General features: G+C 47.4%; 1 protein-coding gene across 1 annotated transcript; it reads left to right on the forward strand.

Moving 5' to 3' along the window:
- Positions 1–17,138: 17,138 nt before the first annotated feature.
- Erg (ETS transcription factor ERG) lies at positions 17,139–118,357 on the forward strand. The gene is given in 12 exon segments (XM_032899365.1): positions 17,139–17,238; positions 69,099–69,316; positions 88,272–88,423; positions 98,478–98,681; positions 99,402–99,482; positions 101,196–101,267; positions 108,677–108,745; positions 109,348–109,404; positions 109,995–110,042; positions 117,369–117,692; positions 117,695–117,718; positions 117,721–118,357. Coding segments are annotated over 12 exon segments (1,434 nt in total). The 5' UTR covers positions 17,139–17,220; the 3' UTR covers positions 117,888–118,357.
- Positions 118,358–144,179: the final 25,822 nt, after the last annotated feature.

The following is a 144,179-nucleotide window of genomic DNA, read 5'->3' on the forward strand; positions in this document are numbered from 1 at the left end:
TGGTAATCCTCTTAACTGAGCTGTCCCTAAGCCCCTAGGCTGCCTTTCATAAACATGATCTTTTTCAGAGCCACATGAAAAATGGCCGTCCTGGTCTATGAGGAATGGTGATTTCACGGCCCACAGAAATTGGCTACAAGAACTTGGGCCTTCTTGTTGTGTTTCTGTCCTTTGGTGACAGAGAAGGATCGCTCAGGTTTCAAGTCACAGAAACTTAACAGCCAGTCATCGAGACCGGAGTGAAGAATAAGGAAGGAAACAAGAATGCACTTTTGTCTTTGTCTGGCCTGAAGTTGATTTATTAGACAGGACCTGCCTCAATCTTTGATAAATAACCAGGAGTTATTTGGCGTCCAACCTTCACATAGTATCATGTGTAGATAATGGCTTGCCCAGAAGGAGGTGTTTCCACATACCGGTCATGCTGTGAACTGTTAATTAAAAGTAGAGTGTTTCGAACCTGGCCAGCAGAGCAATTATGGCAGAACTGGTCTGTAACTTAAGCCCATTAACTGCTTGTGACTTTGCACAGCCATTTGTCATATTGTAGATAGGAGAATAGGGTGGTGCATAGGTTTGAATTTATGACGTGTCTTCCTGTGGAACTGATATATTCTATCTTTTCCAATGTTGGTAAATCAAGACAAAACCCTTTTATTAGCAAATTTATAGATATGATAGGAAAAGGGGAAATGGATATTTTGTAAAAAAAAATCATTGCTTCAGACTTAAATCTCTCCTGGCATTTGAATAAATGTACAAATCTTTATTTTATACCTTTTGATTTTATTAGATACTTTTTGCTAAAATTTATATTAGAAACAGCTCATAATTTCATTGTGTGTTGAATGTAATTTTTTTTCCTAGCAGTACAATCATTTGCTGGGAACATACAGAGAAAAATTACTGATGCTATGCTAGGTTAAAATTCAGATAATTTTCCTGTAATAGAAAATTCTATTTTTATATGTAGATGTTGCCAATAAGACCAATTATGAACCTCTGCCCCCGCACAAGGGGAATTTCAGCTGATATAAAGGATATTTGTAAAAAGCATAGATACCTGAATTTTTAAAAGGCATCTTTCATCTCATTTATTGTTGTTATTTATTATTTTGTTATTGTGTGTGTATGTGTATGTATGTGTGTGTGTATATGTTTGTGTGAGTGTGTGTGTATGTGTGTGAATGTGTGTGTATATGTTTGTGTGAGTGTGTGTAGGTGTGTGTGTGTGTGAGTGTGTATGGTGTTTGTGTGTGTATGTTTATGTGTGTGTTTGTGTATGAGTGTGTGTGTATAAATGCAGGTACATACACATTACCACATGCGTGTGGAGCTCAGAGGAAAAGTTGTAGGGGGTCTGTCTTCTCTTCCTATCAGATGAGTCCCAGGTATTGAACTCAGGTTGTCAAGTTTGCACAACAAGAACCTCTTCTCACTGAGCCAGCTACCTTTGCAGCCTGAGGTGTCTGACTTTGATGGGTACCATTATTTAGTGCTCCAAACAGGTAGCATGCATTAGTGGCATCAGCCTGATGACCCTATTTAATTCCGCAGGAGCCCATGTAAAGATTTAAAAAGCCAGACAGAAGGGTGCACATCCGTAATAACAGACCCTTCCTGCAGTGAGGTGAGAGACAAGAGAACCATCTAGAAACATCCAGGTCAGCTAGCCTGCAATAGGAACTCTAAGAAAAACCTTTCCTCCAGAAGATGGAAGAGAGTTAACTTCAGAGAGCCACCTTCTGACCTCCATGTGTGGGCCAGTGTGCACGCATACATACACACACATACATGCTCATACCCTTACACAATACACACTTGCATATACACACTCATATACAATCACATTCACACACTAACATATATATATATATATGACACAGTCACATACATATACACACTCACACACTCGTATACACTCGCACACGTACATACACATATATATGCTCACATCACAATCTCATACACAGTCACGCACATATACATACTTACACCCTTATATACAGACACACATACATATACTCACTCTTAGACATGTATACATGCACTCACACACATATATACACTCATACCCTTACATACATACACATGCATATATACTCACATACATACAGTCACACACTCACAATGCTCACACCCTTACACACATACATATACATAAACACTCATATACATTCACACAGTTACACGCTCACATACATACACACACAAAACCTTTTTTATTCAAAAAATTTTTAAAGATTTATGTTTAGTTTTAATTTTTTGTGAATGTATGTATTTAAGTGGTGGTATGTGTACATGAACGCAGTTGCTCTCAGAGGCCGGACAGGCCATTAGATATCCTGGAACTAGAGTTAGCGGATGGTTGTGAGCTGCCCACCTTGGTGCTGGGAACTGAACCTGGTCCTTTTGTGAGAACAGTACATGGTCTTGACTTCTAAGCCATTGCTCTAGCCCCATCAAGTTTTATTTGATCATGAACAGATGACTGAATTTTATTACTTCTATATCTTTTGTTTTAAAGTATGTGAATTTTTCTTTTCAATGTCTTTTTGCCAATTTGTTATGCATTGATTCATAAAACTTTCATTCTTTGATGAACCCAGCTTGGTCACAGAACAGAGTTCTCTGCTTTACATAGCGTAGGGATTAATTTTCTACGGCTGGAGATTCGTGCTGCCGCATCCACCTGTGAGAAAAGCCTGTAATTTCTTTCTAAAAAATAGTAACCATATCATGGCTTCATCTCTATATCAAACTTGCTCCATTTTCAGTTGTCGGGGAAGTTGGATAAGTCTGGTATCAGTTATTCTTCAGTTGGATTTTAGGACTTGCTGATAAATAAATGAAGTCTTGTCTGTCTGTCCTTCCTTCCTTCCTTCCTTCCTTCCTTCCTTCCTTCCTTTCTTCCTTCCTTTTCCTTTTATTGGCATAGTCCTTTAAGAGAGCTTAAAATCATTTAGTGTAAATAGTTACAAGACCTCAGATTTCACAGACCGTTTACTCACTGCAAAAAGGAAGAATGATAATTGAATTGCATTTAAAATATACTTTAAAAAGTGTGCGTGTGTGTGTGTGTGTGTGTGTGACTATGAGTGCGTGTGAGAGTGTTTGCGTATATGAGCGTTTTGTTGAGTGTGTGTGAGTATGTGAGTGAGTATGAGTGTGTGAGTGTGTTTATGTGTGTTTGTGAATGTGTGCATGTGTGTGAGTATGTGAGTATGAGTGTGTATGTGAGTGTGTTTATTTGTGTGAGTGTGAGTATGTGTGTATGTGTGTGAGTGTTTGCAAGTGTGTATGCAGTGTATGTGTGTATGTGTATGACACTCTGTGTATGGGCCAGGATCATTAGTAGTTACAGGAGGTCAGTCTTACTTTCCAAGAAATACTGGCCCAGAGTGATGGTGAACACCTGTAATTCTACCTCTTGGGAGGCTAAAGCAGGATTGTGAGTTCCAGGCCAGGCTGAGCTAATAAGAGAGAAAATGAAAATGTGTCGTGATGTAGACCTTTAGCGTTTGAGGATCCAGCTTGATACCCAGCCCAAGTTTCACTGCTATTTTATAATTGTCTGTTTAATAAGGTGGGGCTCAGTAAACACCAGCCTCCAGCTCTACTCGTGTATAGAAGTCTAAATGTTAGCTGATTGTGTTGTAATGAATATGTTAATAGTCAGAATACAGCAAAGAAGGTACATTTTTACACTGATTGGTAATAATTTGTATGTCTCATCCAGTTTCCTTAGTATTTTAATGTATTCTCTTAAAATATGAGTTATAACAATTTCCCCAATTATATTTACAAATACTTGTCAGCTACTTCTATAGAACTTTCCCCAGACTTGACTTAAAAGACAACACGCATCTTATGAGCCCAACCTTCAAATTGCAGTGGGGATTTCCAGATATTTCTTACATATGCTAATGTACGCATGATAAACTTTAAACCTTAGCATAGCTTGTAATGTTTTCTATGAAGCTCTGCCTCAGCCCTCCCCCCACCCCTAACTCATTTCACACACTGTGGACTGAGCGCACAGCATAAGCAACACTCCCGACTTTGCTTTTGCTTTTAACTTCCAGACAGGATCTCACTGCACTGCCCTGGCTGGCCTAGAACTTGCAGGTCTCCTGCTGGGAGAGCTAATGTCGGATAGTTGCTGCACTTTCTGTTCTTGTGACATTGCAACATTGTGACAAAAGCAATTTTAGGGGTGGCAGGTTTCTTCTGGCTTTAGTTCAAGGTCCTGGTAGGTGAATTAGCTGCTTTCCTACTGTGATAAAATCATAGCCAAGGCAATTAGGGTATGTTTAGTTGGGATTATGGTTCAGAGAGAGAAAAGTCCATCACTATCATGGCAGGTAAAAGTGGTAGCAGGCAGGGTGCCTGTGCGTCTGTGTGTGCCTGTCTCTGTGTGTGTCTGTGTGTCTGTGTGTGCCTGTCTCTGTGTGTGTCTGTGTGTCTGTGTGTGCCTGTCTCTCTGTGTGTCTGTATGTATGTGTGTCTGTGTTTGTGTGTGTCTGTGCATGTGTAGAGTATTCACACACTTCGTACTTCCTCACACATACATACCCACACCCATCCATATCTACACCCACAACCCCTCCCACACCCCTCCTCCCACCCACACATCTTACACTCACGTCCCCCACTTCACACCTCTTTCTTTATACACGTGTGACAACATCCATAAATCCACATCCTCATGTCCTCCCATCCCCCAAGCCTCCACTCCCTCATCCCCTTGCATCAATCCTCAACATCCCCACACCTGTTCCCTTTGCAGCCTCACCAACTTTTCACCTCCAACATACATTATAATCCTATTATGAAACTAAATCCAGATCACTCTGTGCTTGTGGATATCACCGGAACAATCTCACCTTCACCTGCAGAGACACTCCGAAGTGTCTAAAGACAGTTTTGGTTGTAACCAAATACGGTAGGCATGGCTGCTGTCCTGTAAGTAGAAGCCAAGCAGCAGCAGCATCGGCACTGCAGAGCCCCCACAACATGATCCCGGGGTAAATGCTGAGTGCGGGAGGCTGAGATCCTGTGGTGGTTCTGAAGGGCAGACATGGCGCTTATTCTTTCCCGATTTTATAACCCTGTGTCAACTTGAGACTGTGGAACCTCTCACAACAGACTGGAAAGAATCATACCCAGTCCTGAGAATTAGTTGTTCTGAGAGACCTAGGGAACCATGGTAGGCTTTTACCTCACCACACATGCTTAATTTGATGAACCAGGAAAACACACATGCATACACACACACGCACACACACACACATCTACATAGGATAACATGGCTATGTCTTACCCATCATACACATGTATACACATGCACATGCACACACACACAAACATAGGCACACACACATGCACAGGAACGTGCGTACATTGGATAACATAGTTTTCTCTTTAATATCACACACACATACCACACACACACACACACATGCCACACACACACCCACACACACACATCTACATAGGATAACATGGCTGTGTCTTACCTATCACAAACTTACACACACACACATACACACATGCACACATCTATGTAGGATAACATGGCTGTGTTTTACCTACCTATCACACACACACACACACACACACACACACATCTACATAGGATAACATGGCTGTGTCTTACCTATCACACACACACACACACAAACACACACACACACATCTACATAAGATAGCATGGCTGTGTCTTACTTTCTCTCTCTCTCTCTCTCTCACACACACACACACACACACACACACACACACACACACACACACACACACTGAGTTTCCATGTAGGAATAGGGAGCCCCACATGCAGGCTGTCTGTGTAATTGCTATATTTTAGGGCATTAAACCCAATCAGGGTCTTACAAGATGGATCATCTTAAGGGTTCTTGCTGTGCAACCTGGTGACCCAGGTTGACCCTCAGGACTCGTGTAAAGCTAAAAGGAGACAACCGAGGCCACAGAGCTGCCTTCCGGCCTCCGTACACATGTGTGCACTAACAATAAATTTTTAAAAGTAAAAAAGCAAGAGTTTATCTGTGAACTTATCTGAAAAGGTAAAGTATTATATCCGGTATGTAAAGTAGTTTTCTACTTGTTTTTGTTTATAGATGTGGTATTGATTAAATGTTAAAAATTGATCCCAATTGATTTCATCATGTGGGAAGTCTCAAGCCATTTCCAAATGACTTGGCTCTTCTCTTTAGCTTGTGTTTAGTCCACTGAAATTAAGGGAAATGATTGTAAATCAAGCAGTTCATTGCCAGAGACACGTCCCTACACTCATTAGGGACATCGGGGAGACCTCCAGTGTTTTCTCACATCACACACATCCAGGGAACACTGTCTGGGAGGAGGTCAGGAGAAGGGCGTCTGATTTTCAGTATAACTTCTTCCAAATCTTGGTTCATTGAAGGTGATAATTACCGGTACCCCCTCATAATCCGATGGTGGTGGCACAGCTTCCTGGAAAGGGCTTTTATTCTGCTCTTATCAAACAGGATCTATCTGTATGTGGTCAGAGAGAAACAGATTCCAACGTGGGCTGTCAATTCTTGTTTGCATTTGTAAGCGCGAGAAAAAAAATTAGATGGTTTAAGGGCGGCAGTCTCGAGTTATTAAGGATGGCTGGATTAGCCTGAGCCTCCCTGGGTCACTCCAAGGTAGCGGCTGGTGCTCCACATCTGGTTTTGGTTTGCACTCCCCGACAAAGGAGTGTTGTGCATGCATGGCCTCATTGTTAACAGTCTCTCCGTTCTTTTAAGGACAAAAGGGCTCCCTACTCCAAAGGTATAGAAATACTTTTAACTCCAATTTACAGATTAGGCAAAAAAAATCTCCTAGGTTAAGGGTCACTTAAAGAAAGGCAGTTGAAGATTTTCCTTGTGAAAGTCCCCCGTTTTCTGGCTGTTAAAGAAAAAAAAAATACAACAAGAGTTCCTTGTGCGAGCATTCCATACTCCATGGCATGTGGGGTGCTGTAGTGCTTTCCAGTTCTCATGAAAGCAGCTTTGAGTCCCAAGCCTCTCACACCCTGGCTCAGCCTGGGAGCAGAGACTCAGGTATCCTACCTCGCTGTCTGGAACCAGAGCCCTACTGCTTCACAAACTTGCTGATGTAGCATGGAGTGATCGCTTGAGTTCAAGAGTTCTAGGCCAGCCGGACAAACTTGCTCAAGAAAAACAAAAGACAGTTCACCTTTCAAGAAACCTCCAGTTCGGTTAGAATCTTTTTTTTTGCAATTGCTAGGTTTCGTGAAATGGGGACCTGCTGTGTGTAGCTCTACACACAGCCTTTGCCCACAGTGAAGCCAGACCGGTCATTAGATCCCTCCAGATGCCTCTAAGTGTAGTCCAGTTGTTTGGCGAAGCCCCCACAACACCATGGAAACCTTAGAGGCCGTGAGGAAAAGAGTTCCTGGTGTTTCAGAGAGTAAAATGACAGCCCTTCCGCCACATCGAAGTTATTCCGTATGCTAACACAGGGGAGCGGATCATCAGGCCTTCTCAGGATCCCCGCCTCTGTGGATGCCAAGGGAAGGGGTGTGAGAGTTACCCACCTCTCTTTGGGGAGGAAACATGATGTCAATAGGAAGTGTTTCTAGAGGATGAGCAACCAGTACTCCCCAGGCCCTGGAGAGCTGCTGGCACAGGGTGAAGAAGGAGAGCATGAGGGTGTAACCCTGGGGTGCCTGCCTCATTGAGGGATTGCTGTGGAATGAGAAGAATGAATGGCTGTCACTTCGATCTCCTTCCCCTCGCTGGTAGGTAAGTTTGCACCGTTTTTGTACAAGAACATTTCGTTGCTTTTCTGCAGCCCCACAACCTTCAGAACAGCCTGGCCCGAGGTTTAAGATGTAGCTAATGCCAATGAAGACTTGATTGTCTGATGAATAATCTCAGAGGGAGGCTCCTTCTGCTGTAGCAATCTGCAGAACGTCTCGTTGGAGCCAGACATTGTGTCTTGTGTGTTCTAGGCGCTTCTGGCTTCAATAGATCAATCAAGACCCACGTCAATCACGCCATGGTTTATCTTCTGCAAGGGCTGATGGGGGAGAGGAAGTCTTCACCCATTGTCTTGCAGAGGATTGCAGTCAAGTGGCATTTGGGGCTGGAGTCCCCCGGAAGCCTTCTTCACTTACCCTCTGGGGTCTGGTATCACTCAGGGATAAGAATAAGAACACCCACCCCTATTTCTCCATAGTAGGCCCTTTTCCTACTGTGGAGGCTGAAGTTTATGAATGGTTGTTGCCAAGGAAACAGGCAGAGGTAGCTTTGGAAGTCTGATAACTGAACCTCTGTCAGAGACCTGAGGGGATGGCGGGGTTGGGGAGGGGTTGGGGTGGAGGTGGGGGTGGGTACCACCGTTTAATGGAGCAAACCTGATGCCAGCTTTCAGAAGGGTTTGAGATGGCCTATCTTAGGAAATGCCGTTGCCATGACGATATGGTTGGTGCCTAGCAATGCAATGAATGCTGTGTTCCTGGTCTCCAAGGACATGTGAAACTGTCCCTGATAACAAATAGTGTAGCTGAGCATGCCCTTAGAAGAAGGGGACTGTGCACATATGTGTGCCATGCGTGTTACATGTCCACTTGCAGCTGGGCATGGTTTGGACACTGAGGAGGGGACATCATGTCATAGAGAGTTGGAAGTCCTCAAGAGTGTGTCAAAAATTCTCACTTCCAAATGCTTTGGTTAGTGGAGTTGCTCAAAAAGCCCCTTCCAGAGTGATCAACATCTGGAGGCCTGCAATTGAACACTCCAGTTGGGGGATGATGGGACAGGGGTCCTTTCTCTGTTCCATGTGTGTGTGTGAGTGTGTGTGTGTGTCTATCTTTGTTGTGTCTGTGTGTGTGTCTGTGTATGTGTCTGTGTCAGTGTCTGTGTATGTGTCTGTGTGTATATGACTGTGTGTGTGTGTCTGTGTTCGTGTGTGTATGTCTGTGTTTATGTCTATGTGTGTGTATGTGTGCCTATATTCCTGTGTCGTGTTGTCTGTCTCTGTGTGTCTGTGTATGTGTCTGTCTGTGTCTGTCTGTGTATGACTGGGTGACTTTGTAGCTATACGTCTTCAGGCTGCTATAACACTCAGCTGTAGTGTCCAGGCCTTACCCACCATGTGGTGCCATTCACACTCACTCATGAGCCATGTGTGTTTCCCTGTCACAGTAACAGCAGGAGAGCTGCCCCGCTCTACACAAAGACAGCACCCCTGGGCTCTGCTGGCAGCTGGGGTCGGAAATATGTGGTAAGGACTGCACCTGGGCCTCTTAGCAGCTAGTCAGAGCCTGTCCACACTCACTCCACCCACAGCCTAGACCCAGGCAAACAACCCTCACCCACTGACCTCACCAGCCCTGTATGAGCTCAAGTAGAAGCAGAAACGAAAATAACTCTGCTTATTTAGGTACAAATGAAGACAGGGCGGGATGGACGCAGAGATCACCGCACATTCGGAGGACACGTCTGAAAACCTCACGTGTGGGTTCCGTGTTCTGCTGACCTCAGAGTCAGTGAGATAGTACATTAAAATTACTTTCAGGAAGACGAACACGCTTAGTTGCTTCTAAAGTTTTGTTTTGCTTTATGATTTGAAACAGGGTCTCGCGGAGCCTAGGCTGACCTCGGACTTAACTGTATAGGCAAGGCTGACTTTAAATCTTTGCTTTTCTTGCCTCTGTCTCCTGATATCTGGGAATATAGCTGTGACCCACAGTGTCTGGATTCATTTATTCACTCTCTCTATATGTGTATGAGTATAATAGCATTTTATAGAGGGAGAGCTGCAAGCATAACCCAGGATATCAGAATGCTGTTTATGTAAATATATACTATGTAGCAACCCTACGTCTTTCAGCCGTGTGAGGAGCTGCCTGAGGTCCGGGATTAAGTGAGCGTCTCTTGTAGAGGAGAAAGACGCTGTAAAGTGGTCCACCTCTGGGTAATCACGGTCACATCTGAATTACTGTGAGGTACACTCATTTAGGGCTCACGCTTCCCATAGTGCTGTAGAACAGATAGATATGTAGTGCCCTGGGGCCAGTCTGTCACAGGCAGATGTATACGTGCACCTGCTGGTCAAGCCTTATGTTTTGTAAATAATGCTGGTTCAAAGTTTTCCTTTCTTATACTTCATGAATGTTGGGGGTGTTTTTTTGTTGGTGAATAAAACCAAGGCAGCTTTGCAGGATAATAACAGTTATTCCAGGAATTTCAAGGCAAGCCCTAGGCAGACATGTTGTTTGCTCTTTTCTGGCCTTTTAGAGGGGCATGCAGTGCCCTCTAGTGTCCAGGATCCCGGCAGTTTAAAGAGAAGCCCTTTTGCGAGGTTCCAGCTTCTAAGGAGCTGATAGGAGAGCCTGTCCAGAGGCCATAGTTGCTTCCTGCAACTCTCCACAGAAGGCTGTTCTTATAACTATAAGTGAAGGCTGGAGTATTATCTACCAGGGACACGCAACGTGGGAAAAGTGTGGCTTTTTTTTCTCTTGGAATTTAATTTCCAGTTTATCAGAAAGGGACTGGGACGATGGCTCAGTTGGTAAAGTAGATCAAAACGGCCCATAGACTCATGATTCCTAGTCATTCCCCAGCATTTACATTAAAAGCCACCCATGGTAGTGTCCACAGTGATGGGTGGTGGGCTGGGAGGAGACTGGAGGACCCCTGGGGCTCAGCCCAAAAATCCAGGCTAAGCTCTGGGGCCCAGGTTCACTGTGAGACCCTGTCACAGAGGCAGATCTTTACCTGGGTCACCTGGAAGAGAAACAGCCTGTGTGGATTTCGGCTTCACCTTGGGGCCTTGCCTCTGTGCAATCGGGAGCAACAGGGCACGTTCAGAGAGGTAGTGTGCAGCCTGGGGGTGACAGGGCAGCTGCTACGGGGACCCCGAAGCTGGCCTCTGGTTCCCTTAAGTTTGCAGGTTGCTCGGTGAGATGTGAGACAATGGAAATGAACTCATGGGAGATGTTGGCTTTATTTCTGATTCCATTTGTGATAGAAATGTATTAGCAAGCGATGAACCAGGTTAATGGAGCTCAAGACAAAGCAAGGCCACCTCGGTCGTTTAACGAAGCAAAGAGGAGGGGGGCTGCTCTTGCACATGGATGTCTCCAAATCTCCGTGGAGTGAGTGACATCGTCGCGTCATTACCCGTCACTGAGATATTACCTCTGTTTCTTATTATAAAAATAATTTAGGTCTAAAGTTTTTATTTGTGTGTGGGGGGTGGCGTTACGGGAGCGTTTGGAGGCATGAGCGTATACTCAAAGTCAGAGGACAGCTTTGTGCACTGGATTCTCTCTTCCCACCTTTGCTTGGGTTCCTGAGGTGGGAACTTAGGGTTCCAGAGCCACTTAGCAGGTACTGTTACTATCAGAGCCATTTCCCTGGCCCTAAAAGAAACAGTTTCCAGCTCAGTTTATTACAGATCAATAAATGATATCTAGTAAGGGAGACAAATACACTTTTAAAAACCATTTAAGATTCTGAATAGTGATAAAACCCGGAGTTAATCTCTTTAGCCTGAGATGACGTCGTGGCGTCGTGAAGGTGCTGACAAGCGCAGTGCTGTGATGGGAAACTGAGGTGGAGGGGGGCGAAGCTGCGTCGCAGTCCCCACAGATGTGGCCAGGTTCTCTGCACACCCTCGATGGTGTGATGGTTCGTCCTTTGTAGAACAAGCCCCAAGTGTTTCTAAATAACACTTGTGCTCACATGCACCTAGTTGTGTCCAAGATCCTTTGCATATAGAGGCGGAGTCACGCCATCAGGAAGTTTAAAAGTTGCTTCTAGCTAAACTATTGTGTGAGAGAGTAAGTGCATCTCTCAATCTTCCTTTAAAAAACAGGAGTGATTCATTAACAGATCTAGGGGCCCTGGTAGTGGTGCTAATACCCCAGACTCTCAGGGGTGAGAGTGAGCTGGGTTAGCATGACCTGAGAACGTTCTGGATGCTGAGGAAGTCATGTGTATTGGAATTGTTGCTTCACTGGAACCCACAGAGCTGAGCCGATACCTGCCCCACAGTGAAGGAAATTGCAGCACGGGTGTTGAAAGTTGAGGATTTAGTGTGTGATAACAATTTCCTTGCTTTAAATTAGTTCAGATCCACCGAGAGGCTGAAGACTGCATTAACCACTCCAAGATGTTAAGCAATAGGTACTTACATGGTAATTTGGTTGTTTCTTAATGACCTGCTGAGGATATGGCAAGTACAAACACAAGACACATTTGTAGACAAACACACATGCACATGCTCATACACACACACACACACACATATACAGACATACATAATATATATACATACATAGAATAGACACATTCATAGACACACACATATATACATACACAGATAGATGGACATTCATACACATACACATACTCATGCATACACACAGATATATACATACATATGTAACAGACAGACATACACACACAAAGACATACACATACACAAAAATATGTATATACATACACTCTTGCACACACAGAGACATATACATACACAATTTGCTCTTGCACACACAGAGACATATACATACACAATTACTCAAGGCAGACACACAGAGAGACATATATATATATATATATATATATATACACACACACACACACACACACAGGCAAATACACACATACCTATATACACATAATGTATATTCACATATAAACAGACACACACGCATACACACACACACACACAGTTTTGCCCAGCAGGGTAAACCTAAGTGTGGTGCACACTATAAATAGAGTCTTTAGCCAGTGATGAATGGAGAGCTGGAAGCTGACAGCATCTTAACACCCTGCCCCGTTCTCAAGTGAATCCTCTCTGTGATGTAGATGGGAAAGTTCCACAGCGTGGTGGAGTTTTCCGTTGTGGGGACGGTTCCAGATGACTGATTCTTATCTGTAACCTCAGGCACGTCCCTGGCAAACATCCTTGGGACATCCTTCTTACAGGGCTCTTGTGGATCAACCAAACAGCATGCACTTAAGATTCACGTGTCATCCAATGAACAATACACAGCCTTTCTTTTGTATTTCTTCCATGGGTGAGTTCCAGGCCTTGCAGAGGTGTGTGTGTGTGTGTGTGTGTGTGTGTGTGTGTGTGTGTGTGTGATTTGACTAACTTGGCGTGGGCTTCCCGAATGCTAAGATGAGTGGTGGGGCAGAGACCAGTCATCCTAACTGGAATTTCTGGTGTGAGAAATATGTGTTATTAATACCAGCAGGGTGAACCATTTGGACCCAAGGATACCACAACACTAAGATTGTCTTCTGCACTTTAATTCTTCTTCTTTTTTTTTTTTTTACTAAAATTAGACTTCTAAAAAGAATAATTTTTGTGTTTGTGTAGACATTTAAAAATACATATGTGTGTGTGTGTGTGTGTGAGAGAGAGAGAGAGAGAGAGAGAGAGAGAGAGAGAGAGAGAGAGAGAGAGAGGGCATAAGGTGTGCAGGTGCCCCAGGAGACCAGAAGAGGATGTCCAATCCCTTGAATTGGAGTTAGATGTAGTTGCAAGCCACCTGATGTGGGTGATTGGAACCAAATTCAGTTTTCCTACCACAGCAGCAAGTGTGCGTGTGTGCATACCTACACGTGTGTGGTGGTCTCCTCTGTTGTGCATGGCCACCCCTGGTTCCTTATGTGGGTGCCATGGATCATAGCTCAGGTCCTCATTCTTGAGCAGAGGGTGCTGTACCAAGCCATCTCCCCTATCCCATTTCTACCGTGTTTTTGATGGTGATGGATATTCCATTTTATAGATGCCTGATCCAGGGATAATTAAAATGGGAGCCATGACTGTGCTGTTACAGGGTGCTCCGTTACTCTTTCTGCTATGGTCCTGTTTCATTTGCAGAGCTCTGCTCCCCTTGGCCAAGGTTCTCTGTGATGCACTGGCCCACATACTGTACACAGTTAATGAGGAAACAAGGGTGCTACCGTCAGGGAATCAGACACGACATGGGGACAAGTGAATGATAGCCCGCATCTGTTATTACGGTACATCTGTGAGGTTTTGTATTTTACATGGTTTCCTATTTGCTTTGGAGCGAGCTGTGAGCAGGCTCCTCAAAGGGGCTTCATCAACTCAGGGTGGGGAACTAAACAATGGACTATGTGTTTGTCCAGCATCAGTGTTCTACGTGGCCATAGTGGGACCTGCTACCCCAGTGGGGGTGACCCTGTATTTTAAGCAGGATGAGAAAGACATAGTCCTGTCACACGTATTGGATGACCCCCAGTAGCTACCAGATTGTTCCCTAACTAGATCTGTCCAGTGAGAGCCTCTCTTAAAGTAACATTTGTGGGGGGCTAGTTCTTCGGGCACTGGGTGAAAGATGAAGTGAGCTCCCCCACCTCCACTCACCAGCGTAAGATTTGGGAAGTGACATGGGGTGTTGTAATTCATAGGAGAGCTTTATGCTATCAATAGTCAGTTGGTGTTTATGGGAAGAGCTTCTTGCATTCGATCATCCGGGGCAGCCCAACTTGAGTGCTGTTCTGATGGCATCAGAAATTACTCTGTTTAAAGGTAAAAGTCTGCTAAGCGTTTTGTCACCAGAAACTAGGGATTTTTAAACAGGGGAGTTGCCATTTTAGAGTTCCGTGGCAAGTTTCATAACTCTGATCCCCAAATTATTTACGCTATCTTATCATATTTCAGACTTTTGTTCAAGATCAAAATTAGGCACGATGAGAGGTAGGGATAGAAATTTAGAAATTAGATCAAATAATTATAGTGTCTTGTTTCTTTTTATAATTATCTCAAGCGAAGAATCTAGTCTCTAATAAAATAGTATTTTATCCAATCATAAAGGATCTTGTGTAAATATTGGAGGGCTGGGCACATGGTGGAGAAAGTTGAAGTGTGTAAGTGGTCTCTGTCTTGTAACTGTCCTGACAATTTGATTTGGACTAGACAGGCACTATGGTGTCCTAGGCAGACCATGGGGGTATTTAGACCTCCGTAAGGAGGGTGCTTGCCGGGCCACAGGACACAGTCAGAGTTCAGATGGGTCCATGGTTATTTGATTGCAAAGAAGTTATCCTTTTCAAAGTCCACACCGGGTAAATCCACACAGTGGATCCTGCTTCTGAAGGGCAATGGTGAACATTTTAGACCGACCAACTCTTAGGAGAGAAGAAAACAAAACCAAGTACACAGTGTGGTGCTTGGGACTTTTGTTACTTTGTTTTTTCTGGGCGCTTGAAGGAAGCTGCGGGGATAAACAACTCAGAACTTTGAAAAATTTAGGGGAAACATAGTTTTAATCAGCCTGACATCTCGTTCATTGTTCAGAGATAAAAGGAGTCTGAAATCAACATTGTCTCAAAGCATAGGCCTGAGAACCCATCAGCCTTTAAAGCGCTTACTGGGAATTAGCATTCTTACACATGTTTCCTTCTTGCCTTTTAACTTCCCTCTCCTGGTCCCCAACTCCTCTTCCTTCTCTCCCAGCTCTTTTTATCCTCCTCCCCTTCTTCCCTCCCTTTCTTTGTGAACTGCTGGGGTTTGAACCCACAGCCTTGACCATACTAGGCAGGGATGGGGGTGGGGGCGCCAGGATCCACCCCAGCTCTTCTACCTGCCTTTCCTCTCTTTCTCCTCTCGTGTATTGTCACAAAAGAGGTGGAGGAAGACCAGGGGCAAATGAGAGAAAGGGGCTGGTACGCAGACTCTCAGCAGAGCAGGCTCAAAGTCTGAATGAGTTAGTTCACTGCCTATGTATCCAGTAACCAAGAATTGTCCATGACTCAGGCTCTGGTCCATTGTGCTCCTTGGGTCCCCATGAGACCAAGTTTCATGTCCAAGTTTCACGTGGTTCAATTCAAAGTAAACTGTTATTTCTTCCACAGAACAAGTAATTTCCTGAAAATGAGTAATTAAAGGCCTGAAGTCCTGTGAGGAATGTTCAGGCCTGTGTCAATTCAGCTTCTTTCAGAAGGAAAGCAGAGCTATGGCCCCGAACCTGCAGCTTGGCTTTTATGCACTTAGGGCAACTTCTCCTGGCCTCAGCTCAGAGTTCTGTTGGAACCCACAGTCCACAGCATGGGTGTCTGTCAGAGGGATATATGTTCTAGAATGTTAGAAACTAATTACTGGGTGGGTGGGTGTGTCCCCGCACACACGTGCGCATATGTGTGACCACACTCGTGAACATGTATGAGCACATGTAGTGTGTATATGTATGCCAGTATATAGGCACATATGCTTGCTCAGGCGAGCTTGCCTGTGAAGGCCACCGTCACTACTGGATGTTCTTCCTCAGATGCTGATCTGGAACTGGCTGATTGGCATATGCTGACCAGCTAATGAGGTCCAGGGACCTGCTTGTCTCTGACTCCCCAGGGTTACAATTGAAGGTATGTTCATGGCACCCAGCTTTTTGTCTGCACTTAGGGAGTCCTGCTCGCATAGTAAACACTTTACGGACTGAGCCATCTCTCCCCAGCCCCTTGGATAAGTGTTTGAAAACAAGATCTTGATCGGATTTTTTCCTTTTCTTTACCTTGGTTCCAGCATCTGTGTTTTCAACCAATTTCCTGGGGAGCGAATAATGATTTCATGTGTTTTGAAAGAGAATTCCTGAAGTAGTTCTTGAACATTCCGTGGGGGCTTTGAGTAAATGGAGGATTATTGGTAGCTGGCCAGTAAATTGGCCTTCTTAGACATGACCACGCAGCCATATGAACTAGATCCTAGTTAGTCGTCTGTCCCAGCTGGGTGCCATTCCTGGGGATGGGGTGCCGTAATGGACGGGCCCTCAGGCACCTCCCATGTGCAGCCATGCACAGCCTCATCACATCTGTATCCTGCTTTGGTCTGGTGCAGCCTGTCACCCAGAGTCACGCAGGTCACACCTGCTGTGACAGCCCGGGCCTCAGCCAATTGATGCCCTTTTTTTTTTTTTTTTTTTTTAAATTAAAAACTTCTCCTGGCTGCATATCATCAAGAAAAACAACATTGTTTTCAGGGTCTCTTATCTCTCCACTCCCAAATATCCTGTTTCTTTGGGCTGGGCAGGCAGGACCAATAGAAACCTCTTCCTGCCATTGGCTGACTTCATTTCCCAGACTTAGCACAATCTCATCCGCTCTAAACAACCTCATCAAAACTACTTTCTGGTCAGAGAGAAGCAATAATTATTATTAACATTTATTAACGATCAATAAACTTGATTGCATTATGGCCAGCACTATTAAGGTAAGGAGAGGGTTCCTCTATGTTTGACAAAATCTTGTTCTTCTTGCTCTGGGCTTCCTTTATCAAGGCAGATAAGTTAGGGTTGGGCAACACCCCCCCCTACCACAATAGAGGACAACAAGATTTCCTTTGCGCTGCCTAGTAAATTTCCTTTTTCCTACTCCGACCATCCGCAAGGCTTAAAAACTTCAAACTCAGAAAAAAATTGGGGTTTCTAAATTCACTGTTGAGCGCCATGGATTACTTTTGCGAAGGCTTTTTGGAGCACTTCTGAAGTTTCAGCTTCTTTACCTGTTCCTAGCGGTGTCTGGATGTGGGTTTGATACAAGGCAATAATCACAGAGGTTGGAGGGCAGGGTCAAAGAGATGGTCTTGTCAATGGTGAACTTTGGATGTGCTTCGGGGACTCCTCACCACCAGGCGTGCCAGAACGTCCCCATGGAAGTGAGGAGATACTCGGGTAACAGGACGGACAAATGTTGACCTGAATTGTGGGGGCCTCCATGCAGAGAGGACTCAGGCGTCTCAAAACTGAATGGTGGTAATTGGGTGTGTTGGTTTATGTGTCTATCACAAATAAAACACCTGTCTTTCTGCGCACTGTAAGCTCTCTTTCCAGTGTTGTGTGGCTCTCGGGGGCTGTACGGTGGTCTGTTTGTCTCTTCTCTGCTGTGTGTAGCTCCATGGGTTTTTCTCGTAAATGTTTCTAGAAGAAAGCTTACTGTTAAAGTTTAGTGAGGAGACAGAGCCGCGCAGGTCACGGGTCGAAAACTAAATGCAGCCAATTGATGCCCCTTTTGGCTGTCTGTTTATAGCAAACAGCCGATGCTGATACAGAAACCTGTGGAAATACTTGTCCTAGGAGGTGGTGGGTCTCTTAAACTACATTCCAGCCTACTGGGCTTTGGTGACATTTGTTGGAATGAGGAAAACCAGCAGCCTACATAGACAAAGGAAGCCAAAGAGAGTGTTTATTCGTTGTGTCTTTAGTTTTGTGGCACGGAGATGGCAAGTGACCTATCTGTCCAGTAAGGGTTCTGCTGTGCTTGAAAACTCATGAGAATTGGGGTTTGCCCATAAGGGAGACGAGGTGTCAGAAAACCTTCACAAGCTGATTATATGTATCATGTAAACTGTGTTTCAGAGTTCCATCCAACTTTCAGTTCTCAGGCTGTATCCTGTAATCCTGTAAGGCTCGCACCAAAGGCTGCCGTCCGAGAGTTTACTTTCTCTGGCTCCAAGGATTAACTGCAATATGGTGACCTAGAGGGGAATTTTAACACTGGGTTTGATAGACTCTACTTTAGGATAAATGAGTAGAAACAACTTATTTTTATAATTTCAAATGCTGCTTTTTGTGTTACGCTCTAGACTCTTAATTCTATCCGAATTTTAAAGCAATTAGATAAAATATTCTGTGTAAATCTTAGGTACTTGAGTAGAAGCTTATGTGGGTTCACTCCACTCCCAAAATCAATGCTTTAAAGGGCATGGAAAGAAGAGAGCGCCCTGCAGACTGTGGAATGCGTTTGGACAAACTCACCAGTGCGTTACACTGTTTCGTTTAAGACCCACTTGTGTGAAGAAGTCACCTTTGAAGTCAGCATGCATTTTTATCTTTGAATACATTTGGGGACAATTACTTGCTCTTTTCGGGACTCTGTTATGGGTGAATTCGGTGTAACATGTGTGTCGTGTGTCTCTCCCTGCAATCGAAATGACTTCCAGTGAATTCTTCAATGTCCCTTGTTAAAGCAGTTTCTCTTGAGAGGTGACTTACTTGAAGATCAGCTCTCTGTGAGCTTTCCTGGATAAAGTAGTAAGATGATTTTATGGGTTTGTTTGTGAAATGGGAAAAGAGGCCTTGAGTCTGTTGGCTGCAATTTTAATTATTCTGGGACAAGCCTCAAATTAGCACAGGGCAGTGTCCTCTGAAATTATGAGGCAGTCCCCACAGGGGGATTTTTGGATTGCAAATACGGTTGGAGTTTTGGGTGTTTCAGTAAATAAATCAATGAGTCCTTTGATTTGCAGGCACTCTGAGCTGGTGAAGCTGGCACACCACCTCGGTGTGGGATTCTTTTCCTTTAGCCACTCTGCCTAAAACCGTGTGAGGCACTTTTGCCGGTATTCTTGCCTGGCTTTTGCAATTTGAGGTAGGGTGTTTCATTCAGGAGAGGTAAGGGTAATTTAGGAAATAGTATTACTGCGCATTCATGGACTTCAGGATGAGACTGAGGGTTCTAATAAAACCAGGATAGCAGCCGAGCCAATGTCTGTCCGAGGGCCGTTAGAAGAAGACCGTAAGGGCTTCCTAGTGCAGTGCTGAGAGATGCTTAACCCTGGAGCCTGTTGCTCTCCATAGAACCCTGTGTACTTGACTTAGGTGTTTGATTCAGCCCTCCAAGATTTTCCTGACCTTGTTTGTCATGCTGATTGCCTTTTGGGCAAGCTAAGCTCAAGGAATCTTAGCATCCTGCTTCTAAAATCATTGGGAGGAAAATTGAATAGGGTTACGACAGAAGCAGTCTTATCCTGAACAGTTTAAGGAGGCTGTGAAGCCTAGGTTGGAAGCCTTAATTCTAAAGTTGAATCTTGTGTGCGTGCATGTGGATGCAAGTGCGTGTGTGCGTATGTATGTGTGTATTTGTAGGTTTATGTGTTTGCACATGTGTGTATAAATTGGTGTGCATATGTGTCTGTAGGTTTGTGGTGTGTGTGTGTACATGGAAGTACATGGAGGGAGTGTGTTTAAACAGCAGCTTGGGGTGGAAGCAATTTAGGAATCAGACAGGATGTGGAAATTTCCTAAGGAGGCTCTAGGCGAGTAGGCTCTGGACAGTTGGAAAGTTCCTGAGGAGGCCCACAGTCCTCTGAGCTGAGGATGATGAGGGAAGGTAATCTCTGCATGGGTTTTAATGGACGTGGTTACAGAGCTTAACCATGGCTGTGTTTGCTGTAGCTGTTTTCCTCATCTTTCTACTGGCATCAGGAGAATAAGCATGGCCTCCTTGCTGCTTTGGGGGGATTCTGTGACCCTGGAAGAAACTCCAGGTGCCGAAGTTGTTGTGCTTGGTAACTGCTGCGTCCCAGAGCAGCAGCCCCACCCACACTCCTTCTGCTCTAGCCTAGCCCAAGTACATTGAAAAGACAGCTTCTCACAGCTCTCTCTCTCTCTCTCTCTCTCTCTCTCTCTCTCTCTCTCTCTCTCTCTCTCTCTCACACACACACACACACGTGCATCTGCGTGTGTGCAAGCACCTATGTCCACCAGGCACCTTGACTCGTGGCCCCTGCAAGCAGAATTGAAAATGGATGAATCTCTGGGTGTTGTTTAATGCACAGCAGAACTCCCACACGCTGAAAATGTTCTAGAACAAAATGATGTTTTCTTTATCTGTATCTCCTTTAAATTCATTATTTTCTTCCTTCTGAAAAACAAACCTTGATCTTTAAAAACATATTCCCAAGCACATTCAGACTCACCAGTGTTTCTTAGAAAAGGATACATAGAAAATAAAAAATTTGACAAACAACTGTCTTGAGGACGATGTTACTTATGTGACTTTCCTGATGTATCTACTTGTGTCCATGAGACTCTCTGGAGACCCACAGGGGTCTCTGAAATGTGTAGTCTTAGCAACAGAAATCCACAAAGATGGTCTCGACAGTGTGCGGTATAATACTGTGCTGGCCAGTCTGGTCTAGTTGCTACAGGGACATCAGCTATGGTAGGATGAAACGGCACTGCTTCCTGCTCTGCGGGGAACACCATCAGATCACCCCAGAGGCCATCTCTTATGCCATGTGGCTACACATACCTTGCATTTAAGTGCTCAGCTGTTTGGTGGCTCTGTGTGACTCCGTATTTCTCACCATTCAGGTGGTGACCCTGCCTCATGCTGGCATAAGCCATCTGCGGAGCCTGTAGCGGGCACACAGTAAGTGGCAGATGCCAGGCTTGGGACTCAGGTCTTTGTCTCCCCCCATGATGAACTGCCATGCTTCCTGGTGGCACTCTTTGTCCTCTACGTAATTCTCACAACCTAGCTTCAGGAGGAAAGCTCGCAGCCACAGACTGCCTGGATGTTTTCACAGACAGAGTGAACAGCAGGGTCACTTCCAGAAGTGACAGCTTAGCCAAGTCTGTGGCAGAATGTACTGGGCTGGGGGAGGTGGGAGCTGGTGGTTAGTGTCCAGTTGCAGCAGGTAGGGTAGAGTGCTATGCTTGCTCGGGTGACATAGTCAGGGTGCGGCTTCCTCTGTTCAGAGACCAGGACTCCAATTAGTGATACCAAGAGGCGTGAATGATGTGTCACTCCTTGGTAGCTTAAGAAGGGTCCTGGGATCCTTCGCTGTCTAGTTTTCTCCATGACCTTCAAAGGGAAAAACATAATTTTGCTTTGTACAATTTACAGACATAGAATGGAAGACATTTTCACTATAAGGAAAACACAGACATGTTAGAAAATCAATTGAGATTCTCCACATCCCAGCAGACCACAGAGGCTGCTGACCCGTGGTGTGGTCTTTCTGGTTGTATGTGCTTCTTAGTTCTTCTTCACAGCTAACTGTTCTGCTTTCTGTTGTCGATACTGATTTATACACACGTCACCACATGTCATTCTACATTTTTAATAAGCACAATTTTGTGCCTTCTGTGTTCCATATAAAATAGATGTCACCATTTACAGTCAATGTTGTGCCATGGGAAATTCCCTTCTGTAGTTTCGTAGAGACACAGCTATACATCCTCTCCCTGGTTTTTTTTTAAAAGAGTATTGTTGCTTACAAAAGAAATTTTGGGACTGCCAGGAATGCATATTTTTAATATCTTTGTCAAATTTAAGTATTTGGTCCATTTCACAGACTTTTGCTAGCGGCCTTGATTCACACACAGCTTCTTGGATATTTGATCTCAAGTTTGTCACAGTCAGGGAAGAATAGAAGCTCGTTCTCCTCATTTTGATCTGGTTTCGTTTTGACATCTTCTTCCCTTTCATAGGAACCTGTCTCTGTCGTCCAGGGCAACCTGGACTTTCCTCTTTTATATTTACACCGATTGTCCCAGCATGTTTCCCCGTGTGTCTCCCATGGACCTTGACTGGGGCTGGACATGAGCCGTGTCTTCTTCACCCCCTCACACTTCCTTCTGTTCCGTTCCGCTCTCCCTATTGCTTGCCCTGGTTTGTTTGAGTCTGTATGCTTAGGAAGCCAAAAGGCTTTGTTCTTAGGACTAACATGCACACTTTAGCATTGCCAGTAGGCGCTGGCAAACTACAGGGACTGACAAGTACCAAAACAATGCTTATGAATTAAAATTCCTTACAATGCTAGAAAGAAGGTAAGGGGTCAAAATAATGTAGCCATCTTAAAGTCCTATTTCCTTCACGGTCTCTCTCCTACTGAAATAAGATGAATTAAATAGACCTTGTGTTTAAAGACACACAAATAGTTTAAAACATGTAACTATAAGGATGTTGAGTTTGGGATCCATTTTGACACCATAACACCTTGAGCTGCTTGGCCCGCCTTGTGCTAAATAAACAGGTACAAGGTCACAGGTCCTCAGAGCGATGTGGCTCTGGAAACATCGAGAAGAAGCAGGTTGATCCATCTCCTTTCTCACTGTCCTTGGGGTGGGTGGGTGTCTCCTTTCTCACTGTCCTTGGGGGTCTCCTTATGCGGGTTGTTTCCTGTTTCCCCGCTGTTGTTGTTTAAATGTCAGCCTGCGCCCAGATAAAGCACACCAAGCCAACATGGTTCTGTGTGGAAAGGTTTAATGAGAGAAGAAGAGTGGAAGAGGGAAGGAACAAAGGAGGCCAGCCATGGGGGCACGTGGAGATAGACGGGGACACAGAGGGCACTAAAGCAGAGAAGAAGAACAGAGAGCAAGAGAGGGAGAAGGGGGCAAGCAGCCTCTTATATAGAGTCAGGCACAGCTGGCTATTGCCAGGCAACTGTAGGGCGGAGCATACCTGGCTGTTGCCAGGTAGCTGTGGGGGTGGAGCTTAGACTGAATAGCAATACCCACTGCTAAGTTTCTCTACAGAGGAGAATGGTATATCGGATGATCCACATACAATACATTAAGACTCTGGGCAGCGAGAGTTCTTGTAATCATCTACTCTGTCATCTGTTCTTACGTGAAAAAAAAAATCTCTCCAGCAACCATCCTGTCACACGAAGTAGACAACAAACTGCTGGAAAACTTGGCGGTGACATCTCGCTTCCTCCACATTTGCTAGGTGACAGGGACCGTTTTTTGGTTGTTTTAACTTTTTGAGTTTTGGAGATGTCTAGCACTCAAGGCAATCCTCCCGCCTCAGCCTCTCCATTGTCACGATTGCAGGTGTGAAGCATCACGCCTGGCTTAAAGGAATAACTATATAATGTGATTATTTGCTGAGGTACTGGGCATGGAACCCAGGGTGTCATGTATACTAAGCAAGGGCTCCACTCTGTCCTAAGAATTCTTTCCTTATTTGGCAATATCCAGGGGGTAGAGGTTCCTGACTCCAGGTCTGTTGGTGACTGGCTTACGTGTCAAGTATGAACTTCCTTGATCTGCCTCAGGCGTCAGTAATGCAAACTCAGGTCAGGGGTTTCCGCTGGGCCCCGTGTCGTCTTTCGGCAGGGTGTTGTGGAACTCAGCCCCAGGAGGAACAGGTGCCATGCTGTTGTGTGCAGATAAGTGCTGAGAGTTTCAGAAAAGAAATGGCCAAAGCCAAGTAAAATTATTTATGTTTTAAAGTGCCACATCAGAATCCAACTATAATATCAACACCAGCACTATTACTTCAAACACTTGGTAGAAACAATGCGTGCTTAGTTCTGGAAAACATGATAGGGGACATCAAGCAGAGACGCTACAAGCTTGGCTGGCCCACACTCAAATGTGCATGTGCGTGTGTGTGTGTGTGTGTGTGTGTGTGTGTTCTTGCATGTGTATTGTGTATTTACATGTATGTGTACACATGTGTGCCTGTGTCCATGTGTATACATGTGTGTATATGTGAATGTGTGAGTGTGTGTGGATGTGTGTATGTGCAGGTGTATGCCTGTGTGCATGCGCGTGTGCCTATGTCTGTGTGTGCATGTGTGTGGGGGTGTAAGCATGTGTGCATGCATATGTATGTGTGAATGTGTGTGTGTGTGCCAGTGTCTGAGTGTGTGTGTATGTGTGTGTGTGTGTGTATGTGTGTGTGTGTGTGTGTGTGTGTGTGTGTGTGCAGGTGCGTGCCTATGTGCATGTGCCTATGTCTGTGTGTGTGCATGAATGTGTGCCTATGTATGTGTCTGTGTGTGTGCATGTGTGTGTGGGTGTAAACATGTGTGCATGTGTGTGTATGTATGAGTGTATCTGTGTGTGCCTGTGTGAGTGTGTGTGTGTGTATGTGTGTGCAGGTGTGTGCCTATGTGCATGTATGTGTGCCTATGTCTGTGTGTATACATGTGTGGGAGTGTGTAAACCTGAGTGCATATGTGTGTATTGTGAGTGTGTATGTGTACATGCCTGTGTATGTGTGAGTGTGTACCTGTGTGCACGTACGTGTGCTGACCAGAGGTTCAATGTTAGCTATTTCCTCATTTATGCTGATTCAGCTAAACTGACTGGCCAGTGAGCCCCCAAATCCTTCTGTCTTCTGTGCTCCACTGCTGGGCTCATAGAAGTACCTCAGACTGGATTCTATCTCTTCACGAGTGCTGGGGATCTAATCTCAGGTCCTCACGCTGGAATAGCAGGAACTTGATGCACTGAACCATCTGTCACCTCAGCCCTCAACAATCTTACTTTTAAAGCACCCATTTGTGATTTACCATTTCTTTTCTTTTTTTTTTTTTTTGTCTTTAAATGGCAATGTTACAACTAGCACATGGAGCCCTATTCATTTTCCTCTCACCGTTTAATAAGTACCATCATGGATTAAACTCTGAAGAGGGTGCCTCACACCTCCTCACACCTCCACATGGGTGTCCAAGTCAGTCAACTCAAATCATCTCTGTCCATTTCGTATCCCACTGGGCTTTATTCTTTGAATGATATATTTAGTTTTAGACAGTTTTGCATATTTATACAATGCATATTAAGCATAGTCATATACCACTTCCTCCCTATACCTGACCCCTGCAGTTCCCTCACCCCATCTCCCTCCCAACTTTATGCCCCTTTGTTGTTGTAAATAACCACAAGCACACTTAATACAGTTCATGAGGGCACAGGAGTGTAGCCATGCTTGATAGTCTGTACATGTGAGCTTCCCTTAGAAGAAGAAGAAGAAGAAGAAGAAGAAGAAGAAGAAGAAGAAGAAGAAGAAGAAGAAGAAGAAGAAGAAGAAGAAGAAGAAGAAGAAGAAGAAGAAGAGACTATTGAAACAATATTTCAGAATTTGTCAACATGGTGAGTTCATGTCTCAATTTGAGGTGTGTTTCTTAAGACATTGCTTTAAGGACATGTGGTTTCACGTTGCGTGGCTCTCCTCGGAGGTCCTGTGTATTCAGCTGCCATCCATAACACAGAGGCTGCACAGGACACCACAGCCCACAATTATCTGTAGCAGGGAGGCACTTGATACTTTCTTTCTTTCTTTTTGCTATCATTGTGATAGACTCTGTGGGAAAGGATTGTTTTTATCATTCCTACAGGGATGGCAGGAACAGATGCAGTCATAGAAGGGCCATGGGAGAGGGGACCCCTAGGAGGGGGTGGACAGATCCTCAGCTTGGCACAGTGGGACCTCAGTAGGAAGTTGGCCTTCCCTGGACTTAGTTCTTTAGGAGTGAGAGGAGTGGAGGTGGGCTGCACAGCTCTGGTCCTCTTTGGGTTTTGGTGGTTTGTTGATCGTGAGACTCTCATGAAAGGGATCATGGAAGAGCTTCAAACAGTGGGGATTGTCTGTGTGCCTAGCCAGTGGGCTCTCAGAGGGATCCCAGCTTTCTGACCTGGGAAAACCCTCACTCCCACTGTGTTACTGTAGAGTGGATGTGGGTGGGGCCAGGAGCTCAGAACTCCCGGAGACACATGAGCGCTCAGCCAGTGGAAGCCATTTGCACCCATGTTCAGGTCAGCTTCCCACCTCATCATATTTTTCAGTGTCAACGCCAATTTGTGAGTTCAGCTTTTCAATATTCAAGGAACTCCTTTGACCCTTTTCTCTGAGGCACTCTCCTCTCTGTATTATGAGATAAATGCTCTGACAGAAACAGTTGTTCCCAGCACTGGATGCTGGAGGTGACCTGCCCCAGTGCTGGGGAAATGCCTGATGCTACCCTTGCCTGACCTGACCCTTCTCAGAGCAGGTCTGCCTTCCTCTCTCCCCTCCCCTCCTCTTTTCTATCCTCTCTTCTCCTCTCCTCATCCCCTGACTCCCCCTCCCTATCTTCCCTTCTCCTCCCCGTCCCTATTCCAGGGTCCTCTCCCTCTCCCTCTCTCTTCCTCTCCCTTCCCCCTCCACCTCTCCTTCCCTCTCCCTCTCCTCCTCCCCCTCCTTCTCCCTCTCTCTCATTGCCATCACTGCGAACCCTATGGGGGCTTTTATGAAAAACATAAAAATGAACAAGAGAGCAGAAGAGGACCCCTGGGTGTTCAAGTAGCGGAAGGTCCCTGCTGGTACTGGTTCTCCACATCACCCTCATTCAGGGAACTGGGATAGAACAGTTTTTCAAATTCTCAGTGTTAAAACACGGAGAAGATATCCCAGGAGAGTTGGCCTGGGCCTCATGCAGAAGTCATCCACACGCCTGGCTTTGACTGGCACAGTCTCTCTTCATCATATGTGGATGCTTAGAGCTAAACACATATTTACAGCCACCAAAAATTAAAAACATTGCCTAATACAAGTGACTCTCAGAGTCCTGTGGATCTCAGCGTTACTCTTTCCGCTAGCTTGAGTTAACACAGACAGTTGTATAGCCTTGGCTCTTTTTAGGGCAAAGAGGATGAACTGTGAAGGCCCCAAGAGAGAAGTAAAATCCGCATTCCTAGTGCCACCTTCTAGCTATAAAAGCCCTGTCGTTGCGTCTTCAGATCCCCGAAAGGAGTTGCCTGCCCAACACCAACCCTGTGTCTGCCCCTTGGACTGGCTTGCTTTTGAAAGCAGAAACTCATGGCGACCAGTTTTTAAAGTCAATGGTTATGAGAAAAAACACACATAGATTTTTTTAAGCCCTGTTCTCTAGTGAGGGAAAACATCTTTTTTTAGACCCAGTGTTTACTGCTTTGGTAAACAGCAGAATGCTGCTCCAGCAGTTACCTTGAGGATAAACGGTTTGTAGACAGACACTTCCTACACTTGCTTCCTGTCCTGATAGCCAGGCCAACCAGAGGCACGGGTGGCAGGAAGCACTCCTTGTGGAAGCTTCCTGCCGGAGCGAGCTCTTCTTTAGTCCTTAAGTCTTTTCCAGTGGGATCAAGATCTGCTCGGAACTTTCAAGGGAGGATTCTGTCTATTGTAACAGGTGAAGAGATAAAGCTTTAAAGTGATGACCTTACTGTCTGTTTCTCAATCTTGGAATTATCTCATACAGAGACAGGACTGGCCCTGCGTCCTTGGGGGAGGGTGGTAGGTCTCTCCAGCTTTTTTGAGTCACAGAAAGAGATTTGTGGCTCTAAGTTCTCCCTAAGGTTGGATGAGTACAGCCTCTGGGGTTGTTCCTTTAAAGCAACTGTAGAACTAGCTCTCTTTAGTGTGTGTGTGGGGGTGCTAAATCACCAGATCTGGATCCAAAACCTTGTCAGCTCCTCTCGGTTTGTTCTCTGAGCTGAGTTTACACCACTTGTTCCAGGGAGTGAATTGTTTAGGTCCTTTGAAGCAAAACAAATAAGACCACGAAGCACAAACACTGAACAATAGGGAGTCATCCATTACCCATCTACAGGATATGTCCTCGGCAGCTGGCCCTTTGTAGGGGGGAAAATGTATCAAGTCAACAAACAGTAACACTGGACAATACACTAAACACAATAAATAGCGCCCAGGCTCTAGCCTGGCAAAGCCCCAGAGAATGGTGTTCACAGGTTCAAAACAGGGAGCCTGCTGGTCCTTACTGCTGCTCCCCCTCCCTGCTGCCCCCCTCACGCAAAGCAAGTGTCTCCTGTGAGGTTTGTAACACAGTGGCAAAGACACCAGTGGATAGGCGAGTCCTGTAGACACAGGGTCCATAAGAGATGGTGCCTGCCGATGGGAGCAGAGACTAGCATTCACTCGGGAAAGGTTAGATGAGGGTAGATGAGTGATCCAATGTTGCATGTGGGTGCTTATTGACGTGTTTGTACCCCGCAATGATCTACATACCCCCCCTCTTTCTATATATATATATATATATATATATACACACACACACACGTGTGTGTGTGTGTGTGTGTGTGTGTGTGTGTGTGCGTGTGTGTATTGTGTTCAAAGTAAAAGAGAGTTGAAATGGCCCCAAGAGAGAGTTCCTCCAAGTCCCTCTCCCTGCCCCCTCTTTAAACCTGTTTGCTAATCTTGTTTGGGGCCTTGCTGTGTAGAATCTCAGCATCCTGAGTGGAGACAGAGTCTCTTCCTTGCCGTGTGCCAGGAGGCGTCCGCTACACAGCTTTGTTACCTGATAGTGAAACTCCACCAGTCTCCCAGAATCATTTCCTACAGATGTCACCCTCAGGTTCACAAGGTGGCCTTTCTGACCCTCAGTGTCTGGGTGGTTCGCAGAGCAGCATGAATTGTGGCTTACGTGATTTTTGGGTGGGGCCAAAGAGCAGACATGTGTGGATCTTACCTATTGGGTTGTCTCAGAAGTCCACTCGGGCTATCTGAGGATCATTTTGGTCTTGGTTTATTTTCCTTGTTTGGATTGATGCAGGCTCAAGAGGACTGTTCAATAAATATAGATAAAACAACAACAATGAAAATTTCTCCTTTTGCTACATTTCAAAACAATTATTATACAGGTCTAGAAAATTAAAATTCAGAAACAGAAATCAAGCAACCTTATATCACACCAGCGAGGCCTCTGGGTGCTTGATTCTTTCCTGATGTTGTGTGGTTCTTTTGTTTTCCATATTTGCAGGTATAACATTTGAGAAAGGAATCTCATTTTTAAAATCGTGATTTACTGCCCACTCCCCGCTACATAGGCTCCTTTAGGAATACAAGACCCGGGTTCTCTTTCTTTCTTCTTTTCTGTTTGTCTTTTCAGGACTGGGAATTGAACCCAGGACATAGTGCATGGGAGACAGGCTCTCTGTCTAATCACATATATCCACTCTCTGAAGCTTGTTTCCCTTATGCGATTCAACAGGGCAGTGGTACCAGTGGTACCAGTCTTCCTGTCCTGTGACTGTTTGTAAAGCAGGGTACAAGCCTGAGCTCTGAGCAACAGGGAGCGTAGGTGGGCAAGGGTGAGCTCTCTGGGTGCTCACTCCAGTCTCTGTGTTTTGAAACTTTAAAAATTATTTTTAAATTAAAATAAATTTTTTTATTTACTTTTATCATTTTTTAAAAAGTATGTGTGTGTTTGTATATGTATGTGTGTGTGTTTGTGTGTGTGCAGGTGTGTGTGTTTGTGTGTGCAGGTGTGTGTGTTTGTGTGTGCAGGTGTGTGTGTTTGTGTGTGCAGGTGTGTGTGTGTGTGTATGTGTGTGTGTGTGTGTGTGTGTGTACACGCACGTGCACATGAATACGGGTGCCTGCAGAGGCCAGAGGTATCAGATCCCCTAGAGCTGGAGTTACAGGCCATTGTAAACCATCAGAGTTAGGATTGACGTGGATCTGCTGCAGAAGCAGGGTCCGCCACGAGCCATCTTTTCAACCCCGTCTTTTCCACTTTTTGAGGCAGGGTCTCGATGTATCGCTCAGGTTAGCCTGGAATTAGTGACCCCTCTAATGTTTGGATCATGTCCCGTCATACTCAGTTTTATTCTTATTTTTAAAAATTACATGCTACATGCTTTTCTGAGGTAAATCAATCTTCTTTCCCAGTTTCTAGTTGATTCTTCTGTTTGTCTTTGAACCCACTGCACATTGGCCATGTAGAGTTTTGTGTAAAACAGGCATGTCAGACATGAGAGACACAGCCATGTGACCATCTGGTGGCTCAAGGAAAGACCCAGCCTTGAGTAGTTGAACTCAGATCCCTTTTTACAATCCCAGGAAAACAAGAAGGAAAATCAAGATGGACACATAAAAGGCATTGACTCTTTGGTAGCCTTTAAATTTTGGTAGCCTTAGACTCTGGGTATGCTCTGGGCAGGGGAGGTAGTGCGGTTCACCAAAGAGGAGAGGCAGCCAGTGTCTGGAGTGGCCCTAGAGGTGAAGGAAACATGAAGTGTTTACCAGTTCTCAACCTTAGGACCTTACTTGAAAGGAAGTGGCAGCTTTTCAGGAGGCTAAGGCAAGAGGTTAGAATGCTCAAAGACCTGCCTGGGTTCCAGGACAGCCTGGGCAACTTTGACCCTGGGTCAAAATAATTAAAAGTAGAAAGAGGGACTAGGGTAGAACACTTGCCTCACAAGTACCCTGGGTTCAAGCTTTCAGTGAGCACTCTGTCCATCTGTCTCTGTCTCTCTCTGTCTCTCTCTCTCTGTCTCTTTCTTCTCTCTCTCTCTCTCTCTCTCTCTCTCTCTCACACACACACACACACACACACACACACACACTACTCATGATCATCAGGAAACTTCAAATCAGGGCTGTGAAGGCTCAGCTCTTTGAGCCCCAGTATTACCTTACTCCCTTGTGCTGATTCCTGGTAAGACGCGCATCCCAGGTAAACATTGGTTCAAAGAATGAGTAAGTGCTCCTGTGGTGAGGGTCTGAGTAATCATGTAGATGAGAGCGAGGTGGCACCAGTGGATGACAGAATAATCTTGAAGGGTCTGCTCTTTTCCACGTTGTGGGGAATAAAGCTCGTTTTATTTTGGGTCCCTTTTCGAGGCAGACACACAATTTTAGCATGTGTTTTTCTTCAACAAACCTACACATTTCTCCACAGGTGGCTTAAATGACAACTTGCCATTTGCTTCAATGTCTGACTGTACGTGTTTGGGGTTATGACCTGAGTCTTCATACACAAGTAGTGACAGAGCTAGTGTGGTGCTCAAGAAAGTTCGTGTACCAGCTCTCTTGTAACTATGATTGTGCTGGGGTCAAGACTACTCCAAATTTACTGTGAGCAAGGTTCCGAGTACAGCACCACATATGCCAGGTCTGCAAGGCACACAGCCGCTAGACTTGAGCATCCTGTGTGACCAATGCCCTCTACCCGCTGGTCTCCATCTTACCACTTCCTTTCTGCCCTTGGTTACTGTTTTATTTTCGATTTGATTTCTGCGTATTTAACAGTTTTAGATTCTACCCATAAGCAGTATCATCCACCCCCTTTCCGTCTGTAATTGACCAGTTTTGCTTAGCATATTGTCCTCAAGATTCCTCCACATGTGAGCAGGTGATAGGAAGAGTTTCACGTAGCCCAGGCTAGGCTGGAATTCTCTATGTATCTAATGATGACCTTGAACTTCTGACCCTCATCCCTTCATCTTCAAGAACTGAGATGATAGTTGTGTGACTCTATGTCTGGTTTACACAGCTCTGTGCATTAAACCCAGGGTTTCAGGAACGCTGGGCAGACGTCCGTGGAAAACATCCTCAGTTTGGTGTCTCATTTTTCAGAGATGAATAGTTCTGTCCACAGCATGGGTTCTTCATTCTTTCACCCACCAAGCTTGTTTCCCTGCTCGGTGAACCACATGCTGCAGTGACTGGAGGTTTGTGGGTATGGACGGGATTTCTCTTGGACATATATACAGGGACTGCTGGAACATATGTTAGCCATATGTAATGTCCCTAGAACCTGACAGCCTGCATTCTCTTGCTCACCGTCTCTTGCCTCTTTGGCAGGAGGCATCAGAACAGGGGTGAACTGACACCTCAGCATCCTAGCTGTGGTGTTTATTTCCACAAACATCGAGTAGACTGGGATCTTTCTGTTTACCTGTTGGGCCATTGTTAGGTCTTCTCTAGGGAGGAAAATACCTTTTCAAGGTTCTTTGCGCCCGCCTGTGCTGGCAAAACCGTGCAGAGCCCAGCCGTTTTTTTTTTCAGGGAGCTTCTGTGGTGAATGTTTGTGTCTCCTCTGGGCTGTGAGTGGAGATGCCCCTGCTGGAGAATTAGGAGCAGAAGGGTAGCTTGCTTGACAGTTGCCATGGCTTTCACTGAGGGGCAACACCATCCTCCGCTACTGTTCACCTGGGGTCCGCACTGAGCCCTGTGGATGTGTGTCAACTGAATCCCTTTAGACATGAATTAGTGAGAGACTGTAGAGCATGTGCTGTGATAGGGGCTGTTCATTTTTCTTCTTCTGTTGCTATAGTGACATGTTTAAAATTCCAGTGGCTCTGATTTAACCTCTTAGTCGCTTGTGGTGGTCTCCAAATACCGGCTCACCCCAAAAGTTTTCATAGCAAGTGGAATTTGGTAGCTTACATTACTGGAGTTTTTATACTGTATCTACCACAAATAGGAAGTAACCTTCACTAATAGCCAAGTTTCTATATTCAACTGTAAATGGTCTTTATAACAGAGACTAATTTTGATAACAGAGAATGACCATTTTATTAAATCCTGAAAATAAAACTGGATTACTTACTGAAACGTCAAAATGTACACACATATTATTTGATTTGGCAAGTCTTATGGATTAAATGTTATGTAGAAAATGATAGAAAGGGGGTGAGGGGATGGTTCACTGGTTAAAAGTGATTGCTGTTCTTACAGAGGACCTGAGTTCAGTTCCCAACACCGACATCAGGTAGCTCATGGCCCAGCCACCTGCAACTCCAGATCCAGGGGATGTAGCACTTTCCTGCAATTTCCATGTTCACCTGCACATGTGAAACACACATTCATACACATGTGCACATAAACAAACATAAGAAAAATGAATGGAGAGAATGGTAAAGTTGTAATCTCCTGAGAACCTTGGAGTATTCCGTGATGGTGGTGGTTAAAGCTGTGTGGTTGCATAACTGTAGATCTACACGTGGTTTTCAGGAAAAAGGAAATACAGAGAGAGTCCATGGACTCTTTACCTAGTTTCCCTGAAAGGTCGCATCCTTTTGACTTACTCATTTGTAATTCCTGACATAGGTGATGGACTTGGACCGTCTCCTCCCATTTCCTTTTCAACCCCTTTCTGTCTCCCACTGAACCATTTCTTTTTAGCAAGTCTCCCCTGCCTACTCGAATGTCTTTTTCCTCTTAGAACTGCTGCAGTCAGTGTTGCCCGTATGAGCTGGGCGGGGCCTTATTGAGTCAGCCAGGACAGCTGCCCAGTGGCGACAGCAGTGGGCCCGTTTACTTTTTACTTTTTCAACGAACATTCTTCAGTTGGTCGTTTAGGAGTTCATGTCTTCCTCGTCCCTTCCCAGCTCCTGTAAACTTCCAGGGATGTTACCGAAGGGATGAATGTATGAGGAGACCCAAGATATGTGCAGTCTTGCCCCACCTGACCTAGCTAAAACATGTTCTAGTTTGTAAGGAATCAAAGGAAAGGAAATGACTTTTATTTGGGAATCGAAATGTTGGAAGCAGCTTGACTGGTCACTGAGAGCCCATTGTGTCCTGGGCTGATTGCGTTTTGGATCCGCACGCTTAATTGTTCTTGGATGATTACAAAAGAAGCAGGATTTTGCTGGAGGAACAAGAATGCATGGAATTAATTGTGGGGTAATTTTCTCGCAATTATTGGCTGGAAAATATTAGGGAATTGCATTCTAACTTTGTTCTGTTGTTTTATTTTGACTTTTAACGTTGTTTTAAAATACGGATAGTGTTGGCATTTCACCTAGGCTCTGCCCCACAGTTGCCAGGTGTGCCTGACTCACGCTGGCCCCCTCCTTACTCTTTTGCTCTCTCTTGCTCATGCTCTTTAACCTCTCTCTCCTCCCTCCCCTCCCCCTCCCTTTCCACATGCTCATGGCTAGCCTGTACTCCTCTCTGTCTCTCTGTCTGTCTCTCTGTCTGTCTCTCTGTCTGTCTCTCTGTCTGTCTCTGTCTCTGTCTCTGTCTCTGTCTCTGTCTCTGTCTCTCTCTCTCTCTCTCTCTCTCTCTGCCTTTCTCTCAACTCCCCTCCCCATGCCCTGAATAAACTCTATTCTATACTATACCTTCATGTGGCTGGTACCTCACAGGGAAGGGGATGCCTCAGTATGGGCCCTCGGAGGTACCTCCTTCTCTCCACATCATACAGCACCTCCACCTCCACCTCTCTCTCTCTCTCTCATATTTTATAAGACACAACAAATAAAGTTTTCAGGAATCTAAACATGCTTGTACTATTTGTCCCCCCTCCCCCACAGAGTGGCAATGCCCTCTAGGATGTGAAGGGGCACATCTACAGGTACAGGGAGGGCTTCTCCCAAGCAGAGAAATCAAGGCATGAACTCCAAGCACAGGAGTTCATATGAAGAAGGTTTATAAAGAAAAATAACAGAGTGGGAGAACTCATGACTCTCTGGTTGCTATAGCTGGGGAGGAACTCAGTTCTTGGCATAAACCTAGCACTTCGGGAAGTTTGACTAAGACGGTAAGGCAAATGTTAGGTCACGTGATGCCCTAAACTGGGAAAGTGTTTTGTTGTTACAGACAGCAGCCACACTGGGTTATCAGTTTAACAGGGAAACTCTGACAAAGTACCACTCCCAACCCAGACTGCGTGGTCCCCTTCATTCTAACCATTGCCTCTGGTCTGTGTACTCTTCTTTCTCTAATAACGATGCTCTTGCTGACTCTAGGACTGACTTTCAATCAGTGTGACTTTCTTTTTTTTTTTTTTTCTTTTTCTTTTTTTCGGAGCTGAGGACCGAACCCAGGGCCTTGTGCTTGCTAGGCAAGCGCTCTACCGCTGAGCTAAATCCCCAACCCCCAGTGTGACTTTCTTGTACCTCTTCATTACACCTGGCAAGGCCCAACCTCTAAACAGGCTGTTCTCTGAGGTCCCAGGTGTGTGGATTTGTGGGTACACTGTTCAGCCATCACAGGCAAGGAAGAGTGGATGAAGGTCACATCACGGAGGCCCAGTCCCCGCCCTGCACATAGCGTTCTCTTTGAAAGAGCAGGGCTCAGGTCCCTGACTGTTCCCGTCAGATAGAGCAAGGATGCTGGTAGCCTGACCTTCATGACTACATACCAATGACCCTGTATTAACAGTGTTCTAGAAAGTAGGGATGTGATTCATGTTATTAGGAAAAAAAGAATCTTGATAGCGTGTCGGCTGCCACTAGGCACTTGACAGCTTCTGTGTGATAATCAAAATGAAATCACTGTAGAGCGAAGCATTCACCCTGCAGCTGGTTCAGTTTCACAGGATACCCAGAGTGATGCTGTGGTTTCTCTTATCTCTTGACTTAGTAATGGCAGGAGAAGTGTGAGGCAGACTCAGGACAGCGGAGCACTCTGGGTGTCACTGCTCCAGCAGCCAGTCATCCTTCTCTTTGTCTCACCTACCTGGAAAGAGGGATGTGCTAGTCACCTCTTAGGAAAAAGCGGTTGCATGGCTTTCTTCACAGAGAGGCTTCATCATGTCCTCAGCCCAAGATCGGACTCCTAAAAACGGGCCCACACGCTAACATCACCAGGCGTCATATCTTCGTTCTCGCTTCTGTGGTCTCTGACATCTGCTGAGGAGTCACACGCCGAAGACTTGAGTCTAGAGGTGTGAACTGCCCTTTCAGATGCCGTGACTCCTGAAGTAGCTAGCTCTCTCTGTTTCTGAGTTCGGAACGCCATCTTGCCGCTAGCACTGGGGGCTCTGTGAGATCGGGAAGCAGGCTGTGGACTGTGTCACGTGCATGCGTTACGTCATCTGCCCGTTCTCGCCTCGTCCCTGCGCACGCTGGGCTTGATCAGGGATGAAAGTCTGTCCAGCTTACGTGCAGCTGCCCATCTAGCCAGGACACCAAGGAACTCACAAAGTGATGAGTAGAGCTAGGACCACACAGTGGAAATCTTCTTCATTATGTGTAAATCGGTGTTGAGTACAGGGCTGAGGTAGGCCCTTCGGAGTGGAGATTAGGACTTCCAAAGCTTCTGCTTGGATGGTCAGGGCTTTTGTTCTCCTTGAAAGGCCGGTGGGCACCAGTAAGCATATGACTGCACGTTTACCCAGCAAGCCCTTGTTTCTGGGGAACTTTCCCCCAGTCTACAGCAATACTTCTCTGTGTGGTACACACCTGTGTCACGCCATGCTCAGATCCCATTTTTGGGCTGGCTTATACCCAACCATGTGGGTGAGGTAACCGTGGAAACATGTTTGGCTGTGTGCAAGCATGTCCCCATCCCCAAGGCCTCGAGAGCGTCAGGGCGCACCACTGGGTTGGAAGTGGAGACAAGAGCTCACAATCCACCTTAAGAGCTGTGTTAGGGCGGTATGATGGCTTTGTTAAAACCCCCGAGGTAGATAAATCTACTTAGGGCATACTAAATGAATGCTTCCACATTTCCTTTACTCTAAGATTAAGATAGAAGCTGTGAGCCTACTCACGGGGCAAGCTGGTCACATGGGTCCTTGGTCCCTGCATGGCTTTGCGTATATACTTCGGTACGTCTCATCGTTTTAATTGTCCAAATACCAGTTAGGCTAGGTACCCCATATCTGTTTGAGGCCAGTCATGGATATTATCTGGTTTACCTGTTTACCTAAGCATCAGATGCATGGGCACAGCCCAGAGGCTCAGCGTAAGCTGCTCCTAAAGAAAGCTAGGCCTGCATGATAAGATAAAAGGATCCTGCTCCGGGCTCTCAGGGCTATTTTTAACTGGAGCTTTCCCAGTAGATAGATGCCCCAACCCTTCTTTCAGTGCTTCACCGGGGGTGTGGGTGGAGGGGGTGGCCCTTTGGTTAGCTCCATCCTTACAGTGTGTGCTGATAATGATGAGATCACAGGTCTGCTGTTGATGAAGCCGGTAACTTCTCAGAGGTTAAAGGGGACAGCAGCTCTGTCCTTTGGGTCACTAGCTACATGCAAATGGTTCTGTGGTCCACAGGCAAGGAATGTAGAGGGAGACCACTTGATCTGTTTCCACTGATACACAGGGGGAAAGAGAAAGCCTCTGGTTGCCCCCCAGGGGTAGACAGCCCTAGAGCAGCTCTGCTTTGTTCTCCTAAAGCTGGACATTTTTACTTCCAAATGCCTCAGTGGAGTTTCACACTCATGACCCCAGCTTTCCGAACCTGAGGGCAGAGGTTACCGGGTGGTCATCAGGACTCTTCGGCTGTCCACTTTGTTCCTGAACTTGGTCATCGATGCACATCTGTGAAGGGGCCGTTGACGTGGAATTCAAATCTGGTTGTTTAGTCTACATGGAGCAGGGAAGGATTCTGTCCCTTTAATATTTATAACGGTTGGACAGAACTTGCCGGGTGAAGGTTAATTGCTCTCCAGTTTAAGCAGTTCTCTGCCCAGATGGGTTATCAGGGCTGAACACTCGTTACAAGATTAATCTCATTTCCGACAAGACTTCCCTTTCCTTCAACTGATTTCTGCCCAGCCATTGGGGCTGTCATCAGCCGTTAAAAGGAGGGTGGGTCGCTCTGGGACAGAAGCACTGGTATGCACTGAAACAATACAGAGCAGTATCCTATCTTGGGGACATCTTTAGGAGAACACATTTCAGCCCCGTGGAGAAGGCCATGGCTCATAAAAAGCAAGGACAATTGGAGCACTCAAACCAATGTGCTTGGTGACAAATTCCCAAGGTGATTTCATGTTCCCTCCCTTGCTGCAGGATCCCGTCCTGGACACTGATCTACACGTTGGGGGTTGTTGGTTTGAAGGTCTTCAAACAGTAGTACCGTGATCAGTTTCATTTCTGAGAGCCCCACCTAGGCAGGGAGCAGCTTACACATCACACCCTGGGCCATTGTTGTGAATGGGAGGCATAGCTCAGAGGAAGCTGCCTTCAGGGACTGTAGTCGAAGGCCCCGGGCAGCAAGGAGTCTATGTGCTTCCTCCCACGATGCGCTGTGCACCTAGGTGGTTCCTTCAGTGAATTCCCGTGAACACCCAGGTTTGTGATTAATCTCAGAGGCTTCAACGCAGCGAATACAAACCTGGTCTAAGAAGAACATGCTGAGCTCTTCTCAGGTTGCTTCAAGACGTTCTTCCAGAAACATGGCAGTCATTTCTGTGTGATGTGTGAGAGTCGACTCATTCAGCTGGTCAGCAATGGGATGCCGTATGTCCACTAGGCTGAGGCTATACAGGTGGATATCCTGGTCCCTAGTCCAGCAAAGATAGAGAAGGCAACATCAGGGCAGGGATGTTGCACACAGAAACTGGAATAGAGCTGTACCGAGGTGCTATACACCAGGAGGCCAGAGGCACTGGGTCAGAGCCAGTGCTCCACGGAATTAGGTGACCGTGAAATTAAGGTGACCAGGGTAGGTTGGCAGGCAGATGTGCAGAGCAAACATGAGAGCAAGGAACAGTGAGTACCAGGGCCCTGGGGCAGGGACAGCCTTGGGTGGTCTGAGGACAGCGTTCCACAGATCACCTGACTCACAGAAGAGACGGAGGTGCTGAGAACCCTGATAAAGGGCCCCCCTGATTTGGTTCTGTCACATGGTGTTAGACACCAGACCGCTCCATATTGAGGAATGTACCCTAGGTGTGGGAAGCCACCTTTGACAGGAGGCTAGACTCAAGGACGTAGAGCAAGTTTAAAATCACTCAGGTTACACTCTTGCGTCGTGGACCTAGGAGGCTAGACTCAAGGACGTAGAGCAAGTTTAAAATCACTCAGGTTACACTCTTGCGTCGTGGACCTGATTGACTCTGGGCTAGCCTGGCTTTCGAGATCTCAGACTTCCTGAACTGTATGACATGGCTCTGAGTTCTGTCAGTGGTGGGTCTCTCAGGAACCTCTCTTCCATGGTTGCACTCAGTAGCGCTCGAACCACGCAGCTGCGCACGATAGAATTCTGACACTTGCTGACCTTGCCGAGCATCCATTTCTCGGTCTTTAAAATGGGCATTGCTGTGGTGCCTACTTAAAAGGTTGGCATGTGCGGCGTGTGGTTATACATTCATTCCTGCAGGCCCTTCTGAGGGAGCCCACCATACAGTGCTTGTGTTACTGCAGTGAGCTGTTAATGGTTAGAAAGGTCTGGTTCTGTCTGCATGTTTTCTTGAGTCAGATCCATTTTTCTGAGCAGAATGTGATGGATTCCCATTCAACCAAAAGAAGTTTCCAGGGACATGTTCATGGCAATACTCTGTGTGCCTCACAAGCCAGTATGTGATTTGAAGAGATTGTGTGTGTGTGTGTGTGTGTGCACATGCAGGTACACATGTGTTTACATGTGCATGTATATATGTGTATGTGCATGTGCATATGCATGCATGTATGCATACTTGTATGTATGTAGATGTGTATGTGCATATATGCACGTGCATGTGTGTATGTGTGCATGCATGTGTATATGTATGTTCATATGTATATGCATATGTATATATGTGCATGAATACATGTATGTATATATATGTATGTATATATGCTTGTGTGTGTGTGTGTGTGTGCACGCACACTCACATATGTTTGTGTATATGGAGGCTGTGAGCCCAAAACTGGGCTGACAGTTGGTAAACCCCAGTGTGTGATAGACAGGCCCAGCTCTATACATGGGTGCTAGGAACTGAACTCATCCTTGTGCTCTTTCCCATGGGGCCATCTCCCCAGCCCTGCTTGAGGAGACCTTTAATCCCAGCAAAATCATGTGGTATTTAGAGAAAATAGCCAGGGAGAAGTGGTACTGAGGCTTTTGGGTGACATCTCCTCTTGCCTCTGAGGCATTGTGTCACCCAGTGCTATGATGACAGGTCCCTCTTGGGACACACAGATATGCTGCTGCCCAAGTCCAGAGAAGGACACTTTGTACTGCAGACACTGCTCACTATGTGGTCCCAGTCACTGGGAAGGGGGTGTCTGAGGACTTGGGTCTCCTCACCCTCCCTTCCTTCTTGGTTTCTCTCCTGAGAAATTCCCCCATTTTCCTTCTTCTGAGAGTTAGTTCTAGGGAACCACACACCGGTAGTGCTCCAAAGAGGGTGAGTGAAGCGGGCCCACAGGAAGCTCTCAGAGGAGATCATTTTTGTTGGTGGAGTCAAGTCCACAATGCGTCTTACCCTTACAGTTACTCCGAGGGTGACTCATGAGTCAGCCAGAATTGCCACTCCCAGCTTGCACTGCGGTTTCTGGGAAATAAAGGTTTCTTACATGATATATTTCCTTGTGAGTAAACTTTGAGCTAGGCTCTTCAGTGTTGCTCATGCTGGCTGAGGAAAATATCAGCTGGCACATTCATCCCAACTTCCTCTCTCCCCCAAAATTAGTGTGTGTACAACATGTGTGTGTAAATTAGTATGTGCACAACAGGTGTATAGAAATTAGTGTGTACAACATATGTGTATAAATTAGTGCATGTACAACATGTGTGTGTAAATTAGTGCATGTACAACATGTGTGTGTAAATTAGTGTGTACAACATATGTGTGTAAATTAGTGCATGTACAACATGTGTTAAATGAGTGTGTTTAACATGTGTGTATGAGTTAGTGAGTATAACGTGTGTGTAAACTGTGTGTACAACATGTAAGTGTGTAAATTAGTGTGTGTACAACATGTGTGTGTAAATTAGTGTGTGTACAACATGTGTGTGTAAATTAGTGTGTATACAACATGTGTCACTCTAAGTATATGGACATATATAGATGATATCTCACATTATTCATAGATGTAGCATATACCCATATCCTATTTATAGATCCATTATATATAGACATGTATAATATACTCTTGTTTAAGTTCCAAATCCTCTAATTTGATAGAGGAGAACATAAGTGAATTTAAGATGATAGAACTTTTTTTCCACAAACTTATAGCACACCTAAATCTGTGTCTTTGGAACACATCCTTACTCCTTCTGACTGTTCCTCTCCACGTGCCTGGGAGTCAAGACTGGAGTCAGTTTCTCACATGTCAATCTAGGGTTGGGCTTGAGTCTGCACTATCTCATCACTGACTGGTGTTAAATGATGATGGTCTCTTCAAAACTGAGAACAGCTGCCGAGGAGGAGAGTCGCATGGGGAATGCCATAGTAATAGACAGTGAACAGGAGCAGGGGCAAGCCGGGGAAGACAAAGGCTGCCCAGCTAAGAGCATCCCACCACAGGGCTAGACACCATTGCAAGCCACTGGAGGACTCCCCTGGCCTGACTCAGCCTAGCCCAGTGACCTTGCTGTGGCCACTTTGCTCTGGGGACTTTGAAAATCTGAGGTAGCTGTCCAGTTCTCACTTACTTCAGCGAGCTGAGGTCAACCTGCATCTTCTTGGAGTTGTCAGGAGGGTTTGAGGTGACCTGAGCACTGTGCAGAAAGCTCATGCCGTCCCTTCTCTGCAGAACATGGAGGCTCCTTTGAATCTATTCCGCTTAATAAGGTGATGGAGGCCGTCCACAGATGTGGCTTATGTACTAACAGAACTTTGTTTTCACAGACAAGGGCTGGACTGGGCCTGGGAGCTAAGTCTTCTAAGTTTTTGTTAACAATTCTGAATCACTATTATTATCTGGTGTTGTTCATGGGATCCTAGTTTTGCTAAGATTACAGCACAGGTAGAACTAAGTTAGGTGTACAGAAGCTGTCTGTGAGAACTATGCTTAAACTTCTTAAAAGTTTGAATTTTTCCCCAAATGGTTTGGAAAATGGAGAAACAATACTTCTGTGTCTTTGGGTGGCTGCTGTGTCCTGCCCCTGTGTCCCTTCTTGCCCATTGTGCCTAGATGTAGTCAAAATGTGGCCATGCATTCGAACCATGTTCCATTAATACAGTCCAGCCATGAATAAATTTTCTGCTCATCCTATCACAGGCATGATAACTAGCAGCATGTAATTCCTTAGAATGAAGCCCCCAGGCCTCAGAATAGATCCCTGAAGGGCCTCGCAGACATTACCTCCACAGTCTCGGGTCTGGACTGTAACTCTCCTCACCTCTCTCCACAGCAGGCATGCTTGCTTGGAATCACAACTGAATAGAATCCACTGGAACACAGGGCTTGTTCAGCACCTGTGAGCACAGGACATGAGTTCAGTCCCAGGGTTTGTAGTCCCAGTCCTGGGTTGGCAGTTACAGGAGAACACAGGGAGTTGGCTGAGTCTAGCCTAATTGGTTGGAGAGTTCCAGGTTGGTGAAAGACATTGCCCCAAAAGCAAACAAAGGTGGACAGTTCCTGGGGATGCCTCCCTAAACTAAGCTCTGATCTCCCTCCTCCTCCTCCCCTCCCTCCTCCCTCCCTCCCTCCCTCCCCCTCCCTCCCTCTGTCTTGTCTCATCTTGTCCTCTCTCTCCTCTCCTCTCCTCTCTCTCCTCTCCTCCTCTCCTCTCCTCTCCTCTCCTCTCTCCTCCTCTCTCTCCTCTCTCTCCTCTCCTCTCCTCTCTTGTCCCTCCTCTCCTCTCCTCCTCCCCTCCCCCTACCCCTCCCTTCCCTTCTCCTCTCCTCTCCTCTCCCCTCCCCTCTCCTCTCTACTCTCTCTGTTTCTCTCTGTCTCCATCTCTCTGTCTTTCCTCCCCCCACCAAGGAAAGAAGAACAGAACATATTCATTCTAACTCTAAAACTTCCACTCTAAAACTCTCCTCCAGAAAGAGAATGGCCATCAACTAAGCAGCAGTTATCAACCTGTGCGAGTTATGACCTCTTTGGGGGGGTGCAGATCAGCAGATCAGATATCCTGCCTATCAGATATTCATGTTATGATTCATAGCAATGGCAAGATTATAGTTATGATTTTACACTATTTGCAGTAATAATTTTATGGTTATTATTTACAGTAATAATTTCACGGTTGGGGGTCACCACAACATGAGGAACTGCAGTAAAGGGTGGCAGTATTAGGAAGGTTGAGAACCAGTGGGCTAAGGAGTGAGGCTCGTATCTCTGGGAACTCATCCTTCAGAAGCACAGGGTCAGAGACGGTTCTGAGTTGTGGAAACCTTTCTCCAAGCACGTTTCTGAGCAGGCGTGCGGTATATGAAGCAAGCGCCCTGACAGAGGAGGGAAGAGCCTCAGAGGGTGAATCAGAACCTAGAAGATGCAGGTTAGAGAAACCCCAGAGGGCCAAGCATTCAGGGGCAGGCAGCTGCCGCAGGTCCATGGACCGACACGTGTGCTGCCTGCTGTAGTTTGACTTAACAGAGGCCACACAACGGGAAGTTCAAAACTCATTCTTCAAGTCTGTGGCAAACCCAAATTTGTGTTATCAGATGAGGGCACCACAAGTGGACTTGAGTTCACTGAATGGAAGCTGACAGTTGCCTTCAGAAGAGGAGGTGTGGCCTGGTCCTGCATGGGCTCGAGACAGCTTACCTGTTCTTGTTGGCCTAGAAAAATCTTCTTGGTAGTGGGGCCAGGATCCTGGCCACTGAGCTGTGACCACGGCCACTTTCTAAGATGACAGGCTTGGTCCAGTTTTCTACCATGTGTTCTGATCATATTTTATTTTTCTGTCATGTCTCCTGGTTTCTGTGATTGTCTCGTCCCTTCCTTCTCCTTAGGACCTTGGTGACAAAGACTCTTGTGTAAATAAACAGTGTCTCTCCCTTGGGCTTTGACAACTCTGGACAGAAGTTACAGGTTCTTAGGAAGAACTTCTGAGGGCTCGTGCCCACCTTGTGTCCTATCAGAGGGCTTAGATGCTAGCATGTGCTTGGTGAGTGTGTTGTTCTGGTAGCACCATGTGCCAGGTTCCTCCATAACAAAGTCAGTCAGTCAGTCAGTCTGTCTGTCTGTCTGTCTTCTCTCTCCTCTCTCCCTCCCTCCCTCCTTCCCTCCCTCCCTCCCTCTCCCTTTCCCTCTCCCTCGCTCTCTCTGCATGTTTCCCCTTGGAAGTGAGTGATGAACTGCACCCACACGTCAGGGGGAGGGGGTTAAGTTCTATCTCCGGCAAGTTATAAAAGATTCTGTGGACAGGCCAGCGTCTCCTTAGCCGCTCCACTGATTTCAGGACCACTAGGCAGGTCCCTGACGGAAGAGTTTGGGGGCAGCATGCCAATCCCTCTTTTGTCTTCCCTTATTATTTTGAATTCTTTTCTAAAGAAGAACTCTCTCCAGGGCTGAGGAGATGGCTCAGTTGGTAATGTGTTTGCCACATAAATGTGAGTTAGGATTCCTAGGACCTAAAGAGCCAACTGTGGTGGTGCAAACATATATTCCCAACACTAGGGAGATAGATACAGGATTCCTGGGGCTGGGTGCTTGGCTAGTCTATTCAGTCAGCGGGTTCTAGGTCCAAGGAGAACCTGTCTAAAGAACCAAAATGGAGAAATTATTGAGAATTATTGAGGAAGACACTTCTGACTTTCACACATATACCTGAGCACTGTCTACACACACACACACACACACACACACACACACGCTTCTCTTCCCCCTAGCTGGTTTGTAAAATTCTGTTGTGAATTTCTCAGTGTAGAAGACTTGTATATACTTACTTTATTCTTTGTGTCATAACCTAGAACTATCTTGATTTATTTATTACTCAGCATTAGCCTTCCTTCAGGAACACTTGTGTCCTTCTGACATGTTCCTAAGCTTTGGATTTACTTGTTTTTGAACATGTCTTCTGTTACGTTTTGAATAGCAATAGCCCTAGACTGACTTACGGCATACATTGCAAATGCAGGTTGAAATGCGGTACCCACACCTGACCCACTCTCTTAGCAGCGCCCTGCAGAGAGTCTGCTATTTCTCCTCGCTCTGTCGTTGTCTATCTTGTTCTTGTCTTGGCTATTCCTGCTGCCCAGTGTCTTGAGAGATGTCATCACTGTGTGATGCTTGGCTGAAAGAAGTTAAAATGTCATAGTTCTGGATGTTGTTTCTACTGGCTCTATGGCACTGCCACAACGTAAAGTGATCGTGGTATTATGGTGATTGGAACTTCCCCAGTACTGTACTGCAGACTGCTTCTTACATTATGGGAAGGGGCCGTTCTTGTTCAAAAGGCAGCAGGGGGATGCGATGTGCAGACTCTGGCATGTACTAGCTCCAGCATGGAGTTGAGGTCAGCCAAGGATCAGAGGACAGGAACAAAGACAATGTGCAAAACAAGACCCGCAGGCAAGCAGGGACATGCCTACCAGACTCAGGCGAGTGTGGACACAGGCTTCCACACTCAGGCAAGTGTGGACACAGTCCTCCATATTCAGGAAAGTGTGGACACAGGCTGCTAGACTCAGGCGAGTGTGGACACAGGCTTTCACACTCAGGAAAGTGTGAACATAGGCTACCAGACTCAGGCAGGTGTGAACACAGGCTACCAGATGCAATTCTGTCAGGTCCTTCTGGGGCTCCTTGGAGTAGGAAACCAGGAAAGTTGGACAAGATGTCCCCCTAATGCACAGTAGTTGAACAGGCCATGTGCGGGCCAGAGGGCAAAGGGCAAAGTGCAAGGATGACCCACGTGCAGCCATTTCCTCCCGAGGTCATGGACAGGAGGAACTAGCATCGCCACCATGGCAACTCAGCTTTTCCTGCCTCTGGTTGTGGTTTGGGGATGATTTTTGCAAACTGCTCCGTTTTGTTTCCTTTTCTCTCTTGACTCTCAGGACTCCCACAGTCTAGAACTTGGGTCGCTCTCTGCAGTGACGATCCCAGTCAGTGTTGGCATCCTCTTTGAAAGCACAACCTGCTTTGCTGCTGTGGGAGATGGAAGGCTCTAGGTGTTTCAGACACAAGACTCAGGCAGATGCAGAGGACATAGAACATTATATAGGCCATGTGCAATGGATCAGGGGCCCGATTCTGATAATGGTTATGCAGTATTTATTAAATGTAGAGTGTTTACCGATAGTCCAATTTGCACAATAGCTAGTGGGGCATACGTTTTATAGATTTCTGGGGGGTAATATTTTTTAATGTTAACTTAAGGCTACATATGAAAATGTATCATCTATCCCTCTGTCTGTTCATCTAATCACCCATCCTACAGATATGCTACATTTGGTGGGTTCTAAGAGTAACTTTGTATTCTGGTGACAGCCCCTATTCTATTGAGACTTACATATTATTCTGACTTAATAGCTTAAAAATGAAAACATTTCATTTTTAAAATTTAATTTTTTTATTTTTAGTTGAATAAAATTTTATATTAATTAAAAATTTTAAGTTTTGATTTTTAATTAATTATATTACTTTATGTATGTTGGTGTTTTGCCTGCATGTATATGTGAGGGTGTCAGTTTCCCTGAAACTAGAGTTGCAGACACTTGTGAGCTGCCATGTAGGATCTGCGAATTGAACTTGGGTCCTCTGGAAGAACAGCCTGTGCTCTTAGCCTCTGAGTGGTCTCTCCAGCCCCTGAAAATTAAAACATTATTATTTCAGTTAGTAGTCAACTAAATGAATGAGTGTATATATTCACTCAAGGTCATTGTGCCTTGTATATACAATGTATATAATATATACACACTCACACAAGTGCATATCATATACATTGTATATATTATATACATTGTATATACATTGTATATATATTATATACATTGTATACACATTGTATACAGATCACACATATGTACTATGCAATCAAATGAAGCAGGATAAAGGAGCTGGATAAAGGAGGAGGGAGACTTCCAGTGGTCTGCAGTGAGTCTGTAAGGTCTGAGGTATATCTCACCCTGTCATCCACAGCGAGATGGCGGACTGTTCATGGTTCTGTGTGGGATCAGGAAAGGAATTGCTTTCCATTACTAACGAACGGCGAGGGCTTTGAATCATGTTCACACTTTCCTTTTAAACATTCTCAGACTTTTGATCTTAATGGTCAAATTCATATAGGAGGAAATTAAGCTCGTAAAATTAAGCGTTGGGAGAAAGCTTGTTTTCTTACTTAACAGCAAGCCAATGAGAGTGCAGCCACCGAGTTATTTTATCATCTGTTTGTGGTTAGGTTTGGTGCCAGTAGGCGTGTGGGGCAGGTTTTCATGGGAAGGTAGAACAGGAAGTTTGCATGCTTAAATGCTGGTGGCCTTTGGATACATCTTAGAAACAATGGAGACTTTGGCCTTAACAGCTATTTTAGCACATAGTCATTTTCTGATGGTTGAGGTAGGCGCTGACCAGTGCTTCTCAACAGAAAGGACGGATACCATCCTGTGGATAGAGAGAGACCTCAGTGAGTGTCTCAACTGTGCCTTCTCATTGGCAGAATGCCCTAGTTATCATCCACCAGTGTGGTAGCATGCATCTTACCCTGTGAGACATTTTTCAGCTGCTGGCCTAGAGCTTGGCGAGTAGGCTAGGCTGGTTGGCAGGTGAGCCCAGGATCCTGGCTTTGTCTGCCCAGCACTGAGATGGCATGCGAAGTCTGAGGTGCCTGCCTTCTGGGTGTGAGTTGTGGGTACCCAACTCAAGGTCCCAAGTTTGTGCAGCCATCAGCTTTATACCTGAGCATCTCACCAGCCTAGAGGTTCTTATCCTTTTAAGAGCTTCTCTGGATTTCCTTACTTTAGCATCGGAATCAAGCATTTCCATCACTGACCTCCATGGTCTCGTTTGGTCCACTTATGAGTGAATGTGCTTTGACGCCATCCCTGATGTCTGGGTATCATTCACCACAGTCTCTCTGGCAGACTAAGCAACAGGGCACTATAAACTGGGGAGCCAGTGTCATGGCGCTGACCTGGGGAGGAAGGCTCAGAGGGACACAGCTTCAAACTCTACAGGAAACCAGACCTCAGTCCCCTGGGACCTCCCTGCCCCCTTCTCCCTGACGGTCTTATTCAAAGCCCACAGGATGTCTTTCGTTTTTTCACTTTCTGGGTTGTTTCTTATTTAGAGTCAAAATGTGAATTATTTTGTACTGTTCCTGTATGGCAATTTTCATAAACTCTTGCAAAAGTAAATAAAATAGAACTCGAAGAGCTGTAGAAAGTGTCCCAGGGCAGGACGAGGATGTGTTATACGCTGAACACACTAGAGCCACGCCTGTGCAATGCAAATGACACAGTGAAGGAGACAAATTCCTCAGGAGAGCTGTGTAGAAAACCAACCAATGTGAGTACTCACGATGCGTGAAGATGACACTGGAACCACATGGGACTGTGTGTGTCAGCGCACTGCGGGTGGGCTGTGCACAGAAGGAGCAGGGGACTCTTAGTTAGGGTTTTACTGCTGTGAGTAGACACCATGACCAAGGCAACTCTTATAAGGACATTTAATTGGGGGTGGCTTACAAGTTCAGAGGTTTAGTCCACTATCATCAAGGCAGCAGCATGGGAGTGTCCAGGCAGGCATGTGCAGGAGGAGCTGAGATTTCTACATGTTGTTCTGAAGGCAGACAGAAGAAGACTGACTTCCAGGCAGCTAGAATGAGGGTCTTAAAGTCCATACCCACAGTGACACACCTACTCCAACAGGATCACAACTACTCCAACAAGGCCACACCTACTCCAACAGGGCCACACCTACTCCAACAGGACCACACCTACTCCAACAGGGCCACACCTACTCCAACAAGGCCACACCCACTCCAACAGGGCCACATCTACTCTAACAGGACCACACCTAATAGTGCCACTCTCTGGGTCAAGCATATATAAACCATCACAAGGGGCATTAGCACATGTGATCTATGCATGGGGGGAACAGGGCTGTTTTCATTCATTCATTCGACACCATCATTCCATTATCATCCACAGTCAGCTCAGACACTTAGGAATTTATGAACGGAAAGACAGTAGGTCTTACCTAAAAGCTGCATGTTCTAATCTATTGCATAACACTTTGTCTGAAAATAAAAATGACATAACACCATAAAATATGCTATGAATTAGTATCCTTAGGAGAGAGAAGGAGAATAGAATAAGACAATATAGTCTACAGGAAAGCAAAGCTCAGTTAGTCATGGCCGGCTATGCAAGATCATTTCCTAAGCAATCAGGCCACTCCCCAGCATTTATGCCCTGTTCCTGGATATGAGCGTTCATGACTGCATGTGCATCAAAGTCCCGTCTGGATGGATGAGACTTCCTGCAGTGCCTTAGAGATGGCAGGTGAGCCATCAACCAGAGAGCAAGATGAGAACTTGACAGAGCCCTTGAGTGTGTTGGTTGCACATGTAACTGCATTGATATCTTTGTTGTGTCAGTTAGGACAAGTCAGTTTTTGCTGCAGAAGCGAACAGCCCCTAAGACACCAGTGGGTTGCAAGGGAAAAGCTTATGTTTCTCCCACAGTTCTGATCAGTTATCAGTGAGACGCAGAAGTCATCCTTGGATCCTTACTAACTGCTGATAACTTGTTAGCTCCTGTAGCTGGCAAACTTCAGGAGCGCTCTCCTGTCACAGCCATGGTGGGCCTGATGGCTGATATGGATTGTTTAAGAAATGCCTAGGGAATCAGTGCTACACACCGTTGGGCGTGCCTCTAACTCAAACGCCAGCCTTGCTCATGAGGCCCCACAACTCACACAGTTCTGGAGCACATAGCCTAGGAAGGTAGGACAGCAGATCAAAAGATACAGGGCTTCCCTGTCCAACCCAGCCTTCCTCCTGCGGTAGGAAATTATCTTTATTGCCCAGGTCATGTAAGCGTCAGAGCAGCAATCACACATTGGGCCACCCGGGGCAGACTCAGAAAACTGGATTTTATTTTGAGGGAGGTTGACACTGTAGAGTCAGCATTTCCAGGAGAATTCCTGCTTGTCAGGTTGTTCGTGAACTTACATACTGTCAGTGTTGGGGGCTTCGCCACCCCCTTCTCTTTACACTCTCAGGACACCCAAGCTCTCTCCATGCCACCACACCCAGCTTTCACGTGTAGCTTTATTTTTAAAATGTGGACTCTGGGGGTGGATCTCAGGTGTTTACAAGGCAAATGCTTTATCTGCCCGTTCTTGGTTGATGGGCTGGTGGTCTTGACACAGCCACCTCCTGTTGGGGTGCGACCGTCGCACATCCACGAAGACTGCAGAGTGGGCAGGAGAGTAGATGGTCACTACATTTTGTGTTCTGAAGTTACAGGTGCAGGGGAACACACCAAGGGCTGTCCCCCAGGCTTCCCCTTTTGTGGCACTCGACTACTAAAGCGTGGTTTGTAAGACGTTTCATTGTTTTAGACTGCGGCTCACTTTAGCAGGGCAGACCGTGTCTCAGCCACGACCAACCCTCTAACTTTTGGACTCAGATTTTTATTTTAAAAAAATGTCAGTCGTGTCTGTTGGCACTCAGGGAAATTGGTTAGGGAGCCAGAAAGCAGCGTCTACTTTTAAGTTCTCTCACAAGGGACAGTGATAAACCTCCATGTTAACACAGAGAGGATGCTTTTAAGGAAAAAAAAAAGCTGTATTTAATTCAGGTTTAGAGAGAAAGGTGTATTTTTTTTTTACCTGCGTGACAAACATCTTTAAAGCTCAGCCTACAGCGTGTGTCAGCGGGTTCCCGTGCATTTCCAGGGCTCTACCTGTTTTGCTCTGAGGTAAGGCATAGCCTCTGGCAAACGCCCTGGAACAGGGAAGATGGCAGCGCGAAAGGCAAACACTGTTTCATGTCAGAAAAACAGTGTTGAGAGTGTTGAGCTTCACAGTCCCCGAAGGGCCCTGGAAAACCCCAGGGTGTTCCTGGACCACGCTTGGATAGTTGTAGCACGGTACCAACCATTCCGCTGCTTCTCTGTTCTCCTTCAGTGATCACTGTCACAGTTGAGTTGTCTCCACGGTCATGTGTCCTCACCCTCAAAACCTCAGAATGGGACGTTTTTGGTACAATCTCTACAGAGATCATCAAGTTCAAACAAACTCTTCAGGGTGTGCTCTATTCCCCTGTCAGTGGGTTCCTAATGAAAAAGCCATTTAGACACAGAGACAGGTATGTGCAGAGAGGAGATATCCCTCGGACCAGAGTGGCCCATTTCCAAGACAAGGAGAGGAGCATCAGGAACCAATCTGGCTGACACTGGCCTTAAATTTGAACCTCCATAGCTTTGTCTCTCTAGCTATCCGGCCAGTGACTGTGTTTGGTCCACAGATGATCATGTCTGCACTGCCCAGCATTGTGACTGGGTTCAAAGAAGGCTGAGAGGCCCACGCTGCCAACTTGAATAAAACCTCGAGAGCAGGAGAGAAGCTGCCCTTCCGTAACGAGGAGGAGCGACCGGACCCTTTGGGATGCTCCGAGAGCTAGAATTCTCCACAGGCTGGCGCAGCGTCCAACAGTTATAAAAGCCCTTTCCTCAAACATGTTGATTCCTTTGTTTAAACAGGAAATAGCTGGTAGTTTGCACGGTTGCTCAAGCCCAGAACTCCGTGTCCGTGTGGGGGCACATGAGGACGGTGGGGGGACTCCAGGTCTGACTTACGTCTTTTCTGTGACACATCGCAGGTGGCAGTGATGTGAGGCGGGGGATTCACTGGTGTGGTCGCTTCTTTCTATGGTTGTAGCTCACATCCCCTCACTGCTTTCCTTAAGAGAGAGGTGAGGGTGTCTCCGTAAAGAAGTGGTTTCCGCATACGCCTTGTCTTTGAGAAGTAGTCACAGGCTCCCTGGATGAAAGTTCACAAAGGTCCTGTGTGCAAAGACTGCTGGGGGTTCCCGAGACACGTGGGGCGGGGATGGCAGTAACATTTTATTAGGCGTGGCTTCTGGCCTGCACATGGCAGACACACCACACATGTTTTGATCGTATTTCGTTTGAGAATAATAAAACTTAAAAGATAGAATTTTCAGTGTGGAGTCCTTATGAGGTGGAAGATTTTAATCCTTCTCAGAGAGAGAGAGAGAGCCTCTGGCTTTTGGCCAAGGCAGCTAGAGAGGCTCATATTCTGTCCCCCCCACCCCCACCCCCAGCACCAGGTCTTGGCCCGGGGGACACCACATCTGCTCCTTCCCTGGCTTCAGCTCCTTACACACACATCCTGATCTCCCTGAGGTTCCTCTCTTGATCTTCCTACCCAAGTTCCTCACCCCCACTCCCAGCGCCTGTCTCTGTCCTGTGTAGCTATTATCAGGGCTGCAGCCTGGGTCACTCCCCGACTCAGGCCTCACCTGAGCATTCTCCTGACAGCTCTGAATGAGAGATGCCACCCACTCCTCCCCACCGGAGCCACCTCCTTCCTTTCTGTCCAGTTCTCACTAGCTGTGACGTGGGTTTGATCTGCCTGATTCAGGACCTTTGGACTGGGGTGGGATTCTGAACACCCACTGAGGTCCGAGGTGCTGCTCCTTGCCCCAGACCAGAGCAAGGTTTTAATTTTCTCCATAAACCATTTGCTGGTTGAGTAAAGGGTGTGTGTGTGTGAGTATGTGTGTGTGCGTGTACATGTGTGTGTGTACGTGTGTGTGAGTGTGTGAGTATGTGTGTGTGTGTGTGTGTGTGTGTGCGTGTGTGTATGTGTGTTTGTGTGTGTGTGAGCGTGTGTGCAAGTGTGTGTATGTGTGTGTGCGTGTGTGTGCGTGCGTGTACATGTGTGTGTACGTGTGTGAGTGTGTGAGTGTGCGTGCGTGTGTGTATGTGTGTTTTTGTGTGTGTGAGTGTGTGTGCAAGTGTGTGTATGTGTGCAAGTGTATGTGTGTGCGTGCGTGTGTGCGTGTGTGTGTGTCTCTCTGTGTGTGTGTGTGCGCACGCGCTCCTGGAAGGCAGTTGACATCACTGAGAAGCATCCAGAGGCTTCTAGAGTGGAAAGTTCAGTACGCACTTGTCGAACATACAAGTAAAGGTTCTTTTGATTGCCTGTAACTAGAAATGAGCTTCCCATGAGGCAGAATTCTAACTTTTCTGAATGAAGTGATTTTGACCCTGACCCCATCCGTTGCGTGGGGAGTGACACAAAGCCTGTGTTGGTATAGAAGTCCTGATGTCAGGTTACCAGGGCAGCAAAAGCAAGCTTGCTTTTCTGTCATGCGGGAAGTTTGCCTCCAGCTGATTGTCAGAGAATGGTGGTGTCCACCCATCTCTCGCTGTTCTGATGCACGCAATCCAGGAATCATGGCATCATCTGAAAAACAACGGCACGAGGAAAGCTTGCCTCTGGAGACCATCCCCTGAGAGCTCCCTCATGCATCTTCAGCAGTTACGACTACAGGGACTTGGGTCACCCAGAGAAAGGAACTGGATAAAACCAAGCAAGTTAGGGAAATCCCATCATGCAAGTGTGGACAGCTTCACCCTTGGAATTACATTGGCTGTGGAGAAGAGAGGGAAGAGAGGGGAAGCTGAGGCCACAGGATGAGTGGACAGAGAGTGGCTTGTTCCCTGTTGTGGTAAATTTAAAACAAAGAAGTTTGAGAACTTTCTTGGGTACCAAAGCTCAGACACGAAAGCCCCTTAGGGTGAAGTGTCTCACTGTGTACAGCTTCCTGCAGTCAGCTCTTACTTTGCAAGCTGCAGCACAGTGATAATGTTGAATGAATCCTTACTCAGTTGTTTGAGGGGATAAAAATCAAGAAAATAAGACTGCACGTTTTCAGTAAAGAAAGCTATGTTTTCAACCAAGAAACCAGGAGGGTACATTTCAGTACAGATTTGGGGTTCTGTATTAAATCGTATTAGCTTGCTTTTCATTAACTCTGAGGGCAGTGGACCTGGAGACCTTCCTGGATGAAAGCTTGTCCCTTTAGGTCCAGCTTCTGTCCACACCCGGTCACGTACACCCATAGACTTACAGTGTTTGCCTTGAGAGCAAACAAGGAATGGTGGTGACAGTGACTCGTGTGGAGACACGACAGACATTAGATCTTACAGATACTGCATATGTTCCTTGGGGAAATCCCGTGGATGAGCAGTGTGATTGGAGGGGCACTGGTACAATGTCACATTAGTTAAAAGAACACCAGCATCCGATGCCAGGGCCGATGGCAACCTGTCTGTGCAGGTTCTGCATGGTGGGACCTTGTGAGGGGTCAGTGTGGACATCGGTTTTGTCTCCTTGTTTTATCAGCTCAGAAGCTCAATTGTTAAAAATCTAACAATGACCCGAATGGCTTCCTGTCTTCCAGGGGTGCAGTTCTTTACCCCTTAAATTTTTCCCCCATTTATAGTATGTTGGTATTCACAATTAAGTCGAGACAGGTCAAGTTGGCTACTTTGAGAGAAGGGAAATGTGACTTATCTCCCCTTCGAGGGAAGCTGCTCTTCGATGCTGTCCCCAGCCCATGCACAAGGTTGGTTGTGTGTGCTGGTTGAATGGGCGACTTTGAAAGCCCTCCTTCCTCAGAAGAGAAGTAGCCTCACAGGTTGCAGGTAACCATCCCACTCCTCACCCACCCACATCTACATCAGCAGCCACATTAGGAGGCTGAGGATCTGTGTGGGGCCCACAACAGCGGTGTGCTGCAAGACTTCCTATTCCTCCATAGAAAATGGTGGCTAGGTAGGGGCATCTGTGGCATCCTCCCGAAGGAAGTGAAGAGGTCACAGTGTGATCCTGAGACCCCTGCACCGAGGAGTCAAGCCACTTGGCTAGCACAGAGGGCAGCACAGTTTGAATCTTCAGGCTTTTAAAGAGCAGTTGGGACTTCCAAAGGAAATATATTTACAAAGGGGCTGAAGCCAGACGCCAGGAGAGGACCCCTGTTGAGTGTGATGGATGTGTGAGTGGTTAGGATTTATAATTCAGCTGTATGGGGGACTGATGTCAGTGCCCCCAGAGTTATAAAAACCCAGTCTCACTGGCAACCTCCTTTTTGGGGGGCATTAGAGGTATAACACCAATGGGGTGCACCCCGTCCCTCTGGCTACGTCATGGGGAAAGAACGAGCCCAACCTGGAGTCTGCATGCCTACACAAAGCGTTTGACACACTGGATGCCTGGTCCCCTTCCTGTTCCACAACCAGGGGAGATTTATGCACTGGAAAATCTTCTGTAGAGGTTAGGCTTAGCCTCCTGCCCTCAGGGAAGGAGACGACGACACTGTACCCAGAAGAAACTCCAGCTTGGCAGGGACTAGACCCTCACGGTGGAGATCAATGGTGGATGTGAGTCTAAAGAAAGGTTCACAGTTGTGTCTGTCTTATACATACTGTGTGTGGCCTGAACCTATAATTATTAGAGGAAAGGGATAAAAAAAGGGGGAGAGGGAGTTTAGAACCCCATGAAAATAGTAGCAGACGAACCTGTAAGGCTCTTTTGCCAGTACTCCAGGTTTCTAAAAGGCTTTTCAATAGAAACTTGATCGTTACAAATGGTGAATTTTACACATAGATCAGCTAGAATTTGTACGCAGGCAATGGGGTCACAGCCACACTGGAAGACGGAGAGCCAATCTAGGGTCCAATCTAACTTATTTCTGCAATTAAAAAAAATCCTGTGTGTAATGCATGTATGTGTATGCATTCATGTGTGTGCACATATGTGTTTGTGGGAATGCCTTCTTGTGCATACATGTGTTATGTCCAAAGGTCAGAGCTGGTATTTTCTTCAGCTGTTCTCTGCAGCTCTTGAGACACTGCACTTTGGTAAACCAGAAGCATAGTTTCTGCCAGACTGGCTGGCCGGCGGGTCCCTGGTATCTCATACCCCAAGGGTTGGGGGTTTTAAGCACAGGTCACCATGCTCAGCTTTTGTGACTGCCGAGTTCAAACTCAGGTCCTCCTCCTTAGCAAGCACCATACCCAGCAAGCTGTCACCACAGTCCACAAGCCAGATTCTTACTGTTAACACGAAGATGTCTATAAAGGCATTGGGAATTAAAACCTGGAGCTAACACAGAGGGACCTACACTTATCATTTGACCAAAGTTTGTGAAAACTTTTTAACCATTTTTATCTACAATAAATGTTCATCTTACTCCATATCCGCTCATATGGGGAAGGAGCCCATACGTGGCAGGGAAAGAATGCTGCCAGTTAAATAAATCAGGTTTCATTTGAGCATGAGATGGGGCCCTAGCAAAGGGACCAGGCCCCTCACTGAGATGGCCAGGAGACTGAAAGTCAGGACATGAGGAACACCAAGTCTCTGCCTCGTGCCCTGGGCTGTTCCTGATATGTCCCTCCTGACACCTGCACACATCAAATCCACCGTGACCTCCATTTCAGGAAACTGTGTCCATTCTTTAAAAGCTCAAGGCTGTTATGAAGCCTTCCCCTTATGGAAAATTTTAGATTGCCTGTTTGGAGGCACGAGATAGATACCCGATGGACATTAGCTGAGCTAGAGACAGAACCATGGGAGGAGGCCAGGACATCTGCTGTTTCCTTCTCCCTCTTGCCAAGGTTCTCCATTGTGCCAGAGTTTTCTCATGAATAAAATTCTTGAAATTCTGTGGAAAACAATGAATCCATGTGTCAGAGATTCATGGAGGAGACCCATTCCAGATGTGTAATGGGTTATATTTTTAGCATAGGCGGTTTCTGTGGAGGCCAAGCACACAGGGCTGCCTGGCTTTTATGGTCTCCCTCTGACGACCAGAGGCCCATTCCTCCCCTCAGAGAAGGTCTGCCATAACAGAAGAGAGGCCCAGAAGGTCCGCCTGTGGCTTGCGGGTATTTTCATACTCCCATGACCTCAGTCATCTGAGTCTGCCAGCCTCAGAGATCAGAAGGCCGGGGTGTGGTCGTCGCGTTGTTCGCAGACCACCACAGAGACACTGCCGTATCGCTATTGAAAACCTCTTACACGTTTTTAGGAAAGTTAAAGAGGCACCATGTGTGTGTGGTGGGGGTGTGGGCTGGGAAGATGGCTCAGTGGGTAAGAGTGAGTGCTGTGTGAGCAGGACTGTGGATTTTGAATCCCCAGCACCCACATGAAACAGCGGGGCGTGACTGCATGCGTCTGTGACTCCAGCCTTGAGGGGCAGAGTCAAGCAGTTCCTGAGAGCTCTCGAGCCAAGACAGTGAGCTTCCAGTTCAGTGAGAGGCCCCATCTCAAGGTGGCAGTAGGACACCCGATGCTCTGCTCTGGCATCCTGGGCACGGGGACATACACTCACATGCTCACGTTTATGGAAGACACACACTATACCACGCACATGCACTAGCCTGTGTGAGTGTCACATGTACATACACACACACACACACACACACACACACACACACACACACACTACCATACATCTCAGGAGTTGGAGGACTGTCAACTGCCCACCATGCACTAATCTAAATGTGCTGGTTCTTCTGGTGTTTGTTTTCTGGTGTTGGGGATGGAATTCTCAGTGCTGTGCTACTGGGCCACACCCAGTGGCCATTGGCTTGTTCTAGAGAAGACCATGGACAAGGCTTTCTACTGAATGCATATCAGTGTGGAACTATAACTGAAGTTCCACAAGAGGAGACTAGGAAAGCGAAACCACACAGGAGACCCGGGTGACCAGTGTGTTCATGGAGAATAAAGGTCCTTTACTCCTTGGTTCTCTCATTAGACAGACGGGTGATTTGAAATCCAGTGCATCCTAAGGAGAACTGACTGATCACAGGCGGGAGGTTGTGCAATCCTGCCCATAGCCAGCTTATTAGAATAGTATGTCTGGAGATGGGCAGCTCTGCTTCCAACTGTGTGAGCCTTCGCGTCTGTAACGTCAGCCTTCTCAGCTGGGATAAATAATTGGCATGCTTTCAGGCTTATAAAGCTTTCCCATGCAGTGACTCGTTTGATCCACGGAGAGCAGGGTGGCTGTGATCCGCACTACCTCTGTAGTTGAAGAACCGAGCCTCGGGAAAAGACAAAGCTGGGATTGGTGACCCTGAGCGTGCTCGTAACTTCCCGGAGGAGAACATTCTTATCACAGGGCTCTGACTCAGACTTTCCCAGACGGGGTTTCCGACCAATTCCCAGCAAGCTCAGACATGGAAGAGGAAGGCTTTGAGACTTGACAGTGGTGGCAGACCCTACCTGCAAACTGGGTTGTTCCTCATCCACCCTAGGACCAGGACTTCTTGGTTCTGTGAAGCCACTTCCTGTTTTCTGGTACTTCTGATCTCTCCCGTGTTTAGACGTTTAAAAACTAAAAACAAAAGAAACCAAATAAACAGGGCTGGCTTGGGAAGTGTCCCACGGGTAGAGGGCTTGCCTAGAACACAGGAAGCAATGGGGAGCCCCCGAAAAGCCAACCCGCGCTCCAGCAGATGATCTTACATCCCACCACCATAAGCAGCAGTGGGTTTAAAAACAGAGCATAGGGGGTTGGGAAGGAAACTTAAGAGAGGCATGGGAGGAGGGTTTGATAACAACACCTTCATAGGCGTGTGAAATTCTTGGGTAGTTAATAAGAAAATGGTCATCTTAACACATACCTGTAATCCTAACACTTAAGGGGTAGAGGCAGGAGGATCAGGAGGTGAAGGTCAGCCTCCCTCTGCTGTGCTGTGAATCTGTCAAGATCTTGTTTCCGAACAAAATAAAAACTCAACCAACACGTCTCTTCATGTAAAAGGAATTGCTAGAAACCAGATCAAAGTGAAGGCTTCCTTACCGCTGTTCTCTGGGAGACCTGCCGACAGTGTTTAGTAAACAAAGACAGAAACAAGAATCGCTTAGGAAGGGTCCAGACAGAGCTGGAGAGAAAAGCCCCGATTCTTCACACTCGTTCTGACTCATGCTCCCACACAGGGGGGTGCTTTGTAAGAAAAAAGGAAAGAATTTATTTTTATCAAATATTTTAGTTTTTTTTTTAAATACAAGGTGGCTTATTTTTGTTTTGCTTTGCTTTTGAAGTTGTTCATATCCTTGTGTACTATATGTTTAGGGTGTTGCCCAGTGTACCCCCAAACCTTTCCTTTACTCATCCTTCCCACTACTCCCCTTCATGCTCTGTTTACCTCTGCTTTTGTGTCATAGCTACATGTGGCTGTCCCTATGTCTGTATACTCTAGGACCACAACCGAGATGAAGCATTACACAGCTGCCCTTCTTACACTGGCTTCATTCACTTAATAGGATCTTCGCCAATGCATCCATTGCTCCACAGAGAGCATTATTCTTCATTCTACCAGAACTAATTTTCTTTTTTAAAAAATTTATTGATTTATCGTATGTGTGATGAGTATACTCGTCTGTCTTCAGACACACCAGAAGAGGGCATCAGATCTCACTTCAGATGGTTGTGAGCCACCATGTGGTTGCTGGGAATTGAACTCATGACCTCTGGAAGAGCAGTCGGGTGCTCTTAACCGCCGAGCCATCTCTCCAGCCCCATTATTCTTCCTTCTTTATAGAAATTCATTTGTATACTTTTTTTTGAAGTAGCCTTATTTTTAACTGATCTGTAAGACAGAAATTGTGCCTGATAGTTGGGCACCATGTAGTATTTCCATACATTGGATAATCAGGTTGAATGAGTGTGGGCTCTTCAACCTTACCCTTCAAGGGACTGAGTTTTGTCAAGCTCCTCTCCCTGGCTTCTTCTATTCCCCGTGCATTTGAGGGCAGCCTGCGTACCGCTAAGCAAACACAGTGCAAAGCCAACTTTAACATCGCGTTGGTTGGATCTCTTAATTTCCCAAGCTTCACTGTAGTCACTCTTGTATCATGCTGAACCTTTGCTGTGGGTTTCCCACAAAGTTCCAGTTTTTCATGTTTTTAGGCTTTCTGCTTCCGGATGGATACCTTCTCTCCTGTTCTGTAGTTTGTTTGCTTCGAAGCCTTGTTTCCTCTGTAGGCTTCTACAGTTCAGACTTTGTAGCCTCCGCAAGGTTAGACAAGCTTTGCACATTTATGTCCTTCAGAATAACATGAGAAGGGAAAGGCCAGTTTTCATCCACACCTGCTCAGTCACTCATCCACGTTGGCCATGACACATGTGTGCACACCATTGGTAGCATGGTGAAGGAGCTTTAGTGATGACTTTGCCCTATGGTTAATAATGGGCGGCAGCTAGTGGGTCACGTCAGGAAGCTGTTTTGATGCTAGAACCACACAGAGGGGTGCTTATGTTTTATTTAGTAAGTTGTGTTTGCCTATTTGTTTGTTTAAAGTCTGTCTATGTAGGTAGCTTAGGCTAGAGACTCACACTCACTATCCTCCTGCCTCAGCTCCCCCAGTACCGGGACTGAAGGCACATGTCAAAAAAACACTAGATCATTGTGAGTTGAAGTCCAGTGAACTCAAAACAAGGTGGAACCGGGTGTGGGCATCTACAAGGAAGGATCTGCTCCAGGCCTGCTATGGAGATGTGGGCGGAAGCCAAGGGAAAACATCTTCTGGAGAAAGGAAACAGTAAGTGAGGCAGGAAGGGAACCTCTGTTACTGAGGTGACAACCCAGCGGCCATCTCAAGGAATGCTCGGTCTGTTAATGAAGATAAACAGCTGTCTACGCCCTTGTATTTGTTCATGTATGTGCATATGTGTACACATGCAAATGTGTATGCATGCATATGTGTGCTTCACTGTATAAGCCCTCATGCATGTGTCTGTGTGTGTATGCATGTGCATGTAAGTGTCTCTGTGTGCCTTTGTGTATCTCTCTGTATGTCTGTGTGTGTGTCTCTGTGTGTATGTGTGTGTATCTCTGTGTGTCTGTGTGTGTTTCTCTCTGTGTTTGTCTGTGTATGTCTCTCTTTCTCTCTCTCTCTCTCTCTCTCTCTCTCTCTCTCTCTAGTATGTGTGTGTGTGTGTGTGTGTGTGTGTGTGTGTGTGTGTGTGTTTCTATGGCAGTCCTGGGTCTTATCCCCTTAGCACTGGGCCTGTATTACAAGTTGTAAATTGTTGGATAACAAAGCAATGCCATATCAGAGGAAAACACTGTTTGGATGGGCTTAGTTTTGCTGACATACAGTTACCCTTTGAGGTTAATCCAAGTTTTTATATATATATATATATATATATATATATATATATATATATATATATGTATATATATATATGGACTAAAATAGCAATGTGTTAAATTAGAAAAACGTGAGCAGAAAGCAAGATGCTGTATTCAGTATACAATACTGCAGCTTCTTCTCTAAAGAAATCACATCAAGTGGACCCGGGGACCAGGCCCTGTCGCAGGCATCTCCCATCTTACAGAGCTTGGCTCTCGTGTGTTTGGAATTACACGATTCATTGGAAGGCAGAGGTTCACAGTGTCTGAACTAGAATGCATGAGGGCATGAGGGCTGTGGGGGTGCGGAGACGGCCCAGCCCACAAGGTGACTGCTTCTTTCATGAGGTACTAAGCTCAGTTCCCAGAATCTGTGTTTAAAAAAAAAAGCCAGGCATAGTAACAAGAAGAGCTTTCACTCGAGTGCTGGAGGCAATCCCCAGTATCAGCTTAGCCTAATTGGCTAGTTCTAGGCAGTTAAGAGTCTCTAGCTGGAAGGAAAAAAAGGCCGACAAATTAAACAAGGATGGTACCTGGAGAATGACACCTCAGGTAGACTCTGGGATCCACGTGAACACACGTGCATGTGTAAACACGCGTGCGTGTGTGTGTGCGCACATGCACACACACACACACACACACACACATGCATGTACACACACTTACAATGACATTCCCTACAGACTTAGGGCCGTGATGCTGTCCACCATGGTGGGGCTGTCCCCAAGTGTGTTGTCTGTTTTGTTTGCATTGCTTCCCCTGTACATATAATAAGGGGTTAAATTTCCCAGAAGCATCTGTACGTGCCTTGTGTTTGGAAGAAAGAAGACATAAACAATAGTGCTGTAGCTAGCCTAATAAATGTGTTTGTCCTGTCGTTAGATGTGCTGACACCCTGTTAATGTTCTCCCATCAGCACTGGTTCCGACATACTTATAACTGGGATCCCCATCCACCCTCATTTCCCACATATTGCTTGTTAAAAGAAGGCCGACATCTACCTGTAATAAATGTGGCCCAACCTGTGCCCTAGTCCTTGGATGTGAATACTTAGATGGTCCAGGAAATGATGGGGTTTCTTGATGTAGACTATCGCTTAAGAAATAAGTGATATATCAGGACCCCTTGCTGTGAATCCCATGGCCGAGTGGAAGAGCGTGTAGTGGGAGATTCCTCGCTGGCTTCTAAGAGACTCTCTTCGCTTCCTGTGTGTATTCTTTCTAGCCTGTGGGGTTCTAGGGGTGAATCCTCTCATTCTTTTTTACTGCCTGCTCCCTCCGAGCCTTCCTTTTTCTAGGTCATTCTTATCTTCAAGACCGGGCTAATGATAGGCTTAGTGTGTGTTTGTATCAAAACTGACAACCTGAGCTCCATCCCAGGGACTCTGTCTTAGTTAGGGTTTTACTGCTGTGAACAGGCACCATGACCAAGGCAACTCTTATAAAAACACATTTAATTGGGGCTGACTTACAGGTTCAGAGGTTCAGTCCATTACCATCAAGGCAGGAGCATGGCAGCATCCAGGCAGGCATGGTGCAGGAGGAGCTAACGTTCTACATCTTCATCTGAAGGCTTCTAGCAGAATACTGACTTCTAGGTAGCTAGGATGAGGGTCTTAAAGCCCACACCCACAGTGACACATGTACTACAAAAAGGCCACACTCACTCCAACAAGGCCACACCCACTCCAACAAGGCCACACCTCCTAATAGTACCACTCCCTGGGCCGAGCCTATACAACCCATCACAGACTCTTGTGGTAGAAGGAGAACCTCCACATATGTTTTGTACGAGGGAGCACATATACTTACCCACAAATTAGTAACTGGATTAAAACAGTTTAAGACAGGGCATTTAAGAACTCTGCTACATACTGCCTCTATCCACCCTCCTGCTTCTGGTGGCCGCTAGGTAGAGGCTAGTGCTAAGCTTTGGAGAATAACCCTACCTACAATGCATAGGTCCAGTTTCTACATTGCCGTCACTGTGAACACCACACCTCTTTCCAAAACCTCATTTCTATTTGTAGGCAAGAATGGTAACTGGGTATAAGGGGCTGTTGTGGAACTGAGCGATTCTGTCCCATACCTCAAACATGTCACCCACGATGACATACAGCACTATTCTGCATTCCCTCTGAGCAGAGGCCATGATGGTTGAAGCACTGGACATGACTCATTCTAAGACACAGTTGGGCTCCAGAGCTGGGAAACCGTGGAAATAATGTGGCTTAATCAAGAGTCAGTGTTCTGTCTTATTCCTTGGTGGGTCAGGTGTTTGTGAACACGGTCAAATGATAATATTGTACTGATGGTGGTAGGAAGAGGCTGCATAGTTCGTGTCAGGGTATGTATGGAACAGCTCTGTGTTGGAATATTATGGGATGGGAGCTCAGGCAGGCAACCGCCATTGGTGAGGATGAGACTGGATTCCAGGGTGGGTGCATGGCTCTCATGCTAGGGCCTTAATTATCAAACCATGATTTCCCACAAGCTTCGAGGACTCTGGAGATGGTTTTGGAATCTGCCTCCCTAGAGGTTGACAGCTGGATGTCTTCCGAGCTTGCAGAAAGCATGGATGGTCATTCTCCTGCCCTCACGAGTCCTTCTGTGAGACAGCTGGTCATTCTGTGAGGTTTTCTGCCTGTCAGCACTTCACCGTTCCCAGGTCTTTAAGCAAACTTAAGTGTGGTGGATACTCTCTATGAATAATGGAGTATTTTCCTGGACCCTGGCAATCACAAATTAGAAACAAACTTGGGCCGAGACCCTGATTGTCTAGCATTCGGTGAAATCAGCCTAACAAAGCAGCCATCTGGTACAGAAAACATTGTGTCTCTGTGTGTCTATGTCTCTGCGCTTGTCCGTCTGTTTCTGTCTGTCTCTCTGTCCCTGCCTCTGTGTGTATCTCTCTGTGTGTATGTGTGGTCTGTGTGTCTGTCCATCTCCCTGTCTCTGTCTCTCTGTATATGTGTATCTGTCTGTCTGTCTCTCCACCCATCTCTGTCTCTTTGTTCACTCATTTCTCTCTTTCTCTCCACCCATCTCTCTCTGTCTCTCTGTATGTGTGTGTGTGTGTGTGTGTGTGTGTGTGTGTATGGTGTGTGTGTGTGTATGTATAATGTGGAGGTCAGAAGTCAGTGTTGGTTCTTCTTTAATTGTGCCACTGGTCAGGAGGCCCAGGGAGACTCACATCTCTACATGCTCAGCGCTGGGTTTGGGGACCACCACAGCTGGCTTATTATGCAAGTATTGAGGGTCCAAATGCCGTCAATCTTTATGCTTGCACAGCAAACCTCTGCCCTCCCCCACCCTTCTCTCTCATGTCACCCTGAAGTCTTCCCCTGGAAGTGTCCCTGAGCATCTCAAGTGTGAAGTTTTTTCCTTTTTGTTTCTTAGTGATTTTGGAAGTTTTTTAGTATCCAAATAAGGTTTCTTGGACATATATACTTGTTTTGATATTGTGGTATAAAATAGAATCTAGCTAATATTTTCCTATTTCTGAACTGTTCCTTTTCTTGAGGTTTTCCCAGGGACAGGACCGAAATGAAGATGGTCCTGTTGCTGATATTGTTAGTACTCAAGGAAGATTAAACACCTGGGTGTCTATGCACCAGTACCTTTTTTCTCTGGGGGGCAGTTTGGTTAAAATTTCTAGGCTTCTTTTAAGATCATAAAATGGCCTTGGGAGGCAGCCACTAGCCACACCAAACTACCCCAACTTTCCTGGAGCAAGAGAGCAGACACCCCCACACACTGACACACGTTGATTTGAAGTGCAAGCCTTTTTATAGCAATGCGGAGGCGGGAGTATTAAATTATTGGGTTGTTATTTTTGCCAGATTTTGACTGCTGTTGAATTTTGGGTTCAGAAGAAACCCCAGTATCTGCCAAGCCCTGGGGCCATAGGGTGTCACAGAATAGCCGTATCCATGTTGTCTGAAGCTCTGCAGACAGACCTCTGGGCAGGTAGGGAGAGGACAGTGGGTAGGCAAGATGGCCAGCTAACAGGAAGGCAGCCAGGAAGCAGGGGCATCAAAACCCAAGGTCAAAAAATCTCCCCAGGGCTGGAGGAACCCCTGTTTTCCTGGGCTCCACTCAGCTCTCCTTTCTGGTGTCTACCTGTCAAGTTCAGTTCTCACCTCCTTTGAAGCAGCTGGTCTGGCCAGCAGGGAGAGGCTGACGGTTGTACAGGGCTGTGTCTTACCATTCTGACTTGAAAGTACATAGTTGAACTGGGCACAAAGTTGTTCGAGTCTGTGGCTGGCTTGTCTGCTAGTGGCTAAGTTCAGTGACACAGGGCTCAGAATCTACTCAGACAACATGGCTTTGTCAGGCTTCAGCAGGCTTTGTCTGTTTGTTTTTATTTTTTTAAAAATCTCCCTGGGTTGTGTGTGCATGTGTGTGTGTGTGAGTGTTTATGTGTGTGTGAGTGTATCTCTGTGTGTCATGTGTATGTGTGCTGTAGAGTGTGTGTGCAGTAGAGTGTCAGTGTATGTGTGTGTTTGCATATTATTTGAGGGGCACTTTTGAACTTCTACTTAGAACAAAACCCATATTTTACCCCCTTTGAAGCATTTATCTGAAAGCTTCAATCTTTTTAGAACCCTTCCTCTCATAAAATGGAGCAGCACAGCGAGTGGCTGGCTTATATTGCTTTCCTCATTTTTACACAGCTCTGACCTGGAGAAGAATATTCCAAGAGAAGAAAGGACGTGTACCCTTCTTATCGCTAGCATTTAAAGGCTTTCCCCACTTAGATCGATCTCAATTAACTTTGATTTCTTTCTTTAGAAAAACCATGTGTTGAAATTATACTTTGCCAGATGTGAGGGGCTTCCTTTCCATTCACACACTTAGGCCTCATTTCAGCTGGGGTACTCGGTTCTCCCCCACCAATCCTGCACCTCATTTAGTTCCCCAGTGGCTTTGTTTACAAGAATATCTTACCTTATCTTGAGAATAAAAAAACTTTAAGTTACTGTTTTTTTTTTTTGTTGTTGTTCCTTTTCAAGACCTCTATGTTTAAAATATGCAGCCTCCCATCTTGCCAGTCCCTTCTGTGTAGCCCGTGTTTGCCAGTGTCTGATAGAATTCACTGTTTATTCATGAGCCTTCTCCTCAGAGAGCCAAAGGTAACATTACACAGTATGTTATTCTCTACGAGTCTTGCTGTTTGAGTCCTTGTGCCCAGCAAGGAGCAGGGGCAGCTGCCAGCCTTGCCTTCTGTTTTGAGTGTGCAAACCATCTACATGACCGTAATGGGGGGAGTACCTGCCCAGGAAAAAACACTCAAGGTATACAGCCCAGCTTCAGTGGTTTGTTGGACTTTGGGGGACCTTTAAATCCTATAGCACTGAGATTAGAGTCCTTAACTCATACATCCAATGGGACAGGAAAGACTGACTTATAACCCCTAACATCTAGGAAGCCACTGAAAACCCCCATCTTCCCAGGCTGCACCTTCGTGTCCTGTATGTGAATATGGTTGTGTGGCATAGGTAAGAAGCCCACCCTACCGTGAGCTTACTTCTGGCTCTCTGGCTGACACAACACGCCATTTAGTTTCTGTTCAAACTCCAGCCACTGGTATTGTCCAAAGTGTCACAGAACTCTCACAGATTGAAGCCAAGGGTGGACTTCATGTGTGTGCAAATGATACTGTATTTATGTGTGTGCAGATACTGTATGTGTGTGCAGATGATACTGTATTTATGTGTGTGCAGATACTGTATTTATGTGTGAGCAGATACTGTATTTACGTGTGTGCAGATACTGTATTTATGTGTGAGCAGATACTGTATTTACATGTGAGCAGATACTGTATTTACAAGCGTGCAGATACTGTATTTATGTGTGAGCAGATACTGTATTTACGTGTGAGCAGATACTGTATTTATGTGTGTGCAGATACTGTATTTATGTGTGTGCAGATACTGTATTTATGTGTGAGCAGATACTGTATTTACGTGTGAGCAGATACTGTATTTATGTGTGTGCAGATACTGTATTTATGTGCAGATGATACTGTATTCATGTGTGTGCAGATACTGTATGTGTGTGCAGATACTGTATTCATGTGTGTGCAGATACTGTATGTGTGTGCAGATGATACTGTATTCATGTGTGTGCAGATACTGTATCAAGAGGCAGGCAGAGAAGTTTCTTCACCTGCTTCTTTGGCATTGGCTCAGCAGAGTCAGTCAGCCCAGGAAGCCAGTGCATGCAGGAAACAGATTCCTGGTCCTCAGAGATGAGATGGATCAGTGAAATCCACATGGAGCGAGCCAGGGTGGAGGGGAGGTACTTGTGAAAAGCTATGGTTTTGCTATGCCTGCCGGAACTTCATCTTCCGTAGGGAGCTGTGTAAAACTCAGCTACTGAAAGTGAACAGCAGATCTACTCACTTTAAGGTCCCCACCTGAAGAATGAGAACAGGGTGCCGATGTGGACACATTTCCCAGTGAGACCAAGAGTCAGCAAACAGGTGTGACAGCGCACGAGTGTGCACCCTCAGAGTCCCTAGTTTGCCTTGACCAGCTCTCTCACAGTTAGCTCAGCTCAGTCCTGGGTCATGATGAGAAGGGTTTCTGTGGCCTTTCCTCCACCTCTCCTCTGGCTCCAAAGTTCAGTTTAAAAAGTACCTGGGGCTGGGGAGATGGCTAAGAGGCCAAAGTGCTCTTTGTAGAAACATAAAGACCTGAAATCATATTTCTAGCACCCATGTACAATCCAGACATGACAATGTACACCTGCAATCCCTACACTGTGAGGCAGAGACAGGAGAATGCTGCGATGCTCACTCATTAGGAATTCAAACTAACCATTGAGCTCTGGGTTCAGGAAGAGTACCTGCCTCGAGATTAACATGAAGAGCAATGTAGGATACCTTCCATCAACCCATGGCCTCTGAGAACACAGTGTTGTTTGAAACACACACACACACACACACACACACACACACACACACACACACTCGGGGAGCAGAATGGGAGGGGGAGGGGAGGATGTGGGAGAGAATGGGGGGGAGGGAGGACCAGGACCTTAGGCCTTCTCATTAGTTGATAACCATGCTGAGCGGGCCTAAGGCACAGTCATGAGTTGTATTATGGAGGGACTTTTTCTTGTTCTAGAAACTAAAATCAAATTGTTTCATAATTACATGGGGTAACTATACAATGTACCAATCAAGTAGCTGACATTTCTCAGTCAAGTCTGCCTTTGCTGGTTTGCTCGTAGATTCTAACCAGAATGTGGGCTCATCACCTGCTTAAGCAGAGAAGAATGTCCCCACTGGGACAGTTTTTTTATTCTCACAAAATAATAAAAATATCAGGGAGGGGTGGAGAGCACACAAGCTAGCTCTTTACTGATCTATATCTTTTAAACATCCTGGTATTTGGAGGCATCTGGGTAATTCACAGCTCTTTCTTTCTTTCTTTCTTTCTTTCTTTCTTTCTTTCTTTCTTTCTTCTTTCTCTCTTTCTTTCTCTCTCTCTCTCTCTCTTTCTTTCTTTTTTTTTTTTGCTTCATTTACCATCCAGATGTTCACCATCATGGAAGTGTTGTTTGAAACCCTATTCGGCTAATAACATAGAGTGGAAAAAGCCTCCTTTGGTGTCGTGTCTCCCTTCACTCTTCCGAGGACCTCTACCTCAGAGGCTCCTGGAGCACAGGGGGTCCCACCAGATGCCTAGGTGTCAGCCTTCACAGTTCCTTTTCTAATCCCCGTGACTGTTCTGCGCTCTGTCTGCTTGAATTATAGATTGCATTTGTCAAATAATGACACATGCAATTGGATGTCTTCTAAGACCTTTGAAATTCAACTTCCTTGTGTTGAGATTAAAGTGTGTACTGTCTGCCTAGCACAGGCCGGGCTAGGGTGCTGGAAACCTGCAGCTTAACGTTTCTGGGCTGGGCAGCTCCGACTTCTGCCGGGTGCACTGAAGAAAACAAAGAAACTTTGTTTTCTCCTCTCTGGTGGGAAGTAGAAAGGCAACTATGTAAAGTGTGGTTACCTAAATGTTGGTAATGACTCTCAGCACCACATCACTGTCCTCTGGGATGTCCTGAGTCTGCATTTGTTTCTTCGTCCAGGAGGCCTTGTCAGTTGTGAGCGAGGACCAGTCACTATTTGAGTGTGCCTACGGAACGCCACACCTGGCTAAGACAGAAATGACCGCATCCTCTTCCAGTGACTATGGCCAGACATCCAAGATGAGTCCCAGAGTCCCACAGCAGGACTGGCTGTCTCAACCCCCAGCCAGGGTCACCATCAAGATGGAGTGCAACCCTAGCCAGGTGAACGGTTCCAGGTAAGCATTGCCGACCTTGCCTGTCCTGGATTTCCATTCTTCCCGTCCTCTGAGAAGGGTGGCTTCTTTGCGATGCTGCAAGGTCTCTCAGAGAGCAAGGCCACTAACGGGTAACATGGGGGCACTTCTAGGAAAACTTACCGTGGTTTGCGCTGAGGACAGAGGCTGCAAAACCAGTAGTGTATTTACCAAGAACTGTCTTTGAAGACCCACTGCTCAGTTCTGTTTCCCAGGTGCGATGGCTATGTGGGAGCGGGGCTTGCTCACATGTGGCTGACCTCAATTTTGGGGGGTCTATTTGCCTGGAAAAAACTGCAGTCCTATGTTTCTATGGAGACAACAGTATCAGCGGGTGGCCAGGTAGTGTAGCATCTGACCAAGCCACTTGATTTTGCTCACGGGTCCCCCTTGTATGCATACACAGCCTCAGCCCGCTGTGCCTGCTGTTGCTGTCCCGTCTTAATGCATACCGCCCTGGTCTCAAGGCAAGCTCCTCAAATCTCCCATAGCTGCTGCCTCTTGAGTTTGCCAAGGGAGTGTGGCTGGCACTTGGGATACTGTCACACCATCCCTGTTAATCCAGAGCCTTTCATTACACAGAGGCTCGAGAAGTGGTGCAAAGGCTAGAGAGACTGATCAGTGGGTGACATGTGGGTGGCACGAGCATGAAGTTCTAATCCCCCAAACCTGCATAAAGCTAGGAATAGTAGCATATGCCTGTTCTCCAGCAAGGAGATGAGATCCAGGCATCCTGGAAGCCGGTGGGCCAGCTTACTTGACATAAACCCTGCCAAACTATAAGAAGACCCCATCTCAAATAAGCTGCAAGGTGAAGGTGGACTCCTAAGGTTGGCCTCAGAATTCCTTAATATATACTAAGGCATAACACTCCAGGAGAGGGAGGAGTGCGAGGGGGAGGGGAAGAAGGAGGGAGAGGAGGAGGGAGAGGGAGAGGGGGAGGGGGGAGGGAGAGGTGTGGGTAGTAGCATTCATTTCTATACTATTCCGTAGTATAGAATACCCAGGGGAATGAATGTGAAACCCTGAGACAAAAGCAAGATGATTTATTATTTCTTAATGCCCTCCAGTCTCCATTTATGCACAAGGTCCTACGAACAGTCTCCACTTTCTTGTTCCTCACAAATACAAAGTCCCTTTATACCTAGTAGATCACTGATGCCCCGATCGCCACTAAGGGGAATGCCTTTCCCATTTGATGGAAAAGGAAAGCGCTGAGCAGGCATTGGCTGGCCAGCCCACTTAAAAGGACTCAAAGTTTGGATGGAAATCAAGAGTGCTGGGCTCGACATCCAGAACCCTTTTCACCCTGCAGCTATGAGAGGGCCTCTTTGTTACACGTGTGTCTCAATGCTAAATATGTTTAAAGCCTTGTGTTTCATAAGTGCTGGAAATCATTGCGTCAGCTGCCAGTGTGGTGTTAACACAGGTGTCAATCACAGCACTTCCAAGAAACTGTTAGTGGCGTGGCACTGGGCTGCATGGGGAGGTGGGCAGTCCTCAACTGGCTCTTACTCTGAGTAGGCAGTCATTTCTGTGTCTGGCTTTCATCCACACTTACTTGATGGTCTGTCTGTTTGCTTGCTTGCTTTCTTTTTGTTGGTAAGTTTTTTGGAGACAGAGTCCCACTGTGAAACTCAGGCTGGCCTTGAATTCAGGATTTACCTGCTTCCGACTTCTAGGTTCTGAGAATGTGGGTTGTACCACACTAAGAATTGCTGGAGTGGAGGCAGGGGTTGGGAATGCCCATCATCCACTGAGGGCCTCAGTGCTGGCCTAGAAGCTGAGAACTGGGCGTGGCTCACATGCAAATGAGCAACAGCAGGAGAGCTCAGTGATTGGCTGTGTTGATTCCCTGCATCCTTCAGATCAGCCAAGGACTTGGCCCATCTCCTGGTCCCAGCTTAATGGCTTCTCCTAACTGCCCTTAACCTAGGCTTACATGTCTTCCTGCAGACAGACAGACAGACAGACACACACACACACACAGAGGGGAATGGAATGGATGGGCAGACAGACAGACAGATACAGATATACCCTCTGAAGCCAGGTTCAAAAGCTGGACCCTGGCTATGACAAATGGCTAGTTCCTGCTGTCGAAGTGGCTTCATGAGAGACCTGCATTTTACAGCCTTGTTCTTGCCAGAGCAAGGCCCAAACATATCCCCATGGTGCAGAGCTCTCGGCTCTGACTTTCTTGGTCCGTCCCTAGCCATCCACTAGTCACTGCATAGGAACCAGCAGATGAAGAAGAAGAGAGGGACAGTATGGCAGGATTCTGTGGAACCTCAGGCCCTCCATGCTAACAAGCCTCTGGAATAAGACTCCAGGATCAGGGTGAGCAGGGTAGCCATTCACACTGTTCCTACAGAACATAATAAATGAAGGGCAGAGAGAAAGGAGCTACTGCTGTGGGAGCCGGTGGGGAAGTCCCTGTGGGTTTGGCTTGCCCATCCGGATGCTAAGTGTGAATTGTCCTGTAGACACTCAGCTTCAGGGTTCAGTGGTAACCCTGTCTCTCCCCCTTCTTCACTCAGCCCTCCCTCCGAGGAACCTCCCCTGGGATTTGCACAACGGGAGCCTGGTGGTGTACAAAACTGAAACCATCTGCTAGCACTGTACACAAAGGGTCCCACGGTGCACCCGTCTCTCCCAACTGCCGGCCTCCCACAACTCCAAATGCAGTGGGGAATCCGTGGCTCCCTCTAGGCTGGCCACAGAGGCCAGAGATAGTGTACCCTAAGGCGTGGCCACACCAACTGCCTGCCAGTGCCAGGTGCTGGGGCTCTGCCCGGCAGGCTGCATTCCCCTGCTCTGTGCACCTCTGGTCCTGGGCAGCCAGATCCAACAGCTGCCATGGGCCGTGCTTTTCCTGCCACCTGTGTTAGCATTTCTTCTCCTTTTTTGCTTTTATTTTAAGATTCATACAGATGCATATTACACATTGAGCCTATGCCCCAGATGCCTCTCACCTTCTTTTCTTGGCTCTCCACACTCTTTTGCCAATCTGGACAGTTAGATTTACACTTTTATGTCATGTGTGCCTATGCGGTTTTTATGCATTGGTACAAAATCTGTAAGGACCACAAATGACAGAGAATGTGAAATCTGTCTTTCTGAGAAAGACTTGTTCACTCACTATGATTATTTCCAGTTATCGCATTTTTCTGCAAACTACATAATTTTGCTCTTTTTGTGGATTGAAAAATATCCCATGTGTTTTTATACCATATTTCCTTGGTGGCCTGCCTAAGGACCCACAGATACTAGCACTTTGTGAGCGGGGGTCCCAAGCGGGGCGCTCTGTTTCCAGGCTTGTCCCCAAACCTCTTGGAGCCATGAACTCATCAATTCTGTCAGATGAGGGTCTCCTTGGGGTGGTGCTTTCAAAGCGAGGTCCTGAGCCAGGACCTGGGGACAAGAGCTCAACCTACGGAGATCCCCAAACTCTGGAATTACAAGGGATGTCGGCCAAGTCTGCCCAGCAGTTGGAACACCGCAGGGCGCTCTGGTGTTCTGGTGGCTGAGAGGTACCGCTGTGGGCACCATTGGAGGAAGGGAGAAACAGTCACCCAGTATCCAGGTGCAGGGCCAGTGAGTGGGGTCAGCTCAGCAAGCTGTGCTGGAGTCTGTCTGTCTGTCCGTCCGCATGGGGCAGCATCTCTTGTAACTCACTCCAAGGACCTCTCAGGCCTGGCAGAGTCAAAGAGGTGAGAGATGATGTTCCTTGGCCTTGCCTCTCTTGGTGCAGCCTGGGAAGAGAAATCACATGGGCCCCACCTCCCCCCAGCCTGTGGTTGGATAAGGAGATGCTTTTGATGTGTTAAAGTATTTGTTTATTTAGCTTGATACAGAGTCTCCTGTATCCAAAGGCTGGACTTAAAGGTTTGATGTGGCTGAGGGTGACCTTGAACCCTTGCTGTTCCTGCATCCACGTTCAAAGTGGCTAGAATTACAGAAAGTGCCACCACACCCCGTTTATGAAGTATTGGGAACTTAACCTAGCACCTCATGTACGTTACGCAAGTAAGCTATCAACTGAGCTGCACTTCCTGCCTCATGCTATGGTATTTTAGCAGTGTGCCCTGTGAAGTGTGGTAAAGGTAGTCAAAAGGGGAGTGGGTCACTTGATTGGCCCTCTGACCTCAGACATTATGGTTATGTCACACATTCAGCTGAGTTTGTTAAGCACCTACTATATGCAGTCACTGTTCCAAAGACATAGCAATCAAGTCCTTTGCTGCTGGCTTTCTAAGGGAAGAAGGCCACCATTCCATCGGCTGACTTGTTAAAATACAGAGCAGGGTTGATCAGAGCAAACCCTAAGGAGAAAAGTAAGACAGTTCCAGGCAAGGTTTATCTCGTAGAAGTTGACATTTGGTTAAAGACCCAATGACAGAGAAGGAGCCCTCTCGATTGCACAGTGGAGAATATCCCAGGTTAAGGGAATGCTCTGTGCAAAGGCCCTGTGGTTAGCCAGAGACACTGTAAGACTATAAGAGGGCTGTCCACACATAGTGATGGGGGGTGGGCGGAGATTGCAGAACATGCCTGAGAAGAACATCAGATTCAATGGGGAGCCAGCCTGGATGCTTGCAGGTGAAGGAGACCTGAGTTACTCAGAGTCCACAGGTCTTCCTGGTGCCTGGGCTGAGGCTGAGAACCTGATGCTCATGCAGGGTTCTGGGGTGTGCTGTCCTGGGGCTCTGCAGAGGAGCAGAGTGGTGGAGGGCAGGAAGAGGCATTGCAGGTTACACACGCTCTGAAAAGGGAGGGGGTGTGCTCTGCTAATGGGATGAGCCGTGTGAGGAAGGGAGGAAGCCAGGACAGGATAGAGACTATAAACCAAACACACTGTAGACAGGCCAGAACTCGGAAGCACCCTGGCTCACAGCCCAGGTTCCTCTTGGGTGACAGCCTTCACACCATGACTTGGCTTCGACCAATACCAGGTAAAAGGTCAGGGTCAGGTTCACCTGCCTCTGTGGGTGTAGCAAACATTCATCCATTCCACCAAAGGGTCCTAGCATAGGATTTTTTAATCTAGTGGGAGGCTGGCACTGTCTGAAAGGTGTGTGTGTGTGTGTGTGTGTGTGTGTGTGTGTGTGTGTGTGTGTGTCTGTGTATACATGTGTGTGCTTGTTCGTGTGTGTAGATGTGTGGGTGTGGATATATGTGCTTGTGTATGTGTGTATGCTTGTGTGTACTTGTTTGTGTGTGTGTGTGTGTCTGTGTCTGTGTCTCTGTGTGTGCATGTTTGTGTCTGTGTATACATGTGTGTGCTTGTTCGTGTGTGTAGATGTGTGGGTGTGGATATATGTGCTTGTGTATGTGTGTATGTTTGTTTGTATTTGTTTGTGTGTGTGTGTCTGTGTCTCTGTTTGTGTGTGCATGTTTGTGTCTGTGTATACATGTGTGTGCTTGTTCGTGTGTGTAGATGTGTGGGTGTGGATATATGTGCTTGTGTATGTGTGTATGCATGTGTGTACGTGTGTGTGTGTGTGTGTGTGTGTTTGTTTGGCAACTGAGAGTTTCTACGTATCTGGGAATGGAGGCCAAGGGATGCTGGTGTCACAAGTACTGAGCAAGATGGCACTGCCCCCTTCAAAAACGATCTGAGTCTGCATGCTCACGGTGTGTAAGCCTGCTGTGAGCTTCATTAACACTATTGTTCCTACTGGCTGCCATGAAGATAGAACTATGGAAACATGGAGTCTGTCAAGGGGAATGCTGCTCAGGTGGTCCACATGGTGGTTAGCGTGTTCGTCTCCCATGCACGCAGCCCTGAGCGTCAGCCCTGCAACTGCCTAAGACCGTCAAGGTGGCTATAATCCCAGCACTCACGAGGCAGAGGCAATTGGATCAGGAGTTCGAGGCCAGCCTAAGCTACATGGTAGATTTGAGACCCACCTGGGCTACATTCAACCCTGCCTAAAACATGGAGTCAACAATGACAAAAATACCTTCAAAGATCGGCAACAGGTATTCTAAACAGAACATGCCTAGGACCTGGCGTTCTCTGACAGAGCTAAATGTGAGATCTGCTGCAGGGCCCTGGGAGAGATGACTGGCCAAAGCCACCATTGGTCAACGTTTTTTGTAATACCCTGCGGCCATTCGGAAAGTATTTTAGGGTAGAGGATGTCCAGTTTCCTCGGTAGGATTGCAGGACGGCGTGGTTACTGTTAGACCATTTGATACCCGTTGAGTGAGAAATGCAGCTTTCAAGTCCTTTCAGGTGCACACCCTTTACAGCTTCTGTCTCTGGCTGGGTTAGAATCAGGGCTTTGTGTGCCTGGTGCAGTCAATTCCTAACTGGTGTTTAATGCCAAGAACTCTCTCTTTGTGTGCAGCCAACTCACGTGAACGTTTGAAGCATTCGCGGGCCTGGCTTCTCGTCCAACTTGGTTCGCTATACATACGCTTTCTTGTACTCGGGGAGCTTCGGCCATTATTTGGGGGCAGAGTTACTCCTGGGCTAATTGCATTTGCTCCCTTCTGCCTCAGGGCTCCGACTTGAATTGGCAAGCAGGTTCCCTCCTAATTGAGCTCGGCTGCCCTCCAGGCTGTGGCTGGCACAGCGCTGGGAGACTTTCAAATGAGTAGTTTTTCCTAACAGTGATGGTGAGTATCTTAGTCCGCTTGGGTTTCTATGACAGAAATACCCAAGATCGGCTGGCTTATAAACAGCAGAAGCGTATTCCTATTATCTCCAGAGGTTGAGAAACACAGCACCAGGTCACTGGCTGACTTGGTGTCTGGCGAGCACCTGCTTCCTGTTCACTGAGGGTAGCTTCCTGCTGCATGACTGAGGGGCAAATTCTCTCTGTCACTTCTGTCTGTCTGCCTGTCTCTATCTCTGTCTCTTTCTCTCTGTCTCTGTTTGCCTCTCTCTGTCTTTTCTATCTGTCTCTGAATTCCTGTCTCTTTCTCTCTGTGTCTTTCTCTGTCTCTCTGTCTCTGTTTCTCTGATTCTCTCTCTGTCTCTGCCTCTCTCTGTGTATCTCTGTTTCTCTCTGTCTGCCTCTCTCCATCTCTCTCTCTCTCCATCTCTCTCTCTCTCTCTCTCTCTCTCTCTGCCACCCTCTGTGTCTCTGTCTGCCTCTCTGTATTTGCCTTTCTCTGTCTCTCTCTTCCTCTCTCTGTGTCTTTGTCTCTGTCTCTGTCTGTCTCTCTCTCTCTCTCTCTCTGTCTCTTTTTCTCTTTGTGTGTTTCTTCTGTCTCTGTCTCTACCCTGTCTCTTTCTCTCTGTGTGTCTCTCTCTGTCTATGCCTATCTGCCTCTCTCTGTGTCTCTGTCTTTCTATGCCTGCCTCCCCCGCTCTAGCTCCCACCTCTGCTGTCTGTTAGGAATTCCTGTTTGCAGTCTGTGAGCACCAGAGGTTGGTGTCAGATGTCTTCCTCAGTTGCTCTCTTCTTTACTTACTAAGGCTGAGTCTCTCACTGAACCCAGAACCTGTCAGCTAGCTGACCCAGATACCTAGCCTACCTTTGGGAATCCCCTGTCTCTGCCCCACAAGCTGTGGGATTGCAGGTAGGAGGCCCTACCTACCTATCTTTTACTTGTATTCTGGGGATCTGAACCTTTGCATGATAAACATTGTATCCAGAGCTGGCCCTGGAATTTTCTTATGTAAAGACACCAGTCCCATCCTGAGAGAAGGCTCTATTCTTGTATCCTACCATTCTCCTGATGTCTACCTAACTTCATCATATTGGGTGTCCGCATAGCAGTTCAGTGAGGAGCCACACCACGCCGGCCACGGTGAGGCCTGACGCACTAGCTCCTTTTACTTTCATGGATTCCCATGTCTTGGTTTAGGTACAAAGGTGACATAGCCATGATGAACAAAGGACTGCTTTGGAAGAAGGTTCTGCTGTTTCTTGTCTCACCCTGTCCTCCCTTCTCTACTTCCTGCCATCCTTGTTCCCATGGGCACCATTATGTAAAAGAGGGGACAAGAAGCACTGTCTCCCTAGGGTTCCTGGGAGGCTGCTGCTAGGGAGAAGGGGCCTAGCATTGGTATTTTCTGTCTTGAAAGGGAAGTCCTTTCAGTTGATCAGAATTTATATATTTTAAAACATAAACATCCAAGGCTTGGGGGATGGGAGATGCTTTTGGTGCAAGCTCTGGGACCTGAGTTTGGATCCCCAGAGTCCGTGTCAAAGCTGAGCACACAGCATAGTACACGCCTCTGTTCTCATCCCTGGGTCAGGCAGAGACAGGTAGGACCTGCTTGGGTCTCCTTAACAAGCTAGTCTAGCCTAATTGGTGGGCTGTGGGTCCTACTGAGAGACCCCGTCTCAAAGTACAAGAGGGCGGTAGACTGAGGAATGACACTCAGCATCAACCTCTGGCTTCCACATGTACAGATCACACAAATACAAATATTGAAACACACCACATACACCACACACACACACACACACATAGGAGCACACACATATACACACAAAATATAACACACACAGAGAGGAATACACACAGACACACACACACACATACATACATACATACATACATACTACATACACACACATACACACACAGACATACACACAGGAATAACTCAGACACACATACTACACACAGAGATACCCACAGAGATATGCAACAGACACAAACACAGCACAGACAAATATACTACACATACACAGACAAACACACACACACAAACACATACACAACATATATAATATACACCATACAGAACAGACACACAGACACAGGAAGACACACAGACACACACATAGATACACAGAAACACATGCACTCCATACATAACACACACAGAGACATAGTCACATGTACAAGGAATACACTCATACACAAGACACATGCACACTATAAATAATACAATACAAACACAAGAATACACATAGACACACTCATACATAGGCATACTCACACACAGAAATAGACACATTTTCCCATGTGCACATGCACAGACATACATATACACACACATATAGACATACAGAGAGACACACATACAGACAGACATATACAGAGACACACAGATACACACAGATGCACACATGCATGCATGCATGCATGCGCACACAGACACAGAGATACACAGAGAGATACATACACAGATGCACACAGGTATGGGTGCACACACACAAACATATACACACAGACACATAGTCACACACAGACCACAGACACACACTCAGAAATAACACACAAATGTACACATGAATGGGTGCACACACACATACAAATACACAGAGAGACACACACAGATACAAATATATATGTGTGCGCGCGCGCACACACACACACACACACACACACACACACACACACACACACTTCGAGCCCCAGAATGATGACTCAGTGATTTCTTTTCTTTCTGAAAAGTGTATTTCAAACAAAGCTAAAGAAACTCAAGGTGGAGTTGCTGTGTCTGATCTTCATTGTAGAACTCTAGAAGGTGCATTCTATAGACTATGCTAGTCCCCAGAGGTAATCCCTCCACAGAGTTTGAATTAACCTCTAGTTTTCAAGACCCAAATGAGGCACCGTCTTGCTGATAACCATTTTCAGCTATAAATAGAGGCATGTATTTAAATAATTAAACTCGCCGGGAAATGCCAGGCCCCTTCTGGGAGACAAAGAACGACCTGTTGTCGAGTTAGCGATTAATTAATTTTGCCTTCAGCGGCTTGAGAAAGGGGTAGAAGCAGGGTTGTTCAGAAGAGGCAGCGATCCCAGGTGTAAGAGAGTATTTAGCCAGAGTAGAAATAACACACAGCTGAGAAGACAGACATGTAGGGTTCAGGCTGGGCCTGGAGTCGCACATGAATCACGCCGAGCCCCACCCGCTGCTGGGCCGTGGGCTCTGAAGCAGCTTTTCCACTGCTTCATCTGATTCAGAAATAAAACAGACCCACAAATTACCCCAGAGCTGGCCAGACAATCCACTCCTTGTCTGGGGCCCTAAAAATACCTTTTGTGGGAACTTGCTTCCATTCACGCTGTGAAACCTGGGCAGGGTGGTTTGCCTGATTAACACTGGGCAGGGGCTTTGGGACGGTTAGACTGAATTACATTCCAGTGGAACCCTGGCGCGAGACTCCACCCCAGTTATACTCCAGTGGGACCTGTGCCTGAGACTCACCCCAGTTACACTCCAGTGGGACCCAGGCCTGAGACTCACCCCCAGCTTGCCCTGTTCGGAGTAGGGGTGAGGGTAGGAGTCCACACATGGCAATGACCATTATCTCTTAGGGCAAAGCTGAAAATTGAGCTTTTCTGTGCCTCCAGGAATCTTTATTAATGTGTGTGGGTTCTGAGGATTGAACCTGGGTCCTTGTGAGAACTTAACCAACTGAACCATCTCCCCAGCCCATCAGCACCATGTTCTTCCTATTGTATTATAACCTAACAGTGCAGATGACATTTAGAGACAGTGATGTTCTAAAAGCCAGTTACAAGCAGGAGGTTGGATAATGGAAAACGGAAGAGCTACTAAGGTCCAGTGAAGAAGCAGGTGCCAGGAACACTTGCAACACATACATATATATGTACACATACAGGCCTGTAGACACACATGCACATACATGTACCTGTGCACACACATGCACATGTATACACAGATACCTGCACATGTACACATGTATGCAAACACATGTACACATACACACACATGCATGTATATACATATACACACATATACCTACTCATGCTGCTGTGCTAATTTTTACAGTGTTTGACAGTTTGTGCACTTACTTTATATGTTTCATCTAATGGAGTCATCACCAAAGGGTCAAGATAACATTCAGTCCTTTCTAGAAATGAAGGTAACTCAATCAAAATCAACTACGGTCACCACTGGTTTTCTAGTTCTCAGATGAGGGCCTCCTAACTTACCACAGTTGTAAGGGAGGCATCCTGAGGTTCACCTGCAGAGTTTTATCAGAAATTGATCCATTCCGTCATTCACCAGTTTCAAAGACACGGAGAAGATACAATTCTAGAGATGGAGACCCCAGAAGTGAGATTGGCAGGTGAATACAGCAGATGCTAGGTGTTTAGAGCAGAAACTTCAGCCCTGAAGGCAGAAGAAGGAGAGGAAGCACAGGAAGAGAAGTTGTAAGGATGTAGAACATATGTGATCATGCGTGTGCATGTATGTGAGCACGCATGTGTACATGTATGTGTGTTTGCATGCATGTATGTGTGTATGTATGCATGTGCATGTGTGTCTGGTGTTTGTGCATATAGGTACCCCTGTGTGTAAATGTATGTAGAAGCCAGACATGCTTCCTCATGCTTGGACATCATTCTACAGGCACTATTCACCTGACTCATTATTTGAGAGTTGTCTCACCAGCCTGGGGCTTACCCAGGAGCCTAGACTGGCTGAGCAGTGAGCCCAGGGATCTCCCCTTCTCTACCTCTCCTGTGCTGGTTTTCCACTTGGGTTCTGAGGATCCAAGTTCTTCATTCTTGTAAGGCAAGCCCTTACTGACTGAGATATCTCCTCAGCTCTAGCATGGGGCCATTCGGGCATGGGATCTGACCCACTGAGGACTGGGACACTGATGTCCCCTTGCCCCTCATGTGGTGCCTGGTCTGGAAGACTGCATGTACACTTGTGGATGAAGGAGGGATGGAAATTGCCCACCCCCCTGCTTGCTGGGACATGCTTATCCTGTGGCTCAGGAACAAGGGCAGGATGGACCTGCCCCACTTGGCTTTGTCTTTGGGGAGGAGAACCTTGGTGTAGCAGCGGCAAGGACATTTTGAAAGCACAGCTGTGGGACAAAGAACAAAGCAATGGACAGTCGTTTTTCTGTGGAGGGGAATTCGAGAGAGCTAGGTGAAGAAGGGCAGGCCTTGAAGGACAGCCAGGGATTTGACAGATTTAGTGTAGCCTCCACCCACACAAAACAAAGATGCCTCAGTGTCCTGGGCTCCACCTTGGCTGACCCTGGACTGTGTGTAGGGCCCAGTGTCTCCTCTAGCTGTTCCAAAGGTAGGGTGAAGCACAGGTTGGAGGTGGCGAAAGAGCTCAGGTTTGTACATGGTGACATTCTTGTATGAATGAGGGCCATTAATACCCATAGGGTGGTGACAGATGACACAGCATGGAGGACGGCCACACTTGTCCAGCTCATGGTCATGGCTCTGCTGTTTTACCGTGAGAGCCATGATGGAGTCTGCCCTGCTGTAAGTAGACACCACTCGAGAAACTAGATCGCAGATGCCAAGTTGATTTTGTTGTTCACAAGACCAAAAGACCTCATTATATGTTTCTCAGTGTGTTTTTCCAGGCTTATTACCTCTTCTTAAAAACAAAACGGTGTGTGTGGAAACATCTGAAAGGGGCTTTCTTCTTGGGCTGTATGCCACTCAGTCATAAAAGTCCGCTCAACAGTCTGCCATCTGTCCTGGGCTTGGACCATCTCTTCATGGGGCGATGATCTCAGTCAGCCTCACTCCCACCCAGCTCTCTTGGCCTGAAGCAGTTTGCTCTGATTTTCTCCATGCTCACATATGTCAGCCCATCAGCTGTGTAGAGAACACGCCCTCCACAGAGCAGGGACAACATGTGACCTCCAACTGCAGAGTCAAGAGACTCTTTCAACCAAAAGTCAAGATCATATGCATCCACAAATCAGGGCCTTCTTAGAGCCTTCTCAGGGATTCTGCTTCACTTCCTCATGGGTACCCCCAACCCAGTCAACAAAATAACACATCCTGACCATCTTGCTCCTCTCCAAGGAGGAGAGGTTTTGGAAAATATTCAATACTGAAGAAAGAGGGTCTGTCCAACGGCATCTCACATACGTAGATTCACCTGTGGAGTTGTGGCATGTGTTGGGGGAGAGCTTAGATTCAGGACCTCAAATATGAGAGTTTAAATGACACTTCAGGATGGGTCCTTTAGCCTTGGGCAAGCCATCCAGTCTGTGCCTGCTTTATCTGTGACACTGCCATCTACTAGATAGGTCCCTCGGCACCTGGGGACAGGACACACTGGCTTGGAGAACTGTGAGACTCTGCTTTTCAAGGCTTACTTTTAAATTTATGTATGTGTGTGTCTTTACAAGTACTCTGTGTGTGTGTGTGTGTGTGTGTGTGTTTCTGTGTGTGTGCGCGCGAGTGCACTCACGCGTGATAGGCCTCCTGTAACCGAGATGACACATGGCTATGATCTGCCTAATGGGTGCTGACAAATGAGCTGGGGTCCTCTGGAAGAGCAGCCAGTGTTGTTAACCTCCATGCTGTCTCTCCAGGCTCTGTGAGGTGTTAAAAGGAACACTTACTTTCTTGTTTCCGGTGCTGCTAAGATTCCTTTTGCTTAAGTAAAGTAATACCTGAATAGATGGCTTTGAAAAAGATTTCCTTTCTTCTGGCCCTGGTTTGCATGTGCATCGATGTTGCCACAGGAAAACCCAGGGAGCGATTAGATCCCTAGGCTACGGCAGCATTCCAGAGATGCCTGGAGACTTTAGGCTACAACAGTGTGTGGTCCAGGGAGTTCTTGTCTACCTCGAATTATAAGGTAGCGTCTCTTCCCTTCTCCCTGTGCAGGTGTTCTCTGCAGGGGAAGGAGCATGGCTGTGAGTTCCTTCCCGACACTCAGCTTACATTGTAACTTGTCTCTCAAGGTACCTGCACCCCTCCCCTGTCTTAATATGTACATGTAGTTATTTTTCACTGTGTGTATGCCTGTGTACTGTTTGTGTGCACAGTGCCTAGGGAAGCTGGTGAACACCAGATCCCCCAGGGCTGGAATTATAGATGTCTATGAGAAGCCATGTGTATGGGGATTGAACCTGGGTCCTACGGAAGAGCAGCCAGAGTTCTTAACCTCTCCAGCCAGTCTCCTCTTCTGTGTGCTCGCCACCTTTGTAAGATGTCGGTGATATCTGGTGAGCTGTAGTGGGGACTTTTTCCACGGGCCAATGCCAGGTCTTCCTGTGACACATTATCACAGAAGAGATGATAATGAGAACAGAGCGGCCCCACCCAGTGAGTGTTGTTGAAAAAAACACTTCAGGGGACCATGCAAGACCTTTCCTCTCAGAGTTGAGTTCCCTTAATGAAAAAACTTTAATAGTCAAAATCACTGCTTCATCCTGACTTCCTTTGTTAATAACTAAGTGGAATGGTAAAACATATATTTTATTTGTATCAATATAGTTTTACTTATTTATAAGATAGAGTTTTGAAAATAGAGTTAAAGTCTAATGACCTCATTTTGCTGCCTTTTTTTTAATGACGGAAACCTATTAGCATGAACTATGCCTGCAGGTTTTAACATGAAAACCAAAGCAAATTAACTGAAGGCTACTCCTTGCTGTTTGTTTGCTCCGAGACAGGGTCTCACTATATAGCCCAGCCTAGCCACAAACTCACTATGATGCTCAGGCTGGCCCTCAAACTTATAATCCCACCATTTTAACATCTACCATCCTTGGCTTTGACTCTGTTTTAAAGAGTTATATATAGTTTGGGTTGCACACTAGCAAAGGCAACATGGCAACCTGTTACATCCAGATTTGTTAAGGGGGTCTACTTCATTTCATAGAAAAACTCCCACAATCCATGGATGGAGCTCTTGTCCTCAGAGAGGAAAATTAAACTGTCAGTAATTAAAGGGGAGTGAGGATGTGGCTCAGTGGGTAAAGCACTTGCTACACACATGTGAAGATCTGAACCAAATACCCAGAACCCATGTAGAGCCATGTGGGGCAGCATGTGTGTGTGTTGTCCAAGTGTTCCTAAAGCTATAAGGAGACCATGATGCGAGACTAAGAAACTCCAGGCAACTATGAGTTGCTCAGTGGTAAACTATAGGAGACTGTGTCTCAAATAAGGAAGTCGATGAGGACTAGCACCCGAAGTTGTCCTCTGGCTGCCATATAAACGTAATGATATGTCTACATATCATATGGCATTCATAGGTCTACACACACACACACATGTACACACACATCCACACATAGACAGAGACACACCTACATGCACACAGAGACGTAAAGATACACACAGACATACACAGACACACAGAGACATACATACACTCACACAACACACAGACACAGATGCAGACACACATACACATGGAGACATACAGAAACACAGGTATACCTGCACTCACAGACACACAAACACAGACATACACACACATACACACAGAGATATACAGACACACACAAAGTGACACGCATACACTCACACACAGACACACAAACACAAACAGATGAATACACAGATACACAGAGAGAGACATACAGACACACAGGCATATACAGACACACACAGAGAGATGCATTGATACAACACACAGACACGCAGACACACAGATACAAAGACACACACAGTTATACATACATACACTCACAAGCACAGACACACAAGATACAGACACACACAGACACACACAGACACACAAACACACTTAGGTGATGATGAGAAATCTTCATAACTCTGGCCTTCAACTTTTAGGTGATTAATTCCTTTGCTGGACAAGAAAGAACTGCCAGTGCCTGGTATACAGTAGGTGATACATAAGTTACTTAAATGAGCAAGTAATTAAAATTAGACTTCACAATCAATTCCGATGTTGCCTTTCACACCCTGGGTACCACCTACTGTCAAAAAGTTTCCTCCCAAAGAACCAAGTCCTTAACTTCTCTCCCCCAAGAATCTTCTCTCTTTGAGACATGTAACACCAAAACATTCACAGTGCACTCAGTTGACAGATTTTTCCAGAGGATCAGGAAACGGTGTCTCAAGTAAAGATACTCTGTGGTTTGATAGTAGGATGAGTCTTGTGGAGATAAATGTCTGAAGCCAGGAAACCATTATAGCATCGAGCAGAAATCCTGAATGTGTAGACAGCCTGGAAAGACGCAGGCCCTGCTCCGTGGGAACATGGACAGTTCCTATTTTAAATCCCCTCCATGTTAGCACAGCCGTAAGCACTCTACACATAGGGCCTACACGTATGTTCCCAGGTTGTGGTAGGTCCTCAGTCTTGTGTAACCCTAGCAATTACCCGCTCAGGTAGCTGTTGCGGTCTCCCTGGAGCCAGCACTGAGCCAGAACCATGGGGTTCTGGACACATTAGCAATTGATGCTGAGAAGAAGTCTGTATTTCAAAGCACTTGGTATGGTAAAATTCTTCCCGGGGTTCTGGGCCCTCAGCCAGCCCTCCTGACCACAGTTCTGCCAAGGCCTATGCAGGAGAAATGAATTTATCTATGCCATTTCAGCTCCATCTTGCTCAGAGAATACCCCTGCCCACCTGCCTTACATGGTTTTGCTCTTTTCAAACCTGAGGGTCAAGTCCATAGCAAACCTGAAGTTCTGTGACTCTACAAGTCGCCCGCAGCTCTGCAGCTAACAACGCTTAGAGGAAATGGATGGGGGCCTAGGGCAGTGGGAGCAACGTTTTCAGCACTGGAGCGAACATCTAAAGAGTCCATGGGATATCTTACATTTCCAGGATTATGGAAACCGGTGTGTCAGGTAGAGCTTGAGAAGTGTTTCCAAAATTCTACTGTAGATAATGCAACCAGCACAGAGGTACCGCTGCTGTGGTGATCCAGGGTTAGCCATCCATGGGCTAGCCATCATCTGTGGGCTAGCCATCATCTGTGGGCTAGCCATCATCTGTGGGCTAGCCTTCATCCATGGACTAGCCATCATCCATGGGCTAGCCATCATCCATTCATCTGAGAAGACAGATACATCTCTCTTTGCTCTCTGATGAAGCTGGATTTCTTTTCTAAAAAATATTTTATTTTATGTGCATGTATGTTATGTATGCACTTGCATATGTGAATGCCTGGTCCATCTTTTAGCGGTCAGAGAAGGGTGTAGGAGCCCCTGAAACTGGAGTTACATGTGGTTGTGAGCCACCGTGTGGGTGGTGAGAACTGAACCTGGGTTTTCTGCAAGAGTAGTCTGTGCCATTCCTGAGCCCTCTCCCCAGCCCCCTAAACTTTTTTAGCTTGGTGTTAAACTATTGAGACTTGTACCTCTCAAATATCACTTTCACGCATGCACGCTAATGCACACACAGGCACACAGGCGCCCAGGCACACACACATGCACACATGCATACTCATGCACACACATGCACGTGTGCACACACACACAAGGCATACACATACACACATGCATACAAGGCACACATGCACACACTTACACACACACACACACACACACACACACACACTATTTCATAGGTATTTTTTGTCTCTTTGCACATACAGTGACTGCCTTACTAAAGGTTCCTATGGCCTGTTCCCAGGGTCAGTGTGGGACACTCACCCCATACACACTGCCATGTTTAAGTCCCTGTCTTGATTCACTGGGGTCACTGGTTTCTACTTTTCAGCTACCTCCCTTGTCTCAGCCCTCCACCTTCTCTGCCTTCCTGACTGTGCCCCCGTCTATCACCAGGCGTCCTCAGCTCTAGCTCCCTTGTTTGGCACAGGGATAGGAATTCAATATCGCTGGGATCTCAAAAGCAGCATCACTCCCTGATGCATTGCTGAGCTGCATGGGTCCTAATGTCTGTCTGCTGCTAGCTCTGTTTACTGTCACCCGGCAAGAGTGAACACCAGGTCTCTGTTCCCTGTGAGTGTTCCCAGACATCTGTCACAGGAATCTGGGCACGACAGTTTCAGAAGGAATTGGCGAGTGAAATTGAAGCCAGACGGCTTCCCATTTAGTGCTTCTCCTGGGTGTGGGTACCAGCACCGTCTCAGACGGCAGTGCAGGCTGCTGAGCTGAGCGTGGGCACAGCGTGGTCTCACACTGCTGCAGAGAGGGCTGCTGAGCTAAAATGCCAGGCCCCTGTTACTCATGGTTCTGAAGATGGGACATTCAAGGACAAGATGACAGACAGCTCCATGTCGGCTAGTCTGCTAAGGGCTTTCTCTTCAGATTCTAGGCGGCTGCATCCTCACATGGAGGGAGTGAAGCAGGATGTGTGTGTGTGTGTGTGTGTGTGTGTGTGTGTGTGTGTGTCTTCCTCTTCCTATTTGTGTGTCTCATACATGTGTACATGCGTGCATGTGTCAGGTATACACACTCATGCATGTGTCTGTGGAGGCCAGAGGTCAGCGTCTGCTGCATTTTTCAATCACTTTCCACCTTATGTTTTAAGGCAAGGTCTCTTTCTGAACCACAGAGCTAACTGATGGGCTAAAGTTTCTTGACAGCACTAGGATGGGTGCACACACCATCATGCCGATCTCCAGGTGCAAACGCCACCATGCTGGTCTCCAGGTGCACACACCACCATGCTGGTCTTTCCAGGTGCACACGCCACCATGCTGGTCTCCAGGTGCAAACGCCATCATGCTGGTCTCCAGGTGCAAACGCCACCATGCTGGTCTTTCCAGGTGCACACACCATCATGCCGATCTCCAGGTGCACACACCATCATGCCGATCTCCAGGTGCAAACGCCACCATGCTGGTCTATTCAGGTGCACACACCACCATGCTGGTCTTTCCAGGTGCACACACCATCATGCTGGTCTTTCTGGATGCACACACCACTGTGCTGGTCTTGGGTGTATACACCACCATGCTGGTCTTTCCGGGTGTATACACCACTATGCTGGTCTATTCAGGTGCACACACCATCACCCAGGTCTACGGTAGATTCTGAGGATCCGACTCAGACCTCACTGAGCCAACTTCCTAGTTCTCTCTTCCTGCCATTATTGTATCTACCCCCATGGCCTGAGCTAAATCTGATTATCCCTTTTTACCATTATGTGGGGCTTATAGCTCCAACATGTGAATTTGGGTTACTACAACATTCTGACTTCTGTCATGTTTCCAGAGCATGACTTGTTTCCCATGCTGCGTGTCATCGGACCTATATATCTCAAGACCACTGAGCCCTGCTCTTCAGGTACCGTACTAACAGAAGAAATTGTCTTCTCCTACAGGAACTCACCTGACGAATGCAGTGTGAGCAAAGGTGGGAAGATGGTGGGCAGCCCTGATACTGTGGGAATGAGCTACGGCAGCTACATGGAGGAGAAGCACATGCCGCCCCCCAATATGACCACGAATGAACGCAGAGTGATCGTCCCTGCAGGTCAGAGGTCTTAAATTTTTGCTCTGGTTAACAAACCATGCATTCCAGGGCAGACAAATTGCCTCTGCCCTTTATGAATCTTGGTCAGGGATGATGTACCCAGCATTCCGGTCTGGAGCTGCTCTCTGTTCCACTCAGGTTGCTCATCCCCCTTCTACCCCATCGATCTTCCTTCCTCTCTGTTTTTCTCTCACTGGAATACAGGCACCAAATGCTCTCTCTGGTAAGGAGCACAACATCAGGACCAAATGCTCTGTCTGCCCCACATCCTCGCTCTCTGGGTGTTAATCAGGGGCAGGTAGGATAAAGGGCATTCAGCTACTGGGCACACTTTCTGCCAGAGTGGTCAAGGTGATGCACGGCAAAGCTTTCATAAGCTGCACTGTCCCCTGCTCTAGATAAGCTCACCTTTGTAATGAGCAGTAACGATCAAGCCCCTCCCCTGCCATGGTATGATGTGTTCTCGGGCTCTGTCAGCTTCTAAACAGGAAGTTCAGTGTGCAGAGACTCTGGCAAAATACAGATCTATCAGATGCGTCACCAAATGGGGTCCTTTTGGGTATGTCACTACAAGGCTTTCAACAGACCTCGAAGATGGCTTGATGATGTCAGGGAACCAGAGTCCTCCTTTAGGGTTGTGCCTTGTTTGGCCACATATAGTCAAACTCCAGAGGACACAACAGTGACAGTCCTGTGTGCCAACAGGCCAGAACTGCTCTAGATATCTATAGGAAGGCGGGGGTCATACACTCAGACTATCCATTTGGGTTTACTCACAGCTGCTGAGCTGTATACTCTGAGGCCACCTTGCTTGATCCTGGGCCTCAGCATGGGGGAAGTTCCCACTGGGTGGCAGCTGACCCCAGCCCGCCTGTGCCACTGCTGGCTGGACACAAACAGGAGGAAGCGGAAGCCTCAGGGATGCTTGACCCCAGCCCACCTGCCCTGTTGCCTTCCTCCCGAAAAACTTCGTTTCTTCACCTGAGGCAAAGAGAGTTTTCGTCATGTATGATAGAGGACCAAGCTGAGCAGAGCCGGCTCGAAACACTCCTCTTGTCCTTGTAGAATCATCATGGGTGCCACTGTTTTGTAGAACCATGTCGGGCAGTGCTGCTTCGGGCCGTCTTGTATTCCTGAAATGTCTCAGGATGCTTTGGTATTATCAAAGTCTTTTTAAGTGAGGTTGGACCTGAGTCTTTCCACAGAGGAAAATGAGGCAGGATCTGTCTAGAGTAGTCAGGCTGTCAGCAGGTCCAGTGCTGGCTGGACGGGCCAAAGGATGTGTCTGCAGATGGACTCTAGCTGGCATTGGGTAGAGGACTGTTTCTTCATTCTAAAGGAAGCTTTCTTTCAGCTGTACCCTCTTGGGCTGGTTGCTTCATGCCTGGGTGTAGGCAGTTATTCAGTTAATGGTGTTGGTAAAAGAGCGAGCTGTGGATGATTTTGCAAGTTGTGAGTTTTTCAGTTATTGGTCAAGGTCCAGGCATGTGTGTTCACACAGATGAGCACACACAGGCATGCACATATGCACACATGCATGCACACATACCCACCTTCACTCGAGTACATTTAAATGGTCATCCAGCATAGCCATGGGATGGCAGGACCCCAGGCTGTTGGCAACTGCTGTATCCATTTCATCAGCTGCATCACAGGTTATCCACACTTCTAACCCAGACTCCTTTGGGATGTGGAATAGTCTACTCATATTGAAATCTTCAGACCTGAGTCCAAGTGGTCCCTAGATCGCCTGCTGGTTAGATGTAGTGCCTACCTGGTCCACGACGATGTGAAGCAGAAGCCTTAGTTGCTAAGTTCCTAACATTTGCTCTTTCTATCACTACATAATGACCTTCATGTAAGAGAAGGAGGGAGGGGGAGGGGGAGGGGGAGGGGAGGGAGGGAGTCAGTCAAAATGGAGGACCTGATAACTCTGTGCTTAGATAGAACCTTTGGACTTAGAGTTCATAGACAGTTCATTTTGAAAAATTATTCCATTGGCTTTGACTTTGAGACCCACCACCCTCAGTTAACTCAGTAGCTAAGAAGCCCAGAAAATATTCATGAGGAGTATCATAGGCATGTTCTTATGGGTGCAAAGGCCATAATTAAATATATTTATACTGCGTCCTGTGTCAAAATGAATTTAAGAAACATTGTGTGTACAGACATACACAGAAGTGGGATAGGCTCAACTTTGAAGGAATAGGTGTGTGGACAAAAGGAAGTGTTTAACAGAGAGGGAGACCAGTGTGTGGTATGCATCACGTGTGTGTAAACATGAAGAGAGACAAGCATGTGGTATGCACCACATCACATGTGTGTAAACATGAAGGGAGACCAGGGTATGGTATGCATCACATGTGAGTAAACATGAATACGTGTGCATTCCTCAGCTTTCTATGAGAGTGTATACCAGTTGATTCCGTACAAATCAAGGTACTGTGAGTAACAAAAACTGTTAGTGTAACAAGCTCTCTCCTCTAGTAAGGACCCTAGTTTAGCCTCACCCATTTTAAGCCTTCTTGGAAAACCTGCAATATCAAAATCATCAAAACAAAGCCCTCTTAATAATAAAGTGCTGAACAGCTCAGGTGATGTGTTGGCTAAAACCTGGAATGGTCATGTGTGCACTCTAGGGAAAAGACCATTCCTCAACCTCATTTGGTGTCAGCTCGGATTTCCATGGTGACAGATGGCACTGGACCTGAAACTAGCTGTGTCTTTTATTCTGGGCTCCTAACGACAGCCCAAGCCTAGTAGGTTTGACTCAGATGTCTGATCTGCAGGGCATGGCTGAGGCAGTGGCACAGGTCTGAGGGGAGAAATGGTGGATTCTCAGTACACATGAAGCTGATGCTCTAACCAGTATCAGTACCGTGCTCCTCAGGAGTGTCTGCCATCAAGGACAGTGTCCTCTCTGAGTCTACGGCTGTTATTTAGATGTGCTGTGTGCTGCCGCCAAGAAAGGCACACTCTCATTCTCCACCATTTTTAAAAGTTGCAAACAGACGGCCAAATGCAATAGGAACTCTGGTTTTAGCAGCTGATATTATTTTGAGAGTTTTTCTTTTCATTTACTAAAAATAGTTGCTAAAATGTTGAGCTAAAAAAGATTTTTTTTCACATTTTAGGTTTTTTTTTTAAATTTTTTTAACAGTCAGCTTGAACCCTTTGATATCAGCATCTTAGGGACTGAGTGGCCACCCCCATAATCTTCCCTTGCTCTGCCCATGTTAAGCTTTTCTTATGTCACACTGGGCAAAGGCTCCCATGAGACTGAATTCTTTTGTCTCAGCCTCCGCCTTTCCATGGTGGAAAGGCCCTTGAGTTGTATCTCAGCCAGTCTGTCCTGCACGCCAGATCACCCAGGAAGTGTTCGCTGATCATCTGTTACTCATATGCCGGTCTCTTAGGAGACAGCCAAAGAGTGCTGAGGCCGGTGAGACCCACCCCTGTGCTGTAGATGTGTGGCAGGAAATGGGCAAACGCTCAAACTGATGGACATTCTGGAATTCCTGAGCAAAGGGAGTCAATGTAAACAACAAGAACAAGAACAACAAGAACAAGAACAACAACAACAACAAAAGCAGGTCACGAAAATTCCATTTATGGCTGTGGTGATGCTTTTCCAGCTTCCTCCATTTTCCTCAGCCTCCTCCATCTTCCTCGCCTTCGTCCCTCTTGCTCGACCATTCCCCGGCCTCCGGCATGCTGCTGTGCATACCCTGGTACCTGTGCACTCCTGCGCCTGTGCTGTTTGGAGAGCTGTGTACCCTTTCTTCTTCCTTCCTTTGCCAACAAACTCTGCTCCTCCTTCAAGACCTCTTTGTGCTGCTCCCATCTACGTGCTGAGTTCCCTAGCAAATCAGTCCCTTTTCTTATGACGCCTGACCCACTGGTTCCTTACCACACTGATGTTTTACTCTGCATTCCCTGAGACACATGTATGCTTATTTAAATAGAGGCAGTAGCATTTCATTCTAAAACAGAAACGAGATGCTGCAGGCTTGTGACCCAGACTACTGGCCAATCACAATTCAGATTGAGTGCAGTTTAAAATACATGCAGAAGACCAAAGGCTTAGGAGGAAGAAGTGAAGCTGTTCCGACGGCAGGTTTGTCGGAGGCTCTGTTGTCAAGCCTCTACTGTGGCTTTGAGCTTCCTGGTAGTCAAGATAAAAAGTGCAATTGAGGGAAGATGATTAAAGTTGTTCTGTGAGAGAGGTAATGCTTATCTCAGCATGGAATCCTACAAGCGGTATCCCTGGAGACCACAGACTTGGCTGCCTCCCTGCAGCCATTGTGGCTGAGTATTGCAACATCCGGGGTCTTCTGACACATTGTGAAAAGGCTGAGAATTACACTAGAGGCAGCCCAGGGAAGTCACCAACAGGCACTGGGGACCCTGGTGACCACATGTGACCGGGTTTGTAGTTCTCAGATCGGCAGGCGACTGATAGGTGCCCCCCCACAACACGACATTGCTGAGCTGGACTGGGAACCAGACAGAGGGACAGGACTAGAATCCAGCCTCTGTTAGCTCAACAGCAGCTCACCGGCATTTTCATCACACCAGCATTTGTTACAGACGAAGCCACGTTGCGTGAAAAGCACACGATACCGATGATAACTGTCACACATTAGCGGGATTTAGAGGATCGTGGGAGTTGCAGGGTGACTGGAAATCTCAGTTCAACAGCTCCCTTTAAACATGAGTAAATAAATATTCAGAAAGATAAAGACTCTACCCCAGAGTCAGCTGCACAGAGGAGTGGGGCCGGAGCCAGTACCCGGTAAAGAACCCAGTTACAAAGCTGTAATCAGTCCTTCATCTTGCTCCGTCACCCTCCCGAGCACTCCTGGTGACCTCACCCATTACATCATGTTTCTGTGTGCTTGTGTTGGACTCCTGCCATGCCAACCACCAAACAAGAGAACTGAAACCCTGACGTCAGGGTCCATCTTATCTGTGTGGCTATGGCTGGCTGGTGGTTGGGGAAATCATGTGGGGTTATATGTAAGACTGAAGTTTTACAAAATCAAATGATGGCGTCTAACATCTGATGCTTACACATGATCGGACACTAGGACACAGTGTTTGGGGAGCTGTGTCCCTGCCAGGATACACTGCAGGGAACATTGACTGTTGTCATTCTACTGAAAAGACAAGACTACTGATGCCAGGAGAGTCACCTAAGATTCTCCACCCAGTGTTGTAGAAAACCAGAATTCTAACCCAGTGCTGTATGACTCCTGTGCTAACTCTTAATCCCATCAAACACCAGTAAAAACACCCCCAAAAAGGTAGAGGGTAGCATACTGGGGTCTGTTCAATTACCATGAGACTCTACAGTGGCCCTGTCCAAGTTGTAGGTGAAGCAAAGAGTCATGGGAATGCACAGGAAGCTACAGAATGAGTCTAATTTGTTATATAAATTGAGGGTGAAATTAGATTTTCAATAAAAAGTATGAACCTATTGCTAAATGTCCTTCACTACAGGAAAATGGGGTGGGGGGACTTTAACCAAAAGTGGGCTAAGTACACATCCAAAGAGAATACAAAGTATTCTTTGGATACCAGTAACAAGTGGAGTCTCCATTAGTAGCTGCCGCAAAAAGCAACTTAAAGAAGAGAGGCTTTATTTCCTATCAAGATTCCAGGTTGCAGTTGGTCACCTTGGTGTGGCCACAGTGGCAGGAGCCTGGCATAGTTGTCACATCACTGCCGTGCCACAGCCAGGAACAGAGAGAAATGCATGAGTGTAGCATGCTTGCTTGCTTATGCTCAGTACTATCTTTCCACTTGTTAACAGTTCAGGAACCTGTGCCTAGGGAATGGTGCTGCCTGCAGTGGGCTAGGACGCCCCACGTCCATCAATGTAATTGATAGAAGCTCCCATTGATACACCCACAGACCATCCCAACACAGTCTCTTCCCAGGTGATTGTAGATTGTGTCAACAACTATTATAGCCTCCTAGGTAGGAGTAGGAGCAAGGTAAAAGGGCAGTGCTACCCTATAAAAGAATGGATTGGAAAGGAAGCTTTCTATGTTCCTTCTGTTACTTGAGAAAAACAGAACTCTGATGATTAAAACCTCATATTTCTTTTAAACAATAACAAGGAATAAAGAGAAATAGCATTCAAATGGCCAAAGCAGAAGAAAGGGATGAAATGAAATAGATCAATGTTTGGCTGGAACAATGGCTTACAGTGGTTAAGTGCATTGGCTGCTTTTGGAGAAGACCTAACCTCTATTCCTAGTACCACATGGCAGCTTACAACTGCATGTAGCTCTAATTCCAGGGCAGCTAGTGCCCTCTTCTGGTTTCTGCTAGCACTGCACACACAGTGCATGGCATACTGAGGAGATACACATAAAATTATTAGGAGGAAAATGAATTAAATTAGATCTTAAGAAAAGATGTGGAAAAAGGCAGGCAAAAAAAAAAGACCTTTCAACAAAAGGTCTGAAATCTAGAGGGAATAATAAAATAACTTGCCCAAAGCAGTTATGTAGTGTTTATATAAACATTTTACACACACACTAAAATAATTGGTAATAAATAGCTGGAATGATGTATATTAATCCTTATTAAGCTAATAAAAATATGGAAATAAATAAAATAAAAGACTGACAAGATTTCAGATAGAAAGCCATTGGGAGGATGACATAGGTTTGTTATTTAATATTGAAAGACATAAGAATGATGAATCTATTTACCTAGTAACATAACCTCAAAACAATAAATAACAATGAGGGAAATGAACAAATACATTTCAGTGAGTGAGTTTGATTTACCTTTCTCAGTGATTGATGGTCTTGGGCAAAATTATATGTATGTGTATATGTAAATGTGTGTGTGTGTGTGTGTGTGTGTGAGTGTGTTCTATAACTCTGCACGTAACAGGTAATATATATATATTTAAGCACCCAAAGGAATATTTACAAATATTGTCCTAGTCTCTGCCATTACAAAGGTTAGCAAACCAGAGTATTAGAAATCAAAGTTGTAATAGTCCTTGCTCTCTGGTACCAAGAGGATAGTTTAAAATAAACCACAAACCATCAATTAGAAATTTGAAAGTTTCAGAAACAGCTTCGAGGAAGTCCTTCTCTTGGGGTCAAAGTTCAGTTTGTGGCATTGAGCAGTTTTGAAGTTCCCACCATCTTCTGTGCCTGCTTTGCAAGTGGGATCTGCCCGTATCAGGAGGCCAGATGTTCAGTCCCATTTTCCTAGCCTAGGTACACATTCGCTGACTTGCCCCAGGCCTGGTTTTGCCAACAAAACTCTTACACTAATCCTTGGATATGGCCTAGGGGCTACATTTTATTTTATTGTATATTCCACATTCTTCATAGCCAAGAGTGGCTTTTATTGTTGGGAAGGGACAATCATGGATAATGTTTCATCGATTCAGATCATGCTTGATCTTATTCAATTGGAAGTGTTTGCCCATTGAAGGGGCTGTGTTTCATGATAGTATGGAGTCTGTTATTGATAACACAGTACCCTTTTACCTAATTTTGGTCAGTATCTGTTAATACTTTCCTGGTGAGCTCAATTTGATCCGACTCTTGTTTCAGAGACCTGGAAGAAGGGTCTTCCTTTTTTATGTTAATTCATGTATTGAGTAGCAGATGGGGGGCTCTTGTCTGAAGGCCAGAGGGCAACTTGGGAGAGCTGTGCGGGTCCCAGGGATCAAACTCAGGTTGACAGGCTTGGCAGCTGATGTCTTCACCCACTGAGTCATCTCACCAGATGCAGATTGTCCTTGGGACCCTCTCTGCCTTTCTCGCACATGTCTGCCCCCCCCCCACATCGGCATTAAGAATAACACAACCTGGGAACTCTGTGATGGTGTGCTGAGATGTTTTAATATCCAGTTGGCTAAAGTAAAGTTCATAAACATTTGGACTACCCACCACATCATTTAAGATACAGAAAAGAGTGGACGGTCTCCGCTCCCTCCCGGGATGTGGCTCCTTGCTCTTTTGCTGTCCTTGGAACCATAATGCCGTGACTATTTCCAAAACAGCTCTGCTTTCCAGGAGGAGGCAGAGCACACAGCGTCTTATCTCCTTTGGCTCGTGTTTTGTTCAACAGAAGCACCTCCTACAAGCTCTTAAAGTAAGAGATAAATCAGGCTCTTGCGTACAAAGGAAGGGGCAGCCCTGGAAATTAAATAGACTATTCTTCTTAGCAGAGTTGACTGTGCAAACCTCTCGTGCGGGGTTTCTTCTCTGCAGTTGTTACTGTTGGCCAGGCACCTTCACACACTTTATCTTACTAACTTTTCAAGCCCCGAGTCGTTCATTTAATTAGCCATAGGAAAAGAAGGCTAATTCCAGAGAAGGTAACACTTACGCGAAGTCAGAAGGAGGAATCGGAATCCAAACACCATTTCTCTGACTCCCGAGAGCCCTCCCCTTTCATCAGTGAGCTCTCTGTGCTTGGTGTAATTAAAGACACCACTCAAGGCCCCAGAAATTCCTAGTGATTCTGAAATTCCACGCTGTGAAGTGTAACCTCCTTATTGTTCCCTTCCGTGTGACCCCAACCTCTGTCTCCATCCCTAATCTCCACCCCTCAGGTCCAAGCACTATCTCCATCGCTCATCTCCACCCGCCATCTCCATCCACCATGTTCACCTGTCTCCACCATCTTTATCCCTCATCTTCATGGCCCATCTCCATGTCTCTTCTTCATCTGCAGCCTCCAATTCCACCCCCTATTTCTTCGAGAAAACCTGCTAATGGTTCCCTTTGAGCCGAATTAGCTATAAGAGGTTAGGTTTGAGTCAGCTCTACTTTATGCCAAATTCCCTGGTTAGTAGTTTGTGCAAATATGATTATTATTTTATTCTTGAGTGTCTGTGCATGTGTGCATATGTGGGCATGCACGTGGAGGCCAGAGGACTTCTAGAACTCATCAAATAGGTCCGGCTCACTCACCAGTGAGCTCTATCTTTCTCTGTTTCCCCAACTCTGGGCTTTCATGTGTATTCCATTGGGACTTGAACTCATGTCTTCATGCTTGCAAAGCAGACATTTTACAGATTGAGCCCAGCCTTATTTTTTATTATTCACTTTACATCCTGCTCACTGTCCCCCTCTTGATTCCCCCTCCCACAGTCCCTTCCCCTGCCCTTCTCCTCTGAGCAGTTGGTATCCCCCACCCTGGCTCTTCAAGTCTCTGCAAGGCTAGCCACTTCCTCTCCTACTGAGGTCAGACAAGGCAGCCCAGCTAGAAGAATATATTCCATGTACAGGAAACAGCTTTTGGGACAGCCTTCACTGTAGCTGTTCAGGGCTCACATAAAGACCAAGCCGCACATCTGATACATATGTGTGGGGAGGCCCAGGTCCAGCCCATGTATGTTCTTAGGTTGGTGGTTTGGACTCTGAGAACCACAAGGATCCAGGTTACTTGACTTTGTTGGTCTTCCTGTGGAGTTCTTATCCCCTTCCCCACAATCCTTTCCCCAACTCTTCCAGAAGAGTCCCAAGGTCCATCCACTGTTTGGCTGTGGGTGTCTGCATCTGTTTGAGTCAGCTGCTGAGTGGAGTCTCTCAAAGAACAACATGCTCATGTCTGCAAGCATAGCAGAGTATCATTAATGGTGTCAGGGATTGGTGCTTGCCTATGGGATGGGTTGATGAGCAGTTTCTTGATGTTATATAAGTGGCCAGTAAATTTTCAAGGGATACCTTTTAGTCTTGTACATTTTTTTTTTACTGAATAAGTAAAAGTGGAAAACAAAACCTGGTGGGAGATAAAAACCCCAAAACCCCACCAGATCTCTCCTGGAAACAGCCATAGTAGAGACAGACCAGATTCTCTACAACATGGATGATGGAGACCTATGGACTTGGATCTTCTTGGTCACTCTCCAGGATACTGATTCCCTTGCTGTGACTTGCTGAGCTTGGCCACAGGCTTGTGCCATCTGGAGATGGGGGTGGAGGTGAGGGGGCATCTTTGAGACTGACTGGGCTGTGATGAAATTTGCCTTTAGGTTTGATGGAGTCTTGTCTTCCTTCCCTTTTAGATCCTACTCTGTGGAGCACAGACCATGTCCGGCAGTGGCTGGAGTGGGCAGTGAAAGAATACGGCCTCCTAGACGTGGACGTCTTATTATTTCAGAATATTGACGGGAAGGAGCTGTGCAAGATGACAAAAGATGACTTCCAGAGGCTCACTCCGAGCTACAATGCCGACATTCTTCTCTCACATCTCCACTACCTCAGAGAGAGTAAGCATGGCTGTTACCATGGCTACAGACCCAGCCTCACCGAGTTCAGACAGGGTGGTCCCAGCATCCTCTTGCTCTCCCTCAATGCCCATATCTGACCTGAGAGACTACACAGTAGAACCTCACAATGTAGATGAACAATGCAGTCTCTCCTGGGGACGGGGCAGCAGCATTCCCCCACCCCCACCCCTCCTGGGTTCCCAAGACTAGGAAAATGGAACATGGCAGAGAAGTGGCCACATTCACTAGTTTCCATGATGTTCCAAACTGGAAGGCAGAAACGGCTCCTTCTTGTTGGGGATGAGCTTTAGTTAACGTTTCGCTAAGCATTATGAAGCTCCCCTTCCCTGCCACATCCAACCTGACTGTAAGAGAGGCTTTGGTGTGTTGTTCAGCAGTGGCATGAGCCTGAAGGATTGCTGCACGGTTTAATTCTGACAACTCTGAGCATGGTTTGAAAGGACCCATGTGCAAGTGGGTGGAGCGTCTCCCTTGGTGGCGTTGCCTGGCACCCATACACTTCTCTCCTGTGTGAGGTCATCCTATTTAGTGTTTAAGGTATTTCTCGTACCACAGGGTTCAGATGGTCCCAGCAGCCCCCGTGCTAGGGCGGGAGATAGATATATATATCCCTCTCTCTTCTTTTTGACTCCGTTTCTGTTTTAGAATGCCCCTTCTCTGTCTCTTTATCTCAGGACGGCCCTGTGTTTTGTTTTGCAGCTCCCCTTCCACATCTGACTTCCGACGACGTTGATAAGGCTTTACAAAACTCTCCACGGTTAATGCATGCTAGAAACACAGGTAATGCCGGTCCCTCCCAACCCCAGGTTCCTATCTACAGATGCATGCTTTAAAGTGAAACTCACAGGTTAGAGGTTAGAATGCAGAGGCAGGAGTGAAGCCATCGGGCATCTAAACACTTTGCCTTATGTTCACCATAATCCCAGGGCCATAAAAGGATGTTTTTAAAACTAATTGCACGAGTTTAGTACCATTCTGATTCCCCGGCACGCCCCAATGCACCAGTGTCATTGCTATGGGGGCCGAAGCTCCCTGGTATAAAGGGCCCCGTGGACCTGTTGCGCTCCATGTTCCTTGCTAAGGCAGTGTTTTCTAGAACTCCTTGGTATCTCACAGACAGCTTTGGGTGTTGGACTTGCCTTGGTTTTTAACTTCTGCACAGATTTGTGTGTTTGCAAAGGGCAGTGAGTGGAAGGAGTATTTCACACTTTACGCAAACCCGAGGGAAGCTCTTCTGCCACTTTGGAGAACACACAACTGGTCCCTGATCCAGCACCTGCCTTCCTGTCTCTAACGACAGGTTCTGTCTACACTCGTGTCTGTCCCAGGCCTGACCCTTGCGGGACTTGACAAGACATTTGGTCCTGATTAACCTCCGTCCATCTCTTGGGGTCCTCTGTGTGTAAACATGTTACTTACGCTCCAAGTCCACATCTACCTCCCATTCTGAGGGCGTCACTGGTGGATGGGCAGCCACTTGCTGATCACCTACCGGATTAGCCAAGGACCACTTCCCACCACGCCCTACAGGCACCCAGCTAGAGATGAAAAGCAGCAGGAGCTGGGAAACCTCTTGTCCCTCTCAGACAGGCAAGCCCAACCATGGCAGCTCTCCCTGACGGAGCAAGATAGCAGCTCACCGCTCATTCTCCTTTTACTTTAAAATGCCCGACATCCTATGATTTCAGCCCCAGACTGCTTATTTGTAGTAAGTAGCCTTGGTCTTCAGTGTTCACCACCAGCGTGCTTTTTAAAACGTGATGCAAGGTGTTCTAAGCTCCTCTTCCTGACCTGTATCGCATGTCCAAATATGCCAATGGTCTTGTGGCCAAAATTAGCGAAGAACTTGGTAGACTCATCCTGTCCAGGAAACTCCCAAGAGCCGCATGGAGTCCTATGTTCCACACATTTAGAAATTCTTTAACAGTGACTTAAAAATTCCACCAAAGCCCAGAATCCATAGATTTTTATTATAGCTAAATATAGAGGTCAATCAAAGGACAAGGTTGATAAATTTCTAAAGGACTGAATGACAAAGAGGAGATTTCCTCATCTGGGGAGATGACCACTGATCGGAGAAAATATGGAAATCATGTATTTGAGTGGAGAGGTGGATTAATTTTGAAGATATTCCATGTAGTCTTAGGCAAAGTGTGTATACTCCTTTCCAAGATCTGTTAAAAAAAATACTTTGTGAATCACATGCGATTTGTAACAAATGAATACCTGTGCCACAGATAATTTTTAATAAAGATTGTTGGTGGGACACAGGTGGGGGGCTCTGTCAAGAATCCCACAAAGAAATGATAAACACAGCACAATAGTCCACGCCTGAGGGAGACAAAGTCATGTCTGAGCAGGGCTCCTGCCTGCTGTGAGCTCCACCAAAGTTTCAAGGCCCCCCACCCCCTGACATCACAGGTCGAGGCACTGTTGCTCAGGTCAAAAGTCACCACCCAGGACCTTCACGCTTTGTTTTCCTTTTGTCTGCAGGGGGTGCAGCTTTTATTTTCCCCAATACTTCAGTATATCCTGAAGCCACGCAGAGAATTACAACTAGGCCAGGTACGCTAACACCCCCGTGTGATGATTGCTTCATTGAGAGACTCCCAGGTGCCCCGCTTAGACCCAGGGCCCCAGCCCGTGACCCCAGGAGCATGTCCCGGATCTGAAAGGGCAGTGCTCACTATAGCCAGTCTTTTCTCTGCCCCTGTCGAAGGGCAACTGAGATTCAGAGATGCTGCGTTCCGACACCACAGTACAGGGGCCAAGCTGTGGAATCAGAAACAGATTTAGGGCCTTGAGTAGTAGGTTTGAGTATTTGAGCCAATACCTAGGATAGGGACCCCTTGTGCTCCCAGTTAGGGAAGGATTGATGGGCAGTCAGTCTGTCCTTCTGTGGGGAGAAAGCAATTCCCAAATCGCTCATGACCAATTCTCATCATTCTACGAGAAGCCATTTTTCAGAGGAGAAGCATCTGGCATATGATATTAACACTGGAGTCATACTTTATGTCTCTCCCGATGATTGGATTAGGTAATTAATTTACATATCACTCATGCAGAAGTAAACATTTATCTAATGCCAGGCACCGGGCTAGCGTCTGGGAGTGGAAAGCTGAACCAGACTCCAAGTGGTGCCTGTCTTCGGAAAGCTCGCCCGCACATTCCACTAGGCTTGTGGGTTGGTTGAGCGCCTCGTCTGGTCTGACATGGGGGAGCCGCAGCGAGTGGTAGGAAGGCTTTTAGCACGACGTTCTAGGAGATAATTCAGTGGTGTTAACTCGGCGCCAGAGACAGCCAAGGACTTGTCAGTGTTTCGTATGAAGCAGTAGGAGCTGGCAATGGAGGCCCTGCCTCGAGTCCAGAGGCCCGGGTGTGGACAGTCAGGCTCACATGAACACAGTCAGGATGGCTCCAGGGGACTGGCAAGACCTCAGAGGAGAAATCAGTGTTTTCCAGGGAGAGGACACTGAACTGGGGATATATCACCCTGACATACCACCCCTTCTTGGGGACTGTGACTGCCCTATAAGTCAGAACGCCTCATGGTAGCCTGAACACTGTGGGGATCCTAGTTCCAGGAGGTGCACTGGATTTCCCAGACTCCTACCTTGGTCCGGCAAGCATGTCTTCCCCAACCTATGCTACCCCACCTTGACTGTTTGCATGGCCAGCCTGCATGAGTCTGGCTGATGTAGTCCCGGCTCTGGAGCTCTTTCTTCTGAGGGAGGAAGATACAGTAGCTGGCTGGGAACTGGCTGAATCCTGGTAACACTTCCTGGGGTTCTTCATGCCTCACCCCTGCTCAGAAGCCATGAAGCTATGGGGTGATGTTAGGCTAATGATCTCTTCTCTGATCTGAGAAAGCTTGCTTCTTTGTTCCTAGAAACCAGGAGAAACTCCCCAAAGTCCTCTAAGTCCCCTGCCATGTTAGAGCTTGAAAAAGTAATGGACCAGACCCAATGTGTGCCCTAAACTCTCACAGCTCCAGGAGCAGCACCGAGAGCATTAAGGAGGAGGAGCCCAGGCACCCTCCTTTCCCCGGCTCCAGGACTTCCCGAACATGCTACCTACACGCGTGTCTCATGCCACACAGGGGAGACTGTGAATGGTAATGGATGATTTGGGAGCATTTTTAAAAGGGCTTCTACCCGGAGCTAAAAATAAATAAATAAAAAGCTCCCTGCGGAACATTCTGGTCTTTAAGATTAGTTAGTCAATTTAAAAATTACGTTTCTTTAAAGCCACCTCGGGAATGCTGTTGGCTGAGTCTCAAGGCCAGGGTGTGCGAGCCACTGCAGTAAACAGGTTGGCGAGACAGGACGAGGGGCCCCGTCTGCAGCGCTCACAGGGTGGTGCTGTCACTGTCTAGGTTCGTTTTCTTCACCAATTAAAAAATTAAAAGGCGGGGAGTACTAGAGCTAGCAGCAGCAGCAGCAGCAGCAGGGGAAGTCTCAACACAGCAGATGGAGAATCAGCCGACAGAGAAAGACTTTTATCAGAGGCGAGGAACGACTCAGCGAGGCCCAGAGAGATGGACCCTCTGTGGAGCAGGGCAAGGAGGCTTCTTAGTCTGGTGACAGAGACTGGTGTTCCCACTCCTTATGTGTCCTTATCTGTGGCATTTCTTTAGCTTAGCACTGTGCACAGAGGCCGGTAAGCACCCAGGGCTGACCCCAGAGCAAGCCAGGCTCCCAGGTAATTAGTCCATGTAGACTCCCGTCTGATCTTCCCTACACTGGAGCTGTCTCACCACAGATTCCCTGCAAGAAAAACCCACAAGACTTCCTTATGTCCTGAGATTAAAGATGGTCTTCTCATCCTTTCTGTGGGTTACCTCTGCTCAGACCTGCCACCCTCAGAATCTGGATGCCAGGGGCTTCGTCCCTCCTAGCCTCCTTCTGCCTCCTGTCACCTACTTCCGAGACACCAACCCAATCTTTCCCCTTTGAATGGCCAACATCTGCAAGGGATTACTTACTCAAGAGCTGTGCGGCTGTCCTTTCGGCATCAGCTCGGGGTTAGGCAGGGCTGTCCAGCTCTGTGGCCTTGCAGGTTGTGACCCATGGATTTGGTTCCCCTCCTGCCTTCCTGTCTCGTCCATCTCTTGTCACGCTCGTTGCTTTGCTTCCCACAGTACTAGGGTGAAACTGTAGCTTCTTCCTCTCACCTTCATTGAGTCGACATCTAGAGCCCCTCCACTAGGATGCTGGCACATCGCGTCCTTGAGTTCCGTGGCTTGGTAGTCATTCTTTTGGGATGCTGTCTACGTTTCTCAGGCTCTCTGTAGTTATTACCTCCCCAAACCCTTCTCCCCAGCTCCTCCATACAAATTACTCTCTTCCCAAGTCGTCTTCTTTTGAAGCCACAGACCCTTGGGGTCTCAGGTTAGTGTGCTAGCCACACTACCTTATAAGGCAGCATACGACCTTACGATATGCTATCTAGACTGCCCTCTTAGGAGGTGGTCACAGGAAATCGAGTCTAGTACCTAGGAGACATCACACAGGCCATTCTGTCCCTCCTCCATCATCACCATGATAGCCATATAGATCAGTAGGGCCTATAGATTACAGATCAATACACACCAAGCATGTTACCAGAAGTAATCAGAGAGTGTAACCTCTACATTCGGCTTTAAGTAGAGTGTGGACTTGAATCTAGTGCCTTTTGGGGGATTCCTCCATGGAACCTTGAAAGTGCTATTGAACACGACTGAGTCACGTGAGGCCACAGCTGCTGCACACTTCAGTCGGGTATCATACCATGTAAACCTTAGCAGTTGGCTTATTCTTGACTTGTCTCAAGTTCCTAAACAGCCCCAGAGATTTGCGAGCATAGTTAAAAATCCCATAACCATCAACTACCAACACACTCTCCATGTGTTTGATATAAAGTCAAAGAAACATTTCGAAAGCTTTGGATGGAGAAGAAAATCGAGATTAGTTCCTTTAAGGCTAAATCCAAAAATTCCTGTTTTCCAGAGCTTTATTGATTGGCTCTACACAGTAAGTGCCTTCCTACTTTGTCTCTCTCATTAGCATCAAGTGCATGAGAGGAGGCCTGTCCATTCCTTCCCATCCCCTTCCTTCCCCAGGGGATCACCAAAGATGTCCTGTAGACATGACACATGGTGTAGCTACTGCAGAATGAGGGAGAATGCTTCAAGAGCCAGATTCTGTCCTCTGAAATGCAAGTGACTCTGTGGAGGCCACTGGAGCTGGAAAGCCTCACCAGTGATATGAGCCAAAGGGGAATGAGATTTAGTAGAACTTACCCCTCACCAGGGAGAGGGGCTGGATCTGAGTGATTCTCTGGTGTCTTAGGAAGAATGTGGTCGGAAGGTCCATTACTGAACCAGAAGCTGATCCTAGCTCCCTGAAAGTTCACGAAGCTACTATGTGTAGGTGTCTACATCAGACAAGCTCTGCCTTTGTACGTCCGTGTCATTTCCATAGGGATCATGGCATATACCATACTTCTATAGCCACCCCAAGCTGGCTGAAAGATTGCTTTAATACGGCTGCTGTCTTTGCAATCGCTTTTCAGCAGCTACAATAGCAGAAAGTGGCCTCCCTGTGCACAAATGTGTGACAAAGGCAGCTCAAAGGGAATGAAGTGGGTGTTGAGCTGCTCACCAGAATTAAGTTAAAAATATGTTATTTATTAAAAATCCTATGCCCTTCTTTCAGAATGAGTAGCAAAGGTCCATGGGTAGTGATCGTCTAAGCAGCCAGGAGTAGAGGCATGAGCACTGACTCTGCCACCACCCCGATTGTCCTGCATCCCTAGAAATGTCCAAGGTCAGCATTTCCCAAGGTCGCCTCCCCTGGGAGGGGGCTTTTAGTGTCACAGCATGTGACCGGTAGCCGATAAGGAAATGTTGGCACAGACTCTCATGAAAGCAAAGAAGACCGGCGTATCTACCGGGGCAGCGTGTTTTCGGACATGCTAATCACTGTCCAGGCCAACACCCGAAAGGCTTGGCTGAGCATTCGACTCAGTCCGGTGGTTGTGATTTCCAAGGGAGGATGGAACGTGATTATTCACCTTTCCAAGGATTTTATGAATCAAGAGCTTCTAAACATTCGTTCTAGCATGCTATGTAGTGCTTTCTCCAGCCACACTTTAGGACCGATGCAGTTGACTAACGCATATCTTTCCGGTCCTTCTAGCCGTGTTCTGCCTCCTCAGCCCCAGTAGGTCCCTCTAGAACCTTCCACACTAGGCAGTTACAGATTTATAGGTATATCTGTCTAGTCTGGTTAGCATTCCTGAAGTCGTTATCTTTGAGAATTCTTACAAGAGTAGTGGGATGGCTTTTGTTGACAGTAGCATGCGGGTGAGTGGCCTGGGCCTTGTCAAACTCTGGCTTTATCTTTAGGTTCAGGGTAAGAGTCTGCATTTCCAACCCTCAAGCGTGTCTTTGGCTGATGATTTAGGGAACACACTTTGAGAAGCCAGGACCTAGGATATAGTCCTGTGATAACCCCACTTTCCTTTGGTAATTGGGCCTTTGCTGGTGTGTCCATCTACCCCTGGACCAGGTGGGAGACCTCACTTGCTGGCTGTTCTTTCTAAAATGATTTCTGTAATAAAACTCTGGCTCACCACTTTTTGAAAAATACATATTCTTGCATTTTATGTATTGGGGGGTAGGTGGGTTGGGAGTGTGTGTGCACACGTCATGCAGGTACAGGTCAGAGGTCAACTTAGCGGAGTTGACCGTCTCCTTCTACCACCCAGGTTCCAGGAATCAAACTCAGGGCATAAGACTTGGACGCAAGCACCTTTGCCCGCTGAACTATCTCACTGAGTCCTCCTGGTTGTAGAAAGAAAACTGTAGCAGGTTGACAATCTGTTTTCAAAATGTTCCCAGGGATGTAAGGCAAAATTTAGTTGTAAATTGATCACAGCTAGAGATTTCATTCCCACATGCTGTCCCAACTCTAGGAAAGCTCAAGGTCCCAGAATGCAAACCGGCCCCCGAGAGGCAACAGTGGAGTTTTAAGAAGGAAAACTGCCTAGCTCTCCCGAAGCCCAGGAGGGTAGAGTTTCACAGACCACACGAGTTGCAGTGCTTCCAGCCAAACAGACTGATTGAATTAGGCCTTTCTGCGTTAGATTTCGTGTTGTTCTCTCTGGGATGGGAACATTGGAAGGGGCACACTATGCAACATGGTGGGGTCCTTTGAAAGCTGATTCATCAGATTGCCCGTTTTAAGTAAGGTTAAATGATTTGCCTAAAGAGAGGCCCCGAAATAATTGTACCACGCTGTCCTCTGAGTGAGAGACCCACAGCCAGCCCCTGGTGTCAGCGGAAGCAAGCCTCCTGGAGTATGGGACTATGGCTTTCAGGGCTTCTAGAACAGCATTTGAGACACTGAACTGAGACCCATCAACCAAAGAAGTTTTGTTTTTAATCCATTTAACGTCTTGCGTTTGTTCTGAGAAAGGGTCTGACCCCGCAGCCCAGACTGATCTTGAACTTAGGGCAATCCTCCTGCCTCAGCCTCCCAAGGGCCAGTATGACCAGGTCTTTTTGAGACAGTGTCTCATGTTATCCAGGATGGCCTCAGACATTCTATGTAACCGAGGAAGACTCTGAGCTGATTTCTCCTGCCGCTGCTTCCCGAGTGTTGGAATCACAGGCATGAGCCACCACCCCTGGAGCCCAGTTTTGGAACGGCTCTGTTATAGAGTTGCATGTAGCAAGAGCGCTCACTTATTTGGTTGATAAGAGGGAGAAAAGCAATGCTTCCAGGATATATTTGTGGAAGAAAATTGAGGTGATATAAATGCTTAGTTATTGGTGATGGAACGTACACGGAGAATACAGAACTTCGGTCACTAAGTTTGCAAAGGTGGTTGTGATGAGGGTTCATGGCATAAGGGACGTGGTGCATAAATACTTAGAAATAATTGACACGCACTTACACTTGGTCACGGCTAATGTGTTGTAGGATGATCATTTCAGTCTTGAATTTTTTATGCAGTTCGTTTTCGGGAGATACTAAATCTTCTTAGAAAATGAGAAACAGGGGCCTTTTGCCTAGAAAAATAACTAGGCCAATTAAGACCAACAATATAAATGGATAAGATTATCAAGGGGAAATGAAGGGACATCCAGGGAAGCAGCTCACTGGAGGATAAGAAAGGAGTTCTCCTCTCTAAGAGGAGTACAGAACGCAGGAGCATGAATGTCCCCGGGTGGGGGGGGGTAGGGGGGTTGGAGATGATCTAGGCAAGAGTCAATGTCTTCACACCAGTCACTGACTCTGACTTAGATGAGTTCTGAGATGATGAAAGCGTAGATGCCAGTGGGCCCTAGGATCAGTCAGGTTGTGAAAAAGATCTGTCCTGGGATCTTGGTTTCTCATCGCAGGAAAAGGCTTTCGGAGAGTCAGCAGGAGGGGCTGGAGAGATGGCTCAGCTGTCGAAGTGCTTGCTTTGCAAGCATGGAGACCTGATTGATCCCAAGTTTCCGTGTGTGCACTGGGTGACATGTGCCTCGTCAGCTGAGCTGAATCAGCAAGCCCCAGATGAGCCCCAATGCCCCGGTGACCAAAGCAGCTTCAGGAAGGAGGGCAGTTGAGGACAGTGTCCAGGTTGACCTCTCTATCCTCTACATGCATGCGTAACTATTTAATCTGTCATACATGTGTAACACAAATCAACACACACACACACACACACACACACACACACACACACACACACACACACACACCCCACAGAGTCAACAAGCAAGGTCTAGAAGAATCTACCAATGAGAGTCTTCAGCTAAATGGAGGAGAGAATTTTAGAAAAATGAAATATACACTATATGAACTATGCAAAGTACATTTTATAGGTAAAACCTGTTGATTTTTTAATTGCTTTTGAATTTTATTCATTATTTATTCTAAGAGACAAAATAAATCTGTCATAGAAAGTAATTGGTTTTTAGTCCATGTATCTGTTTTTTACAGATTTACCTTATGAGCCTCCCAGGAGATCAACCTGGACCGGCCACAGCCACCCCACCCCTCAGTCCAAAGGTACAGGCTCAGTCCCCACTGCCTTGTTCAGCTTGTCCCAAGGCAGGGGTGACTACAGCCAGAATGAATTGTAATCTCAGTGTTTGATCTGAGGTCTTCCCAACATAGAGCGGGCTCCTTCTATTCATGATACAACACATGTAATCTTTAAGCATGATGAGTCTTTTTGATCAAGATGTAACCTACTTTAAAAAAAAAAACTGTATCAGCAATTCTCATGGTGGACAGAGGAAGCTTCAGGAGATGTTTACGCACTGCTGATTTCCTTGCTGCGGCTCTGCTTGGCTTTCCCTCTTCCCTGGCACTTTCCCCACTCACCGTGGCCCATTTCATTCTCCTTTGTGAGTCAGCTCGAGTTTCTTTTTATTATGTTTAGAAGCAATGGCTACATTAGATTGTTTAAATCATTGGAAACATTTTAGAATGTTTATATTTGATTTTGTTAGAGGGGGCAGTTTCTTCTTACCACAAATGCTTCTTGTTATAGAATAAGTTTACTATCTCGACAATTAATTGATTATAAAGCAAATGGCACCGGAGACGTGCAGTCCTTTATCTGAATTGTGGCTAATTGTCTTTTTTTTTATTCTTGCATTTTTCAGCTGCCCAGCCATCTCCCTCCACAGTGCCCAAAACTGAAGACCAGCGTCCTCAGTTAGGTGCGTTTCAGAAACCGTCTTGGGAACCCTAAGAAAAGTTACAGGCTCAGACAGGAGTTTCTAATGTGTGTCCCCTTTAAAATGAACTTCATAACTGTCATGTATTTAAAATGAGGCCTAGACCAGTAGCTGCTCATTTGGAAGGACTTTACTAAAATTCTGAGATTTTACTAAAGCTCCTCTAAAATCTGTAAGTTGAACATGGGCAAACCACTCTTTGCATGAAGGCTATGCCCTGGGGAGCTGTAAATTACGTTGACTCTCCATGGTGTGCATCCTAATGCCTGTGTCTGTCAGGTCTAAGGTAGAAAAACAGTGGGATGGTGACCTTGAACACCCTGGCCCTTATGGCCCCAGGTCCAACTTTGCCCCAGTTAGATTGTGGGTTTTATGGACTGCGGTTGATGGTGGGAATATCAGACCTCAAGGTTTTCTATCAACTATGATGCTTCCAGCTAGAAACTCTCCTGAGGTCCTGTGTGATATCTTCTCCTGTGGGAGGTAAAGGCAGGAATTTGGGAGGTAGGAACATTTTCACCTCTGTGCACATAGCTCTGTCTAGCAGCCTGACTTATCTTCTTCTACCCTAGATCCTTACCAGATCCTGGGACCCACCAGTAGCCGCCTTGCTAATCCAGGTGAGTTGTCACTTGTGATCTGCTCTACAGCTGCTTTTGAAGCTGGAACAGTTTCAGAAATGTGTGCTGATGAGAAACTTTTCCAACCGAGGAACTTGGCTTTCAGCTCTCATCTCACTGGACTATTTTATTTGCCTTCAAGAATAGATCAGGTATAAATTAAGATTTTAGCGTAGCCAGGAAGATTATAACCTAATTGAGTTTATAATGTTTCTCTAGGGTGAGTGCAACAAAGTAACAGCCTGAGTTCGGCTTAGGAATTTAGTAACTCTGTGTCTTGCTAGCTCTGGAGACTGGTAATCTGAGGCCAGCAGGAGGAGGCGTCTGAATTGTGAGGAGGGGATCTGCCCTCAGCCTTCCTCCCTGGCTTCAGGATGGGCAGCATCTCCCTGTGCTTCCTTCATTGTCTTTCTTCTCTATGCCTCTGTGTCCAGACTTCCCCGTGTGCGTGTGTGTACACGTGTGTGTGTGTGTGTGTGTGTGTGTGTGTGTGTGTGTGTGTTTGCTCATCTGTGTGGAAGCCAGAGGATAACCTTTGGTGTTAGGGTATCAATCCATCCACAATCTATCCACAGTTCATCCACAATACCACGCTATCTACTCCTTTTAGTTTTTAAAGACAGGCTCTCTCATGCCTGGAGTTGTGCAAGCAGTCTAGGCCAGCTGTCCAGTCTAGGCCAACTGTCTCTGCCTCATGACATGCTATGGTGTTTGGCTTTTTAAAATCTAGGTTTTCAAGATCAGACTCAGACATCTCAGACTTTTCCAGTCACACCGGAATATGGGCTTCTTCGGTAGGCCTTGTCTGTTTTGATCACCTCTGTGAAATACTTCTCTAAAACAAGGATTACTAGAAGCTAGTGGGGATTCAGCTTTCAATGTATGAATTTTAGGGGACAGTATCCAGCCTATTACCGAGGAGGTTCAATAACTGGCGTTTTAAAGGGATAAGCTAATGACCATCAGAGTCCAGTTGTGGTCATCCATGAGGATGTGTTTCTGAATCAGATGCAGGGAGAGAGAAAACAGGCTCTTCATCGATACCTGGCTGCGAGCCTTCTTCACCTGTCCTCACAGGTCGACGGGTGCCAGCTAGCTTGCTCTGTGTGTTAGGATTCAGATCAGAACCAGCTGTGCTGGCACCGAACCCAGGGTGCCACGGCATCTGCTTCATATTCTCAGCTGTAAATTTGATGCCAAGATGTCACAGCCACGCTGTAAGTACAGGCTGGAATTTCTGTCTCACAAACCTCAAGCCAAGCAGGGCTTGGGAAACATGAAAATTCAGATGCTCTCATCGTACGCGTCCCCACGAGAGAATCCGTACTCCGAGAACGTGCAATACCATCATTGTTGAGCAACAGAGCCAGCCGTGAAATTGTGATTATTGCTGATTAATTCAGTAAACATGTTCTGAGCAGCCCTGCAAGCGAGGGGGCTGTTTTCCTCCATCGTTTTAGCCCAGTGCACACACTGGGTGCTGAAACCTTGTTTGCTTATCAGTGCGTCCCCCGTCCCTAGGGTGACAAGATGCAGTTCGCCCCAGGTGCTGTCACCTCGTGGAGAGAAGGGCACAGGCAGACACAATGCTGCACAGCCCGTGGAGTCACTCAGTGGCCAGGTCTTCCAATCAGACATGGCTTGTGCTCCCCTCAGCCGCCCTGTGTAACTGTGCGGTTGCCATTCCGATGCCCATAGTGGCTACTCAGCTACTGGGACAGACAGAGTGCCTACTGTGTGGTTGCGAGGACTGAGTTTGAATCCCCAACACCGTAGGAAAGTCAGCTATGTAGGATGGATGTGTATTTCTAGTCCTCCTGTTACAAGAAGGGAGGTAGAGATGGGAGAGTCCACAGGAGCTCACTGGGACTTGGATTATACAGCTGTGAAGAACGGGTGCCTCAGACAGGGCAAGAAGGAGACCCAATGTTATCTCTCTCCACAGGTGTGTCTGCACTTGTGCACACATGAACACACATGCGTACACACATGAAGATTTGGCATGGCCCTTCTTGGTGGTGGTGATAGCTAGGCTTTAGAAAGGCTGGTCCGGCACCACCATTCAGGTTAGATTAGAAAAATGCACTCAGAGACCCCAGGCTCTGGGAACGCCAGCCTATGCCATGAAATAGCAAGCCGGAAGCTCCCACTCAAGGGCGTGCTCACGCCTGGGGTTCCCGTCAGGCGCTGTATGGCCCAGAACACTGTTGTTTCCATCCTATAGAAGAAGAGTCAGGGGCTCTGAGGTATCAGGAGCTTTTCCTGTGTCAAACAGAAAGGAGGCTCAGCCCGGGACCTGAGTTCTCTGAAGTCTGATTTTGTTTTCTTCTTCTTCTTCTTCTTCTTCTTCTTCTTCTTCTTCTTCTTCTTCTTCTTCTTCTTCTTCTTCTTCTTCTTCTTCTTCTTCTTCTTCTTCTTCTTCTTTTTTACACTTCTGGAAGATGAGTTTGAAGGGAGGAGGGAAGCTTTGGAAAACATGATCCGTGGGTACTTTTATTTAATTTTTATACAGCAGTTGAGGTTGGAGGGATGAGCCTGAGGAAGGAGAAGGGAGAAAAGGACAAGGCTTAAGAGCAAGAAGAGATGGAAGGAAGGAAGGAAGGAAGGAAGGAAGGAAGGAAGGAAGGAAGGAAAGAAGGAGGGAGGGAGGGAGGAAGGGAGGAAGGGAGGAAGGGAGGAAGGGAGGCAGGTAGCAAGCTGCTTCAGGCAAACGAACTCACTGGAATCTCGAGAGTGAAAGGGGCTGGCTCCACATATGAGTACATCAATGAACAATTCATTCATTGTAAGCTTTTGTTCACCAAATATTAGAGCCTCTGATGTCATAAAGCAAGCACTAAAAACCATAAACATCCACAGAGGTCCTGACACAGTCACATTGTGGAACTTCTATACTCTGCCTGCTCTCATGTTTAGATACTTCTCCCACACTGAAGCCAAGTAAAGACATTGCAGAATTGAAACATACTACAGATGAACTGGAATACATACGTGTGTGTGTGTGTGTGTGTGTGTGTGTGTGTGCGCGCGTGCGTGTGAAATAGTCCACTCAACACGCTATTGGGTTATTTGGTTTTTGTTTTTTTGTTTTTCTTCTTCTGAGTATCATATGGAAACTTCTTCAAAAATTTTCATCCATTTTTAATGAAAAGACTTTACTATACAATGTGAATTTTTTTAAAAAAAAATGTGAGTGTATGTGCCACGTGAGTTCATGGGCACCATGTTCATGTAGGCACCCTTAAAAGACAGAAGAGGGTGTTGGGTCTCCTTGAACTGGAGTTATAGGTGACTGTGAGCGGTCCTAACATGGCTGAGGGAGGGCCAGCCAATTCCTTTAACTCCTGAGTCATTTATCAACACATGCCCTACATATGCATTCGTGAGCTGATGTCAGTGTGTGGACATCCCGACGTCTCCGCTCCAAATATGCATCTGGTGTGTGCTTTGAACAGTTATTTTTCCTGCTGAGAAAGGTGTGTCCTGGCATTCCTACCTCATGAATCAGTAGGGAGCCACCAGCCCCTCTACATTCCATCAGAACTGCTGATCACCGAGCTCCTGGGATGGACTCCAAGTCCCTTCCTGTGGAACAGCCTTTCTCGAGTCCTGTCCTGTGGCCAGGCATTCTGTAAGGTGCCTCCGGCTCCTTGAGAAGGGGCAGAGCCATTTCAGAGATTTGCCCATTGTTAGGACATGAAAGCCTGTTACATTCAGGAGAGGGCCGAACAATTTGTAGACCCGAGAGAGGACAGCCTAGGGAGGACCATCGGACTGCAGAGTCATGAGTAGGCATGTGTAAGAGTATCAGCCTGAAGTTTGACCTCTGCTGACCCAGGCTTAATGGCCTGTCCGCTCATGCACCTGTTTCCACAGAACTGCGTGTTAAACATGATTTTGCAGGGATTAAACACATTGTCACCTGTGAGTATTTATAGCCGTGCGTAGCCCCGGTGAGCTAGCCCTGAGAACCAGCCCAATCCAAGCTTCTGACTGGTCAGTGTGGTGTCCTGGATAGGCAACTGCTTTTGGCTACATCCTACCTGTCAGGGAGGAGGACTGACCCTGGAGTCCCAGACAAGCCACTGTGCCTATCTGGCATCTACATGGCTTCTGTGCATCTGAACCCCAGTCCTCACATTTGCATGGTGAGAGCTTAAAGACCTGGACCATCTCCCAGCCACAACCTTGTCTTTTCTTACTGGTTTGGCTGGCGAGTGACCCCCTGAACCCTCACTAGGCTTTGTGTCAGGGTTCTATTCTGTATTTACAGTGCACCCCATCACACTGCAAACGGCACAGCCCAGGTGGTCATGGCAATTTAGTAAATTGCCTTTGAACTGTTGGCTAGCAGTAGCTCATTTTACCTGGTGATGGTTCCTCAGTACCTCTACCCTAGAAGGCTTGAGAACGCTTGCTCGGTGAGAACATGTGTGGCCTAACTGAATTTAGAGATTGGCCGACCTCTGCTGTTTATAGTGTTTACCTGAGCCTTTGTTGGTTTTCACAGCTAGTTTCATTTTCTCGCTCCGAGGCCAATGGATTTTGCTTCTAGAGATCTTCTGGGGAGGCTTGGCAGGCTTGTCTTCAGCCGCGAGCCCTGTGTCTTCCTAGCTAATAAGTAAAGTAAAACAGCCTAGGGCAATGTGAGTCCATCTGTCCTCCAAGCTTTGAGCTCCCTGTACGGGTTGCATGTTTCTGGCTCTTCAGGAGTGAGGGAGACAGGAGACTCCTTCCCCCATCCCCCGCCTCCCTCCTCCACAGGCTCATAAGGGAAGTGGCTGAGGGACAGATTCCCAAAGACGATGCCAATGTTTGAACAGATAGCAAGTGTTATTTGTTCTGTGTATTTGTACAAAATCTGTAGGGTGGCTCTCTCGCTATGGGAGGAAATTGACACTAAATATTTATTTTCCAGCAACTGTCCATGTTTGGAGTGAGGCATATGTGAGACTGTTAAATCCAAAACCCACAGCTTCTCCTATTCCCAGGTCATCTGTGGAATTCTTTTCTCAAGTTTTAATCCTTTGGTTACAATCTATATACGAAAACCATATGGCTCTCTTGTTCTGCCTTTATATCTTCCAATGCATATTAATGAGCCGTTGAGGCAGCAGCCCGCCCGCCCGCCTGCCCGCCCTCCATTGAGGACGGTTTGTATGCGTTGCCCTGCAACAGCACCGGCTCCCATCCCGACAAGCTACAAGCTGCTAATACATCACAAATGTGTCGCTTGACTGAAAACAACCCTTTCCACAACATCGCCAAAAGAGGCTGACCTTTCTCACCATGCTGCCGCATGGGCGGATCCACAGACACGCCTTTCCACGTAGCCCACATAGACACGACCATCAGGCAGTGTACAGAGGGCGTCAGTGGGAAGGGTGGGGAGAAAGAGAGTCCATAACTGAATCTTACGTTCCATCAGTTCCCTGAATAAGTGACAGTCTAAGCTAATCTCACCATCGATCACGCCTATCGTGTTCCTTATCATAGCATAAATGATGATCTTTCTAATAATGAGCCCAAGGCAGCCATGCTTCCCTAGAGTCTGGGAAGAGAGCTTTGTCTCCCGCTCACTTTAAAACTAAAGTACATGCCATATAACTTTGTTTCTCCTAGTACCCAACATGACTGTGACTCAGGGCACAAACAGTAGACAGACCTGGAGTGTCCTGTAGTTCCCTCTGTCCACCTGGCCTGTAGTATCTGGGTGGCATACACCTGTCCAGCCAAGTGTATCTCTGGAGAAGTAGGAAGCAAAGGAACAGAGCAGAGCAGTACAGGAAAGCCCTGGATCTAGAGCCTACCTATTTGCTGTAAAAATCCAAGATTCCTTGGAGCTGTGAGACACGGCGGCTACAATGATATGCTTACACTTTTCTCTGAGAAGACATGAGAGTCAGAGGCATGGCTCAGCCAGCCAGGCGCTTGTGTTACAAACACTAGGAACTGAGTTCGATCTCCAGACGCTATGTCAAAGTGAAGAAAACAAACAAAAGAACAAACACAAAGACCCCAGTGTGGTTGTGAACAGTGACAACCCCAGTGGTGAGGCAGCCTAGGCTAATGGAAACCCCAAGCCATCAAGTGAGCCTGTCTTAAAAAACAAGGTAGGGCAACATAACCAAATGTCTTTCTTACCTTTACACACACACACACACACACACACACACACACACACACACACACACACACACGAACAAGTACATGCATGCATACACAAGCACATATATCCACACCCACACATCTAAACACATGAACAAGTGCACACATGTATACACAGACACAAACATACACACACACACACACACACACACACACACACACACACACACACACTGCCTATTCTCACTGAGCCAGGGTCTCTTAGATTCCAAAGTGTTCCACCCGTAGCCGGTTGTCTTTTAGAAGCACTGAGGTGCATGGGTTTGTCAGGGTGCATTTGACCCAGGACTGGGAATAGGTGATCTTAGTTTGAGACAGAGCCAGTTCTTTTTCCGAACTTCCTCATTTTGAGAGGGTTAATTCTGTCCTAGGAAAAGTTCTGACAGGGTTGCCATCTGAACTCCAGCCAGATCTTATGTTAGAAATAACAGTGTTTACTTCCACTCTCTATTTGCTTTTCCATAAACTCGTAGGTGTTCATTTCCTAAATCTGACTTTTGTTATTTCACTCTACACGGCCAATATAAATGGTGGCAGGCCATTATGGCCATCCACAGAGTGGCCTTTTCCGCCTCCCAGGATGGGAAAAAGTAGCTCATTCATTCCCCTGCAAACAGGGGTGCTCTCTGAAAGATGCCCAGCGTAGAAGGAAACATGCCAAACTTTGCCCTGCGTGTGTGTGTGCATGGAGAACTTGGGTCTCAGAGGCCATTGTGAGAGCGATTGGGGACTGCCATCAAGGCCAAGTGTCCTAGAAGTAGAGGCAGAGATAAGGACACCCAAGGGATGGCTCCATTCTCAGAAGGAAGCAGCATTGGCAGGAGGAAGGCTGAGTAGCCTCCAGCCTTCTTAAAGCTGAGCCACCATGTGCTAGCCTGGTTCCTAAGGAGCTATGGGGCACAAGCAGCATTCAGAATCAGGGTGTCCTGTGGTCCCCTTCATCAGTGTGGCCTGGCACATCTGGGTGTGGAGCATTTCCTGTCCAGCCAATGTTTGCTCTCTAGATAAATGAGGAGCCAAGAATCAAAAGTAGCAACAGCCCAGAAGCAGATATACGGGGCCAGGGTCGGGGACAAGACCTGATCAGGAGGTCTGCCCTCGAAGAGTGAGCCTCCTGAGTTTGGTTCTCACTGGCTTTGTGTTCCTCCTGATCATTAGGTAGTGGCCAGATCCAGCTGTGGCAGTTCCTGCTAGAACTCCTGTCTGACAGCTCCAACTCCAACTGCATCACCTGGGAAGGCACCAACGGGGAGTTCAAGATGACAGACCCGGATGAGGTGGCTCGGCGCTGGGGGGAGCGGAAGAGCAAGCCCAACATGAACTATGACAAACTCAGCCGTGCCCTCCGCTACTACTACGACAAAAACATCATGACCAAGGTGCACGGGAAGCGCTATGCCTACAAGTTTGACTTCCACGGGATTGCCCAGGCCCTGCAGCCCCATCCCCCCGAGTCATCCCTGTACAAGTACCCCTCCGACCTGCACACATGGGCTCCTATCACACCCACCCCAGAAGATGAACTTTGTGGCCCCCCACCCTCCGGCCCTCCCAGTCACATCTTCCAGTTTCTTTGCTACCCCGAACCCATACTGGAATTCGCCGACTGGGGGCATCTACCCGAACACTAGGCTCCCAGCCAGCCATATGCCCTCTCACCTGGGCACCTACTACTAGAGACCAGATAGAGGCCTTTCCCAACAGTGTACAATCGCCTAGCAATCACCACAAACTCAGAGAACACAAATCGAAAGTGCCTCCTGAGGAATGGAAACGGTTGGCCAGAGCTGGGGAAGGAAGCCGGGAAAGAAAACCAAAGACTCACAGGGGAGGGTGGGCACCACCCAAGTATTACTACAGAAATAGAAGAAGCTCAAAATATACTGTACATGGACATATAACCTGTGGTCCACCCTTGTCAAAGACATTGTATGTAGAAAAGTGTGACCGAGAAGAACAACTGTCCAAGGAAGTGGCCTTAAGTAGTGTACAAACTGTAGAGTGTGGGACCTTGCTTGTACCAGGATTCAGTGAGAGCAATAGGACTGTAACAGTCTTGGCCTAACACACCATCACGTGTGATGACATTTGAAGGGAAACTACCTGTGTTTAAAAACAGAAAAAAACATATCCAAACCAAATAAGAAGAAAAAAAAAAAAAAGATGGCAGCCCCTCCGCAGACCACAATGGCTGTGGACTTTCTTGGCTGGCATTTGCTGTTTTCATTGAAATCAGGTTCGTTCCATTTGATAGGGAGCTGCCAGCTCTGTCAAACTGTGAAGATGACCCAGCGTCTCATCACCTTTTCAGTATTACGGGAAATGTGGGCCATGTGGTGGGCGGGGAATGTATGTGCATGTTGTTGTGAGTATGTGATCATAGAAGAAAGACTGAAATGGAGGAAGAGATAGAGGATCAGGGGTTGGGGGAGGGAGTGCAGGGAGAGGAGGAAGTGGAAGAGGAAGAGGAGGAGGGAGGAAGAGAAAAGGGGGAGGAAGAAAAGGAGGAAGAGGAGAAAGAAGGAGGAAGAAAAGAAAAATGAGGAAGAGAAGGAAAAGAAGGGGGAGGAAGAGGAGGAAAAGGAAGAAGAGGAGAAGGAGGAAGAGGAGAAGGAGGAAGAGAAGGAAAAGAAGGAAGAAAAGAAGGGGGAGGAAGAGGAGAAGGAGGAAGAGGAAGAGAGAAATAGAAGCAAGCTGCTCAAGCCACCACAGCTGAATTTAGGACATCTTGGGACCAAAGAGCATGAGTCAAGATGTTTGATGCTGCCAGGGTTGTAAGAAAGGACACAGATTTGTGGAGGACTGGGAGCAGTAGTATTCAGAACCAAAAATATGTCTCTTTGTGAAAAGGAAATCATAACTGGAATTGTCTGATATTTAAAAAATTCAGGACCTCAGTATTCAATGGAGGCTTTGTCCTTCACAGGGGGCAGTTGAGAGGTGACCTTGGTGGCTACCATGGTCAGAGACCACACAGGCATTGTGGGTAGGTGGGCTCCAGTTTTCCTTAATGAGTCGCGAACGCTGTGCGTTCGTCAGAACGAAGTCTACAAGTCAATGGTTTTTTTCTTTTTATATAATAATTATATAACTTATGCATTTATACACTACGAGTTGACCTCGGCCAGCCAAAGACAACACACACACACACACACACACACACACACACACACACACACACACACATAAAAGAGACAATCAAACATATGATGTGGCCTTGAATTTTAACTCTGTAATGCTTAATGTTTACAATATGAAGTTACTAGTTCTTAGAATGCAGAATGTATGTTAATAAAAATGAGCTTGGCCTCTCATGGCGAACCAGAATGGCCGTGGCGTCCATTTGTACTTCTTTGCTGATGAACAGTTGCCTAGCAGAAACTTCACTGACTCCTGGGGGTTTGTGGAACAGTCTTAGTTTGTCCAAGAATGTGAACAGATGGGAGTCATACAGATGGGGCGTGACTCAAGCACACGAGCAGCGTGGACCAACTGACTCCCACGAGCTCTCTCTCATTTTCAGCCAATACGGAAAGAGCACAGGGCTTCCATGATTGCTCCGAGCAGGTAAAGAGGCCTCCACAGCTGAGGCTGTCACCAAGGAATTCCATTTTGCACTGGCTGCTGCTGGCCACCCACCCGGCTTATTGTCATGATGGTGAGATTTTTGTTGTGTGATGAACAAGCCGTTGTTTTGCCCAGTTTTGTCATCGCTATCGGGACATCAGTCCTGGAGAGCTGCAGTTCCTTCTTGCAAAGCACCAGGGGAAGGCACAGGGGATGGCTCAGTGACTACAGCTCTTGCTTGCACTCGTGAGGACCTGAGACTGAGCGGTAGAAGCTTTGTAAAAGCCAGGTGTGGTGGCCCACCCTTGAAATCCCATCTAAGGCAAGAGGGCAGATACATGGATCCCTGGAATTCGCTGGCCAGCTAGCCTAGCCTGCTTTGTGAGGTTCCAGGCCAAAGGGAGACCTTGTCTCAAAAAACCGTGGAAGGTACTTGAAGACTGACACCCAAGGTTATTTATACTATGACCCCTTTGTGCACACATAATGTAGACATGTGTGCACTCACATACACAAATACACACACACACATATGCATCGCCCCCCTACACACACACACACACACACACACACACAGAGTGTGCTTGAGGCACTTCTGAGCTTACCACTTGGCTCCTTATACTGAGGACTGCACCAGTTACACTGATGCTCTGGCTTTACACCCCAGAGTCCTCAGTCCTGGGGTGACTTTCCCAGCTCGCCTTCACTCCTGTATCGTCTATGATCTCACATCAATTTCTCCGGGTATCTCTTGTCTTCTTCATGTCACAAACGCCACCGCCACCTGGGTCAAGGTGCTGTGACGGTGTGGCCTGAGCCACCTGCCAGAAGCAACAGGCTCAGGCCCTGTCTGAGCCTGAGTCGGTTTTTTTTAAATGGGCTGTTCCGTGTCATAGCAGTTTCAGGACTCCGTTTGCACTTTGTAATCCCTTCGCTGTGGTTCAGTGCACTTGCCAAACCCCTGCGCTGTTCATTTTGGCAACAGCCTGTGAACTCAGTAGGATGTGATTACCAAAGCTTCAGATGGGCCCTCACGGCAGGATGGAGAGGAGTCCAGATGTCAGTCATTCTGCAGCAGCTGGGGAAAGGCCTGTAGATGGCCTGCATCTCCTTAGGAGAAAAGAGAGCAGAGCACCAGTGTTGGCTGCTAGGGCAGGGATGGGGGAGCCACGTGGTCCCGGGGAGGGAGCACAGAGCCAGGCACACCTACGTTCTTTGTGTAATGTACAAATTCATTTGGGTAATCACTTAATCCGCCCCCCCCCGCCTTTCGAGACCGCACTGTTAGTGAAATAATAGAAACCATTGCCCTTAGATTTCAATCCTGACAGATGTTCTCACTTAGGTCCCTCACAGCCCTCCCCTCCATCCCCTGCACACTTGGGTCATTAGCAAGCCTCAGGCATACACAGCCTGAGCCACTGCGTGATTTTGAGATAACACAGTACTGGTTCTCTGGAGTCTTCAACGAACGTGAACTAATGGTCAAGGTCTGGGTCAGTCTCCGTGGCCTTCTAAGGGACTCTGCTATGCCCCACCTCCCCTCAGTCTCTCCCTGTCCTTTGGGGTGTCCCTTGCATGAATGTCACCTGCTGGCAGGACATGTCATCAAGGACCTTTGGGACTCTACTGGATGTGATCCCCAGTCTCAGTCAAGACTTGACCCTCACCCCAATCCACTGTTGCATGTTAGAAGGTTCCAGATGACATCTCGTTGGGATCCATGTCCCTCTGAGTATCCCTCTGCATGGTCGGTGTTGACTCACCCGCCCTTGGAAGCTAGATCCCAAACAGCTGCACTCAGAGGGTAGGTGCTGTGCGTATAGTTGTGCAAGCTGGGGAAAGGACGGAAACCAGCGAGGCATAGCAGAGCACATTGAATACTATAGGCTATAAGTATGGCTGCCTGGCAGAGGCTGGTCACTGGGGTTGAGGGTTACAGTCACTTCTTCTGGCTACCATGTCACTGCGATAGAGCCACTTTCCTGGATGCCCTTATCCCCCACCCCACGATAGACTGAAGCCATAAAGCCCAAGCCCTCCTCACTTATGCTGATTCTGCCAGGTGGTGGTGTAGCCTGGTGCTAGAACGCTGGCCTAGCACGCACAGCCTCCGGCACAAGGCTCACAGGGAGGTCAGAAATGTCCTGGGATCCACCCTGACACAAACACCTAGACGTGGGACGGGAGAGCAGAATGCAGAGAGGCTGTGAAAACTGTGAAACTGGCAAAAACTAGAGCCAGCAGCCGAGGATCCACATACGGACCAGGCACAACCACGTCTCCTAGTTAGCTTTTTATGTATGTACCTGTGTTTTCTGTATATGTGTGTCTGCCTGCATATGTGTGTGTGTACATCACTTGCGCAGTTCCCGTGGAAGCTGGAAGACGGTTTTCAAGCCCCTGGATCTGGAGACAGTTGTTAGAGACTGTGTGAGTAGGAACTGAACCCCAGCCCTGTGGGAGAGCAGAGTGCTCAGAGCCTAGGGCGTATCTCTGCCTCCTCTCCTAATCAGTTTTAACTGTCACCTTGACACTGTCTAGGGTCACCCGAGAGTCTACGTGAAAGGACTCCCCAGATCAGATTAGCCTGTGGGTGTGTCTGTGAGAGGTTTGATTGTTAGTTGATAGGACTCTGACCACTTTGGGTACCGCCATTCCTGGTCAGGTTGCCCCAGCCTGTGTAAGATAGCTAGCTAAGCACCAACCTACAAGCCAGGCAGCAGGCAGCCCCTTTCACGGTTTCTGCTGAACTTATGGCTCTCAGGGGCTTCCCTGGTCGATGCATTAAGTAATCAGTGGTCCCACCTTCTGGTTCCTGACTTGACTGACTTTCCCGGATGATGATGAACTGCTCTGGAAGTGTGAGTCAAGTAAGGCCTTTTCTCCACAAGCTGCACTTGGCGAGAGCATTTTACCAGAGCAACAGAAGGGACGCTAAACACCTGTGTTGTCTAATCACGCCTTCCAGCTGCTCCTATGAAACTTGCTTTGATGCTTATGGTATTTACTCTGTTTTTGGAATTCTATGAGTCGTGTATTTGCTCAATTTCCACTCTTTCCTCTGTCCCAACTACACACGCACACACACACACACACATACAGACACAGAGACACACACACAGACACACAGAGAGACACAAAGATACACAGAGACACACACACAGACACACATGCAAACACACAGACAGACAGACACACATGCACACATAGACACACATACAAAGACACACAGAGACACACACACAGACACACATGCAAACACACAGACAGACAGACACACATGCACACATAGACACACATACAAAGACACACAGACACACACACAGACACACATGCAAACACACAGACAAACACACACAGGCATGACACGCACATGCACACACACACACACACACACACACACACGCACACACTGGTGAGCCCATTTACTTTTGTTCATATGGACATGTATTTAAGGCTGACTGCTTGGTCACTAGAGCAGATAAGTCCCCCTTTCTCAGCAGCCATTAACTTCCTGTAGCTATTCACCTAGGGGCGGGGTCTTGTAAGACTTGCCCCATCCATATTGGATGTCAACTGGTATGGTCACTGTGTAGGTCTTGCTTAGGCAGCCATGTTGTTGAGACTACATAGGTGCAGCATCCCTGTAGTATTTAGAAGACACTATCTCACAGCGGACATTCCGGTCTTCTGTCTCTCACAGTCTTTCAGCCCCCTCTTCTTCCACGAGTCCCTGAGCTGGGTTGTGCTATAGACATAATTAAGTGGGGGTGGGGTAGGGGGTCACAAGGAGCTTTTCCTCTGCATTGTGATTAGTTTTAGATTTCTATGGTTGACCTTCCATGAGGCAACTATTTAAAACTGCTTGACCAGTTAAGCCTTTTATCTGGATCTCCCGGGGTCAGAGGCAAACTATTGTAAGTTGCCATCCAACTTCCACACTGGTCAGCTTCATGCTGACCTAAAAGCCAGTGCAAAGGTCATCTTGGGAGTGAGATGTAATAGTGATACTATTACAGTTTGTGATAGTAGTAACTTGTGTGCGTGGCAGAACCAGAAGGTTTAGATATTAGAGGCTCTGGGACATTCCCAGGTGTGTGCTCCTGTGGTTCTTTGTGGGAACTGACCTAAATCCAGTCTGCCTAGTGATGTGAAGAACGCCTCTGCCTGTTCTGAGGTGCAGGGTCCAGGTAAAGGGCAGAAGAAGCCAGTTTATAGGACCTGAACCTGTTCCCTCACAGCAGGAAGCCTGCCTCCTGCAACACCCATGCATAACCTCAACCATGCTGTGTGAAGGCACGGGAGAGGGGATTGTCAGTCACAGCCTGCTCGGCATTAGACACGGCTCAGCTAAGAGTGTCAGCCTGCCTCAGGGACTTCCAACCCTTCGGCAGACAACTGTTTCCACCTCAGAGTTGGCAGGGAAGGCTGACTGAGAGCCAGGGCAGCCTTCCTATGTGGGCTCAGGAGGTGAGAATAAGAGGAGAAATGCAGGTCAGAGGTCGTGTCTGGTATCTTGATTAGCAAGCTCTGAGAGGCTAACAACTTTGTGTTTGTTATAGGAGGTGTGGATGTGCGTGTGTGCCTATGCACATGCATGTGCGCATGGCACACTTGTGTGTTCAAATGCATGTGGAGACCAGATGCTAATGTCAAGATGTCTGTCTCAATCTCCTCTCACCTTAACTTTTGAGACAGCTTATTCACTAAACCGCTTTTGGCTAGATAAGCTAGCTAGCATGCCCTAGGATCCCTGCGCTCTGTTTTCCCAGCATGCCCCAGGATTGCCCCACCTCTGTTTTCCCAGCATGCCCCAGGATTGCCCCACCTCTGTTTTCCCAGCATGCCCCAGGATTGCCCCACCTCTGTTTTCCCAGCATGCCCCAGGATTGCCCCACCTCTGTTATCCCAGCATGCCCCAGAATCGCCCCACCTCTACCTCCCTTACCTTGAGTTATAGATACTCTCTGCCATTTCTTCACGACTGCTGGGAATATGAACTCGGGTCTTACGCCTGTGTAGAAGGTATTTTAGCCACGGAGTCATGTCTCCAGCCCTGATATAAACAAATTTTAAGTAAGTTTAGTTAATTTCTTTCTTTCTTAGCAGGGCCACAACTGGAAAAGGTTGGAGGTGAGTGGGTGGTAACTTCTAAGCTCTTTCCTGTTAAGGATAAAGGGAAAGGAGAAAGCGAGGCGACTGCTTCTTTCCTGTGGTTCCGGGCTTTGGTTCCAGGTCATGGTTGCAAGCTGTGGTTCTAGAACACAGTTGCAAGCCATGGTTCCAGGCCATGGTTCTTAGACCACAACTCCAGGCCATGGTTCCAGACCAAGGTTCTAGGCCGGCGGTTCTCAGGCCATGGGATCAGGTCAGGGATTTGAAGCGATTACATCAAAATGGGTTCAGGCTGCTGGTACATGGGAAGGGCCGATCTCTAGTCTAAGGAATGTGTGCGTGAAGATTCCAGGCCCAGAAAGGAACATCTTGATAGATATCATTTCCCTCCTCTGAACTGTAAGACCAGTTGTTGCAATTTTTTAACGTTAACAGAAGAATCGACAAAACATACATACATGAGCCTTTTAATTTAACTTGCACAATACTGCTATGAAATACCCTCATCTCTTATCTTTTATGTGTGAACTTGAAGCTCTAAGACGTTGTTAGAAAATCAGTCTACCTCACACGAGCACCTTCCAGGGTTCAGAATTCTGACAGCCTCCCTAAGCCACCAGTTGGAGAATCTTCCCAGCTGTCAGGCTAAGTGCCCTCCCATGTCTTGGAATTCTGGTCAGAAGCCTGCTTGGTGGTAGTTATCAACAGGAAACGGAACACAACCCTCCCATTTCCCCCTCCCATCCTTCAGTCTTAGCCCGGGACAGTGGCTGGCTGGTGGTGCCTCTTATACAAGCACACGAGTTGAAAGCACCGGGTTCCAGCAGTATTAGCTGCTTGTGCCTGACATCAATGAAGAGACTCCCGCTGCACACACGAGCTGCTCACTTAGTGTCTTCACCGATGATCTGCTCTTTGGCATCAGAGGTGGAGACCAGCTCACACCGGGAAGGTCCCACCTCTAGGTCAAGCTACCCCATTCCTGTCCCCATTCACCATCAACACCAGAGTCAAGACAGAGAGATGGACAAGGATGGCTGCAGTAGGAGAACACGGTTCACATGTAGAGTGGGACAATGGCCTGGCAGCCCTCACTGAGATGTTTAGTCAGACACAGGGCAGAAAGCAGATTCCCAGACAGAACAGGTATTCCAGAGCAGGTCTCACCTCCTCCTGTGAGAGAGAGCCAGCATGAGCCTTAAGAATCCTCCCTGTGGAAACGTGGCCAATGAGGAGTAAAGGTTCCTTACTGGACAACGGAGACGTCTGGGGTCGGTTGATTTTAACAGTTGTCCTTGCCGTCATCACAGTCTACTTCTGTATCTTTGGTGGCCCCTGGTTATGGACACGAGGAGCTTAAAAAAAGAGGGTAGGATAGAGCATGAAGGTGGACTTCTGTGATCCCAGCAGTTGAGAGGCAGAGGCAGGAGGATCAGGGTTCAAGCTTATTCTCAGCTAAATAGCGAGTTCAAGGATGCCCTGGGTGTCTGAGGTTCATCTCCACCACTGTGAGTAAATACTCAGGTGGAAGCCTCTTAGAGGGGGGAAATAGCACAACACAGTCACGCTTCCAGATTAGGCAGCATCATGACAGGGAAACTGAGGAAGGAACTTAAAGTAGCTATTCACATCCCATCCACAGAGCAGGGAGAAATGAATTAATGCACACATCCCTGATCTCAGCTGGCTTTTTAAAACAAACAAATAAACAAAAAAACCCCCAAAAAACAAAACAAAACAAACCCTGTGTCAAAAGTCAGGACTGAAATCTAGGGAATGGTTCCACCAATAGTGGCCTGGATTGTCCCACCTTAATTCAGTCCTATATAGATATGCTTATAGGCCAATCTGATCTAGGCAGTTCCTCAAGTGGCCTTCTTCTCCTAGGTGGTTTTAGGTTGTGTCAAGCTGACAATTAAAACTGACCACCACAACTTCACTCCCAAACTTGCCACTTTAAAGAGATAACCTTCCTCTCTTGTTCCCTAGGCCTTACCTCATAATGTAAACCAGTCCAACTTTGAAAAGCCCCCTGGTCTTTACAAGTCCCGATACTTTGAAGTCCATAGTCTCTTGACCGTGAACTCCTGTAAAATCAAAACTAAGGTGTACAGTCCTAACTTGCAATGGTAATGAGGAAACATTATTATCCCTAAAGAGAAGAACTGTGGCTTAGGAACAGTGAGATTAAAGCAAAACCAAAACTCAGCAGGGCAGCTACAAAACCCTGCAGCCGTGCATGTGTCCAGCATTCGGAGCTTGTGGTGTTCCTCTGGGCTAAGGTCTTGGACTGTCCCACCCCTGCAGCCCTGCTCTGTGAAGCACACAGTCCTCCATACCCACAGCAGCTTCCTTAGTGGACATTCCTAGGTTTAGGCGTCTCCAGGGTCCGCTGCAATGGAGGCTTCATACAGCGGCCTCTCGGGTACAGGGACCCCAATCCCGCCACATACTGCCCAGCTTCAGCTGTTCTCCGTGGCTCTCAGTCTTGTATCTCTGCCTTCAGGGCCAGTACTATGCAGAGCTCCTGTCCATATTCACCATCAACACCGGAGTCAGGCAGACAGATGGACAAATATGGCTGCAGTAGGAGAATGCGGTTCGTATGTAGCGGGTTCTGCTGCCCCCTTTGGACCACAACTTCTGTGTGCTGACCCCAAGGAAACACCTTCCCAGGCAGTTGATTTTGAGGAGCAAGGAATCCCTTCAGTTTAGTCTTTCCTTAAATGAATTCAAATATCCCACAAGATGGAGCTTCTGATGGGTGGGATCTTAACCTCAGGAGAGCCTTCCCATTGTCCCAGGACTGTATTGGGTTTTCACTTCAGAGCACTGGTGTCTTTATCAAGAACCACTGCTGCTCTCCCAGCCTGAATGTCCTCACGTCCCGAAATTTCCTCACACAACATCATCTGTCACCCTCAAACTTAATCCCACAGAAGCTCTTAGGACACCAGCAGAATGCAGCCAGATTCTTGGCCAAAATGTCACACCAATGGCCCCTAGCCCAGCTCATGATAAAGTCAAGATCTTTATTCCTTGTCCCCTCTGAAGTCTCACAATCTCAGCCTTATCTACTCTTAGGAAATTCAGTGCTCAAACCTAGGGAATGGTGCCCCCCATAGTGGACTGGGTATTCCTACCTCAATTAACTTAAGGCAGTCCTCCATAGGTATGCCTACAACTAGTCCAGTCTGATCTGGACAATCCTTCATGTGCACTCTCAGCCTCCCTGTTTCCCAAGCTCACACTGGAACAGCTAATTAAGTTCTGATTCCAGCATTCAGTGACTCTTCTAGCCCCATGTACCAAATCCGTCCACAGTCACATCACAAATTAGCTCACAAGTGTAAAAGCCACGGTCAGGCTTATCACAGCAGTGGCCCCATTTCTCAGCCATGTTTCTGTTCCTGAGATAGCATACCCTACCGAAAGCAACTCTGATGGAAGAGTTTATTCAGCTCACAATTCCAGGTTCTTTATTGTAGGGAAGTCAAGGCAGGACCTTAGAGCAGCTGGGCACACCCACCATATCAATGCATTCCTTAGGGGACATTCGATGGCATTTGAAAAAGAAAGAAAGAATACTCACTCTTAATGTGGAGATGAGAATCAGGCTGGCGTCAAGAAGGGGCTGAGGTTTTGGTGTGCAAAAGGTCCTGTGTTTGATCTCCACCAGGGACAAAGGCTTAGGGGAGGAGGAAAAGGAGGAAGAGAAAGAGGGTAAAGAAGGAGGAGAGGGAGGAGAGGGAGGAGAGGGGAGGGAGGGGAGATGAGAAAGCAGCAGAGAAATATAATCTGCTTCCTTGGAGAGGATTCACAGGAGTTGTCTTCCTATGTTTTAAATGTGCTATGCAAAAGGGATCAGTCAACATCCCTGCAGAGAAGCAAGCCCTGAGGAGCACTGGTCAGTGCACGGTGGGAGGCGCAGCACTCTGGTGGACTTCTGCATGGGAGGCTGCACTTGCTCTTAGGAGTGGGCCTGGAGCTCACTCCCAGCCCTGTGTTTCTGTGTTCCTAAGGGGTTTTGCTTCCTCTGCCATGTGCCCTCTGCTGGTCATTGCTGGTCATTGCCTGTCATGGTTAGTGAGGGGCTAAGAATCTGCTGGCTTCTCTCTTGTAAGCCCCTGTGACTTTTTTTTTTTTTTTTTAACTTTAAGAGATGGAACTTAAGGGTCTGGAGAGAGCATAAGAGGGTCAGGGAGAAGGAGAAACACACAGTGCCGTTTTCTCTCATATGCAGAATCCACATTTAAATCTGTATTAAACAAGCCTGGTAAGAAAGCAGAAGATGCAGTGTTTGAAGGGAGAAAGGAATCACTGAGGAGGGAGGAGCAGGAGGGAGGAGTGTAGGGATGGGTGTGAGCAACATGCAGTGACACACATGTGAGCAAAATGCTGTGACACACATGTGAGCAAAGTGCAGTGACACACACGTGAGGAAAGTGCAGTGACACACACACATGTGAGCAAAGTGCAGTGATACACACAATGTGAAGGAAGTGCAGTGATACACACACATGTGAGCAAAGTACACTGACACACACATGTGAGGAAAGTGCAGTGACACACATGTGAGCAAAGTACAGTGACACACATTTGAGCAAAGTGCACTGGCACACATGGGAACAAAGTACAGTGACACACACATGTGATCAAAGTGCAGTGACACACACATGTGAGCAAAGTACAGTGACACACATGTGAGCAAAGTGCAGTGACACACATGTGAGCAAAGTGCACTGACACACATGTGATCAAAGTATAGGGACTGACAGGTGAGCAAAGTGTGTAACACACATGTATATAAACAGAGTTTAAAACATTGCATTTTCTTTGGTAAGTATAAAAAGAGAGCAGGGTCACGGAGGACCCAGCTCTGTACCAGTTGCACACTTGCTGCTGGGAGCCTGGGTCCCTCTGCAACCCCAGGACATGCAGGTTGGGCTGCAGACAGGCGCCTGGGCCTCCACGGATGTCTTCACGCTCTTTCCTCACCTCTCACCTCCATTTCCTCCCTGTGGGTGTCAGTCGTGGGCTCATTTGATGTAACAGCAGGGTCATTGCTGAAACTAAACGCACACAGCATTTCCCAACCTCTGTGGCGGACATCTGAGGCCGAGAACTTTTGTTGGGAAGGGATGCAGGCCTGTCGGACGCTCAGACACAGTCCTGGTGTCTACCTTGTCTGTGCAGTCCACACTCCTCGAGCCTCGCCGTGTGTCTCTATGCATGGCTCACTGTGCACACAAAACAGACCAGGGGCTTCCCAAGACCAGGGGGCTTCTGGTAAGCAGAGCCACGACCTGCCAAACATTTGAGTAAATGAGTGGAGTCCTTAGTAACAGGTGGGAGCCTGTGCCCTGTGCCCCGTGCCCTGTGCCCGTGCCCTGTCCCTGTGCCCTGTGCCCGTGCCCTGTGCCCTGTGCCCTGTGCCCGTGCCCTGTGCCCTGTGTGCCCTGTGCCCTGTGCCCGTGCCCCGTGCCCTGTGCCCCGTGCCCTGTGCCCGTGCCCTGTGCCCTGTGCCCTGTGCCCTGTGCCCTGTGCCCTGTGCCCGTGCCCTGTGCCCTGTGCCCTGTGCCCGTGCCCTGTCCCTGTGCCCTGTGCCCGTGCCCTGTCCCTGTGCCCTGTGCCCGTGCCCGTGCCCTGTCCCTGTGCCCTGTGCCCTGTGCCCGTGCCCGTGCCCTGTCCCTGTGCCCTGTGCCCTGTGCCCGTGCCCTGTGCCCGTGCCCTGTGCCCGTGCCCCTGTGCCCGTTCCCTTTGCCCTGTGCCCTGTGCCCGTGCCCTGTCCCTGTGCCCTGTGCCCGTGCCCTGTGCCCGTGCCCTGTGCCCGTGCCCTGTGCCCGTGCCGTGCCTGTCCCTGCCCCTGTGCCCGTGCCCTGTGCCCGTGCCCTGTGCCCGTGCCCTGTCCCTGTGCCCTGTGCCCGTGCCCTGTGCCCTGTGCCCTGTGCCCGTGCCCTGTGCCCTGTGTGCCCTGTGCCCTGTGCCCTGTGCCCGTGCCCTGTGCCCTGTGCCCTGTGCCCTTGCCCTGTCCCTGTGCCCTGTGCCCGTGCCCTGTCCCTGTGCCCTGTGCCCGTGCCCGTGCCCTGTCCCTGTGCCCTGTGCCCTGTGCCCGTGCCCTGTGCCCGTGCCCTGTGCCCGTGCCCTGTGCCCGTGCCCTGTGCCCGTGCCCTGTGCCCTGTGCCCTGTGCCCTTGTGCCCTGTGCCCTGTGCCCTGTGCCCGTGCCCGTGCCCTGTGCCCGTGCCCTGTGCCCGTGCCCTGTGCCCGTGCCCGTGCCCTGTCCCTGTGCCCTGTGCCCGTGCCCTGTGCCCGTGCCCTGTGCCCGTGCCCTGTCCCTGTGCCCTGTGCCCGTGCCCTGTGCCCGTGCCCTGTGCCCTGTGCCCTGTGCCCCGTGCCCTGTGCCTGTGCCCTGTACCCTGTGCCTGGAGATAAAGTGCCACTTGAACACATGTCCCGTGTGCTGTATCATTGGAGATCAAAAACACTCTCTTGCCCTGGCACCTGGAGAGTAACCCTAGGAGGGGTTGTGGGGTCGGAGCCTGGGACTTGGTGGCTGTACTGCATGGACTCTGACTGGGATGGCAGTCGGACCCTGTCAAGAGCCCAATCCCAGGCCCTTCTTTTTTTCATCCATGGGGACTGTCACACAGGTTCACACGGAGGCTGTTCTGCTGTCCCCTCCTACCGGGAAGCTGCCAGGGACTTTTGATTCCGGAAACTTCCTATCACACTGAGAATAAACTCACTCACTGCAAAGGCTCTGCAGGATGTGGTCCCCGTGCTCCCCATCTCCACCCCGTGCTCCCCATCTCCCCAATCCTTCTTTCCCCAATCCCTCTCTCCACTCCTCACACCCAAGGCCTGCGGCACCTTAGGGCCTTTACCCAGCCAGCCATCTTGGATGCCTGGGCGCCCTTCCTGCAGGTCAACCATGCACAACCCGGAGGCCCCCAGAGGCCCTCCCTGACCTCACCTCATTAACCTCCTGAGCCGGAGGGTTGCGCACGGCCAGATCCGTTTCCTTCATTGCCTGCGTTTGCATTCATCCACACTCTTACGGTTATCGTGACTAAATTGAGCAGGAGACTCCTGGCACGCAGTGAACATCCGCTGAACCACGACACTGTTCCTTGCGCAGGCCGTGGAAATCCAGGGCTGGATGGCAGGCATCGACGCTTCCTGCTCTCCATGTCTGGCTTCAGTCTCTCCCCATCCCTCAGCTCTGTTTCCTCTCTGCGAACTTCTATCTTGTGGGGGCTTAACTTTGCAAAGTCAACATTGTTACCTGAACTCTCAGTTTAAGTGGTTTTTCCCTACCTTGCTTGGTTAACACGCTGAGCTGAAAATCAGTCTTTCACTGGGATGGGGAAGGCCTGGTCTACCCATCTTTAGGATGTCCAGCTGTGTCCTTCATTCCCTCCTGACCTTCTGCCAGTGAGGACTCCCAAATGTCAACCAAAAATGTCTGCAGACATTCCCAGATATCTGCAGGGAAAACGCAAGCCATACGTGGCAATCACTGGCTAACATCATGGTGTCTCAGAGGCTCAAGCAGAATTCCAGAAGACTCTAGGAAATCTAGAACTTTCTCTGCCCCAGGGAATCTGATAGTTTCCTCCCTTAATACGTTATCCACGTATAGAAAGTTCTAGATCCTTCTTAGAGCATATTGCAATGTGAGAATTTTATCTATTTACATGGCTCATCCAAGTGTTTTGGCCAGATCTAATTATACAGATGATACAGGGAGGAGTAACCATAATCAGTGGAAGGAGAATTCGTAGAAGACAGAAACAACGGCTGGTGGATTTAGATCCTAAAGGAACCATTTAAAAGAATCTGGAACAGCGGTTTTGATGTGCAGTGTTGGAAAGTCACCGGGGATTTCACCAGCCCGTGCCCTGTCACTTGCCCAAGGCAGGGTACAAGAGTCTGTCCTTTGTAAAGCTTTTCCCTGTGCCCTTAACGGATGCCAAGGTCTCAAGCTTGGTGTGCGAGAAGGCACAGAGAGGACTCGTTAAATGAAAACCATGTTTTGAAGAAGTTTTGCAGGACTGGAGAGAGAGCCAAGGTGAGGGGCCACTGCCTGCTTTGAGGGGCTTTAGCGAGATGTGTGGACAAAAGACCTCTCTCAGTACCTTTAACTGATGTGGCAAGGGTGATGTGGACTCTCCCTTGCTGGCTTCAAAGAACAATTAGTACACACTTTCCCAAGGCTGCCATAGACTGGGCAACATGAGGCCTGTGGCACTTGAGTAAGCTGTCTTCACTGTGCAGGTATGGGTGAAGCCTCAGGTTAAGAGAGGCTCAGCGGCCTACCCAAGCTCCCACAGCTCTAAGGCATGACTGACACCCAGCTCTGCCAGCAGGGTCTGACTTCCTGTGTGACCTCAGTCAGGACACCCACACCTGCTGCTGAGCCTTACTGATACAGATGAGGATGCTCGAAGCCAACCATCGGACTGAGCATGGGTATCACAGTGGAGGAGTCAGAGAAAGGACTGAAAGATCTGAAGGGGTTTGCAACCCCATAGGAAGAATAACAGTATTAACCAACCAACCTCCCCCCCACCAGAGCTCCCAGGGACTAAACCACCAACAAAAGAATATGCATGGAGACACCCTTGGCTCCAGCCACATATGTAGCAGAGGATGGCATTGTCTGGGCATCAATAGGAGGAGAGGCCCTTTGTCCTGTGAAGGCTCGATGCCCCAGTGTAAGGGAATGTCAGGGTGGTGAGCTGGGAGTGGGTGGGGGCAAGGGAGAGCATCCTCATAGTAGCAGGGGAAGGGGGGATAGTAGAGGGGGAAACCAGGAAAGGGGATAACATGTGAAATGTAAATACATAAAATATCCAATAAGAAATGTAAAAAAAATATTTGATGCTACTTTTTTCTTTCCGTTTCCTGACCCCCCCTCCTCCCCTGGCTCTGGGGATGAATTCCCACCTCTCTAGGGTGAACTGGTCTCCATGGAGTCCTAGGGGTAGATCTGTCCCCCTCCCCTGGAGAGGGGCAGTGAGCTGAGTCTAAGCTGTCATCTTGGCTCCTGTTGTCCCTGCCTGGAAGGCCTTCAGAAGCCCTGCCCCCACAGGAGAGCTGCTGGGTGTGTGACAGAAGGGCCAGGGCCTGCCTTCCACCCTGATAAGGCCAGGCAGTAAGGGCTGGAATGTAAACCTCTCTGCAGCTGCAGCGGAAGGAGCCCTATCCATTGTTTCCTCCGCAGCCTGGGACACCAGTCTTACTGGGGCTCTGAGGAGAGGGCCTTGAAAAGACAGCATTAGCCAAACAGTGGTGCGAAAGGCTCCGTCCAAGTCTGGAAAGTGCTAGATGCAGAGAAATGGGCACCTAGGGAGGACTGGCCCTCAGGGGCTGGATTAGAACCCGCAGGTACACATTTGCCTAGATGGATATCCCTGTTGAGTGGTGAGTGTGTGTGTGTGTGTGTGTGTGTGTATGCATGCATCTGTGTGTATGGTATATACATGTGTGTTTGTGTGTATGTCTGGTATGTCTGATGTATGTGTCTATGTGTATATGTTGTATGTGTGACTGTATCTGTGTCTCTGTGTATGGTATGTGTGAGTGTGTGTGTGTGTGTGTGTTGTGTCTGTGTTTATGTGATGTGTGTGTTAGGTGTGGTGTGTGTGAGTGTCTGTGTGTGTGTGTGTGTGTGTGTGTGTGTGTCTGTCTGTCTGTCTGTCTCTCTGTTTGAGCAGTAAACCCTGCAATTTCTTTGAAACCTGGTTTCACTTGCTGCTTTGGGGAGGGGATTGGAGATCACACACGTTCCTTCCTTTCGATTGTCTTGCTTTAGGCCCCCTACATAAGAACCAGTGTTGGTGTGGTACCCCCTCTCTCTCCTTTCAAAGATACAAGAGATACAAGTATAAAAGATATTAATGGTCTGTTCTGTTGTTAAGCACATTTTACTGGAACACCCTCTGTGACATATTGCCAAGGTTCGTAAAGATGGCCTTTGTGTATGACCTAGAGGGATCCAGCCCCTGGAGGGGGAGACCCTGCAGATGGGAGGCCCTGGAATGGGATGAATCTTGTGTGACCACTAGGTGGCGGTAGAGCTTCATGTACCTGCCACGGCAGCCCAGCCACTAACCAACTTGCTTTTGGTAGCTTTGATATGTCTTTGTAGAGTAATTTCAAGGCTACTTGTATCTCATGGAACAACCTAATTCACATATGTGCTGTGTGGGTGTTTACAAAGAAGCCCGGCTATAGGTCAGTGGGGAATAGCTCACCGGCTCGGATGGAATCATTACAACTTTAAAACAATTAACAACAGAGTTTGTTAAAAACCACTTTACAATATCATCCCCACAAGTTGGGCATGGTATCATGGAAGATGGGAAATCCTGGGCCACAGGCTCTCCTATATGACAGCAGGGAGCAGCTGGCCCTGGGGTTTAAAGGCTGTGTGCTCTCAGAGACCTCCTGAGCATCGGATGGAGCATGGTAACAATGGGGACCTGCTGCTCTGCAGGGCCTGTTTCAGTTCCAGGCCCCATCAGTTCAGGACTTTAGAATCCACATCTACAGACTTCTGCCTCAGGAATTGTCCTTTCTCCTTTGCCAAGCAAACCTCCAGGGCTCCTAAGACCTGCCCTGTCTGTCTGCATTCCCCTGCCCCGGCACCAGGGAAAGGTAAAACTGAGGTGGCTCCGACCAGTGCCCACAGTCCCCAGACAAAGAAGCATCCTGATTTGGCTTAGGTCAGTGTAGGCGAGATGCCATCAGTTGCTCTTGAAGACCTCCGAGTCCTCTCCGCTGCCACAGCCAACCGAAGACGTCGCACTCCTGAGCCTCACTCAGAGACCACCATACTCACTGAGATCCTCCTAGGCCAGGTCCAATCTCAGAGCCCAGCTCTCCCTTTCTTCCTCCCCTTTTGTCCCCCAGCTTGCATTCTTGGTTTGTGGAGTACTCCAGAAGACCCAAATGTACCCAAGAAAGCTTCCTACTTAAGTAATCCAGGAGGAGGGGGATGATGCCTCTGTGGCCTTCCTTTACTTGTTTATTTTTGCTCCCAGGCTTCCTTGCTCTCAGCAAAGATGGCGGGCTGGGGGGTGGGGTGTGCAGCTCGGTTGGTAGAGCGATTGATTGGCTAGCATGTGTGGAGGCCGCTTCTTTCCCCATAAGTGCACACGCCAGGCCTGATGGAGCACCACTGTAATTCTAGCACCCTGGAGGATCGAAGTTCAGATCATCTTTAGCTGCATAGAAGGCTGGAAGGGCAGCCTGGGCTACAGGAAACCCTGTCTCCCAACACAAAAGTCAACACAAACCAGCACACAAACAAAACCACATCACCAAGGATGAAGCAAATGTTGCAAATTAACCTGTGCACATTGTATACCTCTAAAACCTCTCCTTCCCTCCCTCCACCTCCCTCTTCTCTCCCCTCCCTCTTCCCTCCCTCCATCCCCTCTTGTCTCCTACTGCCCCCTCCCTCTATCCCTTCTCTCTCCCCTCCTTTATCCCTTATTCTTTCCCCCTCCCCTTCCTCCCTCCATCCTTTCCCCCTCCCCTTTCCCTCCTTCCATTCCCTCTTCTTTCTCCTCCTCCTTCTCTCTCTCCCTTCTTCCCTCCCTCCCTCTCCTCCCCTCTTCTCTTCCCCTTCCCTTTCCTTCCCCCATTCCCTCTTCTCTCCCCCTCCCCATCTCATTTTCTCTCCCCTCCCTCTTCTCTCCCTCCATCCTTTCTCCCTCCCCTTTCTCTCCCTTCATCTCAATTTTCTCCCCCTCCCCCTTCTCTCATTCCATTCCTTCTCTCCCCTTCCCCTTCCCTCCCGCTAACCCTTCTTCTCTCCCCTTCCCCTTCCCTCCCCCTCATTCCCTCTTCTCTCACTTTTTGTCACCTGATTTAGCTTGGCCATCGGTTTTAATGTCTCTCCTCCACTTCGTGCTCCATCAAAGCTGAAAGGTGGAGAAGGCTTCTCTGCTCTGGAATACAGCGAGTGTAATAGGCCTCCCGTCTGAACCCAAGCCCAACCTGAATGTGCTAGCGTGCGTCCCTACATGTCTGTCTCCGGGCTCCTGCCTGCGCCGGTCTGTTCAGTGTGTCCCTGTCTAAGTACTCTGACTGACACTGTGAGGAAGCATGTGGATATAGCTTCTCTTTAATTAGAAAATGACTCTAAAGAAGAAGGGAGAAGTCTTGATTCGGCAGACTCCCTTCTGGTCACCAGACTGTGCAGGACACTGCTGTCATTGGAACAATGCCTCTTGCAGATAACCAAGCTCACCTTCTGAGATCCAGACACCATTGCCACGGGGGCAAGTGGAAATGTGCCACCAGACAGAAAACCTGGGAAGGTCAAGTAGATTAAGGAACTCCGGCAAATCTCATCATTGAAAACCGAAGGCGTTTAATTCTGCTCCCAATCCGGTTCCTGTCCTGGAGCACGTGACCCTGACACCCCACTAAGAAGAACATGGCAACTGATCACATATCATAGATTCTACAGTTTTCCATGCTAATGACATATCTAGATAGGCCAGCCCGAGGGTTTAGTCAATGAAGTCCCCTTCCCGGACATTCCAAGCCACACCATGTAAGTCTTCCACAGAAGTCCCCACTGCGTTCCTGACACTCACCCTCAGCTAAGCCGGATTTCCCCAACCCCAACGCCATGCTCAACGCTGGAGACCTCCCATGCCTCTAGGTTCCCGGGAGTTGGCTTCTTGCCAGCTCTGGGACCGCAGTCTTAGGCTGCCCTCCGCCTCCCCTGAGCAGGTGTTGGTGTTCTGAGAGCCAGGCACCAGGATGACAGCGAGGCTAGAACATAGAACGCAGCCTAGCCCAGTGCTCCTGCATTTCCTCTGTCCGAGCGAGCGGCATTCACACACCCCAGAGGTGAGGCAAAGCATGGACCCACATCAACGTTGTATCATTAGGCTTTCCCTGTGGGACTTGCCACTCCACTGAATAAGAGGGCAGTGGTGCGATCTCTGAGGGAAAGAGAGTCAGACTGAGTGGGTGCTGCCCAGGTGACCGAGTGGGAGCTGTCCTCAGAGACCTATCCTTTGATCTCAGGAAGAACATGCAGGCAAGACATTTCTGTAGTCACACGCTTGTGGCCCTTCATAAAGTTTGGGTTTGGACTCCCAGCATCCTTAAGTCCGTGGAAGGTCCTTTCTCTATTGCTCCATCTGACCTCTGCAGTTTTAAAGGGCTGGTTTCTGTGTGCGTTTGAGAGTGCGGGTAGAAAGGAGACCTTCACCTAGTGAAGCACCAGGAAGCTGAGGCGTGATGCTCTCACACAGAGCCTGTTTCCCTGTTTACAATGACAACTTATTATCTCATCTCCTTTAAAGATAGAGTTCATCATTTGGCTTAATTTAACTGGGGGAATGTATGGTGTGATCTAACAGAGTAAGCAGGCGTGGGAAATGATTTATTCTGAGTGCTCCGAAAGGACTTATTTTAACACAGTACATAGATAGCCTCTGCTCACTTAGTTACCAACTGTTAAATGAGACGGCCAGGGAGACTGAGTCTGGCCAGGCAGAGAACAGGCAGATGGGGCTGGCCTAAGAAACTAGCGAAGGGGAAGGACTTGCGTGGGAAACAGAAGAAGATACGCAAAACCCGGTAAAGAGCGATTACCAGAGGCTGGGCTAGGGTACACACAGAATTACAGCACTAGCCCATTGTGTGCAAGACTCTGGGTGTATCCCAGGAAATACAAGAATATAAGAGGAAAAAGTCCAGGTATGGTGACTCAAGCTTGTGGCCCCAGCATTTGGGCAGTGTAAGCAGGGCTATCAGGAGTTCAAGGTCTTCCGCTACACAGCAAGTTCCAGGTCAGCCTGCCTGGACAAACTAAGAGTAAGCGGAGACTGGAAAATGAGAGAGGAAAAGAAAACGAAGGGAAAGGAAAGAAAAGAAAACTGTTGGAGCCTAGAGGTTCCAAGATGTGCTCAAGACACACTATGCCTGCTGGAAACCAGGTTACGTCCACGGGGACGTCAATACCGCGGTGTTCCAGAAGGTGGCGCAAGTGTTTCCTAAACCGGCTCAGCACCTCCCACAGCGCTCTCCTTCAGTCCTTCTTTTGTGGGTAGCCTTGGTTTTAAACAGAGAAAGCCTTCACCTCAACCCCAGGCTGTGGGGAAAACACGCCCTCTGCTGGCGGGCCCAGACCAGAGCCACACACAGCGCGTCCAAACTGAGCTTTGACAGGAGCATCTGGAGGCTGGGAGGTTGAAGGGAACCCAGGCCTGGGAGCCAACCCAACCTCTCTCAGCCAAGGCTCTCTGAATAAATGGTTGTTATTTTAGTTCCCACTGCACAGGCCAGAAATGAAGCTCAGACAGGACGTAGCCTGCTAAGGTGACAGGCCCATCCAGACTAGGCTGGCAAGCCTGGTGTTCCCAGCCCGCTGTCAACAGTCCCCTTTCCTCAGATGGCGCAAAGCCCCTTGGGTACCCAGAAGTCAGTGTGCTCAGAATGTCACCAGAGGGGGATGATGGAAAATCCCAGTGCTTATTTATCTTCTTAGTGTTTGCTTTTGTCCTGAAGGCGGAAGCTGATCCTATTAATTGAGGGCTTCAATTAGTTTCACTCAGCCTAATTCAAGGTTCAGTGCGATCCCCTCCTCTTCCTGATCCCCCAGTGACGAAGCGCCTGTAATCCCGAGGCTTAATATCTTTTTCAGGAACCGTGAATAAGCTTGAGTTTTAGGAAGAGGAAGGCAGAGGAAGAGGAGGCCTCTCATTCCAAGGTCCTTGGTCCCACCCTGCAGTGTCATCTGCTGGCTAAAGCGTTAGGTGTCAAAGATCAGGCTTACAAGCTGAGTATGGTCTCTGTCTCTCATTCTGTCTCTGTCTCTCATTCTCTTCTCTCTCTCTCTCTCTCTCTCTCTCTCTCTGTCTCTCTCTCTCTCTGTGTGTGTGTCTCATTGTCTCTGTCTCTCCTCTCTTTTCTCCTCTCTATCTCTGTCTTTCTCTCATCTCTTCTCTTCTCTCTCTCTCGCTCTCTCTCGTTCTCTTGCTGTCTCTCTCTGTCTCACTGTCTCTCTGTCTCTCTCTTTTTCTTCTCTGTCAGTGTCTCTGTCTCTCTGTCTCTCTCTTTTTCTTCTCTGTCAGTGTCTCTGTCTCTATGTCTCTCTCTGTGTGTCCCTCTCTCTGTGTGTCTCTTTTCTCTCTCCTCTCTCTCTGTCTCTCTGTGTGTATGTGTCTCGCTGTCTCTGTGTCTCTCTGTGTGTCTCTCTCCTCTCTTTTCTCTTTCCCCCTCACATCCCACTCTCTCTCTCTTCTCCATCTCTTTGTCCATTCCTTCCATATTATTCTCTTTCCCTCACTGTCTACTTTCTGTCTTCTCTGCATCCTTTTATTTCTTAATCTCTTCCTCATTTCTTTCTAAACTCCTGTGTTCTTTTTCCTACTTCTCTCCTTCCCTCTTCTCCCCTCCCCTCCTCATTCTCATCTGTCTGTCTGTCTGTGTGTCTTTTTTCTCCAAGGTACTGGTAGGGAAGGTATAGTTACCACAGGCTGACACTGAAGAGACCAAAGATTCTTAGATTTTAATGTGCCCTGAAGGAAGTCACTTTAAGATCTTATTAAAAGACAGCCTGGGGTGTGGGCCCAGGGTGAGCCCAGATCCTTCTTGTCTGACGAGCTCCTGGCTGCTGCTGAGTCAGTGGTCTGGGCAGCAAGGCATGTGCTGTGGTGCTATCAGAGGATGAAGTGTCCTGTGATCCTGCCTTGGTCTGAGGGGCTCAGGGGCGTCTGACTGCTTTTAATGAAGCCTGGCTCTAGAGGGCAGCCAGAGGCTCCATGATCTAGACCCCAGGCTATTTTACACCAACTTCTCTGAATCTAGCAGCTTTGAGCATGGCTCTTGGGAACCTTTGAGAGCAACAGGCTCCCATCAAGTCAGAGGGGGGACTGGCGGGCGGGGAAAGAGAGAAGGTCAGGACGAACAGCTGCCACTGTCTTAGGAGTCCCCTCACTGGATATTGGGTGTGTCAGTTAACTATCCGTTAGTGTAATAAAATACCTCACGCTGATAACTTTACAAAGAAAAGAAATTCGCTGGGAAGTTGCAAGTCTAAATAGCTCTGGTGAGTACTCTCTCAGCCTTATTCCAACATGGTGGATGGGTTCTTTGCAGAAGCATCTGTAAGGGAACGTGGTGAGGTGAGGAAGCCAGGGACATACCAAGGAAGAGCCAGGCTTTTTTTTTTTTTTTTTTTTTTTAAATATTCCACTCCTGACAGGAAAGCCACTCTCAAGAGCAGAATCCTCAGTGATGAAATCACATCCCACTGGGCCCCACCTTTAAACGTGTCCCCGTCTCCCAACACTGCAGGTTGAGGTCCAGATCCTGGCTCTTGGCCCCTGAGAGGATACACTTAAACCCCAACAGTGAGGGGGAGGAGTGTGACTACTGGCTTGTGCCATCTCAGAGTGGACATCACCCAGTCTCTAGGTCCCCTCAAGCCAGAGAATCAGTTGGCACCGCACATATGACCCTACAGCTGTTTTTACCACATTGGGCAAACCTGGGGACAGCTCTGGGTGCAGCTGGTTTTCTGCGTATGAACTCCCCGATGCCTGCATGAGTTGCCCCTTCTAAAGTCAGGCTTGAGGCTTTTCCTTCAGTCTGGCTCACCTGACTGCAGGTGCTGCAGGACAGAGCTCTGAGTTCACCCTCCCCTCCCTCACTTTAGGATAGCTGGCCCAATACGTAGTCGTAGTCCGTGTCCCAGGCATGGGTCAGTCCTAAGCCCCGATGTGAGATCAGGCTCCTCCTTGTAACCTCCTCCCTTTCCCTATCACTGAGCAATACCTTCTTTTAGATCATTTATTTATTCATTTATTATTTGCCAGTATCTATGACCGCTTGAGCATGTCCCCCACACCCACACACACTTCTGTCCCATCCTTCCCGAAAGAACGTAGAGCCAGGACTTGTCTCTGCTCAGCCTCCGCTCAGGCCTCCTCTCGCAGATATTGACAGTCACTATGCAGGGGCATTGTGCTTCCTGGTGCCAGGACCTCACTTGAGAACAGAGTCCACATCAAAGAGATGCCGCAGGCTGTTCCCACATCCTTCCCACTTCCACCTTAGGAATCAGAGTCTGAGCTGGGCTCCTGGCTCTTCCTAGGAGCCTCTGCCATCATCACAAGGCAGAGGAAGGACTCTCGTGATTCACGTGGGCTTTGAGTGTCTCAGACACTGTCATGCCGTCTCTGGTGCTGGGGCCTGAACCTTGCTCAGAACTCCCTTCATGCTCTTACCCCTCTGTCTGTCTGTCCATGATGGTAACTCTTCCCGTAAGTTTTGTATTCTGAAGTCTCATGTCCTCTTGAACCACCTGCCCCCCACAAAATGTAGCATCCCCTTTTATTTCCAGTTCCTTACACACACACACACACACACACACATATCACACACACATGTCATACACATATATATGCACACACATATATCACATACTACACATATATATTATACACACACATAAATCATACACCACACACATATATTATACACACACATATATCACATACCACACACATTTGTATTATACACACACAAATAATTAACACACCACACACATATATATCACACACACATATATATTATGCACACACATATCACACACATACACCACACACCACACACACATACACACACACATACACACACATGTATCTCACATACACACCACACACACATATATTATACACACACATATATGTCACACATACCACACACACATAAATTATACACACACACACATATGTGACACACATGAGTTTTGTATGGCTTTCTAAGGTCATACCTTTCTCGATGAGAGAAAATAAATTAGTTTTCCTGAGAATGATCCAATTCACTTACTGTAATGATCTCAGGTCTCATCCATTTTCCTTGTAAAACTCTACTCTTCAGTGTGTGAGCCACATTTCTTTTACCCGGCCCTCAGCTGATGACCCTAGTCTGGTTCCAGGGCTCAGCGATTGTACTGTGGAGAACCCCTTGGTTTGTCTTGGACTTTGGCTCAAGTGCATCTCTTGTCCCATCTATCAGTCATACTTTAAATGCTCAGCAGATTGACGCATTGAAGCAGACCCTCCTGCTTTTTCTGACCCTGTCCGACCCTTCCTTTGACTCTCATTAAAGTCTACCAAGAAAACCCAAACACCTATCATCTAAAGAGCTCGTGTGACCTGCGCTGCTTTGATGCCAAGTCACCCGGCCTCCCAGGAAGTGGCCCTGTGGCTGCTCCTCACGCCAGTGCCCTCATCCTGGGGAATCACCCATCAGCCCAGTCACCCTCCACTTCTTCTTTCCAGAGTTTATCCCTTCATCCAGCACCAACATCAGCCCTCTCTGGCATGAGAGAGGGAAAGTCCCCCTCTGACTTCCCGTTATGAGCACCCCTTCATAATGACGAAGGCCCTAGGCTCATTTCAGAGTCTGTCCCAGTCAGTGCCCAGGGCCGTGCAGGTGAATGGCTGACAAGTTGAGGGGCGGACTGGAAGCCTGGGTGGATGACCTGGGCTGTATCTGGGCTCCACATATTGTCGCCCTTCTTCTGTTGGGCAAAGATGATGATGCACATATTTTAATGTCTACCTAAATACAAAATATATAATGTTTCCTCTGTTTATCTTTTCCCAAACAGACAGAGGGCGAACTCAGGGAGATAAGTAGGTTCCAAGGCCAACCAACTGAGACAGTTGGGGTTCTTGGATGAGCCAATCTACTTAAGGAACTGAGACTCTAAAACCATCTTTGAGGTCAAGACCAAGACTTAGCTGTTGGCTTGGGGGTATGAGGCTGGCCTTGTGGAGATCGTGCTGACCAGCGTGCTGAGGCCCACAGGCTGGAGGCTGGACACTGGAGATGTGCCTTTCTCCTGGGAACAGGGGCACCAGGTCGGATGAAGTGGCTGCTCCTGTTTGGTTTGGAAATCTAGCCAGGCTCCAGAGCACAGATCTTTCCACTTTCCACACAAGGAACAAAAACGTGTGCTCTGGCTGGGGGAGGGGCGGTGTTTACTGGACAATGTTTCTTAGACACCATCCTTTGAGACTTCCCCCCACCCCATGTCCTCAGGTGATTTGCAAACCCTGCTTCCACTCTGCTTCCTGTGACCATAGCCAGCAGCCCATGGAATGGAGGAGAGTCATTATTTCCATAGCTGTCCGAGAACAATTTTCCTCCTTAAACCACATCTCTCCAACAATCCCTCAAAAACAACCCAAATGGAGAGTGTGTTTTCTTAAAGAAACCTCAGCTGAATATCTTGG

Source organism: Rattus rattus, chromosome 4 (assembly GCF_011064425.1).
Source record: "Rattus rattus isolate New Zealand chromosome 4, Rrattus_CSIRO_v1, whole genome shotgun sequence".
Classification (NCBI taxonomy): domain Eukaryota; kingdom Metazoa; phylum Chordata; class Mammalia; order Rodentia; family Muridae; genus Rattus; species Rattus rattus.